Source organism: Eucyclogobius newberryi, unplaced genomic scaffold, assembly GCF_026437365.1.
Source record: "Eucyclogobius newberryi isolate DKJ021-1_F unplaced genomic scaffold, fEucNew1.0.hap1 SCAF_16, whole genome shotgun sequence".
Lineage (NCBI taxonomy): Eukaryota > Metazoa > Chordata > Actinopteri > Gobiiformes > Gobiidae > Eucyclogobius > Eucyclogobius newberryi.
The window spans coordinates 5799386-5941543 of record NW_027315790.1 but is presented as its reverse complement, the minus strand read 5'-3'; the positions used below and the strand labels follow the sequence as shown (position 1 = coordinate 5941543).

Genomic DNA, 142158 nt, shown 5'->3' with positions numbered 1-142158 from the left:
TCATTTGCACATGGTTTTCCTGTTATATTTCTTGCCATGCCCAACATGCAGCCGCGACGTGTGATTTATATAATGTCTTTGAGCTGTGCGGCTGCTCTGCGTAGGATGCTTCACGCCCGACATTCTCTTTGATACTTATTCCCCCCGATAAAACACTCAGACCTCAGCAGCACGTTCCTTTAATGTCACGTGTCTTTTTCATCGGACATGTTAAGAAATCCAGTGCGAGAAGTCTTGACTGTTCAATGGGAATGCACAGTCTTCATCTGAATGTTTCCACTAATTGACAGTTGTGAGCTTCTGAGCCTGTGAGTGTTGCAACAAATACACAACATAAGGATTGTAGTTGTGTGTGGTGATGGTCATGGGCTTCAGCTTCCTGTGATATGCAACATTGTGACCAGTTCAAAAGATATCATATTTAGCTTATTTCTAATCGCTATGGCAGTGGTCCAAATTTGTCTTCAATCTGAAACCCATTGATATTAGGCTATTGCTGGGTTTCAGATGACATCACAACACTCTGTAGGTCAATTAAATGTAATGCAGATGGTGGTATGCTAAAGTAAAAGTTCTAGAGGTTTACTTTTTGAATATTACATGACAAAATACCTTGTAATCAGTAGAAACATCCTTAGTTTTACAATCCCTTTAGTTTCAGATTGAATTACTGGGCCTATTCAAATGAAACAAAAACTGGCACAAAGTTCAAGACAAAAAAATGTTTGTGGAGCCAATCTCAAAAAACTAATGAGAAGAAGAAATATTTGTTTGATTTTGGATATTTATTTCAAAAACAGTACATTTTCCATAGAGTTAAATAGGCCCTTAACCTCCATCTGAGATTATGACATTATCAAATTATAGAACGTGACCCCAACCTATTCACACTATAGTGGTTAAAAAAGAAATACTGGACAATAAGCCATTTTTATATTAAATTGCATTTATTATTTGTGGTTTAAATTTTCTTTTTTACATAGTATTTTTTTGTATCTTTCATAATATTACTTAATGCACACTATTAATATATTTTGATGATAATAGAATCTCCCTTTGGGTGGCGCTGTTTACTATCTCAAGAGACTAGTTTGATCTGACAGAGGTGAAACCCTTCAGTTTTCACACTGATACACACAGAACAGCATATTTTTATGTTATTTTATGTCTGCGTGTATATTGATGAATGGACCTTGAATGGATCTTATAATCGTATTATGTCGAGAATGTTGACTATCCCTACTATCTAATTTGTTTTCTTTTCAATGTCTTTAATAAGCTATAGGCTTATAGGATATATTGTGCATTTTACTTACAATCTTTCCCAAATTGCCCATTGCAAATTTACAAATATTTGATTTATTGTTACGAGCAATAGGCCTATACACTGAGGTGTTTTTTTACTCACAAGCTGCCTAAATGTCCCATTAATATATATATATATATATATATATATATATATATATATATATATATATATATATATATAAATATTTATGAGCTATTGATATGGATATATAATATGATGTTATTATACTTCATGGCTACAAATCTACATCCTGTATTTCTTCATTTACAAGCTGTCCAAATTGCCCATTAAAAATTAAAAACTATTATTATTAGTTATAAACCTACTGTAAGTTTTTATTTACATGTGGCAATTATAATCATTTAGCAGCAAGTAGTTTGTTATTTCCATTAAAAAAAAATTGAAAAACACTAAATCATATACTTTCTCTGGTCTCGCGAGAAGTTGTAATCCACAAACGAGACTTTACACAGACCACTCAGAATTAATTAATCTTTAATTTTTGCATTTAAACCTACAAACTTATTTCACTTCTTCACGAACACACGTATACAATAACCACGTACTAAAAATAATTCCACATTTATTTCTTCTTCTTGATGACGCCACTCTTCCTCTCCCTCGCGCCCGTCGCACGCGCCTGTTCCTCCCCGTCATTTGCGTGTTTCCCGGTCACCGCGCGCCACCTCCAGCTCCAGTCCACAGCCCTGAACGACCCGCACAGGAATGTCAAGCGAACCGGACCGCAACGGCCTCATGGGTACGTGTATTCGCCGCCCTTTCGCCGCGTTTACCGCCGACTTTAAAGCTTTTCGACGCTATGTTTTGCGAACGTTTTGTGGAGCTCGTGCGTTAACGTGAGAGCGAGCGCGCCCTGTTGACAAAAAGCGTTCAAACTTCTCCGTGATTGTGAGTTGGGATTGATTTGTTCGCTGAGCCCGCGGAGCTGTCCCGTAACTTCACCCGAAAGACGCGAACTACTTTTGCCGTTTACGTTTATTTTGTGAAAAGTGTGAAAAAGGCGAGTTCTTCCGGTAAAATGTGGTGTTTTTGCGGTGTTCGCACGCGCTGCTGCTGCCGCCCACACGCTGTCTCTGGTTTAGTTACAGTTTTGGTTAAAGCTGCTGCTATTTCTGTGCAAAAAGTAATGCTAAATGTGCATGCATGACAACAAAGCTTTTTTTTTTTAATTGAGTCATAGTTTTGTGCATGTCTTTATTCTTGTGCATCACAGTTTGGAATAAAGAGCTTGACGTTCCAAATTAAAGCACATTTTTGGAAGGAAATCTCCAAATTGAACATAAAACTCACTACAAGTTGTTAATGTTAAAATAACTCGTTTTATTTAGGACAGCAACTAACGATATATCTGCTAATTGATTAATCTAGTCAGTGATTATCTGTTTGTTTGATTAATCAATACAGTGTTAATATTTGTATTTAATCTCTTTGATAAAGATTAGTCGACTCTACTTGAGGACATCTAGATGGAGTTTATTTACTGTCAAAAAGATATGAAGTAATTGTTTCTTCAGAATACCGATTTTTAATATTTACTATTATTTACTATATATTATTACTATTATGTACACACCATACAACTCATGACAAGAAGTTTTATTACAAAGACGGAGACATGTACATTCTTTGTGCATTTATACATATATATTCATACAGCAAAATGTAAAAACAAAAAACATCATTAATACACTTTAATTAATAATTAATTAATTATTACGATAATTTTCTATCTTTTAGTCTTCAGGTGCCATATCTCTACCTTTTTTTTAAGTTAAAATATATTTAACATCGTCTTATTTTTTAAGTTTTAAATGTAATTATGTAAATGCAGTAATCATATCAACGTATTATATGAAATACCATTCCTAATGTCATCTTATTGGGTCGCTGAGGAGATGTAGAGCTGGGGGGGTCTCTTCTGTTGGAGATGTAGAGCTGGGGGGGTCTCTTCTGTTGGAGATGTAGAGCTGGGGGGTCTCTTCTGCTGAGGAGATGTAGCGCTGGGGGGTCTCTTCTGCTGAGGAGATGTAGAGCTGGGGGGGTCTCTTCTGCTGAGGAGATGTAGAGCTGGGGGGGTCTCTGTTGTTCTGTGTTGTTTAGACAGTGGCAGTGACGGGGCACAGATGGGTAGTAGAACAGGCACATGGGACAAGAGCACAAGAAGTCAAGTGTACAGGTTTGACATGTTTACTGCGGTGAGGGGAGCTCTGTGTAAAACACCTTTTTGTTCACATATCTACTTGGTGTATTGATCGTTGTCCGATTCTACAATGTGGGCTCCATTAGATATTCCAGGATCTATTATTTTTCATAATCGGTATTAAGAAAAAGCGGTCCGTCCTTTGTTGTATTAAATGACACGTATTCTGCGAAATATTATGAGCATTTAAACATGTTCTAATATTGTTTCCTCATCATAAACATACCCTGAGTTGTATTTAGCCTCATTCACAAGTCCTCTTCCTCTGAGCCTCAGAAAACACTCTGTTTTCCAGGGTGTTTTATGGCATCATATTGAGCTCCGAGATCTGTGCTGTTTTTAAGTCCACCAATCATCACCCGGCTCGTTTTAAGCATTTTTGCGGTCAAGGAGCAAGCCAGCTTTGTTTGTATCTCCTGTGTAATTCCCTCTGCTGCCAGTAGATGGAATTCTAGCAAATATAGCTTTTTGCTGATAACAGATTTTTAATGCTGATTTATTGTTAAAGCATTGGTTCTCGAGACAATTCGCCAATCAGAAAGCCTCTCGTTTGGGTTGCCAATCAAGTTGTTTTAAATCTCCCTCAGCCCAGCACCTTCAGCCAATCATGAGTCGGCGCTAGTGCATTCTGTGAAACGCTCTTATTTGTCTCTGTCTGCAGGTTAAGCTCTGGCAACACCGCTTCAGTTGTGATTGTAGTTCCTTTTTTAAACCAATAAAGGCGCCGGCTACACACAGAGACAAATAATAAGCCGCAATATAAAGGGTGCATAATATGTGTCCTTTTAAAATGTTATGAAATACGGCGCTAATGACGACGCTAAAAGCTCATCCGGGCATTTTTAGAGACAAAGTAGAGAAAAAAACCTAGATATCTCATCACCACAGATCATATTCAAAAGGGAATGTCCTGCAAATAGGAAATCCATTGGAATCTGGAATACCACGCAGGAGCAGGGGCAGTGGCAGAGGCAGGAGCAGGAGAGGGGGCAGGAGCAGGAGCAGTGGCAGGAGCTGGAGCTGGAGCAGTGGCAGGAGCTGGAGCAGGAGCAGTGGCAGGAGCTGGAGCAGTGGCAGGAGCTGGAGCAGTGGCAGGAGCTGGAGCAGTGGCAGGAGCAGGAGCAGTGGCAGGAGCAGGGGCAGGGGCTGGAGCAGGGGCAGGGGCAGGAGCAGGGGCAGGAGCAGGGGCAGGAGCAGGAGCAGGGGCTGGAGCTGGGGCAGGAGCAGGAGCAGGGGCAGGAGCTGGAGCAGTGGCAGGAGCTGGAGCAGGAGCAGTGGCAGGGGCAGGATCAGGAGAGGGGGCAGTGGCAGGAGCAGGAGCTGGAGCAGTGGCAGGAGCAGGGGCAGGGGCTGGAGCAGGAGCAGGAGCAGGGGCAGGGGCAGGAGCAGGGGCAGGAGCAGGAGCAGGGGCTGGAGCTGGGGCAGGAGCAGGAGCAGGGGCAGGAGCAGGAGCAGGGGCAGGAGCAGGGGCAGGAGCTGGGGCAGGAGCAGGGGCAGGAGCAGGGGCAGGGGCAGGGGCAGGAGCAGGGGCAGGAGCAGGGGCAGGGGCAGGGGCAGGAGCAGGGGCAGGAGCTGGAGCAGGGGCAGGAGCAGGAGCAGGGGCAGGGGCAGGGGCAGGAAAAGGCCCGGGTGGTCAGTATTGAATTTGCTCAACAGCCAGAATCGTAGCATTTCCATAATTTCCTGGCTTCAGAGGTGATCGGTTTTCAACATGGCGCTTTAAGTAACAAATCTTACATCCCAGAGCGTGTAATGAGCCACAGTGACATCAGACTGAAGACGCATGTCTCAAGTGTTTGACATATTTACATCGGTCTCCTGCTTCACTTGAGCTGCCTATTATTACCACGCCATTGTTTGCAGGAATGTTTATAGTTTAGGAAAGTCAAATATGTTGCTCTTCTTGTTCTCTGCATATAGAGCTCTGGAATGCCATAAGGGTGTAACCGGATAGGCAAAATTGTGATATAGAATCATAGGTCTTTATAGTGGACTTTAGCTGTATAATAGTGTTGTCAAAAGTATTGATACAAAACCATGATATTAACAAGAAAAATGTGTAGTTTCCTAAACAGTTTTAGGACGATATTGAGCTTTGTCAGTACTATTTAAGACCACATGGTGACATAAAGAAGTGACTAGAGCTTTAGCATTGTGACAACATATGTAATGAGTTCCTGTTATTGAAATGTACTGCATATTATGCAGAGAGAACTACATTGACCATAGTCTGTACTGTTCAGGAAATTACATTAGTTCTGTTTTTAAAGAAGACATATTGGATGATTTGTGTATTGATCTAAAAGGAAAAACCTTTCTACCTCCGTGATCTACTTTCACCAGAACTAACTGAACTGCTCATGCTCCAAACATTTTATAGCTTGATTTTGGCTTCCACTTCCATTGATTCACTCTTATGCATCTTTCCCCATGAATGAAGCCGATTAACATAAATTATTTTGTCGCTTGACACCAGCAGAACAAGGCTATGTGGCTGTTACGTTTTTGTCTTCTTTGCTGCATATGGCTGTAGGTCACGGTGCCCTAACAGCAGCGCAATCATTTGATTGACACCTAATTGACAAATAATATGTTCTGTACTGGAAGAACATATTAAATCCAACAATGGATTTGACAGGGCAAATCTTTGTACGTTTTTCAAAGTAGACTGTTAAATGTAGGTATGTTTTAGAAAGCCATGGGCGAATTATGATAAAAATGACCATACATAATATATAAATGACATATGTCTTGGCCATACTACATTAACGAAATATGATCCAGTTGAAAGAAGACGGGCTCCATTTTGTTTGGGCAATATAGTCATTTTTAGGATTGGAAACTTACACAGTCATCCCCTTATATAGTCTCCCTGCTGCAGTCACTCCTTTTACACGCTCGCCAGGACAATTGGATAACTGACCTAGTCCAATTTAAACAGATTTTTCCAAATGTAACCCCGGGAACTACGATTGAGGTACCTCGATTTGAATCTCCAAAATCCCCATAACACATGATCTGAGTAATGCAGTTCCTCATCTCTGAAAATCAAATGTAAGTGAGTTGTAACTTTTGACAAAGAAAACGGCTAATGCTAAGGCTAGTCCAAATAAATTGTCTGTTTGCTGTAACCCGAGTCAACATTTTTCAAGTGGGTCGGACCGTAGGCAAATTCTTATTTTTTTTCTTCAACAGTCCAGGGGTCGGGCTTCAACAGTCCAGGGGTCGGGCTTCAACAGTCCAGGGGTCGGGCTTCAACAGTCCAGGGGTCGGGCTTCAACAGTCCAGGGGTCGGGCTTCAACAGTCCAGGGGTCGGGCTTCAACAGTCCAGGGGTCGGGCTTCAACAGTCCAGGGGTCGGGCTTCAACAGTCCAGGGGTCGGGCTTCAACAGTCCAGGGGTCGGGCTTCAACAGTCCAGGGATCGGGCTTCAACAGTCCAGGGATCAGGCTTCAACAGTCAATGACGGAAAACGTCTCGATCACTATATCACGATTTTAAGATATTTTAATCGACCTTTTGTTCGCCTTTATCCTTTATTTTGGTAGCGAAGGCGAGCGGGGGGAACATGCGGGAGACACGCCATGTTTGTTGTGATGACGCTGCTGTGCGTGTTTCAATCCCAGAATGCATTGCGTAAGTCAAATTTCACACCCTGATAGAGCGGGACATGTTCTACGGACACTTCGGTGGCGCCGACAGAGTCAAACCAACTTGTAAAAGGCAATATAACCACACTCAAGACCGCTCAGTTTTGTTACAGACGTAATGTGGAGGACCGAATATGAGGTCGCACATGCGTTGCGCAGTGAGTTATCAGTCCTTTGGGATGCAAGATAGATTTACCAACGTGATAAAAATATTCGACATGGCAGTTTTGGAAAGACCGGTCGTTGAGTCGGCGAAATAATTGGAAAAATTAAATATTTTGACATTTTTTCAACAAAATGCTGATTTTAAATTTTTTTTCAGATTGCTAGTTTCTAACCGGGTCAGTCGGGTTACGGCAAACAGACATATTATTTTACGCAGCCTAACGCTAAAATACGCTCGCATCCGATGGATTCTTTGACCTGCTGCAGTCTGGGAGTCCTCTGGATGTAAAGGTAGTGAGTGAGCGCAGCAGCTCAGCACACGTCTGTAGTGACCTAAAGGAGCCTCAGTGTAGTAAGCCACTGAGCTAATCCCATTCCATCCACATGGCTCAGGTCTGCTGTCTGGCAGTGACGAGGCACAATCCCCCACACACACACACCTCAAAGTGCACTGCGTTCTGTTCCTCTGTCGTTTTGGCCAATGAAGAGACTGTAGAGAAAATCGTCCTGAATTAAAAAAAATACTCTAAAGGTTAAATGTTGTTTTGAACTGTGTATTCTATTTGTGTTGGTCGGGTGCACTCACATCAAACCTAAACCCTGAACTAAACCAAGACTAGACTAAGTTTGCATTGCAGTTGAAATGATTTGCATTGCAGTACGTCTCATGTTCACTCTTGGATATTGCCCAATATGTCAGCAGACCAATATATCTTTTTAAATGTATCTTGGAGCCACGGGAATATTATGTTAAAAGTACCATAGATAATGTATAAATGACATGCGTTGACCTACATTAACTAAATATGATCCAGTTGAAAGAAGCCAGGCTCCATTTTTTTGAGCACTATAGTTGTATTTCAGCAGACCAATCGCTCTCTTAAACGTGTCTTCACAAAATGGACTGTTATTTTTCCAAGTCAGTAAAGTGAAGTTTGAATTGGAGCTTCAGTATAGATCGAAATCAAATCAAAAGACTGCAATTACTTAACACCATTTCCTGTAGAAAACCTGCTAACCTTGTGGTTTAGAAGTTTAGATGTGCTAGAAATGCGTGTGATTCTTGTATTAGTTATAGTATTAGGCTCCTGGGCATGTACAAAATATGAAAATTGAACAGAATTGTCCAATCATAAATCACAACGCTTGTCAGATATGTTGTCAAAGTAGTTTGAATCTATTGTCCCTGATTGGAAATGTGTTCTCTGCATTTGACTCACTCCAGACCATTCTACGCAGCCTTCCCCTGGTCTATCTGGGGCCTTTTCTCAGGTTGATGTAGGTCCCACGTTGCCTACAGGTTTCAAAACTCTTAACGAGGTACAAATGAAGCAGATTGTTCCCAGAGTGTAGAGTGTAGAGTGCAGTGAGGCCTCAGTCTGGAGCAGCAGAGCCCTGCGGACGATGGTGCGTGACATTATGTGGTGCTTGGAGGTCGTGGGAAGGGCTCAGAGCGTTCATGTTTTCCTCCGCTGCTGTTCCGGGCCGGGCCTCTGGGCGGGTCGGACCTCCTCATAACCCTGGGCTTCCTGTAGCTTCACCACATGTTTCCACTACTGCAGTACAGCCAGTGAGCGCAGAGCATGTGTCGAGACCTGATTTGCGTTCGCCCTTGAGCGTAGGGTATTCCATGGCATGGCGTACTGTATGTTTGGTTAGTTCCTTCTGTTGGGTGCTTTTTATTTTTTCAGTCAGAAAGTCTTGAAATTATAATTATCTCTGGTAGGACCGCAATTATTAAGATAAGATATTCCTTTATAGTCCACACATGGGGAAAGTTCATTGTTGCAACGCAGGTAGATGCAGAGGAAAAGGACAGATAACTTATAGTAAGTTTATAAAAACACTCTTAATAGAAGAACACTTATAAACAAAACTCTTATAAACAAAAACTCCTATAGACAAAACCTCTAATTTTCTAATAAGGGGGAAAATAAAGATAAAATAAAATCATCTAGCGTAACAAGATAATACTAATAATAATGGTAAATTTAAATAAAAATATTAAATAACTAGTTTTCGAAAGCTTTGTGATATCGAAGGACACGTGTTCACATATTCCGCATGTATTATCCCGGGCATCATGGGACCTGTCTGTGTGGAGTTTGCGTGTTCTCCCCATGTCTGCGTGCCACTAAAAACAACCATTCCTGCTTGTCAATATGTACAAATGACCTGAAAATGAAATTCCAAAAATGTAGGGCTCTAGGGTATTCATGCATTGAATGTTGGAATATACTGTAATATAGGCCTTGCTGCCACAAACTTTGTATGACTCCATTCTGGAAGGTGCACTTTGTTGGTACAGTGTTGCCATGATACCAAAATTACAATCTTGATTTTGATACGAAGGAATAGGCTCAACCACAATGACTGTAAAGAGTCTGATAAACCTCCAAATCTCTCTAAATCTTTTCAGGAAAGGTACATTTTTGTGTGATTTTGTTTATTTTTCAATCCAAATGAGGATCTAGTTTTGATTCTTTTAGTTTAGATTAATACCATGTTTTTTCCTACTTTTGACCACCCCATACGTAACTTCTCTCGTGGGAGTTCCGCTAAACAAATACCATGTTTCTCGATGTTATTTTTGCTCACCTCTCCACAGATCTTAACCGCCAAACTGTTGATCATTCAAGGCAAAGTATCTCCACATCTAAGTTTAAAAGGTTGTATGATTCAATGATTTTCAAACTAAGTCCATTTATGGGTTTATTCGACTGTGAACTTGACCGCAGTATTTCAGTGTTTTTCATGTCTGGTTTGAGGTGTCGTTTTCACTGCGGGCCAAAGGTGTCTGCGCTGAGGGCCCCTCCGCCTCTCGCACTGTGTCGCACTCTGCAAATGTGCTTATGTTTGCACACAACTGAGACCTTCTGCACCTCATCAAGTGTCCATCTGCTGCTCGGGAAGGTCTGGGAGGAAACTGTTTTCTGTAACGAGAGGGGGGGATGCACAGTGACAGAGTGGGATTAAGATGATGACGGCTTCCATAAACACGCTGCAAATAACAGTGATAATACTGCTGCGGTCCTCCCCTGGTTCTACTGATGAGCTTAGCAGATGCAGGAGGAGTGAGACCCTTTTTTTTTGTGGATAATATATCATTCGGAGCCAAGGTTGATCCAAAAACAAGGTCAGGATACGCCAAGAATCGAACCCAAGTCTGTGGATGAAAAAAAACCAAACCATTTTGACCATGTTCTAATGGCATTCCCTCATCAGAAACATACCTGGAGTCGTATTGGCTTCATTCACACTCCCTCTGAGCCTCACATAAACACACAATTGTCCAGTTTTGTGGCATCATGGGTAGCGATCTGAGATTTATGTCCAGTTTTTAAGTCCATAACTCATAGCTGTCAAATCCCATTGATTACTAAATTAAATTATTGTGTTCCTGCATTAGGGTTAGTCAATGTCAGGGGCAAGCCAAGTTTGACTCCCCTCTGCAGCCTGTAGATGTGGGACGTGGGAAACGCCTGACTTGTATGATTTATTGTATATTGTATGCTTTTTGTAGACATGTGTTAATATTATAGAGTATATTATGTGCAATATGGAACTTCTTCTTAACTAAAGCTATACAATACAGAGCTGGATGCTTTTCAGTATTTTTTTTACCACCCGTGTAACTCAAACAGACTATTAAGAACCACAACAAATTGGCCCTCAACTCGACTATGACAAGTATTTATTGTAGAGTCATTAGAAGATGTTTGTAATACCATTGTATTTGTTCTCAGCGCTGTCACCTGTCACGTTTTACTCTGAAAGGATTTCTCATAAAACTAAACACAGAATGGTTCAGATTATCTACAAACAGGCCATGAAGTTGGAAAGTTCTGCAAAGATTAATTTGTATGGTACTCTTTAGGTAATTTTGACTAAACAACGTGCTGTAGTAATGGTTTTGATGGAGGATGTGCATTACTTGTAACAGAAAAAATGAATGCCATGTTTTAACCATATTCTGCAAAGTATTGTACTGATAATGTAACTAGAGATGCACCGATTCCAAAATTCTTGGCCGATACGATTTCCGGTTTTTAAGGAAGTCTGACCTGCCAAAACCGATTTTTCCGATACCAATTTTCTATCTAGCCACTGATTTTCCCACAAACTCCCCAGTATTTTATGAAAAAGTTGCATGTAAACAGGACACACGTTTTATAATATAAAATGTAATTTATTTTGTGGAAAAATAGAAAAATAAATAACTATATATAAAAATAATATATAAATACAGAACGATATATTAGCTAATATGGCCTGGAGAAGAGTGGGGGACACAGAGGAAAAAGGAGTCCATTTCTCCTGCAGAAGATGCAGCTCCAATGGTTCCAGATTGAAATCAAATGAACTATTTTCATATAGTAATTTATACATTTGTAATTTTACACATTCTTTTGAATGAGCTGGAACCCTCTGCAGGAGACGAAGCAGATGGAACATGAGGAGGGTCAGTCCTAGAGTGCTGCCAGCACCTCCCTCTCAAAGCTGGAGGACTCTGGCTCCAGGTCCTCTTCCTCGTGGTTCTACATTGCAATTTAGATGACACAGGCTAAAAAACAAATTGTAATCCAACCAAATGCTTTTACACACCTGTGGGTGCAGCAGAAGGGCCAGCATCCCCTGAAGGAGCAGGAGCAGCAGGAGCAGGAGCAACAGGGGCAGGGGCAGCAGGAGCAGCAGCAGGAGCAGGAACAACAACAGGGATGGCTGAAGGCAAATCCAGATCTTAAAGAACATTATACAGCAGTTATATTTGAGCCCAGTACATTTACTGCAATATTATTCAAACTTTTACTATTATAATACAGCATATTTAATGAGGCACATCATATCATTTTCCAGTTTCATCAGCTCTTTGGTAACTTCACACACTCACTAGAAGCACAATGAGCTGAGCACTATAGATTCTAGAGCACTATAGATTCTAGAGAACAGCTGATATGTGTAAACATTTCTTTGAGGCTGTGGGACAATTAAATAGTCCTGACATTAGATTGTAGTCACTTATTTCGCTGTTCGAGACAGTAATTTAAGTTTTGTATCTACTTAATGTATGTCTCAAATGCATCAAAGTGTTTTTAAAGTCATTTCAGGTGGATGAGATCTCTTAGCATTAGCTCGTAGATTAGCTCTCTGCTAGTTGAGCAGAACAACAACTAACTCTTCTGACAGCCCTGCTGCTGCTTCTTCTGGCCCCTTCATATAATGGTCCTTACTCTTCTGCAGATAACTCTGAATAAACACATTAACTCGTCAAACACAAACCAGCGCAAATTATTTTGACCTCATCAACTATCAACACGTAGATTTTAATTGTCTCAAAGTTATAATAACTTACCCCACAGTCCAGTCTCCTCTGATCCTCCTCCAGGCTCGCTCCTTCTGGTGTTCCACCAAAGTTGAACAAATCTGAACTTTTCTGCGACGAACAATTTTAACGCTTTGAAGCTTCTGCTTGTCAAAGCGTCTAGAGCGGAAAACGGCAAAACGCACCCTCCGCGCCGCGGCGAAAAAGCAGGAATCGCGCCGCAGGAAACGCAGGAGGTGTTCAACGCGTGTTTACATAGACTTGAATATAAACTGGACACTTTGGCCGCCGCGCTCTGAAAGAGTCTTGTAGTTTTTAGCTGTTTTGCTCTGGGCGCGTTGAGCTGCTACGCGCCGCGCATGCGCGCATGTGGGTCAGTTTGAATCGGCCGAAAACCGGCAATTACGAAATGGACCGGCCGGTCACCGATTCTGGCCGATTCAGCATAAAACCGGCTTTTTAAATCGGCGGCCGATTGATCAGTGCATCTCTAAATGTAACCTCTGTTTAATTTCATATAAGATAGCAGTGAGCAGCCAAATTAATTTTAAAACTCCGGTTTTGTATATTGCTGGGAGTTTGTTTGTCAATCTGTATGAGATGATGGAATAAGATGGAGGACCTTAAACATTGTACCACAGTTCACCAATACTACAGTACAGTACAAACCTGTGAGAGGAAAGTCAATAGAAGTGACATGAAAGGACTTGCATGAACAGGTTGTGACCAGTGTAATAAGTGGACTACTAGAAACTTCATTGAAAGGCGGTGGACCACGGACTGTGCCAGACATTGACCACAGTTTTTATCTATCATACTTCCAATCTTGATAACGTAAGCTTATTTCACTCATCAGTGACCGTTTTAATGCGTGGTACTGAATAGAGCTGGGTTGAAAAAAATCGATTTTCCGATTTTTAATCGATTCGCATATTAATAACCGATTATCGATTCGTACGTCCAAAGATCGAATTATTATTTTTTTTTTTTAATTAAAATAAGTTCTACATTTCCCTCAGTGAACTTCAATCTACCTTCAAGAAAGATAATTCAGGACTCCTGGATTATCTTTCTTGGAGGTAGATTGACCCTTAACCTTTTCATCAGTCTTCCATCAGTAACTACCAATACTTGTAAGATTTACTGTTTAATATTGATATAATACTAGTTTTAATATGTCGCTTCTCTACACAGTCATGAAGTGAAGGAAACAGTTCAAATACATTTTTCATTTTTAATAACCCCCGGATCGAATCGAAATCGGATGGAATCTGACAAAATCGGAAAAAATCGATTTTGAAACGTAAAAATCGGAATCGAATCGATTCTTGAAATTTGAATCGAAACCCAGCTCTAGTACTGAAGAGGAGTTATTGCTAATTTATTTCGGGAAAAGCGCTGAGTCAGAGAGTCAGACAATGCCCTCTGGCAGTCAGGGATTCATAGAACCACAGTTACACTCAGTACCTTCATTTTAAAGTTCTTCTGAGATTGCCATAGTTTATTTATTCACTTGTCATTTTTTGCCAAACGCCACATCAACAAAATGCTACTTCACACTTGATAATTATTACAAAGTGAGTTGAGAACCATTGAAAACACCATTGGGAAAACTCAACTCACCTTTCAGGGTGTTAATTTTTTTTATGCATCACCTTTGTGCATAGAAGGGTTTATTCTCTGAAAACCAGGAAGTGCACTGTTAGCATGTTTGTTATTGTTAGCTTTACTGTGATAGCTCAAGCCTCTTAAAGTTGTGAAAAGTGATCATAACTCTGAAATAAGCGCTGAATAATCAAAGAAAGTGAGGAATACTTCTGGACTGCTTCTTATGTTTTGTTTGACCGTTAAAAAACGGTCAAGGCATTTTAATCTTGATATTTGTGCGAGACACTTTTCCTCTGTTTGATGATGGTGTTTGTGGATCGCTCTGTCCAAATACAGCTATTCCTCTTGACTCTTTAAAATGTCATGTCACTAATTCTTGTGCTCTTTTCTCTTTTTGTCCTGTTGCCGGCCCCGTCTGCCCCGCCCGGCGCCTCGGCATGTTTTCACCCTCTCCATGACTGCTCCATTCTCCGGCCCAGCTGTGAGTATTGCACTAAATCACTTTTTCTTTATGAGTCCTCCAGGTCCTCACAACACACTGAAAAGCATTCACTGAGTCATTTCCGCCGCTCGGCAAAGCTCCAAAAATCATTTCATCTTTTTGTCAAAGCACTCATAGAAAATACTTTAGAGCAGAGATGGTTTTCAACTCCGTGATTGACACTTGTCTTCATGGTTTTTCCTTTTCATGTAGAATATATCCCACAGTTTGGTGCGTGCAGGTGCTTCCATTCCATCAAAAGGGCACTCATGGATCTAATTGAATACTTTGTTGAGTGCCCTGCGCACTTCTGTACAACAAAGACAGTAAAACAGTCGCCTTTGTGAAATTTAAAGAACCTGATGGTGACAGACATTGTACACCACATTTCGTTTACATTTTAAACTGATTTGGTAATGGCCTCTACAATGAAGAAAATGTTTGTGTATATATAATTCTAGACAAATCCTTACCTGTAGTTTAGACCTCTCCAAATATACTCTTTGTTCTGGCATGAATAAATCTTGTGTTGGTTCATCTGTATCATGATAACTTTCATAAATGTATGAATTATGCATTCATGATCTAGTTTCATTAGGCCCGAGCGCCACAAGCTGGCGAGAGGCCTATTAATCTCATAAGGCCGTGCGAAGCACGGCTGCGAAAGTGCGCACGTAGTGCGCACGAAATCGAAATATAAAGCACTCATTTGCGCTAAGTAGCTCACGAATACGTTCCCCATATCTTGCATGTTCCGTGCATATAAGTATGTAATGCAAAAATTGAACATTATTACTGTATAGAGGGCCAAAAACACAAAGTGGGCGGAGCCCACTCAAAATTAACGAAAGTACCCGTCAGTGACCAGGGACCCACACCATGAGGTAGGAAAGCGCGAGTGCTTTCCGAAAATGTATAGTTCATGATATTTGAAAAATGGGAAACATGGTTTTCGCATCGGAATATTATTCTTTCTTTCTTTCTTTCTTTCTTTCTTTCCTTCTTCTTCCTTCTTCCTTCTTTCTTCTTTCTTCTTTCTTCTTTCTTCTTTCTTCTTCCTTCTTTCTTCTTTCTTCTTCCTTCTTCCTTTTTTCTTGGGACCAACCCCCCTATTTTTCACCCAGTGAACATTGACAAAAAGTCACAAAAATTAGCACACCTCTAAAAATCGTGCCTCTCTACATTCTGGCTATTTCCTTTTTCTAAAATTAAAAAAATTGGCGCGTCAGCGCCCCCAAATGTACCAAAAATGCATTGAGAGATGGGAAATGACCCAAAAAAAATTTGGCGCAGAGGTAGATGGTGACAAGAGAAGTAAAAAATATTATTACGGCAACGCCGTCCACCCAACCAAATGTCGGCCATATTGCTTCAAACATGGCTTAACATGACTTCGGAGTTTTTCCAAACGTACTTTTACAAACTCCTCCCAGGGCGGTGGCCCTAAAAAGCTGAAATTTGGTGAAAATGCTACTGAGGAGTGGGACATCAAAAGTTATCCAAATTACATTGATACCTCTCACGGTCTCGGTGCGGCGAAGCCGCAAACTGTAGCAAGAATTTCAGAAATCTCCCAAATTTAACATTTCTGCCGTTTGCGCAGATTAAGTCCGAATTGCGTCAAATTAGAATCAGTTGTTAAACTCTTTGCCCTAAACCTACTTGAAGTGAAATTAATTAATTTGGAGCCACAGCGCCCCCTACAGATTTTATATGGAGGTTAAATATTTAGTTTTGCGAAATTATATGAAATTTGACACACAACTCAATTTTGGCATCCCCATCAAAAAAGTCAATGAGACCCATGTCATAATTGTTATGGCGTTGCCGTAGCGATGACCAAAACCTCCCATGTTATTCCAATGGGGAAATCGCCAGAACATGTTTACACTTTAGACTTTCACGAACTCCTCTTAGGGCGTTAGACATATTAACCTGAAATTTGGTGACTCATCTTCAGGGGTGGACCATCAAAAGTTATCCACATTTTTATTCAAAGAGTCACGGTGTCTGTGCGGTAAAGCCGCACATTTTGCCAAGAATTCAAAATAAAATAGCTTTTTGATGGTAAAACAAAGGGGAGAAGATGTGACAGCGTCACAGATTCAGCAGTAGATGTAATAAAAGGACAATTGGGGGGCGTTAGCACCCCCTCCTCTTGCGGCGTGGGGGCGGCGTGGCGAGGGCCGATCATTGCCGCTTGCGGCTATATTTCTAATTTGTTCTTGTATGAATTTAACACTGCCACATATTTGGGTCTTTATGTTAAATTAGAATATGTAAAACCCCCCATCGAACTTTCAATTGTGTATCTCAGATGTAAGACTCCAACAATGGAAACGATCAGTGGATACAGAGGAATGTACTTATATCTACGTCAAAAAGAACTGGACTGAAATAATACTGGATATTTTTAAATGGAAAAATAGACTATTACAATAAATTTGAAATGGTCGTATTTACTGGACATTAGGGGACACAAGCCAGACCTTCCTCATTTGTTACTGAATAAAAATAAAATACAATGGAAAAGGAAATAAATGTAAGAATCCCTCCAGGAGACACTGTGCTGCTTCTAAATGAATGTCTGTGTCTGGGAAATACCTGCTGATTGTTCCAGACAGAGCTGTTGAATTTCCGCCGAAGGATTCTTAACCCAGTTTATTTTTGGTTCGCAGCTACAGAAGAACCTGGAGGGCTACGTGGGCTTCGCAAACCTCCCCAACCAAGTGTACAGGAAATCAGTGAAGAGGGGCTTCGAGTTCACGCTCATGGTTGTGGGTAAGTGTTTTGTCTTGTCCAGCACGGAGAAGAGTGCCTGAGTTTAGAGTTTAGCACTAAAACCATGGCAGGTGGAGGTGTGGCCATGCAGTGATGGAAGAGGACGCTCTGGTGGCGAGGAGGAGATGTCTGCCCTGTCTGAGGAAACCACTGTTGTGATTTCACGCGTTACAAAAATGAATTGAATTGATATTAAGATAGGTGGTTCTGTTGCTCTGGTCGAGGAAGGTTTTGATGTGTGGCTGGAACTTTTCATTAGGGCCCCACCGATATATCGTTGGGCAGATATTATCGGACAATATTCCACCTGAGACTCTCTAGAATACAACCTTTTCATCCAATTTACTGACAGATTAATGCCACACTACATACTGCAGCTCCATGTTGGTGTGCAGTAGTTTGGGTGTGTGTCTGAGATGCCGTAGTGCAGCTGACTGTAAGCTCCAGAGTGATGCTCCTGTTTGTCAGCGCTCGGAGCATTCATGGCGCTGGATTGAAATAGTCTCCTAACTCAAGAATACAAGTGAACCTCAGCCCAGATCACACCAGTGACAACATGGGACTTATTTCTTTTATCAAAGAGTGAGTGTAGAGAAGGCAAGGCAAGTTTATTTGTAGAGCACATTTCATACACAAGGCAATTCAAAGTGCTTCACACAGCAGGAAAAATGCATTAAAATCACAAAGAAATTACAAATACAATAAAATTAACTAATTAAAAACAATTTAAGTCATAAAAGAGAAGAGTGCAAAGAAAATCCTTTCAGTCATATGCACAGCTAAACAAAACTGTTTTTAGCTTAGATTTGAACATTGTCAGAGTAGAAGCCTGTCTCACATCTTCAGGAAGACTGTTCCAGATTTTAGCTGCATAAAACAAACGCAGATTCCCCATGTTTAGTCCTGACTCTGGCACCAGCAGGAGGCCGGTCCCTGAGGTCCTCAGAGTCCGAGATGGTTCATATGGCACTAACATGTCCGAGATGTACTTTGGTGCTAGGCCATGGAGAGACTTGTACACAAGCAGAGCTGCTTTAAAGTCTCTTCTCTGAGCCACAGGAGCCAGTGCAGAGATCTGAGAACAGGACTAATGTAATGGTACTTCCTGGTTCTAGTCAGGACCCGAGCAGCAGCGTTCTGGATGAACTGCAGCTGTTTTACAGCTCGAGAAGAGAAGATTCTCCTCAGATGGCATACATGCTGCTGCTGCTGCTGCTGCTGCTGTTGTTGCCGTTAACAACATCATGCTGATTCTATTCACTACGGACAATCGTTTGGAGTCCGGATTAAAAGACTACTTTTCATATTGATTGTGTCTTTCATCTGACAACAGTCGCACCTTTTGGAGTTCAGTAATTGCACCACTTTCTGAGCCTAATGTGAAAAAAATGATTTCACTTTTGTTTGCTGACAAAGACGTTGAACTTTCTACTAGTTTTTGGTTTCTTGTGGATGGGTCCAGTTTTACCGAGATATGAACCATAAACCAGGTCAACAGATCTATAATCCGACAAGTCATAAATCTAAGGTAGAATTTACCGTTTTGGCTCCAGCTCAATTTAAAAAACTAAGATTGTAAAGTGACGACAAAAGGCGTTCTGTGAGACCGCTGGGTGCTGTCTGCGTCTGATTAAAGAGGGTTTAATTCACCCAAAAGCGCTCATAAACTCATCGCTGTGAATAATTTGGATTGTCATAGTGCAGTAGGTAGGTGAGCAATAACTTTGGACTACTGCAAACTGATTTTATAGAACTAGCTCTGGTTTTCATGTGTTTAAGACTAACTAAACAATATCTTAAGACTAAACTAAACAATATCTACACATCGTAAAGCACCTTTAAGGACGGGTCATCTGCCTAATTCTTTCTTTTGCATAGCAGCGCTCATATCTACAACACTTTTCTATCCAGGCCTTAACTTTAACTCTACCAAAGACAAAACAGCTGTTAACATAACTCCATCCATCCATTTTCGCCCGCTTTATCCGGGGTCGTGTCACAGAGCATCAGTCTGAGCAGGGTGGTCCTGACTTCCCTCTCAACGCACACTTCCTCCAGCTCTTCCGGGACGATTCCGAGGCGTTCCCAGGCCAGCCAAGAGACATTGTCCCTTCAGCGTACAGCGCTGTAGCGTAGTGTCCAAAACAAAACCATATCAGCTGTTTAGCGCAGCTGCTACGACCCAGAGGTCACACTTAATAATCCCATAGGTTTCAAACAGAATGTTACGATGTCATGTGAATGCAACCTATAGACAAATTGTCTGGATTGTGTAACCAATGAATCGGTTTGACAAGTAGTTGAGTGTGCTTAAATGGATCCATCCTACACAAATACAGTTCCATCAAGCCCCTATATAACAGGTGTGAACAAAACAATACAGACTTTTTAACCTTTTTCATTCAACACACAAAGTATTTCTCAAGACTAAACTCTGGTCCACATGATTTTACTATAGGATTGGTTGTAGACCTCTTGATAAGAAAAGCTCAGTCATCAAAACTTGGCCACTCTTTTGTTCATTTTCACAGTGTTTCTCACTTTCGTGGCCGCTCAAATGCACCAGTGATGGTTGCATTTGAATGTGTGAAACAAGACTCCAGGAAACCACATTTAAAACAAATGCTGGTGTGCGAGTGTAGTAGGCTGTGAGCCCTGGGAGGACGCTTCCTGTCATTCCATTCATAGAGCCAAGTGTGAGGCAAGCTGGTGGAGCCAGGCCAGGAGCAGCCACAGGAGCCCCACAGCCTGTACCTGCAGAAAGGCCCTCTCAATGCTGGGGTTATGTCACGTCCTGTCCTGGAGGGTCATGTGGTTCATCAGCTGTGCAAGTGCTGCATGTTTGAACCTACATTTCGTCTTTTTGTTGCTTTGAAGCTTCAATACATCGTTGTGGCAGTAATTGTTTTGAAATGCTAAAAAACTATCAGCAACGAGCATTAGGCCAACATTAGGCGGCGAGTGCGTGCGCGGAAGGAAGAAAGAAGGAAGAGTGCGTGCGCGGAGCACGGGGAGCGCTCACGGCGACCGTGCTCATGGCGAGTACTGCGGCACGCCGTGGCCAGCGCGGGGGGCGGGCGCGCAGCGGGCGTCGCTGTCGCCAACGCGGCTGGTGCAGAAAAATTGGAAAAGATTTTTTGCTGCAAGACGCAGCGCAGCAAATGATCAAGAGATTATGCTCTAGTAACGTGCTACGCACTGACCGGAAGAAGGAAACAAAATAAACCGCATGAGGTTTTGGCCAATCACAGAAGACGTGAGATTCTCACTGTGACGAAAGAGCTTGTCCTGCTTCTGTCATTCTGACATGTCTAAGGGCTAAACACAGGCAATTGACAATTACAGGTTTTGACAAGAAACATTTGAGAGTTTCTCACTCTCTCATCCTCTTGAGACTCAATGTGGTCATCTCACAGTTTGGGTTGAATGGGATGTGTCGTAGGGCCCCTAGGGCCCCTGGACCATATGGATTGAGTAAACAAACATGCGCGACAGGTGACATTATTTGGAGAGTTCATAACTTCTAAATATAAACTTACCAAAGGATGTTGAGGGATGTTCACTAGAGGTGAGCAGGGTCCATAAAGCTACTATCGTTTTATCAACGTATAAAATTTTATGTGAAGCCAGTCTTAAGTCTTTTGGGGGGGGAGGGGGTCCAGAGAGAGACGAAAAAAATTAAGTCTTTTCAGCTTCAACCCATTTTGAGATGATCCCTAACAGCTTCAACCCATTTTGAGATGATCCCTAACGGCGCACTTCCTGCTTCTTGGAGAATAAAACACTCCATAAATCGATACAGAGAAGGCGCTGTGGTCTCATTTTCACCCAAATAGATGCTTTTACTATATGTACTGGGGCAAAACGGATTTGATTTATAAATAACAGGTACAGCCCTTTTTAACAGTCCAAAATGACGACTTCTCCCTGCTCGGAGTCGACAGGGCACAGCCAGCCCCTTCCCCCTCGCCTCCCTCAGCCCTCTGGTCTGGGGCGGGTCCTCCAGCAGCTGATGTCACATTGCTCCTACCGTCTCCTTAGCAACAAGTGCAGCCCGCTCCCCTCCGGCTGCGTCGGTGCCCGCCCTGGAGTTTCCCCCCGCTGCGAGCGCTCACAGGAAAGGCGCCCTTACGTGGCCGTTTCATGTGCAGGGTGTAATTAGAGGAGCGGCTAATTGGACGAGCTGCTGCTGTCACGGCCGACTCGATGAAGCGCTTGATAATGTTGTGCCGCTCCACGCCTTCATTTGGAGACGGGACGGGAGGGGTCAGAGCTCCGGCCCGCTGGGAACCCACTGGCGCAGGAATTTATGAGTTGTAATGGAATTTGGAGACGTGTATTAGACTCGCAGACGGTGGCGAGTGAGCGCTAGGGTTGGATGATTTGGGCAAAATATCTAATTGTCATTTTTCTGACGAGCATTTGTGATTTAGATTGAATAGAAAAGATAAATTGCCAAAGTTTACATATTCAACCTCAAACTGCAAACTAATCCTGTGTCTAAACTACAGCGTTTTGTACATTAGCAAGACATGATATAATATTGTTTGAGCAGAAAACCTTTTGTTTCCAGGAAGGGAATCGAGTGAAGAAAGTGAAGAAAGTCATGCATTCTCATCATTCTTCCTGTTTAAAGTTTATGGGTAGAAGCGACACTATATTCAAACTCTTCAAATGGTCTTTTGAATTATAATTTAGGGACAAACAAACAAAGCCACGCACTAAAACCAAATATTGAATCTTCAACAACAATAATCATTCACATTTTGTTTTGTGTAACTGTAATAATGCCATTGCATGATCTGTTTTCTGTGGAACGACTGTAGCAGAAATGGTAGAAGTATCTTGATGTACTGTGTGCCACCACAGCACTTTTAAAGCAGCTTTCTCTGTCTTGTAAAGTGTTTCCAACAGATTATAAATATAACTCACAATTTGTGCCAGACTCTGTGACTAATGCTGTGTTTTTAATGTAACTGTCACACTATAAACGTCAAGTGTTGTATAACATGGAAATTGTCCGGGATTATTTTGAGCAAGAACGAATGAAGAGCAAGTTGTGCAGACATAATATTGTTATTGATGATTTGTACTCTGCTGGAAAAGGGCTTTGTATTTTTGAAACGAGGAAATGCTACACCACTTTTTTTTGTGGGCAGAACAATATATATTTTATTGTATTGGAATGAAAAATAAAATTTCCATTCCGATATCTATTTTACATGCTTCTGAACATTTTGGAGAATTTTAGATATCAATATAATTGTAAATCAAGACGATGCTCCGCACATCAGGTTCGGTGCCAGGTGCGTAGGATAAGGGCGTACTGACGCTGCACACTGTCAAACTTGCAAAATAAAAGTTTAATAGTAAAGAGGCCTTGACGCCGAAACGTTGCCTCTTCACTGTTAAACTTTTATTTTGCAAGTTTGACAATGTGCAGGATTTCTTTCCCTTTACAGTTCAGCGTCAGTACGCCCTTATTATTTGTATTTTGTAACACAGTTGAGCCATTTTCCTTATTTAAGAGCAGATCGAATTGAATCGAATCGTGATGAATCTATTCAGGACGTTATGAATCGAAATCGAATCGATTTAGGGAATTGGCCATGATACCCAGCCCTAGCCAAAAGCTTATCAAAATAGTTGGAAATATGAAAATTAGCAGAAATCATGTGTGAAGAGCCTTGTTTCAAGCGTCTATTTGTATTTGTTATTATTTAATTATAAGGGATGTTCTTCCGGCTTAACGGTGACTGGCCCACAGGAAGTGCATGAGCGCCTGGTCCTTTCCTTGTGTGCACTAACATTAGCGTTGGTGTGGCGCGCTCCTCTCGGCACGCTGGTGAAACTGGGTTGGTAAAGTCAATATTTGGGAATGATTTGCACATTGGCTGCAGCAGTGACCTTGACGTTTGCCACTGCAGCCGGAGCCCACAGTTGAATGTGTGCGGCCCGGTGCGTTTCACAAAGAATGTCCCATATAAATGCACAGGGCTTTTAGACGGGACTATCTGACAGCAGCAGGCTCAGGGTAATGGATGGTTGTGCCAGCAGATGTATGTCACATCATTGTTACGCTCAGGCCTGTGGGACTTTTACTGGGCACTTTGCTTTGGGGAAAGTCCCTTTTTAAGACCGCTTTCTTCTAGTGAATTTAAGACTTGCACTTTAATGAACAAACTTTAATTTTATTGATACGATCGACTTACCCACTATCCCATGTTTTGATTCAATTTAGATTCAGAGGCTGAAGATTCAGTTAAACAATGCATCAATCAATCTAATGGTTTAAAGGCGATCATTCCCACCATCCCAATTATTCACCACAATGAGTTTATAAGTGCTTTTCACGACTTTCGGAGGGAGCGAGTAAGTTTTGCCATCACAGCAAAGCTAACAAACACTAGCATGCTAACAGCATACTTCCTGCAGAGAATAGAACGCTCCATAATGATGTCATATTTGGACCTTAAGAGCTGCTTTTACATATATCTTTACTGGGGCAAAATCGATTTTACTTTATTACATGAAAAAAAGTCTGATTAGGTACTTTTAATGCTGGAAATGAACAATGATTCATGAATATGACTGAGAACCTATCGATAACCAAGTAACAAGTTATTGCTGTCCCTCAATATAAATCGATACCATCTTCATATTTTGATTTGAAAGGGGCTCCACTCAATGTACTAAAGTTAAATCTGCACACTGGGGTGTACCGTCTGAATCTCATTATAGAGCCCTTTATTCTCCATGAAGCAGGAAGTGTGCTGTTAGCATGCTAGCTGTTATTATTAGAATGTTGTAATTGGAATGCTAGGAATGCTTTGGGTAATTGACCAATACACATTTTTAAAAAAGAGCTAGTTCTGTTTTTCCACATTGTTCAGCTAGTAAAATCAAGGCGGCTTAAGTTTTATCATCTTCACTATTGTGGATACATTACATAGCTGTTGGATTCCATGTGGTTTTGTCTAAAACGTCCTAGAAAGTCCACTAAGAGTTTGTGGATTGCTGCTTGGACAGATTAAGAATTGTTTACCATGTTGTCCTGGTAAAGAATGTTTGTAGTTTTGTCAATAGTTTAATTCAAGTATTGACTGAAGAAGTAAATGTTGTGAATGAGTACAAACTCTTTTTGCATTGTTTTATAGTTTCAGAAGAACCTTTCCATCTTTCATAATGACTTTGTGAAATGAATGACCCATTATAGTGCAGCCTTTTCAAACCAAACTTTCCTTGCCTCTCTCCAGCCTCTCCCCACTGCGATGGTAAGCACCGTCGGAATAAAGCCCCATGGTTTACACAGCTGCTGGAAATTTCCTTTAAAGAAAGTGTGCTGGCTGCTAAGCGATCCGAGCCACGAGCGAACAGCCTGGTCGCGCTGGGCCCTCCTCCACATCGGCGAGAGATGCTCAGCTCAATGGGCTTTTATACGGTTGGCTGGTCCAGGGGCTGTAAAAAACGTTCACCGGTCTGAAGTGACCTAACCACGCCTCCACAACATTACCCAAAGTATGAGAGCGCTGTGGAAAACGACACGCCACCACACCCCAGCCCAGAGTCTGCTCCAGGGCCGGCCGCCAGCGCAAAGGCATGCTAGCCCCTCCTGAACACTGCTGCGGAGGGAAAGCGGTTTACTTTCAAACTTGTCAACTTAATCAAATGGAAGGCTCCTCGTGGGGAGACGATGCTTTACATGAGGAAGGATCAAATATTGGAGTATGTGCCAATATTTAGAATGAAGTTTTCAGTGAATATATGTTGGATTGTAATAAAACACACAGCATTTTGAAGCTTAACAAACACATCTGAACTGTCCCCTCTGTCCTTGATAACTCTGTGTGAGCTGATTGACCTGTGATCATCTGCTCCTGATCTCGTGCTTATCGAGTCAGTGTCATGTTGTCTTTTGACTTGTGAGTCAGGTCTGGCCAAGAAAGTTTCATTTCAATGCGGCAGGTTCTAAACTGCAGACCGCCGTTTATCACGTGTCTGCGCTCCACATGTGTCTTCTCAGCGTAAAGATTCACTTCCTCATTAGACTGATAATAAAACACAGTGTTTTGAAGCTTAAAATATAGAAAACACAATGCGTCTTCTTCTACAGTGTGTCAAATGCTTGCACTTCCTGCTAGATTGCCCCCTGGTGACCAGTAAAAATCTATAAAATACACACACAGTTATAATGACCGCAGGGTTCAAAGCGTGAGGTAAAAAGTTAGCAGCTTAATATCCAAAAAGGACAGTAATTTTATTTGAAATGTTTAGGCTTCATACTCTTCTATTTCCATTTTTACTCATTAATTTTTTCATCAATATCAATATTGAATTGGAATTGTCACTAGTGACTCTGGAGCTTCTCTCTCGGGATAGACTTGGAGCTCCTTCTCAATGTTTTCTTGATTCTTGCTGTTTTCATGATTTTTCCAAATGTAAGCAGACGTCTTTATCGCTGGCGTTTGAGCCACAGTTTGCTCAGACCACAGCCTCTTATGGTAGTTATCCATTTGAGTGAATAAGTGATCTCCACTGCCATCAACCCTGAGTAATGTTGCTGCGTTCTGGCATGTTTCATCAGAGAGCAGCTATAATCACTGTGGCATTCTCACAAGATAAATGCATCCCTTTCCTCTTGGAAAACATTGAGGCTGTAAACAGAAAAGCCTTTGTGCTGCTGCTTCTTCATGTGGCTTCACAGGCGATGAGTGTCTGTCTTTGCCCTGCTCGGACACAGCGCTCAGCCTCTTGGAAAGGTCAGGAACAGCTTTTTGGCAGCGATGCCAGGCCGTCCTAAACGCCTCTGCTCCCTGACACTGAGGCTTTTGTCAAGCAGCTGCCTCTCACCTCCTTTCACGTCCGGAGTACAGACACACGAGGCTCTGCCATCTCCAACTGCTCTCCCCGAAACCACCTGATGATCCATTTGCTTCTGACAGACATAAGCTCTAAAACGTTGTAGTTATAACTGCTAATAAAACTTCTTCTATCATGGATCTATAACCACATTTCATGCAGCCATAGCCTGGTGTCGTGTCTGACCTTGAGCCTTTTGATCTCAGGACAGCAGTGGTCATGGCACTCTACTTGCCTGACCAGCCAAGACCACATGCTTTGAAAATACTTCACAAAGAGGTTTTTGGTGTGGAATCACATCCAGCTGCTCTGACTTCCAAAGGGTGTGATTGACAGACTCATTAACCAATCAGAGAAACGCACGGTCCAGTCGTGTCCAAACAAACATGGCAGCTTACGAGGAAAAAAGAAATGAAAATAAGACAGAGGACTTAGAAATGTCAGTCAACAAGCAACGCTCTGGAATCTGTAAATCTGTGTTAAATGAAGTTCTGAATGTAACAACATTTGAGAGGATGTGTCTTCTGCAGAGTGTAGAAGCGACTGGCTGCTCAGACAAGCACTCTACACTATATAGAAGACCTTTATTATACTCATTATAACGCTGTGCAGAGCTGCTTTTGTGAGTGTCGTTTAAAGGTTGATTGCATCTTGTGCTTTTGATACCGTAACTCGGTGAGCGTAATCTAATCTTTTGGATTTTAATTTCCTTGTTCAAGAGAAATGTGTGCTGATTGTAACAGTCCTGGACTCTTTTTTTCCTCCCCCTCCTATTCCCTCGTTCTCTGATTAGATTCCTGAAATGCAGACAGGAAAAGAATTTAGGACGACTGAACTTCCCTCTGTCTGCCTTTTCCTTTGCCTCGTGGTCAGTGACATTTAACAGCTTCAAATCAAAAAGAAAAATGTAGCGAGATTTTATATTTTCTATTTTTATTAAACTATATTCTTGCACATGATAAACCCTCAAATTAGATTGTATTGGAACAACTAAAGTGACAAAACAATGAAATGAAAAAGACTGTCAATGGCTCGTCACTGACTCGTTAAAGCTCGTCTTGCTTTCTTTAACACCGACTTTTAGGACAACCATTTCCTGTCCTGAGAAGCTCTGAATGCCTGTGAAGAATGTGTGTGGTAAAAGCTTTGGCAGTGAAGCTTGGACACATCTGGAGATTGTGTCAGGTGTACACAGTTGACCCGAGCCATGTCCGAGTCCAAACCCGCTCGCTTAAATGCCTCGTGTCTGTGTGTTCCAGGAGAGTCCGGTTTGGGGAAGTCCACGCTCATCAACTCGCTGTTCCTCACAGACTTGTACTCGCCGGAATACCCCGGGCCATCGCACCGGATCAAGAAGACCGTACAGGTAACACGAGTGCATCCAACACCGCATCACCGTCATAAACCTGTGATGACGATTGCTGTATCTAGAATAGTATTTCTTTTGTTGAGTTTTCTTTGCATTCTATGACATGTTTTGGTGCTGTAGACTGTGAAATATGGAACTTCTATGACTTATTATTGACTCTAACTTCTGCTTTTTTGATTGTGCCATTTGTTTACTGCAGCTTACATTTTTAACATTACTTTTAGGGCTGTAGTCAACCAAAGTCATGCCCTTCACATCAATTAGTCAACTACATTTGCCTCAAAATGCACGCAAAAGATCATACGATTTCACTACAAAACATATTGAGTACTTAACGTATCAACAAACAGCACATTTATACGTAAAAAACACAGAATAAATGTATCTGCCACTCCAAAACTCCTGCTAACTCACACTTTTCTTTCTCCTTCTGTTGTTGCCCATATTAATAGTTATAATCCCAATAAAACTATAAGTAAACTAATAAAAACTTTTGGTGGACTAAGATGCGATTGATCGACTTGCACCTAAATACAATACATTAACACAAGGTTATTTGGGATTTTTCTGCTTTAGAGTTTGTGTGTGAAGTAGTTTCAATATTCAGATTAATTGTGATGTTTTCTGTACAATATATGGCCCGTCAAAGTGTGTTATTGTGACGGACCTGTGCATGCTGTAAAGTTGTTTTTGTGGTGCCATTGCCACCCAAGTGTCGGCGTTAGTCAGTGAAACCGGTTCTTCCGCTGTAACAAAGGTGTGTGTACCAACAGCAAACACAGGTTATAAATTTAAATTGGCCTGCGTAATCACAGCGTTGTTTTTGGGAAGCTGCTTGTTAACATCTCAGTTTGACGTAAATCTCGAGCTGCAACTTGAGCCACATGTGCCGTCCATAGCAACGCCGCCATAGAAAGTGAAATAGTTGGTACAAATCTTTAGTTTCTGATCAAACGATGGCTGTCGGTGATCCTTCTACAGGGAACATAATGTGATGTCCTTTTTCGCATTAAACAGCTTTTTAAATGTTTGTTTTCTCCTAAGTTAAAGTCAACTGTGTACCGTGATATATATATACTATAAAGTACACAGTTTTAAGATGAATTTCATTGGTTTAAAAGAGAAAACATACGGTATACGGTCTAAAACGGCACCTTTATCTCTACTTTAAATATGAAAAATATAAGAACTAGCACTATAGACATATTAGGTCATTGTATTTATTTTATTAACACATATTTAGTGCATATTTACTCTGCAGCTCATGTGCAAAACTGTTTTAATGCTTGTGTCTTCTTGCTCTTGTACTCATTTGTTTTTTTTTAATGATTTTAGTTTGCGTTGCCGGTGGTGCAGTGGTTTGGGGCGTTTCACATGTGTGGTTTCTGCCCTAGAGGTGTTGTGGGTTTAGTTCCTCCTTCGACCAGTGTCTGTACCGTCTCTCGCTCCTCATTTCACGCTGCAGCGGTCCTATCGAATGGAGCCTTCGGGCCCAAAAGACCCGTTTAAAATGAGATGAAATAATGATAGTATTTTGGTACAAAGGTGCTTCCCACCACAGGACAGAAAATATGGAGTTACACTTTGAATGTCAAGTGCCCTCTTCAAAATAAAAGATGCTCCAATTACGGTGGCCCTTTTTGTCCATTTTCATACCAAGGGATATTTCTGAATCATCCGGAACAAATGAGTCTGAAGTAGTCGGCCTACACAAACACAAGGGCCCACTGTGCCCACTTTAATCTGGTCCGCTGGCCCAGGCCCAGGACCAGGCTGAGGACCGGCTGTGTGTGGAGGTGTTTGGATCATGGGAGCTCCGGGTCATAGAGTGCTGAGGTATAAATCTAACACAGGGGCTTTTGTAACACTGGGCAGCATTTGATTGTGGACAGTAAATATAAACTGACCACCAACGCGAGGAATGTGCATATTAGACCGAGAATGGACTCTGGAGGTCCTTTCTGCTCGACACGATGTGCTTAACTCGATCACAACTGTGTGAAATGAACAAGTGAATGTGTTTTTGAGCTAGTGGCAGTTAAATCATGTAAAGTCAAACTGGAGTTACAGCCCATTCTGCCCGTCCGGAGTCATGTGTATAATGTGATGCTCTGATGCTCAAACACAGGAACTGTTCTTTTGCCCGCCCACTGCTCTTATTGGTTAGTGTCTGTCGTGCTTTGAGTGAGTGATTGGTGGAAATAAACACAATTACACACTCATTTGGCCAAACCAATGTGGGTTTTTTGGAGCCAGTACTAATGCTGATGTTGAGAGGCTGCGGAAATGTAGATTATGATTAATCAGCTGATGTTTATTCAGTATGAACCACTTTTATATGGTTAATACGCACATCATATGGCTATTATATTTTATCGGTTAATTAATATGCATGTTACGGCTGTTGATTCGCACCTTTATTGCCCAGATTTTTTTTTTTGGACACGCTTTTATATATGAATAACTTGTACCTTATCTCTGTTAATTAGATAATACAGTAAGTCTGCTACAGCAAATCATGTGACAATCAAAATAAGTACAATTAATAATACCTGCCCCAAACATAAATGATATCAGAGTGATTCTTTTAACTTTGACCCAGGATGGCTTTTGCTCATTCACTTATACTAACACGTGTAACGTACAGTAGAGCAACAATCATCTGGAGGTTCTGCGCTTTACAGTGAGATATGGCACGTTCATATTGACAGAGCTCCATTTGACTGGATAATAAGTATAGTAATGTGTTTAATGGCTGCTTTGAGTGATAGATTGTCAAACAAACTCTTCTGAGCTTTAAAATGAGTTTGCTTGGTTCGGTGGCTTAGTCTTGGTCTATATTTAAGTCATCCATTTATCACAACCTGGAATCAGCTGTTTGACAATAGGTTGAGAGGAAGCGCATTCTTCTGACATGACAGAGTATTAGTCAGTGTGAATGAGCGTCATGTCGTGCTGATAGTGAAAGTATGCAGCAGGCCCACATACGTGTTATTGTTACGAGCGCCAGGGTCACGGAGGATAACGGCGTTTCCACCAGCAGACGTGACCCTTTCAACATACCGGACATTCTTTTGTTTAGAAAGCCATGTTACAGACTCTTGAATCAAGTCATTAGTGATTTATATGCTCTTAAAAAGGAACTGAAATACTAGACTAGAAAACCAAAAGATTTAAAATGAACTGAGCAGAACATAACTGTATATCTTGTGAAAACGATATACTATTATATACTGTTACAGAAAATATTGAAACGACTTTAGGCAACTGAAAAAACTGAAAAAACAACTGAAAAAACATGTATTTAAATGTATAATACTATTAAAAGTAAAGGTTAGTAGCTATAATTAGTCGTATATACTGTATATTACTCATTCAAACATTTACAGCTTGATTATTATCATATTGCAAAAGAGAATGTACACAATTGATACTTATACTTATGCAGTCTAATTATTTGGTTTGACTAAAATGTTAAGCTTTTTCTTTTTTTCTTACAAACCTGATATTTGTTGATGTCATTCATGCCGAAAGTAGTACTGCTATATCACCTAACATGTCTGGCACTTCAAAAAAGGAAATGTCACTTCACCCTAACCACATTTGATCTTGACTTGAAATGCAAGTGATGAATAATCTTTAATGTTATATGAGACCTACTACCTTTTTTAATACACGGACCAATTCTCTAACAGTCGGCCACATTTGTGCTTTATTTACTCCAGCGTAAATGACCTGTATTTCCTGTGAGCAGATCGAATACAGTTGACGGTGCAGACAGGAAAGAGCTGACTTCCTGTGACGCCTTCTGTGAAAAATACTCTACAGAGCCAAACTAGAACTCATTCTGTCCGGACCTGCCCGATTGTGCTGATGTAACGCCTTGTTTTCTTGGGGAGAGACGTCCTGCCATGCCAAAAACCACACTCTGCGATCAAATGTTACTCCTCCAACCACACCTGCTAAAGAGTGTCCTAGCGTCGAGTCGCCCAGCCCGTTTATCCAGGCCTGGTGCCGGTATTCAGGCCCAGTGCCGGTATTCGGGCCCGGTGCCGGTATTCGGGCCCGGTGCCGGTATTCGGGCCCGGTGCCGGTATTCGGGCCCGGTGCCGGTATTCGGGCCTGGTGCCGGTATTCGGGCCCGGTGCCGGTATTCAGGGGTATTCAGGCCCGGTGCCGGTATTCAGGCCTGGACGTAAGAGCAGACTGTAACGACACGCTCTTTCACTACGAAAATAACTTTGGCTTTATTTTTTAGTTTTTTATCGAGACGTCTGTGTCAAAAGACGTGTCAAATACGAGGCTAACTTTTTACAATATTTGTGAGATGGGTTAATTGTTGATTAACAATCGGTCGGCCAAATATCAGACCGATCTTTTGCCATTTTTAGCGAATCTACGTTCAAGGGAATGAACCAGATTTTTTTAAAAGTAAAGTAAAATAATGTTTTGCCCCAGTAGTGATATATTGTAAAAGCAGCTTCAAGGGTGAAAATGACAAAGCTGTGTGCTGTCCGCATCTAATTGTAGAGCGTTTTATTCTGAGCGAAAACAGGAAGTGAACTGTTAGCATGCTAGTTGGTGTTCGCTTTACCGTGACTCTGGGTCTAAAAGTTGGGGAACGCGGTTATAAACTCATTACAGTGAATAATTAAGATTCTCAAGAGGCTGTAGGTATGTGAGAAATGCACAGACTGCTACAAACTGTTTTTTTAATGTTTTCAAGAAAGTAAAAATCGGGTACAGTACGGCATAAATATTTAGTTTGGGCTGACCATCTGCTTAAAAGGACGGATGTCGAGCTTTATTTTAAGGCATTGGTTCAAAGACAATACTGCACAATACTTCAACTTCCAACAAGCACATTTGATCAGATTGCCTTAATATCGTCTTTATTTACCCACATCTGAGTGAATTTAAGTCACAAGCCAAATTAATTTCAGAATTGCAAACACGTTTTTGAATACTACTATACATTAGTTTTATGCCAGAGCTTGGCATTGTTGTTTTGTCTTGTCATATTAGCTCATATTACTGTGAGCAGCACCATTCTGCAAAACGGAAGTCCGAAACGCTCAATGACCAAATATACCACTTTCAGATCCTTCCTATGCCTTTGTTCTGGTTTCGCTTCTAGTTTCGTTTACTTCTGCCGCTCCTTTGTCAGTTAGTCGACATATTCAACATCCAAACCTCATTTAATTCCTTTACATTATTTAAATCTAATCTCCTCCTTCCTCCGCTAATTCCGGACACCTCCCTGTCTTCATACCACTGCCCGTTTGTCCACAATGGCACATTCACAGTCATCTCCAAAGCTGATCCCTGCTCCAATCATCGCCATGTAAAATGAAGCTGACTTCAAAGCCACAGGTTTTGGGACCATAGTAATGCGTGCTGCAGAAGTCCTGTCTTCTGCAGAGGACAGGGGCACGACAGGGGCAGGGCTGCAGCTGCATAGTTTGACCCAGGCTGGCATTCGAAGCCTGTAAGCGGATACTGTTACTGCAGCCTGGACACTAGCACAGATGGGCCTGAGCGGATGGAGTAAGGCTGCTTGAAAAAGAATACATATTTAGATTGTAAGTTAAATCATGTCATTTTTTTGTAATTGAGCTCAGCAAGAAAATTAGGACTGAACGATATTGGAAAATATTGCAATATTTGAAAATTCTTACCGTATCGCACCGGAGTATAAGTCGCACCGGAGTATAAGTCGCACCGGAGTATAAGTCGCACCGGAGTATAAGTCGCACCGGAGTATAAGTCGCACCGGAGTATAAGTCGCACCGGAGTATAAGTCGCACCGGAGTATAAGTCGCACCGGAGTATAAGTCGCACCAAGTCGCACTAGCTAAAAAATGCATAATGGAGAAGGAAAAAACCTATATAAGTTACACTGGAGTATGAAATGCGGTTGCAAGTGTGAAAATAACAAATGTCACATATAAGTCGCTCCAGAGTAATTATAAGTCGCACCCCGGCCAAAACTATGAAAAAAGGTGCCACTTTATAGTCCGGAAAATACGGTATATACTTTTTGACACGATACTTTAAGTTATATGGAAACTTCAACAAAAGAAAATGTTTCAAGAGCGGATATGTTTCGTCGCTCATCCAAGTAGCTTCTTCAGTTCTGACAGTGCTCCGGTCCTTTTATATATCTGTCTGAAGGGATGAGCTAACTACTCTGAAACTAACACTCCCCTATAGTTAACTCTAAGAAGTGTCTTGGATTCAGTAAGGAATATATTTAGTGCAGCGACTTAACTTTAGGGACCTTGAATTGGCATCGCTCGTCCTGTATTTGAGTGGGTGTCCTCTGGGTGCACAGTAGTTGGCTAATCCTCCAGCTAACACTTCTGACTCAAGATTCTGGCTCAAGATCTGGAGAAGGATTCACACTGCGGTTGGTCCACTGCCCTGAACATATCGCCCCAAAGCACGGATCACAGTCTGAGGATACACGACGAGCACAACGTCGTCTTTAGCCCAACTACAATAGCAATATTTGAGCGTAATTTGATTTGAACGATATTTCCCTTTTCTGTTGCTCTTCCGCTGCAGGCCTGTTGGGGGTACATTGGCTGAGCAGTGTGTGGAGGATTGGCTCTTCACCTGTTCTCTGTGATCTGCTGCTTTGCTCCAAATCTCCTCTAATCCTTACAAGTGCTCCGACAGGCTCCGTCTGCTCACACACGGCCGCTCGGCTGTGCTCGCTCCGTGCACTACCTGCGCATTCCATTCATACACTTCACTTCCTTTTTCATGTACAGTGGGATCAAAAGTTAGTACAGTGGAATACCCGTTGTTTTAAGATATGCAATAGCTACACATTTGTATGGATTGGCTTTAGGTTTGGACTTGTCAATCACAACTTAAAGGCATTTTGTAGAAAAGAGGCAACGCAGTGGTATCAGGGCTGCACTTAATCGGAGTAATCTAGTCGGCTATTAAAATTTCACATTTTTTTTCAGAATTTTTACCTCGACTATTCAGAACACATGCAAAAAGATGTTTTATAAGACACACTAAAATAAGAAAAGAATAAACAATTACTACTACTACTGCTATTGCAACTACTAAATACTCGTTAGTTGCAGCCGTAAACAAGGCATCACTATTAAAGGCTGTAATCGACCAGAGAAATACTTGGGTGACTAAACTTTAGTCTTGATTAGTTGAGTAAATGGGGCATTGGATTAGAAAACGTTTCCAAAATTATCTATTTGATCTAACTATTTATTGGCCCAACGTGCCCTGACCAGACGAGATGTAAAAAGTCTAAATTCATTCAGAATTCATTCCCACGTCTCTTAGTTACTCGCTCCATGCCTTCTACTTTCGGCCGTGGTCCATGTAAATATCTTTAATTCCATTCAAATTATTTTGATGACTAAAAAAAATGTGGTCGCCATCACACCATTGACCGACTAATGTTCCATGTTTTTGTATTTTACTGGGAAAAACGGTGTTAATAATTGGTTCTGGCTGTTATATTAACAAAACATTATTTAAGACATTCACACAAAAAATAGCACAGCCATAACTTTATATTTATTTCAGCTACTTAAGCGAACACTATTTTCATTCCAGTATTTGATGGTAATCCTTTGCTGTAATTTTCTTTTTACATTAAATGGTAATCTTGTGAAACCAAAAGAACCTGGTACAAGGAATAAACCTATTTTAGCTCGTTCATTAGCTTGCTGGAATAGCTTGGTAAATATTAGTATGATGGTGTATAGTATTGGTCATATTTTGATGCCATAATATATTTTGTAAACCCATTTTGATTTCCATACATTACAATGAGCACTTTTCCCCAACCATACTTAGAAAGTGATATAAAGATCTGCTCCTGTTTGTTACTACAGATGCTAATCCATGCTAGCTGTGTTTACTCCATGAGCATTGCTTCCCCAGTAGTGTTTATGGCATTATTCACTTGAGACACTGAAATATGCTTCAATTGTCCTCCAGACTAAACGTACAAGTCTGTTGTTTACACGGAGCGTTAGCTGAAATGTAGAAGCCTGAAACCCGCTGCGTACAATTTAGCTAGCAAAGTTGTTTATCCCCTGTCATGACCACGATGATGAATATGAGATCCTTCTTTTTCTCTGACGCACCAAGCCCCGCACCATAATTACATTACAAATAATTGCGGCAAACATTTTCCCATCCCCTGCCAAAAGAATGCCTTGGAAACCCAAACGGAACGCCGCTATAATCGAATCCATTCAGTTTATTAAGGCCTAGAAAGCAATAGAAATGAAAATTGGGGACACATGGGGCCGATGAAGACGAAAGCCAGGACCGGATTGAGTTCTTTGGGAGCACACCAGGACAGCGCTGTTAGCCCGTCCGTACAGTCTATTTCTTGTAAAGGCACGTCTCGCTTTTATATCTGGAGACTTGCACCCGCTTCACAGGAATTTTCAAAGATTAGACGACAAGATAACGTGGAGATTGATGGCGCTTATGAAGTCCACAGCCAGGCTCATTTAGATGTTTTGAAGCTGAACAGACGAGTCCTCATTCAATCTATCTTCCACTTTAAATCTGTCTTAGCTCAAGGGCGGCTGTATTTTTAGCATTCTGGCACATGTAGCTATGGATACAAGAAAACATTGCAAAGTGACAGTATTTTGGGGCGTTAAATCACAACGTGCAAGTGGAAAAGCAAAAAAAGTGTCATGCTAATCTAGCTTTACCCGACGCGGCCCATTTCTGCCACACAACTGCCAGTTTGTATTGGAGGCTATGCTAGCAAATGTTTAATTGTTTCACTATATTTTTTCCACAATCAGATAAAGGTTAGGATTAGAAACGGGTTATTTGGTTAAGATTGGGCCTAAGGCTGCAAGTGCAAAGTGTTTTCGATTGACAGAATAAACACATCGTTTAGCAAAATGATCATTAGCGGCAGCCTTAATTAGGGCTTTGGGATAGGTTTGCTAACCGTGTCTTGGCAGAATAAATTTTTATTACAATTACCGTATTTTCCGGACTATAAGGCTCACCTTTTTTCATAGTTTTAGCCCAGGTTCGACTTATACTTTTATATATATATATATATATATATATATATATATATATATATATATATATATATATATATATATATATATATATATATATATATATATATATATATATATATATATATATATATATATATATATATATATATATATATATATATATATATATATATATATATATATATATATATATATACTTGTACTCCGGACCAACTTGTATATGTTTTTTTCTTCTCTATTATGCATTTTTGGCTGGTACGACTTATAGCCCGGAAAATACGGTATAATGTTTCATAAGAACTTGGGATAAAACACGCTTATAATTTGAAGTTTAAAAAAATATATCATCGCTTTTTACCACCTGCTCCTATATTGGCTCTAGCTGCTAATGTGAACAATTAAACTTCAAAAGAAACGAGCATTAGCTGCCCAAATGGTCCGTTTTAAATCAGTTTTTGAACTTTCCGTCTCTATCCTTTACAGTCTGCTAAAGACTCCTGCTGCATGGTGTTAATTAGCACAAAAAGATGCATAGTAAGTGTTCATATTGTTTTTATATAGCTAGCTTATTGCTAATGCCTTCTACACCCTCAGTATTTTGTGTTTTTGAAAAGTACTCTGCACATGCATACTTGGCTCCATTTCCTCTGCTCGAGGAGCCTCAAAAGTGAAAGCAGTTGTGAGGTGAAATTTGATCATGGTTTGCTCCGACATTGCAGCAGGAAAAGAATTTCACACCTGCCAGAAATCCACCCTGCACTTCCACATCGATATGTAGACGGACTGTAGCTGGGCCAGTGTTCATTTCAACTCATTACATTTGTGTTTTACTGTTATACATACTCAACAACACGATCTGGTAACAAATTAAAAGAAGGTACAGTGCAAACGTCCAAGTGGCGCGTCTGCATGTTTGTACTTCATTTTACATTCCATTCACTTTATGCAATACCTAGAAAGTGTCAATCACACTACAAGCACATTTCAGTTTGTTGGATAAATCTGTTCCATCTTGATTTTTATGTATATTCCATGGACTATATTCATTTTTGGCAAGATCGCTCACCCTGGATAGAATGGTACCTTCTAATAACTGAACTAAATAGTTTTATAAATCTTGTTGAGATGTAATGTCATTTTAAATGAATAAAATAAATACATTTTCACTTTTAAGTAGGCCACTACAGAAGCACACATTGATCAACAATATTGCTGCACAATAAGCTTTCTGTTATAATTGATGCTAGCTGGCCTCATTTGACCATCGAAGTGCTCTACCTGAACATTTAACCTGTATTTAAAGCCAAAACACTGATTATAATTTGCTAAATTTGAATATTGAAGTGGGTCATTTACATCTGTATTGTAACATCGTACTGCTAATAAATCAGTTTGATAAGGAAATGGGGTTGTCAAATTACATTAACTCTTACAATTTCTTATTTCCTTTTGTAAAACATTACAGAGCTAACGAATCTTGATTTCATGTGCAAATGTTTTCGTAGAATGAAGTTACCCGATTATAATATATATAGTATCATATGCAAATGACGCTCATTTCTATCTAATGTTATTGGCTAGTAATAATTTTGTAATACGAACTTAAACCTCCTATATTTTAAAGCGTAACAATGTTTAATAACGTGCTAACATTGATCAAATTCAGGTGAAAACAGGTATCGTATTTTCCGGAGTATAAGTCGCACCAGCCAAAAAATGCATAATAGAGAAGGAAAAAACATGTGTAAGTCGCACTGGGGAAAAAACTATGAAAAAAGGTGCGGAAAATACGGTATGTTTTTGACCACTAGTGTATGAAGCAGCACCGTGTTGTTTCTGCCCCTTTTCCAATGAGCTCACGTCTGTGGGCAGCACGTCTGTGGGCAGCACGTCTGTGGGCAGCACGTCTGTGGGCAGCACGTCTGTGGGCAGCACGTCTGTGGGCAGCACGTCTGTGGGCAGCAGCACGTCTGTGGGCAGCAGCACGTCTGGGGGCAGCAGCACGTCTGGGGGCAGCAGCACGTCTGTGGGCAGCAGCACGTCTGTGGGCAGCAGCACGTCTGGGGGCAGCAGCACGTCTGGGGGCAGCAGCACGTCTGGGGGCAGCACGTCTGTGGGCAGCACGTCTGTGGGCAGCACGTCTGTGGGCAGCACGTCTGTGGGCAGCACGTCTGGGGGCAGCACGTCTGTGGGCAGCACGTCTGGGGGCAGCACGTCTGTGGGCAGCACGTCTGTGGGCAGCACGTCTGTGGGCAGCACGTCTGTGGGCAGCACGTCTGTGGGCAGCAGCACGTCTGGGGGCAGCAGCACGTCTGGGGGCAGCAGCACGTCTGGGGGCAGCACGTCTGTGGGCAGCACGTCTGGGGGCAGCACGTCTGGGGGCAGCACGTCTGTGGGCAGCACGTCTGTGGGCAGCACGTCTGTGGGCAGCACGTCAGTGGGCAGCACGTCAGTGGGCAGCACGTCTGTGGGCAGCACGTCTGGGGGCAGCAGCACGTCTGGGGGCAGCAGCACGTCTGTGGGCAGCAGCACGTCTGTGGGCAGCAGCACGTCTGGGGGCAGCACGTCTGTGGGCAGCAGCACGTCTGGGGGCAGCAGCACGTCTGTGGGCAGCAGCACGTCTGTGGGCAGCAGCACGTCTGTGGGCAGCAGCACGTCTGTGGGCAGCAGCACGTCTGTGGGCAGCAGCACGTCTGGGGGCAGCAGCACGTCTGTGGGCAGCAGCACGTCTGTGGGCAGCAGCACGTCTGTGGGCAGCAGCACGTCTGTGGGCAGCAGCACGTCTGTGGGCAGCAGCACGTCTGTGGGCAGCACGTCTGTGGGCAGCACGTCTGTGGGCAGCACGTCTGTGGGCAGCACGTCTGTGGGCAGCACGTCTGTGGGCAGCAGCACGTCTGTGGGCAGCAGCACGTCTGTGGGCAGCAGCACGTCTGTGGGCAGCAGCACGTCTGTGGGCAGCAGCACGTCTGTGGGCAGCAGCACGTCTGTGGGCAGCAGCACGTCTGTGGGCAGCAGCACGTCTGTGGGCAGCACGTCTGGGGGCAGCACGTCTGCTCCAGGGCCAGGGAACAGAGAGTGGGATTCTGCACCAGAAAACTGTTGGTTGTTCAGGGTTCAGATTAAGAATTTTCACTTGTATAGCGGTGCTGCTAAACAATGCGTTCATTTTTTCAAATTTGCATAGCAAAACGTGAAAGTGACTAACAATCAATATTTTCCATTGATATAACACGATTATTTATTTAAAATGTATTTGTAAACATTCTATTAAAAAAAAAAACTCTTAACAAATTAAAGGTGGTATGGACAATTTTTCGGCGATTTGAGAACGCAGGTGGAAGTGCACATGCGCACTCCCCCGTGCGGACTGATACAACACACGTTTGTTTATTAGCGCAACGGAGCGCATCGCATCGCTCGTCTACCGTAGATTTCTGTCCACTTCTGCGTCAGCTCGAACTGTCTTTCTCCGTCTTCATTTTGCCCCGTACACTGAGGGAACTATATTATGATAGATCCATGCGCTTAGGCGCGTGGAAACGTGAGCACGAACCGCACGCGGCTGCAGGTGAGCGGTAAAGCGCATAGGTGCGTTTTATGATTGATACGTGGCAGGACAAATGATTTATCCACGCCACGAGGAAATATGATAAAAAATTTGCTGAAAAAAATCGTCCATACCACCTTTAAATTTTAAACATTTATTTTTTAGAATAAAACAGAAAACTTGCAAATAAAATCAGTTTTTGAACAAATTAATCAACACAAAGTCAGATGGCCTTTAACAACTTTCTTCCATATCATCATCAATCAGATGACTATTTGCTAGAGTCTCATTTACATATTAATTGTCATTACACTCACAAAACATATGTATTAAGCTTCTGATGGAAAAATAAAGGTTGCTGTGGCGTCCATCATGGTGTATTTTATGTGTTATTCAAATTGTACCGCTCTATTTGACGTTCCATTCCATTTTTCGTTTTGCTATTTGATGACGGTCCCTAAGTACCCTCATCTCGGCTCCGGCTGCACATTTGATGACGGTCCCTAAGCACTCGTCTCGGCTCCGACTGCACATTTGATGACGGTCCCTAAGCACTCGTCTCAGCTGCACATTTGATGACGGTCCCTAAGCACTCGTCTCGGCGCCGTCTGCACATTCGGATCAGTGTAATTCGCTGCACCCAAAATACGCATCTGATTGTTAAAAACGAGGTAGTCACTTGGCAGTGTAGATATGAGTATTTTGGCAAGTGAATGATCTGCAAAGACTTTTGCGTTTAGGAGCTATTGCCCTCGGAAGTCCGAATCTGTGACGCTAACTTTACTGCACGTGGCTCCTCCCACTTTCAGACTCACGATCTGATTCAGCCACGGGACTCGTCATGTCAACACAGCGTCCTACATGTGTCATGTCCACACAGCGTCCTACATGTGTCGTGCCGTTATTGACGATCAATTGACGAGTGATCAGCACTTTTAGGCGCTTTGGTTTTACAATTGAACACACATTTTTGTATCGCAAAAGCTGTGATACAAAAACACTTTTTTTCTAACAAATGCATCGCATTTGAGAGAAATTGCGTTGCATTTTGCGATGCGATAGCGCTTATTCTGAACCCTGTTGTTATTGAAAGAAGTCGGTTTGCAAGTAGACCGTCCTCAGTTTAATTCATTGTTTTTATTGCACGGGCTTTAGCTAATTTGAGCCAGAGAAGGACATGTCCCGGAGCAGCCAGGGTTCAAAGGTCATCTGAAACGGTTCAGTTTCCCTTTTGTCCTGCTTCAAAAGGGAAACTGAACAGAGAAGGAAGGGTGTTTCTATCCCTTATGTGTCTGGCCTGTCGGAAAAACTGCAGAGAATTTTTAGACAACACGAAGTCCCTGTTTATTTTAAACCAGGAAACACTTTAAGACAAAAACTGGTTCACCCTAAGGACAAGTTGCCGACTCAAAAACAGAGCAATGTAGTTTATTCGATCCAATGCAGTGAAGAAAGCTGTAAAGAACGGTACATAGGTGAGACGAAACAGCCTCTACACAAGAGGCTTTATCAGCACAGAAGAAATACAAGTTCAGGACCACAGAGTGCCGTGCATCTCCATCTTGAAGCCTCTAATCACTCGTTTGAAGACGGTGAGGTGAAGGTTTTAAGCAGGGAGAAAAGATGGTTTGAAAGAGGAGTCAAGGAAGCTATTTTTGTTAAAAAAGAAAGACCTTCTTTAAACAGAAATGGAGGGCTAAGGTTTAATCTTCCTGTTATTTATAATGGGTTACTGAACCTCTGGAAAGGTAAAGGACCAGTACCAGGACATTCAGATGCTAATCAGGTCCTCAGGGTGGTTGAGCCAGGGTCTCACTAAGACAAAGAGGTTTCTAATAGCCCATTAAGATCCTGAATAGGCTAGCTCGGTAGATACAAGGGGGGAGTTTCTGTTGAAACAAACAACTCTTTCTACTTCAGGAAGGCTCCTCCCAATGGGCGGGTCTTACCACAGAACAGTATTAATATCGGAGTTCTCGACCTAAATTCTGTTATTGACAATGACTCTTGGATGAGAGTCGAAACGTCTATTTTTTCAAACGGAGTCCAGATGACTACAACTGAAGCTTTTTCTACTATGGAACACGCCTGGACGAATGAGGGATTACACCGACATTTATGTCAACATTTAGCTGGATAACTATCTTGTTGGATATCAGGTTAAAGATAAATTCACTTGTTTAAGGCCCTTTTAATTGGATTTAACAGTACCAAATGTGTCACTGATTTGAGCAGTGCAATAATTCTAAACTTTTAATGAAGTATTTGTACATTTTAATTTTGAGTGGATTTTGTACTCTACAATTACTGGTATTTTCATTCACTCCTTGAAAACAAAATAGCTTGAGGTAAACTACTTGCATTTTATATTTTGTTACGTTAGGTTTTCCTTTAGAAACCTTAAAATATCTATTTTGCATTTGTTCAATTCCTCACATTTTTAGAGCTCAACAATGGCTTGAAAACCATCCAGATATATATGGCTTATTTCCACTGGTCCAAAAGTGTCTCTACAGTCTAAGGTGAACCGTACCTGCCCGTTCAAGGGGTCCGAGGCAGATCCTGGGGGGAGTAGCCTCCAAATCTCATGCGCTCGCTTTCGGCTCCTGGACCCTTTTTGAGTGATACCATTGATTAAAGAGAGCACAGAAAATAATCATTTCTCACAAAACGCTGACTCGATCGTGTGATAAACTGCTGTATTTCCAGCGATGCTAACAAAGCTAGCGTACGTTAGCGACAGCTGTTTCCTGTTTAACGACGCACAGCACTTGCACCAAGATCAAACATATTATTTCTCCAGTTTGTACAATGCATCGAACACCAGCCAAACCAGTGCATTACATAAAGAGACATTGCAACGCAAGCGTGGAGGCTCAGAAAGTTATTACATGTCTTTTTGATTAGCTTTAAAAATAATAATATAGATTAAATGCCAGACTGGAACATTTTTTGAGAAAAGCAGGTGAGTTACATAGTGCCGCTTTAAAATGTATCCATAAAACTACTTTAAACAAATTAGGGCTGCAACAAGTTAATGGATTAGCGTAAGAGTGGCTCCAGCTCCAGTCTCCCTCGTGTCCGTCTGTGAGAGTCGGATCTCTCCGTCACTGGAACTCCTCCAGGTTTCTACGCTTTTTTCCCAAAGAGGTTTTTTTGTAGTTTTTCCTGGCCGAGAAGGAGAGTCTAAGGACAGAGGACCCTGGGACATCGTCCCTCGCCACCACAGACATTGTCTGACTTCATCGCCACCACAGACATTGTCTGACTCCATCGCCACCACAGACATTGTCTGACTCCATCGCCACCACAGACATTGTTGATTCATTTCTCCCTGTGGCCCTCAGAGGCAACTGTTGTTGTGATTTTCGGCCTTACAAAAATAAATTGATTTGATTAATCGCAAATAATGTATTATTATTATTATAAAGAAATTCTAATTGAATATTGTTTATATGGACAATATACAGACTCCAAAACACGCCATGTGTGAGGGAAGATGTTTTATGACTCTGAATTTTAGTGTTTTTGATATTAAAAAAAAAACAATTATCTGTAATATACTCTCACGACCTCAAGCAGTGTCATCTTAACTTTATCGTGATCAAATTTAGTAATAATCTGATATTTGCAGGTATTTCGTGTTATAAATGGCTCATCCATTAATCAAAAGAAATAATCTGTTTAATTAGTTTTGTTTTTAAAAGGATAATTCCACTATATGGAAAAGATGATATTGCCCCTCCCTAATTTCCAAATGACTTTAATTCTAACGCACTGTACAACCTGCTATGTTCCATCTCCAGTTTATTTTTAGCCGCGTCGCCCTCGCTCACATGTAATGGCACGCACATGAGAGAAGACACTCCTTCTCAGCTCGCACACTTTGTTGTTCAGGTGTGCGCTTTTTTCCCCAACCGACCCGTCAGCCTTGGCCTTCCCGGCGCAGTAATAAGCAGTTACCATCTCCGCACGGCTTTTTCTTAGCGGTCAGGGAGGTGTGCCGCGGTCAGAAAACCTGCTTATGTCGTGGAACTAAATGCAACAGTTAGTGCGAGAGAGAGACCGCGGGCATTTGGCGGCGGCCCCTAAGTGCATCCTATGTGGCCGACTTTAGCTGAGGTTAGGACTTCCTCTTTCCCAAGCTTTCCCCAAATCATGTCCGCGTATAAAGTTTCCACGCACATTCCATCACAACTTTAGCATTTCAGCGCAAGATTTATGCCCCAGTTTGGACTCCAGACGGTACAAGTGTTTTATTTTAAAGTGATGGCTTAATGGCCTCCGAGTGCTGTAGATAAAGAGTCGAAATGCAGCGTTTGTAAAGTTCCACGGAGCGTTTGATACGGCGTGATCGGAGACGGAGCCGGGATCACGAGGACGGTCGTGTTGATCAAAGGCTCTGGACCCTGGTGGTTTTGGCACTCTGGACAGATCGCATAGTTTATCTTCTCTGCAAAAATCGATCTGACCTTGTTTAGATTGGCTGTCGTTTGCATTTAGAGAATATGAATCAAGTTCATCGTCTGTAGTTACATCTCTTAAGTATAAAGTGATGTTTCTGCTCTTTTTTTGGTTTCATTGTATGGTCCACTCCATGTTTTTAGATACTTGAACCTCAGTCAAAATAATAACTTTGAGATGATAATTCTGCATTCACCCACTGACCAATGAGTAGCTGGTTCCAATCTTTGCGGAAGAGTATTTTGATGTTAAGGAAAAGGCTACTCGATACTTGACACCGGTTTTGAAACCACAACGATAATAAAGATGATATAATGTACAACATAATGTCATTTTAAACACATATTAGCTTCATTAATAGTAGTTTATTTACATGTGGTCTTGTTTTGGCATAGATCTATTCTAAAACAATTCATCTAGTTGTGCTATTAGTTTTAGTACCAATTGGTGTTTATTTTTTTGACAACTCTTGTCATAAAAATGCCCGATGGAGGACTGGTTTGTGAAGAAGACAGAATGTCTGTCCCTGACCTTTTTCTAACCATGTTTCACTTTTCACATCTTAATAGACGAGTATGTTTAGAAATTCTCCCGTTCTTTCTTTGTACCTGTCCTTGGTAGGAATAAAAGGAGACATACTGGTGACGCATCAGGTTTATATATTCGTGTCTTGTCCTCTTGCAGGTGGAACAGTCTAAAGTTCTGGTAAAGGAAGGAGGAGTCCAGTTGTTGCTCACCATCGTTGACACTCCAGGCTTTGGTGACGCAGTCGACAACAGTAACTGGTGAGCTCACACAAATTTCAATATATTTCTTCAAAAAAAAAAACTACTACCACTGTCCTCTCTCTCCTCAGCTGGCAGCCGGTCATCGACTATATTGACAATAAATTTGAGGACTACCTGAACGCAGAGTCCCGGGTCAACAGGCGACAGATGCCGGACAACAGGGTCCAGTGCTGCCTGTACTTCATCGCCCCGTCAGGACACGGGTACGTTCTCCTGACACAAAATCACACATCAGGAACTTACTTTGGCTTTACTCTCAAGATATTGTCTCTTAAACTATAACTGGTTTGGTTTCATATCTAACACAGATGGGGGGAAGCTAAATTGAAGGCATTCGAAGTTTCAAACGCCGTCAGTGGCTAAAACGAATGCTGAGGGCAGCTGTGGGTTAAAACGACTGTCCATGTTGCATATTCTAAGGTGTCCACACTCTTGGCCCACATTATCCTGAGAAGTACTTTTTACTTCAACTTTTAAAGTCCTCTATCATTTTTAACCCCAATAACCAACATATTGGTATAAAACAGATCTTAAATTAAGATTCTGAGATGAAATGAAGGTGTTGTGGAGCTTCAGAATCTCCAATAAATCTACTTTTTTGAGTGGTTCACAGTTGACAACCTGTCTGTGGCCCTTCGCTTGGTTTATGTTTCAATATGTGGCCCTCAACAAAAGCTATGGGCCCCCCTCTTCTAGGCTCAGGTTCATCAGTATATTTAACCTTTTAGCTGTTTCTTATGAAAGTACCATGTGAACAATTGATTAAACTGTTGATGCCCAACTTCATCATATTTGTTTTTTATACCTGAAGACCACCAATAGCATGATGGCGTCACTGTGAATTTAATTATAAGATAAGATTGTCCACACATAGGGAAATTTCATTGTTGCAACGCAGGTAGATACATAGGAAAAGGACAGATAACTTATAGGAAGTTTAAAAAACACTCTTAATAGAAGAACTCTTATGAACAAAAACTCCTATAGACAAAACCTCTCATTTCCTAATAAGGAATGGAGGGGAAAAATAAAGCTAAAAATAAAATTAAAACAGCTAGCGTAAGACAAGATAATACTAATAATGGTAAAATAAACACTCTATTTTCCTCAGTTATATAATTATAAATGACACACTATGTATTCATACACATTGGATCATTTAACATTTTTATAGATACAAACAAATCTTTTTTTTTTTGAACAATTGTAGCACTCAAATTGTCATAAACCAATAAAAATCCAGTGCTCCTTGTGCCCGACCTGAACAAAAGTGCAGATCTCATGTGTTTTTGGACATTTGAGGCTCAGAGTCACTGTGTGGTCTGAAGCCTCCAGATGTGTGCACTCTGAGGTCAGCCAAACCACGGACTATCCCAGCACCCATCCGTCTCCTCCGTGCGTCCGCAGGCTCAAACCGCTCGATATCGAGTTCATGAAGCGGCTCCACGAAAAGGTCAACATCATCCCCCTGATCGCCAAAGCGGACACCATGACGCCCGAGGAGTGCCAGCAGTTCAAGAAACAGGTGAGGTTCTGCCGGTCCTGCCGTAAAAGCCTCGGCGTATGTGTTTTTTAGTTGTCCAAATGTGTTTATTTGAACACGCGTTTTAACATCTGTTTGCTACGAACTGTGACCTGTGCAGCAGCTCTCACTACGACCTGTGACCTCTGCAGCAGCTCTCACTACGACCTGTGACCTCTGCAGCAGCTCTCACTACGACCTGTGACCTCTGCAGTAGCTCTCACTACGACCTGTGACCTCTGCAGCAGCTCTGACTACGACCTGTGACCTGTGCAGCAGCTCTCACTACGACCTGTGACCTCTGCAGCAGCTCCCACTACAACCTGTGAACTCTGCAGCAGCTCTCACTACGACCTGTGACCTCTGCAGCAGCTCTCACTACGACCTGTGACCTCTGCTGCAGCTCTCACTACGACCTGTGACCTCTGCTGCAGCTCTCACTACGACCTGTGACCTCTGCAAGCAGCTCTCACTACGACCTGTGACCTCTGCTGCAGCTCTCACTACGACCTGTGACCTCTGCTGCAGCTCTCACTACGACCTGTGACCTCTGCTGCAGCTCTCACTACGACCTGTGACCTCTGCTGCAGCTCTCACTACGACCTGTGACCTCTGCAGCAGCTCTCACTACGACCTGTGACCTGTGCAGCAGCTCTCACTACGACCTGTGACCTCTGCAGCAGCTCTCACTACGACCTGTGACCTCTGCAGCAGCTCTCACTACGACCTGTGACCTCTGCAGCAGCTCTCACTACGACCTGTGACCTCTGCAGTAGCTCTCACTACGACCTGTGACCTCTGCAGCAGCTCTGACTACGACCTGTGACCTGTGCAGCAGCTCTCACTACGACCTGTGACCTCTGCAGCAGCTCTCACTACGACCTGTGACCTCTGCAGCAGCTCTCACTACGACCTGTGACCTCTGCAGCAGCTCCCACTACAACCTGTGAACTCTGCAGCAGCTCTCACTACGACCTGTGACCTCTGCAGCAGCTCTCACTACGACCTGTGACCTCTGCAGCAGCTCTCACTACGACCTGTGACCTCTGCAGCAGCTCTCACTACGACCTGTGACCTCTGCAGCAGCTCTCACTACGACCTGTGACCTCTGCAGCAGCTCTCACTACGACCTGTGACCTCTGCAGCAGCTCTGACTACGACATGTGACCGACCTGTGACCTCTGCAGCAGCTCTCACTACGACCTGTGACCTCTGCAGCACCTCTCACTACGACCTGTGACCTCTGCAGCAGCTCTGACTACGACATGTAACCGACCTGTGACCTCTGCAGCAGCTCTCACTACGACCTGTGACCTCTGCAGCACCTCTGACTACGACCTGTGACCTCTGCTGCAGCTCTCACTACGACCTGTGACCTCTGCAGCAGTTCTTACTACGACCTGTGACCTCTGCAGCAGCTCTGACTACGACCTGTGACCGACCTGTGACCTCTGCAGCAGCTCTGACTACGACCTGTGACCGACCTGTGACCTCTGCAGCAGCTCTCACTACGACCTGTGACCTCTGCAGCAGCTCTGACTACGACCTGTGACCTCTGCTGCAGCTCTCACTACGACCTGTGACCTCTGCAGCAGTTCTTACTACGACCTGTGACCTCTGCAGCAGCTCTCACCACGACCTGTGACCTCTGCAGCAGCTCTCACCACGACCTGTGACCTCTGCAGCAGCTCTCACTATGACCTGTGACCTCTGCTGCAGCTCTCAAGCTCTCACTACGTCCTGTGACCTCTGCTGCAGCTCTCACTACGACCTGTGACTTCTGCAGCAGTTCTCACTACGACCTGTGACCTCTGCAGCAGCTCTCACTACGACCTGTGACCTCTGCAGCAGCTCTCACTACGACCTGTGACCTCTGCAGCAGCTCTCACTACGACCTGTGACCTCTGCAGCAGCTCTCACTACGACCTTTGACCTCTGCTGCAGCTCTCACTACGACCTGTGACCTCTGCAGCAGCTCTCACTACGACCTGTGACCTCTGCAGCAGCTCACTACGACCTGTGACCTCTGCAGCAGTTCTCACTAAGACCTCTGACCTCTGCAGCAGCTCTGACTACGACCTGTGACCGACCTGTGACCTCTGCAGCAGCTCTGACTATGACCTGTGACCGACCTGTGACCTCTGCAGCAGCTCTCACCACGAACTGTGACCTCTGCATCAGCTCTCACTATGACCTCTGACCTCTGCAGCAGCTCTCACTATGACCTGTGACCTCTGCTGCAGCTCTCACTACGTCCTGTGACCTCTGCAGCAGCTCTCACTACGACCTGTGACCTCTGCAGCAGCTCTGACTACGACCTGTGACCTCTGCTGCAGCTCTCACTACGTCCTGTGACCTCTGCTGCAGCTCTCACTACGACCTTTGACCTCTGCTGCAGCTCTCACTACGACCTGTGACCTCTGCAAGCAGCTCTCACTACGACCTTTGACCTCTGCAGCAGCTCTCACTACGACCTGTGACCTCTGCTGCAGCTCTCAAGCTCTCACTACGTCCTGTGACCTCTGCTGCAGCTCTCACTACGACCTGTGACCTCTGCAGCAGCTCTCACTATGACCTCTGACCTCTGCAGCAGCTCTCACTACGACCTTTGACCTCTGCAGCAGCTCTCACTACGACCTGTGACCTCTGCTGCAGCTCTCACTACGACCTGTGACCTCTGCTGCAGCTCTCACTACGACCTGTGACCTCTGCAAGCAGCTCTCACTACGACCTGTGACCTCTGCTGCAGCTCTCACTACGACCTGTGACCTCTGCTGCAGCTCTCACTACGACCTGTGACCTCTGCTGCAGCTCTCACTACGACCTGTGACCTCTGCTGCAGCTCTCACTACGACCTGTGACCTCTGCTGCAGCTCTCACTACGACCTGTGACCTCTGCTGCAGCTCTCACTACGACCTGTGACCTCTGCTGCAGCTCTCACTACGACCTGTGACCTCTGCAGCAGCTCTCACTACGACCTGTGACCTCTGCAGCAGCTCTCACTTTGTACCACCTGCTCCATCTGCACAGTGTTCAGAACAAGAGAACACTTTGCTGCAGCGGATTGATCTGAAGACTTGAACCTTCACCACGTTTTCAGAGTCTCGTCATCAGTGTTTATTATTTTTTCACAAACAATAACTGGTACTTGACGTTTGGGGGTGGAATGCCTTCTCCTGTCCTGCAGTGTGATGCGCCTGTGTAGCAAAATACACAAATCATTTAAAAATGTAAAATAAATCAGTTCTACAAGTGTCAGGAAGGCTCTTCACAAGCATTACATTGTTTTAAGTGTAACTCTTTTAATGTTAAGTAGATATTTTCAACATGGCAAATGTGTCTTAATAGGTTTATAGTTTTAGTTAAATCGTTATGTAACAATTCCATCCTAAAGGGTATTTTTTTACCGATTAGTATTTTCATCAAATTGGAGCATGTTCAGTTTTTCCGAAATGGAAATTTGGATTTGGCACAAATAAGAATATAATACTTTTATCTTTTGCCCTGTGTCTTAAAGCTGAACCCCAGCGTTTGTCTTGGAGCGTAAATGAGCTCCTTTTTGGTCTTTTTAAATGTCATTTTTCAATTAAACTTAACTTAAACTTAATATTTAAAGCAAAGATAAAGGTATATGTGTAAATCATGCACTTATCTTTAACACCTTTATTAACTGTTTTGATGAAAAGTGTGACAATCAAACATTAAAACTTTATTCTAAAACTCTGGATCATTTCTATATTTCTACATTTGTGTACTGTTGAGTTGAATTTTGGAGGGAAAAAACAATTGGAAAGTAATTTGAAGCGATGATGCATCCCCACTTTGATTTGAACCTCTTTAGCAGCTAAATATTCCTCAGTGACATATTTTTGTCACACGGCCTGCAAAAACACAGACAGGAAATGAGTGTCATATTTCACACGCCTCGCTTCACTGCACGTTGTAGAATTGTATTGATGCTCTGTTTGCACGTGAATAACTCAAAGTTTATTGAGCAATCTCTTCTGTGAATATTGGCATTTCAGTCCTACATTCATTTGCTATATTGATTGCTTTGTCTCACTTTTATTTTTTTCCATTTCAACCGGTTTCTTTTAGATCATGAGAGAAATTCAAGAGCACAAAATCAAAATCTACGAGTTCCCAGAGACGGATGACGAGGAGGAAATGAAATTTATCCGAAAAATCAAGGTGTGTGAAGTTTTATAAAAGTTATGTAAAAAGCTTCAGGTAAATCCCAATAATCTTTCTTTTTTTTTGCTTTTAAATGACATCACACTATTACATTTACAGTTTTATTGCTAGTAATAGTCAGAAAACCACACTACATATACATACTACACAGACATTACAGTGTACTTCAGACGTGTGTACTGGCCCGCTCACATACTGTAGTACTACACAGACATTACAGTGTACTTCAGACGTGTGTACTGGCCCGCTCACATACTGTAGTACTACACAGACATTACAGTGTACTTCAGACGTGTGTACTGGCCCGCTCACATACTGTAGTACTACACAGACATTACAGTGTACTTCAGACGTGTGTACTGGCCTGCTCACATACAGTAGTACTACACAGACATTACAGTGTACTTCAGACGTGTGTACTGGCCTGCTCACATACAGTAGTACTACACAGACATTACAGTGTACTTCAGATGTGTGTACTGGCCTGCTCACATACTGTAGTACTACACAGACATTACAGTGTACTTACTGGCCCGCTCACATACTGTAGTACTACAGACATTACAGTGTACTTCAGACGTGTGTACTGGCCTGCTCACATACTGTAGTACTACACAGACATTACAGTGTACTTCATACATGTGTACTGGCCTGCTCACATACTGTAGTACTACAGACATTACAGTGTACTTCATACATGTGTACTGGCCCGCTCACATACTGTAGTACTACACAGACATTACAATGTACTTTAGACGTGTGTACTGGCCCGCTCACATACTGTAGTACTACACAGACATTACAGTGTAGTATTTTTAGTGCTTGTCCCGAGCTATGCAACAGTTGTCCCGCTCCTCTCCCCCCACAGGATCGCTTACCTCTGGCCGTAGTGGGCAGCAACACCATCATCGAGGTCAACGGAAAGAGAGTACGCGGGAGGCAGTACCCCTGGGGCGTGGCTGAAGGTGAGGGGTCAAAGGTCAACCGCTCGTCCACTCTCTCCACACGGATCAATGCAGCGGGACCTCTCGTGGAGTCACAACTGCACAATATCTGCTCTTATTGAGTTATGGAGTGGATTATATACAAAGCAGTACATGGGTTTATCCGTGTGAACTGCAGCGCTCTCACTCATGTCGCATGATCCGTGGTTTTGATGGATATTTCACCATAAAAACTTAACAGAAAGGGTACATTTGACGTTTTGGTTTTTGAGTGTGTAGAAGTAGTTGGTAGTTTCAGAAGTATGGCCGTTGCAGTAATAGTTGCACTAGTTGCTGTAACTTGAAGTAGTTGCAGTTGTAGTTACTAGAAGCAAGGCGAGTTTATTTGTAGAGCAGTTTGTACTCGAGGTAATTCATAGTACTTCACACAACAGGAAAAAATGCATTAAAATCACAAAGACGTGACCGAAATAACAAAACACTTTAAGACATAAAAGAGAAGAGTGCAAAGAAAACTATTTCAGTCGTAGTAGATGATGTAGTCAGGGATTTAAAGTAAGCACCGTAATTACAAATACACATTACTGTAGTCGTTTTTTGGGATGGTGCTGTAGGTTGAACCTTCTCATTATTAGTTTGTGGGATTAATCTTATGTCATACTATGTCTCAAATTTAGAGTTGAATAATGTTTCTCCTTCATGAAGCTGTTGTGAAAGATGTATTTTACATTTGTTGACAGAAAAGATGTTGGACTTTCTACCAGTTTTTCTTTCATGTGAATTGGCCCAGTAATTACATAGATATGAGCCATAAAGGTCATCACATCTACAGTCCGACCTGTCCGCTGTGCCAGAGAGATCCAAGCTAGAGGTTACTTTTCCCTTTGGTCGTTTTAACTATATTCACATTATTCCAGAAGCCCGTCTGAGCGCCGCCGTATGTAATCCTTCTTCTGGTTGTATTTGTGAACACAGAGCTGCCGACCTCCAGAGAAAATAAGTTCTACACAGACTAAAAAGCTGTTTTCAGGCCCAGGGCATCAGTGCCGTGTTGACTTGTTGGTCATGTGAACGAATGATATTTTACACAAATCAATCACTTTAGAGCATGTTTTAGCTGTGAGACTTTTCCCTCGTTCTTCATTTAAACCAACAGAGTTCCCACTCCACCAGAAGTGTGATTACAACAGAAATTGCAATCCTGTGGGAAAAGAGGGAAAAGTGGGCGGGGCAGAATAAGGTCATGAAGGTAAAATAAGGTGAACCCATGAAGGCAGGACAAAGTAAGGTTCATTACACTCACTTCACTGTTCCAAATGTGTCAGTCAATACATAATACAAAATACTAAATGTAACTATGAAAATCCAGTTAAGACAACTAAAACATTATTACTATTGCAAAAGTACTAAATATAACATACATAACATTACCTTTGACTTAATCCTTGTTGTTCATTGATTGTTAAGTCTGTTTTGACAGTAGACAAACTACTAGTAGTACACGTTAGCAGCCACTTGAGGGCGCCTGCTGTGTGTATTTAATATGGTGAAACTTGTTGTTACACAACTATTGTTTAAAAGATAAACATAGTGTTTGTTTATTAAAAGAAAATCCAAAATATGTGGAAAAGTTAAAACTGGAGCTAAAACTATATTCGCTCTATGGAAAAACGCTGAATATTAGTACTTTGAGTTGTCATTTTATGCATACTTTGTTAAATAATCATGTTCACTATGTTTTCTTAGTGTAATCTAACCTGTCCTGTGGTCAAATTACAAATTTGACAGTACATTTTAACTAAGTCTTTGAGTACTTTCCTCATTAGCAGTAGTCAAAGGTATTCAGGTCAGTATTCATTTCACGTTTGACTACTTTAAGTTCCAATCGCTTGTTTTGGTCGATGGTATTGTTGGCTCAAACTGTACCTGGGTTAAATACACACAGTAGTGGTATTGTTGTATTTGAACAAGTATCACTTAGTCATTTTTAGTACTAATAGTAGTAGCACCAGCGTTATTAGAGTCAAAGTTGTCCTGGATGAAGACTATTACTTTCAACATTTACGTCACATGATAGGATTACTATTATTTCCACTACTACTACTCCTACCACTACTACTCCTACTACTACATGTGTTTATTTTATTAAATGAGCCGGTTAGAAATACTTTTAACGCTCTATCATTTGTCACGGATGTGAATCCCATCGATGTCTCTGGTGTCAGTGTGACTCTCGAGAGGGCGGGAGGCGGGTCAGAACACAGCTATGCAAGTGGCTCCACCGCAGGGACAAACCTCAAGGGCCCGGCCCCAGGCAGCTTTACTGTAGGAGACACCTGCTGGATGGGCTTGGACCTGCAGTCTTGTACACTGATAAGGATGAGCAGAACGGGGCGCGGCTTCAGAAAAGGTTGTTAAAGGGGGCGTATGCAAAGTCAACTTTAATGAGTGTTTCCTCGTCATTAGTGTACTCAAAGTTGTATTTGGATTGACTCATGCATGTTTGAGTTAATCCTGTTTTGTCCTGTAACTGAGGCTCAAGTGCTCAGAAAAGTCCTGTTTTCACCTACCCCCTATCCCCGCCCACATCCCTGTACTTAGTTGTGATTATTAGAAAAATGAATACTCCGAGTGACACGTGTAAAGTTCTAAAATATCACGTAAACACTTTTAAAATTAAAAACTCATAAATGACTGCTGCTTGTTATGGTGAAACGTCATTATGAAGAGGCGGGGCTTATCAGTTCTGCAGTTTTGAACAGGAAGTCAATGGACCGGTTTCGATTACCAAGCTGTTTTAGATCAATATAGAGGTTTACAATGAACGCAATGTAAAATGATGTTCTACTTATGTGATTTTAATGATGGTTGTTCCAGTAATACATAATAATCAATATAAATGTGACTGAAATCATATAAGTTTTTATTTTCTTCTGACAGTGGAGAACAGTGAACATTGTGACTTTACAATCCTCCGGAACATGCTCATAAGGTAAGGACAACATGTGCTCGCACCATTTACACAAACCCAGATATATGACAATCTTATGTTGTTAATGGACAAAAAGACCAAATGAACGTATAAATACAATTGTACTGAATCTTCCTGTTTTGGTGATGCTGGTCAGGCTGTGTCGTCTCATGTCTGAATCGTGTGCTTTCAGAACACACATGCAGGACCTGAAAGACGTCACCAACAATGTTCACTATGAAAATTACCGTAGCAGAAAACTGGCAGCCGTCACCTACAACGGCGTCGACAACAACAAGAACAAGGGCCAGTTGACCAAGTAAGTATTTGTGTTTTCTATAACCTCCTGCTACTGTTAAAGCAGTTTGTACATGTTCCTCTGGGGCAAATGCTATGGGTTTAAGTAGAGCTGTGTCCAACACAACTTTGAGTCAGAAACTCTTCTCCTCACCTGGTGAGAGAGCAGAGCACGGAGCGAAAAGCAGCGACTGACACACACACACACACACACTGACACACACACACACACACGGACCCATGCTCTCACACACACTCACTCACTCACTCACACACACACACACACACACATGCACACATGCACACACTGACACATGCACACACGGACACAGGCTCTGACACATGCACGCACACACATACATGCGCACACACACTGACACATGCGCACACACACACACATGCACACACACACTGACACAAACACACACACACACTGACACATGCACACACACACACACACACACTGACACAAACACACACACACGGACCCATGCTCTCACACACACTCACTCACTCACACACACACACACACACATGCACACACTGACACAAACACACATGCACACGGACACATGCTCTGACACACACACACGGACCCATGCTCTCACACACACTCACTCACTCACACACACACACACACACACTCACACACACACACACATGCACACACTGACACAAACACACATGCACACGGACACATGCTCTGACACACACACACACACGGACCCATGCTCTCACACACACTCACTCACTCACACACACACACACACACACATGCACACACGCACACGGACACAGGCTCTGACACATGCGCACGCACGCGCACACACACACACACACACTGACACATGCACACACGCACACATGCACACACACACTGACACAAACACACACACACACTGACACATGCACACACACACACACTGACACAAACACACATGCACACGGACACATGCTCTGACACACACACACACACACACGCACACACACTGACACACATCAACAGCCTGTAAGTAAATCTGGCAGAAGCTCACGTCGAATAAATGCAGTTCACCTCTTTGCGTTCTCCTCGGGATTTGGTGTTAGCGCTTCATCTACTGGCAGCAGAGGGAAGTACCACTAAACTAACAAAAGCTAGCTTGCCCCCACATGATAATGTATGTATCGGTTGTAATGAACGCAGAGCTCTACTTACGACGTCACTAAAGTGGGACATTTGGAACCAAGTGTTTTGTGTGGCCCGGAGGAGAAGGACTCTGAATGAGGCAAAAAACACCACTAATGACGAGGGAACTGTGTTAAAACATGGTTAAAAGTAGAGCTGGGTTGAAATAATCGATTTTCCAATTTTTAATCGATTCGCATATTAATGACGATTATCAATTCGTACGTCCAAAGATCGATTTTTTTTCTTTTTTTTAAATTAAAATTATTTTCTACATTTCCCTCAGTGAACTTCAATCTACCTTCAAGAAAGATAATTCAGGACTCCTGGATGATCTTTCTTGAAGGTAGATTGACCCTTAACCTTTTCATCAGTCTTCCATCAGTAACTACCAATACTTGTTTTGCTGTTTAATATTGATATAATACTAGTTTTAACCTGTTACCACCCACCTGTCCGCCGGCGAGCATTTTCTATATCTCAAATATTCTCTTACATCATCACTTTTATTTCTGTGGTCAATACCAGCAAGCCATACATCATTTTAAAGCTTATTTTCTCAACAAAACGAATATGTCATTGATTTACATTGAATAATATGCCCCAAGAAGCAATTGCCAATAGTTTGTGAGAAAGTCTCAACTTTTACAAACGCATGTCCTACCTGTTTGCTCTTTATGACGGACGAAACGGCTTTAATTCTGTACATCCTTGTACTCAGTCTGTCCGTAAGGAACCATTGAAAAACAATATCCACTTGTATTTTTCCTGAAGTTATCCGATTTCGAGATATTGTCAAGTAAACAAACTTTTCTTCGTTTCTCGCCGGACGAGAATGCGCTTGTCCGGCCATTTCTCCGTCCATAACAAATTACCTGTTTGACCTATAAAATAATGTTGGATATCCTTCTTTTCCTCAGACTGTTACCTACAGAATGAGACCATCCACGATTTTTTCTGTCCACGGGTTTGTTTGCTACAGCCTCCGCAAAAAAAAAATGCGCCGCTTGCGACGCACATGGATTAGTCTGTTTACATCTAAATAGCGCCGCATGTGAATGATGTAGCAGACTTTGATTGACATATTATTCTAGCCAATGAGAATAGCTTTAGAAAGAGGGGCGGGACAAATCAAATAAAATCAATTTATTTTTGTAAGGCCCAAAATCACAACAACAGTTGCCTCTGAGGGCCACAGGGAGAAATGAATGAACAATGTCTGTGGTGGCGATGGAGTCAGACAATGTCTGTGGTGGCGAGGGACGATGTCCCAGGGTCCTCTGTCCTTAGACTCTCCTTCTCGGCCAGGAAAAACTACAAAAAAAACCTCTTTGGGAAAAAAGCGTAGAAACCTGGAGGAGTTCCAGTGAAGGAGAGATCCGACTCTCACAGACGGACAGACGGACACAAGGAGACTGGAGCTGGACCCACTCTTCAGGCAGAAGAGGGACCGTCTGAGTCGAGCTGGACCCACTCTTCAGGCAGAAGAGGGACCGTCGGAGGCGAGCTGGACCCACTCTTCAGGCAGACGAGGGACCGTCGGAGGCGAGCTGGACCCACTCTTCAGGCAGATGAGGGACCGACTGAGGCGAACTGGAGCCACTCTTCAGGCAGATGAGGGACCGTCCACACAGGGCAGGGACCACTTCACCAGGGGAGGGGCATCTGGGTCCACAGGTCCTCAGGAGTGAGAGAAAGAAAAGAAGGCGGTGAACAGTTTGCAAGTGGAATCAAAAAATAAATATTGTTTGATAGCATAAGTAGTCAGAAGAAGAAGAGGATAGTGCTCAAGCTGTCATACTTCCCCCAGCATAGTTACTCCTAGGGCAGCGTAGCTGAAGCTGTGGGTTTATCCATAACACAGGAGCTTGGTAGCTAAACGCTCTACCTCCTACAGTACTTTTAGAGACTCTTGGCACCACCAGAAGGCCAGCATTCTGAGAGCGAAGAGCTCTGTTTGGATGATATGGTTCTATAGCATCTTTGAGGTAGGATGGGGCCATGTCATTTATGGCTTTGTAGGTCAAGAGTAGGCCTTATTGACACAGAATCTTCTGTATTATCGTGCGTAAGGCTCCGGGAAGGCTGTAAAGAGCCAGATTTCTCGGCAGGATTTTGCGCATAACGTTTTCTGATTTTATTAGCCTTTTGGACGTGCATTTTGTTAGATATATGTATTATTATACCAATACAAAAATAAAATAAAAATATTATAATTTTTTTTTTTTTTTTTTTTAACCTCTATATGGGAAATTCATGGGTAAACTCATTTACACATTTTCACATATATTGTTTTTAGCAGTTATAATTGCTATTAGTGGCCTACAAAACATCAAAATGTATGTTTTATGATCATAGAGGTGCTAAAATTGTAATAAAACAGCACATATTTGGATCACTTGTTCCGGATATACTTTTTGATACAAAAAGGTCAACAGCACCAAAATGCCTGTTCCTAGAGATCTGAAACTTTTACACAGTAGTTGTCAACAAGATAAACATCATGTACAGTGAACAGCATATGCACACAATGAAGTATGTCATGCTTAGGACCATTACAAATTGACAATATTCAGGCGAGACTAAAAAAGGATGTTTTGTTTATGTTTGGGCCTCTGTAGTGTAAGTTCTGAAGCCCTGACAGTGTTGTCTGCAGAAACTAGAAGGCCTAAGCTTTCTAATGATGCATCACACTACATGTGGAACATAAGATCCTCTTTTAATAAGCAATGCCATTTGGGTATGTCCAACCATTGTGCACAGGGCGAAAATAGGTGGATGGTAACAGGTATGTTGCTTCTCTACACAGTCATGAAGTGAAGGAAACGGTTCAAATACATTTTTAATAACATTAACCCCCCGGATCGAATCGAAATCGGATCGAAATTGGAGCGAATCGGATGGAATCTGAGAAAATCGGAAAAAATCTATTTTGAAACTTAAAAATCGGAATCGAATCGATTCTTGAAATTTGAATCGAAACCCAGCTCTAGTTAAAAGCATACTATTTAATGTAGTATACACGGGCTTTATTATTTTAGAGGTAAATTGAACTAAGGGCACTTACACCAGACAGTCTGCAGTAGAGGTCAGAGGTCAGCGTCTGTGGATTAGAGTAAGCACTTGAAACCCAAACACCAGCCGACACTAACCCTTCTGATCCCAGGACACTTCCCCGCAGCGCCACCATCTGGCCGGCTGATGCATGGATTAACTGCATGCTAAGTGTCTGTGTTTGTTTCTTTGTTTGTTTCTAGACTTGAGACAGATGATGGCATGTAAGTCTCCTTCACGATCCCTTCTACACGATCCCTTCTACACGATCACTTCTACACGATCACTTCTACACGATCACTTCTACACGATCACTTCTGCACGATCATTTCTACACGATCACTTCTACACGATCACGTCTTCACGATCACGTCTTCACGATCACTTCTACACGATCACTTCTACACGATCACTTCTACACGATCACGTCTTCACGATCACTTCTACACGATCACTTCTACACGATCACGTCTTCACGATCACTTCTACACGATCACTTCTACACGATCACTTCTACACGATCACGTCTTCACGATCACTTCTACACGATCACTTCTACACGATCACTTCTACACGATCACGTCGACACGATCACGTCTTCACGATCACTTCTACACGATCACTTCTACACGATCACGTCTTCACGATCACTTCTACACGATCACGTCTTCACGATCACTTCTACACGATCACGTCTTCACGATCACTTCTTCACAATCACTTCTACACGATCACTTCTACACGATCACGTCTTCACGATCACTTCTACACGATCACGTCTTCACGATCACTTCTACACGATCACGTCTTCACGATCACTTCTTCACAATCACTTCTACACGATCACTTCTACACGATCACGTCTTCACGATCACTTCTACACGATCACTTCTACACGATCACGTCTTCACGATCACTTCTACACGATCACTTCTACACGATCACGTCTTCACGATCACGTCTTCACGATCACTTCTACACGATCACGTCTTCACGATCACTTCTACACGATCACGTCTTCACGATCACTTCTACACGATCACTTCTACACGATCACGTCTTCACGATCACTTCTACACGATCACGTCTTCACGATCACTTCTACACGATCACTTCTACACGATCACTTCTACACGATCACTTCTACACGATCACGTCTTCACGATCACTTCTACACGATCACTTCTACACGATCACTTCTACACGATCACGTCTTCACGATCACTTCTACACGATCACTTCTACATGATCACGTCTTCACGATCACTTCTACACGATCACTTCTACACGATCACGTCTTCACGATCACTTCTACACGATCACTTCTACACGATCACGTCTTCACGATCACTTCTACACGATCACTTCTACACGATCACGTCTTCAAGATCACTTCTACACGATCACGTCTTCACGATCACTTCTATACGATCACTTCTTCACGATCACGTCTTCACGATCACTTCTATACGATCACTTCTTCACGATCACGTCTTCACGATCACGTCTTCACGATCACTTCTACACGATCACGTCTTCACGATCACTTCTATACGATCACTTCTTCACGATCACGTCTTCACGATCACTTCTACACAATCACTTCTACACGCGCTTGTTCTACTCTTTCTCTCAGACTTTGAGCTTTGCCTCGCCTCACGCGCCTCACACGCTCCGTCTGGATGTTTGTGACTTCCTTTGCTCGCTTCCTTTTGTAAGAAACAGACGTAATCATTATTTAGGTCACAATGTAATCAGTAATTGTGACAGTAACTAAATGTAAATGAGTTTTATCTGGCTTTTTTGTCACGTTTTACTCATTTGGTAAAGCTGGTCACAAACTGGAGCGATAGTGATGTGGTGTTTGATCTCTGTAATCATGAAAACAAATGATGAAACCTAAAGTATAACCCAATGTGTTACTTGGAGATGTTAAAATGCAGCGTAGAGGCTTCGCTCCTGAACGCTCTGTATGTCATAAGCTGCTCTAAAAAGGCTTTTCACTGCTGCAGAGGAATCCGGGGACTTTGTGGTGGATATTTCTCCTCCTTTTGAGCCGCTCCGTTTCTTTTCCGTGCGTTTTGGCCCGTCTGCAGTTTGTCCAGAGCGCTGTGTTGTATCCGCAGGAGTCCTCTGGCCCAGATGGAGGAGGAGCGGCGGGACCACGTGGCCAAGATGAAGAAGATGGAGCAGGAGATGGAGCAAGTGTTCGAGATGAAGGTCAAGGAGAAGCTGCAGAAGCTCAGGGACTCCGAGGCCGAGGTTAGTCTGGCCTCCTGCCTTCTCCACCTTTACAGACAGCGCCGCACCGTAGCTTCACGCCAGTTTGTGGATTTCTCACTGTGAAATGGGTTTGTTGTATGTTATGGATGGGACAGTAGTGATTTCCAATATGTAGTTTGCTGCCACAGGCCAAACAAATCTATTTTAAGTGAAGGAAAGTTAATTAATCACTTGCATAATAACAAAAATAGAATGCGTTTACTGCGACGAGCTGGTCCAGGGTGTGGTCCAGGGTGTGGTCCAGGGTGTGGTCCAGGGTGTGGTCCAGGGTGTGGTCCAGGGTGTGGTCCAGGGTGTGGTCCAGGGTGTGGTCCAGGGTGTGGTCCAGAGAGTACCTGTAGCACATCTTTGCATTTTCCCGTATGGTGTGCCATGATAGATGTGTTATTTCCTGGTAAATGTCATATACACATGTAACTGAAGCTGAACACGTGTAACTGAAGCTGAACACGTGTAACTGAAGCTGAACACGTGTAACTGAAGCTGAGCACGTTTAACTGAAGCTGAACACGTGTAACTGAAGCTGAACACGTGTAACTGAAGCTGAACACGTGTAACTGAAGCTGAACACGTGTAACTGAAGCTGAACACGTGTAACTGAAGCTGAACACGTGTAACTGAAGCTGAACACGTTTAACTGAAGCTGAACACGTGTAGCTGAAGCTGAACTCGTGTAACTGAAGCTGAACACGTGTAACTGAAGCTGAACACGTGTAACTGAAGCTGAACACGTGTAACTGAAGCTGAACACACGTGTAACTGAAGCTGAACTCGTGTAGCTGAAGCTGAACACGTGTAACTGAAGCTGAACACGTGTAACTGAAGCTGAACACGTGTAACTGAAGCTGAACACGTGTAACTGAAGCTGAGCACGTGTAACTGAAGCTGAGCACGTTTAACTGAAGCTGAACACGTGTAGCTGAAGCTGAACTCGTGTAACTGAAGCTGAACACGTGTAACTGAAGCTGAACACGTGTAACTGAAGCTGAACTCGTGTAGCTGAAGCTGAACACGTGTAACTGAAGCTGAACACGTGTAACTGAAGCTGAACACGTGTAACTGAAGCTGAACACACGTGTAACTGAAGCTGAACACGTGTAACTGAAGCTGAACACACGTGTAACTGAAGCTGAACTCATGTAGCTGAAGCTGAACACGTGTAACTGAAGCTGAACACGTGTAGCTGAAGCTGAACACGTGTAACTGAAGCTGAACACGTGTAGCTGAAGCTGAACACGTGTAGCTGAAGCTGAACTCGTGTAGCTGAAGCTGAACACGTGTAACTGAAGCTGAACACGTGTAACTGAAGCTGAACACGTGTAACTGAAGCTGAACACGTGTAGCTGAAGCTGAACACGTGTAGCTGAAGCTGAACACGTGTAGCTGAAGCTGAACTCGTGTAGCTGAAGCTGAACTTGTGTAACTGAAGCTGAACACGTGTAACTGAAGCTGAACACGTGTAACTGAAGCTGAACTCGTGTAGCTGAAGCTGAACTTGTGTAACTGAAGCTGAACACGTGTAACTGAAGCTGAACTCGTGTAGCTGAAGCTGAACTTGTGTAACTGAAGCTGAACTTGTGTAACTGAAGCTGAACACGTGTTTACAGCTGCAGCGGCGCCACGAGCAGATGAAGAAGAACCTGGAGGCGCAGCACAGAGAGCTGGAGGAAAAGCGGCGCCAACACGAGGACGAGAAGGCCAACTGGGAGGCACAGCAGCGCATCGTGGAGCAGCAGAAACTAGACCTCTCCAGGTGCGTGGCACATATGCACCTGGTGCTTTACACACGGGCGTGGCACATATGAACCTGGTGCTTTACACACGGGCGTGGCACATATGAACCTGGTGCTTTACACACGGGCGTGGCACATATGAACCTGGTGCTTTACACACGGGCGTGGCACATATGAACCTGGTGCTTTACACACGGGCGTGGCACATATGAACCTGGTGCTTTACACACGGGCGTGGCACATATGAACCTGGTGCTTTACACACGGGCGTGGCACATATGAACCTGGTGCTTTACACACGGGCGTGGCACATATGAACCTGGTGCTTTACACACGGGCGTGGCACATATGAACCTGGTGCTTTACACACGGGCGTGGCACATATGAACCTGGTGCTTTACACACGGGCGTGGCACATATGAACCTGGTGCTTTACACACGGGCGTGGCACATATGAACCTGGTGCTTTACACACGGGCGTGGCACATATGAACCTGGTGCTTTACACACGGGCGTGGCAGGGTGTGAGATCTTTAGTTAATGCCTCCAGCAGAAATAATTGTGGAGACATTTGAGGTTCAGTTCTCAGAAAAGTACTAGTTTTTTATATTACAGCACTCACTTTGTGCCTCCTCCACAAAACAGTCAGAAATTGTACTTTTAGTCATTATTAGAGAATTGTCTTGGTCAAAAGTCAGAGGTTTTCTCTTAAAACCGAGCAAAGCAGAGAAAGCAAAAAGGAGACGCAGATGAGCTGTGTAAGCCCCGCCCACTGCGCTGAGCACTGGAAAATGATACACGATATATATAAATATATATAAATATATGAGAGACAGAATGAGTCAGATTAAGACCAGAAGAGCACATCTTATACACACAGTAAATGTGTAATGATGAAACGTAGTAAAAACTTAATGGTCTTAGACATGAGATAATATTACAGTGAAGGAAGAATGTTTGTGAAAAAAATTATGTTAAATTGGTGCAGTATCACGTTTTTGTCTTTGTATTGAAATGGAGTTGTGGAGGTGAAATGTTATGACAAATTGTGGCATTATTCAATCATAATGTCACAAGCAATTTCTTATTTCTATTGAAAAAGCCTCAACGTACAATTGAAATCATTTGCCTTGTCGACTAATCAGAGAGAAAAACCGAAATGACTGAACAGTTGCAGCTCTAGTTAGACGGTCGAAGAAACTAGTCTTTGCAGAGATGATTAGATTGATCCAATGAGGCGGACGTTGAGCACACATCCTCAGGAGTCGACATCTCTCTTGTGTAACAGTTTGTTCTCTCCTTTGCAGGACCTTGGAAAAGAACAAAAAGAAGAAGATATTTTAAAAACTTTTCCCGGACTCTCTCCCAAAGGTGCAGGATATTATTGGCCTCCCTGCTCCGCCTCCACCCAGATGATGCACCCTTTCACTGTCCACCACCAGGGGTCAGTGTTGTCTGGACTCTGAACCGCTGTCTTCTTTACCATTCCCATTAGAAAACATGCAAGAATCTAGTTATGTCATTATTTAGTCTTTTTACAGTATCATTTTAAAGGTGCACTATGTAACTGAGCGGCTTGTTTTACTGTAAATGTTCCACAGTGCACCTTTAAAGGACACACATGCTGGGTTTACTTTGAGCTTTTAATCGTGTTCTAACATAGTTCCCTCGTTGAATACACACCTGGAGTTGTATTTCGCTTCATTCACGTTTATTTGATGAATCCCGGTAGTTTCAAAATGCCCAGTTTTGTCACATAACAACTTAATGCCTGTATTAGCATGACACGGTAAAGCTAGGTTTCTCCCCCCTTTGGAATTCCTTCTGCAGCCAGTAGATGGAGCTCTGACTCAATCCCTGACGTGGGAAAGCTCTAAAACATGAGCAGCATGCTTAAAGGCTCATAACAATACAAATAATGCGTAATATTTGTTCTGATTTATGTCTGATCAGATTCATTATTCTTAGCTTTATTTCCTACGCTAAATGTAGTTTAATATCGGTACCATTGTCTGCATCGATGAAGTCACGGCTGCTCTCGGCTTTGCTCTTGTTCGAACAGTCGATTGGTCAGTTCAGAGTCCAGATCGGTGCATTTCGGGAACGTCAGATGCCACGACGACATCCTTTTAATGCCAAAAACATAAAGCGAGATCAGCTGACACGGCTGACGCTTTCCTCAGGCACTGTTTTTATAATATATATTAATATTTCTTTCTGACATTTACTTTGCTTCCTCGTGTTACTCTCACCTCTCATTCTCCTGTAATATAAATTAACTTCAATGTGTCTTTATTTTCATTTGGTATCGGCCCATTGCTATAGTTTTAGTTCATATTTTAAGTATTACTCATTACATTGTGTTGTGTCTTGACTTCACTCACGCCGGGTGTAAAAATGTAAAGAATTGGGCAGATTTTGTATAAATTGGCATCGAACATATATTTTTCAGCTTTTGAAATTTTGCATTTTGAAAAACAACTCTTGACAAAAATCAAGCAATCATCGCTTCACATTTAGCACAGTTTGTACCGTATCTGTATTTTATAATGTTTTTACTGTATAAAGTCACATAATAAAGTTGTGATGGGCAAATGTGTTCAATTGAATGATGTTACATTTGATCAAAAAGTATGTAGAAGTTGGTATTTGTGTATTTGTACGCAGCTGATGCAAGAGTTAAAATGTCTTCCTGTTTCTAGGGGTCGTTGCCTTTCAAAAGATGAGATTTTGGAGCACTAACTACATCTTACTTATCCTTAATAAAGCATGAACAAAGATCTGAAGTGTTTATGACAGAAACAGACACTAAAACGTTTATTACATTTGAGATGTGACTAAACATTTTGCCCATTTGTCCCCAGTTTGACCATTTTTGTAAAATGTATGTTACTTCCTGTTTGGGCATGAGTAGAGGTAATTCCACAACTGTTACCTAGCAACCATACTGTAAACAAAAGCCATATAAATGACGATTGTTCTGATTTGACAAACAATAACAGCATATAACTTTATTTATTTTGTTGAATGATGGTTTAAACTGTCTCAATGTGTTTCCAATGACGTGTCGCACATTGATGACATCACAGAGGGATTCTGGTTTAGAACTTGGCTCTACTTTCTGTCATTTCAAACTCTTGTTTTTAAAATTTTCTTCACAAAATGCAACTTAACGGAAGTAAAACTATGACAAGTATTTACCACAGGTTCTATTTTACTAAACTAAGTCATAATTAGAAAAACAGGAGATATGGACTTAAATTCATTATGAACAAACAGTTTATTAAGGATGTTTCAGGCTAAGTCACTACTTAATTAAGGGGTTATAAATCACTTAGACATTTAAACACACAAGCAGTAATGAACAGTCCACTATAGAAATGGATAATATAAATAACACCAGCTCAATGACATAATCTTCAAATATCTAAAGAAATGATCCAGCCCCTGGTGTTGAAACCAAGCGTGTTCTGCAGATCTGACACAAAGAGTCAAGGACGACACTGGTGGAAATGTGCTGGGAGTTGATCATTACCACGGCCAACCTCATCCTGGATGCTTTCCTGCGCAAGAGAGCCCTCTACTGGTGTCAGAGGAGACTGCCAGAAGAGCCATGAGGAGGCTGCCGGAAGAGCCATGAGGAGGCTGCCGGAAGAGCCGCGAGGAGGCTGTCGGAAGAGCCATGAGGAGGCTGCCGGAAGAGCAGCGAGGAGGCTGTCGGAAGAGCCATGAGGAGGCTGCCGGAAGAGCCGCGAGGAGGCTGTCGGAAGAGCCATGAGGAGGCTGCCGGAAGAGCCGCGAGGAGGCTGTCGGAAGAGCCATGAGGAGGCTGCCGGAAGAGCCGCGAGGAGGCTGTCGGAAGAGCCATGAGGAGGCTGCCGGAAGAGCCGCGAGGAGGCTGTCGGAAGAGCCGCGAGGAGGCTGTCGGAAGAGCCATGAGGAGCCGCGAGGAGGCTGTCGGAAGAGCCGCGAGGAGGCTGTCGGAAGAGCCATGAGGAGCCGCGAGGAGGCTGTCGGAAGAGCCATGAGGAGGCTGCCGGAAGAGCCGCGAGGAGGCTGTCGGAAGAGCCATGAGGAGGCTGTCGGAAGAGCCGCGAGGAGGCTGTCGGAAGAGCCATGAGGAGCCGCGAGGAGGCTGCCGGAAGAGCCGCGAGGAGGCTGTCGGAAGAGCCATGAGGAGGCTGTCGGAAGAGCCATGAGGAGGCTGCCGGAAGAGCCGCGAGGAGGCTGTCGGAAGAGCCATGAGGAGGCTGCCGGAAGAGCCGCGAGGAGGCTGTCGGAAGAGCCATGAGGAGGCTGTCGGAAGAGCCATGAACCGGAGCCTCTGACAGTTTCAAGGCTGCGGCTTTACTCAAGGCCCTTGAGCACCTTTTCAAAGTGCTGAGCGAGGAGAAGTCTGTCCTTTGCTGCAGCCGAGTGAAGGACAAGCGCCTTGTGGTCCCCAAAGAGATTAAATACAGAGCTCCAAAAGACAGTGTGAAAAGCAGAAATCCTCTGACAAAGCAGCGAGTGACGAGCAGCAGCCCAGAGTCAGTCCGAGCTTTTTCTGGCCCGACAGAACCACCAGCGCGAGAATCAAAGCTGCCACATGCTGAGGTCATGGAGCTGAGCAGAGAAGAGTATGAAAGCTTAAGTCACGACAGCCAACAAACGGCCTCTGCCATTATAAAGTCCATCTCAGAGCAGGACGGTGTCCATGTCACCCACAACTTCTGTTGGACAGGTGTGTCCCAACATAACCTGCTCTTTCCTCACGATGTGCTTCACCAAAGCCGTTTACTCAGCTGTTTGTGCTGCTCTCCAAATGCTGAAGTGTCTTTGGAGGAGGTGATGGAGGAGGTGATGGAGGAGGTCTCTCCTCTTCTGCAGGAGCTGATTGATGAGTGGGATGAGACTGGTCATGGACATTCCTCTGACGGACTCTAAAAACCCTGAAGAGGATCCTCACAGTGGCCTGCAGACTGTCTGCTCCTCACAAGGTCCCACCAAGAAACCCGCTCACATCCATCAAGGACCCATTCCCGCTCCCCAATCAGCCCATTTACCTGGAAAGTTTGGGGCCTTTAGAAATCCCAGGTTCTCTGGCCCCTCGAGAGTATGTGGTTCCTTCAAAGATCCTGGCTGAAGCTGCAGTGACCTCTGCAGTTCTTCCAGGTTCTCAGGCCCCTGAGGAGCATGTGGTTACCCTAGAGATCCTGGCTGAAGCTGCAGTGACCCCTGCAGAGCAGCCAGGTTCTTGGGCCCCTCAGGAGCACATGGTTCCCTCAGAGATCCTGGCTGAAGCTGTAGTTCCCTCTGCAGATGTGAGATACTCTGGACTCCTGGCTCGTGCTGTGGAGCAGGGACGACTGCTCTGGTGTATGAGGTGGTGTCCAGGATCTGCTCAATGGAATGGCTCCTGATGCATCGCTCCAGGAGCCGCTGGCACAGCTCGGGGACATGTCGGATTAGAACATTATGATAAAGCGCAGCAAACGCATCAGCGGTGAACAAAGACCTGTGCCACGGCAAAAAGAAGTGATACAAGCGGCTTTCTTCAGCTCTAATGTCCTGAACAACCTCCACTGGCTCCTGCTGGCCCCCAGAAAAAGAGCCACACTCTGGGCTCCTAGCGTTTAAAATAAATAAATAACTAAGTTTCACAGGTTGCATACATTTAGTGCACATAAAATCAATATACACATCTGTATACACGACATACAAGTATAGATTCCATATATCACAGGGAAATGAAGTGTTGAGTCTTTTGAATTCACTTTCTTGAATAAAGTTGAGCTGAAGTTTGTGAAATTGTCATTTTTGTCTTCCATATTTTAATTTTGAGCTAAAAGTGATGAGTTCTGTTCGTTTTGGAGTGAAGCAGTCCTTAAAATTGAGTCCTATTGTTTGACGTTCCCATCATGCTTTGCTTCTAAAACCGTTTATGAGACGGTCCTGAGTCTCGTCTTTACAGTTCAGCATTGGACTGCATCAGCCTCTTGTCCCTCTTGTCCCTCATGTCCCTCATGTCCCTCTTGTCCCTCATGTCCCTCTTGTCCCTCATGTCCCTCTTGTCCTTCATGTCCCTCATGTCCCTCATGTCCCTCTTGTCCCTCATGTCCCTCATGTCCCTCATGTCCCTCTTGTCCTTCATGTCCCTCATGTCCCTCATGTCCCTCTTGTCCCTCTTGTCCCTCATGTCCCTCATGTCCCTCATGTCCCTCATGTCCCTCTTGTCCCTCATGTCCCTCTTGTCCCTCTTGTCCCTCATGTCCCTCATGTCCCTCTTGTCCCTCTTGTCCCTCATGTCCCTCTTGTCCCTCATGTCCCTCATGTCCCTCTTGTCCCTCATGTCCCTCATGTCCTTCATGTCCCTCATGTCCCTCATGTCCCTCATGTCCCTCTTGTCCCTCTTGTCCCTCTTGTCCCTCATGTTCTGGTCAGAGCATTTATTTAAACGCTCGATTACATTTATAGATTGATTTTCATTTCATTTAGTTCAAACCAGCTCATAAAGTGTTTATTATTAGTTTGTATAATATTTTAGAAGTTGAGCCATTGTAATGCAGTTTGTTTATGAATAAAATCAGCAAAGTCCTTAATAGATTTTTATGGTATATTTTTAATCAAATATTTTTTTCAATAGCTCCAAGTCAGGTGACCTAGATAGTAAACGCTAAGTGATTGTAGTAGTTTTAGTCTCCAGGTATAAAGCACAGCTTTTATTTTTTTAATTTGAGGAATATTTTTTGTTTAGAAAAAATCAAGGATTTTATTTTATATTATAATATATATATATATGTATATATATATATATATATATATATATATATATATATATATATGTATATTTATGAAAATTGCAGTTATTACAACATCTGGCAAACTAAGTTACGTTATGGACAAGTATATTGTAAGTATATTGCTCATTGTACATTCACAAATTAAAATCTGTTTATGTGACGATATCAATACTTTATCATTCAATTATATATATATATATATATATATATATATATATAATTATAAAATAAAATCCTTGATTTTTTTTTTTAAACAAAAAATATTCCTTAAAAATCTATAGAAAAAATAAAAGCTGTGCTTTATACCTGGAGACTAAAACTGCTACAATCACTTCATGTTTACTATCTAGGTCACCTGACTTGGGAGCTATTAAAAAAATATGTGATTAAAAATATACCATAGAAATCTATTAAGGGTTAAATAGAAAAAGTAAAAGGTGATACAAGGAGACTCAAACTCCTATAATAACTTAGCGTTGACTTTCTAGGCTTCCTGACTTAGGAGCTGTTGAGAAGAAATATCTTGGATTTTTTAGATATTCATAAATATATATTTATTATTATAAACCATATATATATTTATATATGGTGTAAAATCTTAACTTATGTCTCCAGCAGGTGGCAGTATAAGACCATTTCCTGTTGCTGTGGTGGAAGAATTATTCATTTTGTCTGAAAAACCTGCTTAATTCGAAGTATTAAAGTCCTTCCTTAAAAAAGTACTTTAATAGTAAAAAGTAAATTCATTCAATTTTTTTTTTTTTATAGAATTGTTAAACTTTTGGTCAGAAGCATTTTTCTCTTTATTCTAGACTATTTTAGTTTGCTCCAAGACAATGCAAAACATGTAGTCATGACGTCTTCATAAATGTGCTAAAATAATAATAAAAATAGCCGCAAGTGTCGATGATCGGCCCTCGCCACGCCGCCGCCACAAGAGGGGGCACAACGCGCCCCAATTCACCTTTATTACACCTTTATTACACCTACTGCTGTCACGTCTTCTTCCTTTTGCTTTACACGCGAAGGGAAAGTTTGCGGCTCTAATAATATTTGTTACGACATGACGTGGGTCTCAGATTTTGTAAAACTTTGAAATTTGATGTCACTCTGTAGGGGGCGCTGTCGCGCCAAATTAATTTATTTCACTTAAGGTAAGTTTAGGGCAAAGTATTTAACAACTGATTCAAATTTGAAGCAATTCGGACTACGTTTCATCATCACACACTCGGAAGAAGAAGAAGAAGAAGAAGAAGAAGAAGAAGAAGAAGAAGAAGAAGAAGAAGAAGAAGAAGAAGAAGAAGAAGAAGAAGAAGAAGAAGAAGAAGAAGAAGAAGAAGAAGAAGAAGAAGAAGAAGAAGAAGAAGAAGAAGAAGAAGAAGAAGAAGAAGAAGAAGAAGAAGACTAATCGTGAGCTACTTAGCTCAGGTTGTTTACCAACAGCTCACAGAATTCCTCTTAATAAACAACTCATTTGATGTTTTTCAGTCAGGTTTTAGACCTCATCACAGCACTGAGACTGCTCTTGTCAAGGTGACAAATGACATCCGCCTGAACACTGACACGGGCAAAGCCTCAGTCTTAATTCTGTTAGATCTGAGTGCTGCTTTTGACACTGTCGATCATGGGATCCTCTTACAGAGACTAGAGGACTGGGTGGGCATCACTGGCACTGCCCTAAACTGGTTAAGGTCCTATCTGGAAGACAGGAAGTACTTTGTTGAAATTGGTAGCTGTGTCTCAGACCACATGACCCTGACCTGTGGAGTGCCCCAAGGGTCAGTCCTGGGTCCCCTTCTGTTCAACCTCTACATGCTGCCGTTAGGTCAGTTGATACGCAGTGAAAATGTGTCCTATCACAATTATGCAGACGACACTCAGATCTATGTTTCACTATCGGCAGGTGACTATGGACCAGTGGATTCACTCTGTCACTGCATCCAACAGATCAGTTTGTGGATGCAAAACAACTTTCTCCAGCTGAACTCAGACAAGACTGAAATAATCGTTTTTGGCCCACAGAAACAAAGAGAAAGTGTTAGCGGTCACCTCCAGAGTCTCGCTCTAAAACCTACAAACCAAATTAGAAATCTGGGGGTAATAATGGACTCAGACTTGAACTTTAATAGCCACGTCAAATCAATAACATCAGCAGCTTTTTACCATCTAAAAAACATTGCCAAAATCAAAAATATAGTGTCAAAACCAGATTTAGAGAGACTTATCCACGCGTTTGTCTCCAGTAGATTAGACTACTGTAACGGCCTGCTCACTGGTCTCTCCAAACGAGTTGTAAAACAGCTGCAGTACATCCAGAACGCTGCTGCTCGGGTCCTGACCAGAACCAGGAAGTATGATCACATTAGTCCTGACTAGAACCAGGAAGTATGATCACATTAGTCCTGTTCTCAGGTCTCTGCACTGGCTCCTGTGGCTCAGAGAAGAGACTTTAAAGCAGCTCTGCTTGTGTACAAGTCTCTCCATGGCCTAGCACCAAAGTACATCTCAGACATGTTAGTGCCATATGAACCATCTCGGACTCTGAGGACCTCAGGGACCGGCCTCCTGCTGGTGCCAGAGTCAGGACTAAACATGGACCGGCCTCCTGCTGGTGCCAGAGTCAGGACTAAACATGGACCGGCCTCCTGCTGGTGCCAGAGTCAGGACAAAACATGGGGAATCTGCGTTTCAGTTTTATGCAGCTAAAATCTGGAACAGTCTTCCTGAAGGTGTGAGACAGGCTTCTACTCTGACAATGTTCAAATCTAAGCTAAAAACAGTTTTGTTTAGCTGTGCATATGACTGAAAGGATTTTTTCTTTGCACTCTTCTCTTTTGTTTGTGATTTTATTAGTTTAGAAAATCAGTTGGATTGATAATTTTTAATTTAGTTAATTTTATTGTAGTTAATTTTTATCTTTGCACTCTTCTCTTTTGTTTGTGATTTTATTAGTTTAGACAATCAGTTGGATTGATAATTTTTTATTCAGTTAATTTTATTGTATTTCTGTTTCTGTAATTTCTTTGTGATTTGAATGCATTTTTCCTGCTGTGTGAAGCACTTTGAATTGCCTTGTGTATGAAATGTGCTCTACAAATAAACTTGTCTTGCCTTGCCTTAGCGCAAATGAGTGCTTTATATGGGGATGACATGTAAAGTGCGCACTTTCGCACGGCCTTACAGAACTTATTGGCCTCTCACCAGCTTGTGGCGCTCGGGCCTAATAATAATTGTTGTCCAGGAGCGTTCAAAGACTTACTGTGGTTTCCATGGACTTCAAACTGCTTTTTGCTCATGCAAAACATAAACGTGTCCAGATGTTTTACCTTTTACCCATTTCCCTATTTAACCTGGTCATGACTGCACGTCACTCTGATAAGATTAGATACTCGTCCAGACCTGGGAGAAAGGTGCACACGTCTGAGAGGTGCACACGTCTGAAAGGTGCACACGTCTGAGAGGTGCACACGTCTGAGAGGTGCACACGTCTGAAAGGTGCACACGTCTGAGAGGTGCACACGTCTGAAAGGTGCACACGTCTGAGAGGTGCACACGTCTGAAAGGTGCACACGTCTGAGAGGTGCACACGTCTGAAAGGTGCACACGTCTGAGAGGTGCACACGTCTGAAAGGTGCACACGTCTGAGAGGTGCACACGTCTGAAAGGTGCACACGTCTGAAAGGTGCACACGTCTGAGAGGTGCACACGTCTGAAAGGTGCACACGTCTGAAAGGTGCACACGTCTGAAAGGTGCACACGTCTGAGAGATGCACACGTCTGAGAGGTGCACACGTCTGCTTTGGTTGAAAATATCATGAGTTTAACACATAAAAAGCTGAGCCACATCTATTTGACCCTTTAACACATTATTATCTGCACAAACTTGTCTATTTAACAGGTGTCAACATTTTCTGACCTAAAGGTTGGTCTTTCTCTTGTTAAACAGTCCCACTCCTTTTTATTAAATAGGTCACAGCAAAAACACACAGCAGAGGGACCCCAGCGGCCCCAGGGGCCGGGGAGCTCTTTTCGCCCACAGACCAGTGGAAGCCAGAACACTCAAATCTTGACTTTCTCTGACTCAATTATCTTGAGCTCACCTTCTGTAGGTGAAAGTTCATCCATGTGTTTCTGGAGATCTCTCTTGTCAGTCCGAGCGTCGGGGGCCCCGCCCGACCCTAGATGTGGTGAAAACCAAAGAGATGATCTTTGACCCCAAAAAAAACCCATGACCCAGTAATCATTGGAGTCAGGGAGATTGAACAGGTCATTCAAATATCTTGGTGTCCACAGACAATCCTCTGAAGTGGAATGAGACGTCTTGTGTAAAGACGGTCAGAGACTTCCTCAGAGGACAGAGACTTCCTCAGAGGACAGAGACTTCCTCAGAGGACAGAGACAGAGACTTCCTCAGAGGACAGAGACTTCCAGAGGTGATCAGATATAGAGTCTCTCTCTGGAGCAGGCGAAGAGCGAACATGGAGACGACACATTTAAGGCAAGGCAAGGCAAGTTTATTTGTAGAGCACATTTCATACACAAGGCAATTCAAAGTGCTTCACACAGCAGGATAGTGCCGATAGTGAAACATAGATCTGAGTGTCGTCTGCATAATTGTGATAGGACACATTTTCACTGCGTATCAACTGACCTAACGGCAGCATGTAGAGGTTGAACAGAAGGGGACCCAGGACTGACCCTTGGGGCACTCCACAGGTCAGGGTCATGTGGTCTGAGACACAGCTACCAATTTCAACAAAGTACTTCCTGTCTTCCAGATAGGACCTTAACCAGTTTAGGGCAGTGCCAGTGATGCCCACCCAGTCCTCTAGTCTCTGTAAGAGGATCCCATGATCGACAGTGTCAAAAGCAGCACTCAGATCTAACAGAATTAAGACTGAGGCTTTGCCCGTGTCAGTGTTCAGGCGGATGTCATTTGTCACCTTGACAAGAGCAGTCTCAGTGCTGTGATGAGGTCTAAAACCTGACTGAAAAACATCAAATGAGTTGTTTATTAAGAGGAAATCTGTGAGCTGTTGGTAAACAACCTTTTCAAGGACTTAGCCCCAAAATGGCAGATTAGAGATGGGCCGGTAATGACTCAGTACTGTGGCATCAAGACTGCTCTTCTTTAGGAGAGGCTTTATGACCGCAGTTTTCAAAGACATTGGGAATGTTCCAGATTGAAGCGACATGTTAACTATGTGAGTGAATGGTGCTAACAAACTGTTCAGCACAGACTTTAGAAATTTGGTGGGTAACACATCTAGGCAGCATGTAGATGAACTCAACTGGTGATGATCTCATGGACAGTTTTGTCAGTTACTGGTGCAAAGTGAGTTAGCTCTAAGTGTCTTGGTGGTTTTAGGGTAATTTTTTGCATTGTGGGATTTATAGCATTTTTAATGCCCTGAACTTTGTCATTAAAGAATAATGCAAACTCATTACACTTGGATGTGGAAATGAGTTCTAACGGCAGCTGAGCTGGAGGGTTTGTTAATCTGTTACTGTGGCAACAGGACATGTGAGTTGTTACTGCAGCTTCCAATTACTTCAGAAAAATACCTTTCCCTTGTTCTACATAAGATTAGGTTGTACATGTTCAGCTTTTCTTTGTAAATCTCTTTTTGAACCTGGAGCTTTGACTTGCGCCATTTCCGTTCGGCCCTGCGGCACTCCCTTTTCTGTGCCCTGACCAAATCATCATTTCTCCACGGCGCCTTCTGCTTATTTTTAACCATTTTAGCCTTTATAGGGGCGATGGTGTCCAAAACATTCAAAACACTAGATGTAACAGAGTTCAACAAATCATTTACATTAGAACATGAGACATTTTCAAAGTTTATCATTTCCATAAACAGTGCACCTGTGCCATCACTTATGTGTCTCCTCTGAACAACTGCAGGACCAACCCGAGGTTTGGGAGAAACAGACATGTCAGAGAAGACACAGAAATGATCAGACAGAGCAACATCGACCACATTAACATTTGAAATATTTACCCCCTTTGTAATTATGAGATCTAGAGTGTGTCCTTTGCTGTGGGTGGGGCCTCTCACATGCTGAGTAAGACTGAAGGTTTCAAGGGCAGCATCAAGCTCTTTAGCGTTTCTGTCACAAATATTATCAACATGCACATTGAAATCACCTGTAATGACCAAACCATCAAAGTCTGTGCATATGACTGAAAGCATCTCAGTAAAATCATCACTAAAACTTTGGCAGTGCTGGGGAGGCTTGTATAAAACAATGAAGAGAATGGATGGAGACCGTTTTAGCTCCATTTTAAAGGATACATACTCAAATGATGAAAACACCCCAAAAGACCTGCGGGTAATTATTTCATCTCTAAAGACAGCACAGACTCCACCCCCTTTTTTGTTTTCTCGTGTTTCAGATTCAAACTTAAAGTTGGGTGGAGCAGATTCTATCAGAACTACATTTCCTGTGTTTTTGTCAAGCCATGTTTCAGTTAAAAACATAAAATCAAGATTATAAGAAGAAATAAAATTATTAATTAAGAGAGATTTGTTACATAAGGATCTGACATTTAGCACAGCAAGTTTCAGACTAATTTCAGTGGGACTGGGCTTTATCTTTTCACAGGGAATATGAATCACATTTCTCAGATTGGGCCTGGCTCGCATTTTGTTTTTCCATCTGTGTGATGATGTGACTACAGAAATAGCACTAGGGGGGGCTCTTTTTACATAGGGCCCCGGGTTGGTTTGATTTTTAATGTGACAATAAGTCCCGGCAACGCTGAGACCCAGTGCATCCTAGCTATGGGAGATACCAGGTGAAAGGCGAGGTTGGATGGGTGGTGGGGCTTTTGTAGCCAAGGAGAGTTTGGGACCAGGTGAGAGGCGAGGGGGGATGGGTGGTGGGGCTTTTGTTGGTGTAGTCGGCTTGTGCAGGGAAGAGTTGATACGTATTGACATAGCCCTTGCTATATTGGGCGTGAGTGGAGCCATCTTAATGCCTGATTTGATCAGACTTTCAAAATGGCTGGGAAGGCCCATGGGTGAGAGTGGAGATGAGAAGGAGAATGATGAATCTTTAGTGGGAGTAGATGTTGCAGGGGGAACCCAGGGCTGGTGTGAAGGCAGGGGCGATGACAGGGATGTTGTTGGGCTTGTCACAGATGGGTCCAAGGCCTTTGAAGATTGTTCCTTTGCTGGAGGCGGTGGAGGTGAATGCGGAGCAGCTGGAGCTGAATCCTTTGCTGGTGGTGGTGGAGCAGCAGCTGATGAATCCTTTGGTGGAGGCTGAGGTTGTGGTGCTTTTGATGTTGAAACATTGGCTCGGTCTCTGGCTGATGGAGCAGGAATTCTTCTCTCATTCCTCTCTTCTCTAACTATCTGCTCAGGACCCTGTCCAGGCCCAGTCCAATGCCTCAGAGCCTGGAGCAGGTTCTCTGTCAGCACCCTCACTCCACCTCTGCATAGGTGGGGGCCATTTCTCTTAAACAGGTCCTCTCGTTTCCAGAATAGATAGAAGTTCTCAATGTAGTGTAGTCCTCTAGGGGAACACTCTTTGGACAGCCATGTGTTCAGCTGAAGAAGCCGGCTAAACTTGTTTATCCTCCTGTCGATGTTTGGAAGAGGTCCACTTATGAATGTTTTGATTTCCATTTTATCAAGCACGTGGAATAACTTCAAGAAGTCTTTTTTCAAAACTTCAGTCTGTTCCCGCCGCATGTCCACTGCACCCACGTGCACAATCAGCTGTTTAGCTCCTCCATGCTTAGCCATAATATTTGGAAGGAGTGACGTTATCTCAGAAACAGTGGCGCTTGGAAAAGAATGTGTGTTTATCTTTTCATGCGTCACGTGACTTATCGCGCCGTCCCCAACTAAAACAATATGCGTGACCTTGGCTCCTGGTACAGATCCTCCTCGCTGTATTTTGGCCACGTCATCTTTCCTTTTTTCATTTAATTCCATCTCTGAAAGTGGTAAAAATCTGTTGGTGAGCTGTATTTTAGGTGACTTCACGTTATCTTTGTATTGTTTAGGCTTTGCTCCAAGTTTGTTCCAAGAAACAGCCTGGTCTTTCTGGTTTTTAGACAGTTTTGGAAACGACACAGAGTCACTGCGGTTTAGGTTGAAAGTAGCAGTTTTTCTTGTAAAAAGTATGCTCTTCTTACCATCGGTTGACACAGGAATGGTATCGTGAAGAACTTTTTCAGATTCCAAAACAAATATCCGTGTTTTCAGCTCATTAATTTCTTATTGATATTTCCGACAGTGTTCACAGTCTTTCTCCCTTCTTCTCCCGGACATGTCGCTGGCGTCAGATATGTCGTTAAAACTGGAAAAATGTTCTTAAAATCCTTGGTTTACTTGAAAAAGTCTAAAGCAAAAATGTTTGGAAGACAAAAACTGATTAAAAAGCAAAATAAATAAGGAAAGCAGCGATAGCAAGCGGAGCGAGCAAATAAGCGTGTGCACTCTTCGGAAGCAGAAAAATAATTTACATTCTCTTTGTGTTGCTTTGCTGAACAAATCCAGAAAGTCTGAACCTTTTGAATGAATCACTTTAGATTGTATTTTATTATGTCATATTTGTTGGTATTGAGCAGGTGCAATGTATTCTAGTCACTTTACCCACATCGCACAATGTTGTGACTCGACCATAAGTGTAAATATTACTCCAGCACAAGTCAAAGTATCTCAGTCAATGAAGTGAAAGTACTGAAGTCGTTTTAGAAATTGAGTCTGTAAATTATTTCAGAAAACAATGATTTAGTCATCATCCAGTCTAACTTTACAAACTTAGACTTTCTGAATGATAAAGTATTGATATTGTCACATAAACATAGATTTGAATTTGTGAATGTACTCGATGAGCAATATACTTACAATATTCTTACAAATACTTACAAATACTTGTCCATAACGTAACTTAGTTTGCCAGATGTTGTAATAACTGTGATTTTCATAAAGAGTCATTTCCCTGAAGCACAGACATGAACTGTATAACTGTGGTAGAAGTGACTGAAGGATCAGTCTGCGTTTTCTCAAAATAAAAATCTCTAATATTGTCCTGGTTCATACCTGATTTAGACCTGATTTAGACCTGATTTAGACCTGATTTAGACCTGATTTAGACTTTTTCCTTATCTTATGTCTTTCTCGGGCAAACTGAACTTTGCAGGATGATCTTTTCTGCTCATTCCTCGTTCATCACGTCTATCTAACATTCTTATCTTCCACATGTTTAAACAGAGCACACAGCACAGCAGCCTTTGGACTGAGCGAGGGGAGCAAACATCACCCCTCCACCCCCTCCACCCCCTCCACCCCATCACCCCATCACCCCTCCACCCCACCACCCCTCCACCCCCTCCACCCCCTCCACCCCATCACCCCTCCACCCCATCACCCCATCACCCCTCCACCCCACCACCCCTCCACCCCCTCCACCCCCTCCACCCCCTCCACCCCATCACCCCTCCACCCCATCACCCCATCACCCCTCCACCCCACCACCCCTCCACCCCCTCCACCCCCTCCACCCCATCACCCCTCCACCCCATCACCCCATCACCCCTCCACCCCACCACCCCTCCACCCCCTCCACCCCTCCACCCCATCACCCCTCCACCCCCTCCACCCCTCCACCCCATCACCCCTCCACCCTCTCCACCCCTCCACCCCATCACCCCTCCACCCCATCACCCCTCCACCCCCTCCACCCCATCACCCCTCCACCCCCTCCACCCCATCACCCCTCCACCCCATCACCCCTCCGCCCCCTCCACCCCCTCCACCCCTCCGCCCCCCGCCCCCTCCACCCCTCCACCCCATCACCCCTCCACCCCCTCCACCCCATCACCCCTCCGCCCCCTCCACCCCCTCCACCCCTCCGCCCCCCGCCCCCTCCACCCCTCCACCCCATCACCCCTCCACCCCCTCCACCCCATCACCCCTCCACCCCAGTCACATGAAACAAGAACTAGCATTAAACTCAATGTCTGCTATTAAAAAGTGAACTTTTGAAGAAGAAGTCAATGAACCTGTTTCTATTCTTAAACTGTTTTAGTTTAATCAATATTTAGATCAATATTTTGCTTTCAATCAACAACATTTTAAATTAACTTCTGTCATAATTCAGTACTAAGAACCTGAAAAAAGCACAATATGTCTCCTTGTAATCAATGTTTATTACTTCACTACATTTAAGAGCAGGCCTTTGCCCTCTGCTTGACTCGATGCCATCAATGCTTTTCATTTGCTTTTCATTTGCTTTTCACATAGATTTGGCCTTGTTGCAAAAACAAACTGTGAGTGAAATGTCAGCAGTTTCACGAGGCTGTTCCAGGAGACGAGCTCGCTCTTCCAGAAAACACCTTACCACTCAGATTGGGTTGGACAAATTCCAGTTTTTCAATTTAAGAATGTAGCTGCCCGGACTCATTGTATTAACATTTGCTCACTCTGCACAGTTAACAGTCATTTAAATCTGCTCTAAACACGGCATCTTTCAACCACTTGAGCCTGTGATAGAAGCATGACATGTGAGCGGAGGGGAAATGTGAGGATGTGCAGCATTATTAAGTAATAAGAGCGAGGGCCCCTGTGCATAATACTCATCTTAAACAGAGCTACTCATATCCCTGTCCACATGAGGAATATTCTGGGTATTGAGAATTGTAGAAAAAGGTTCAGTTGTATCATCTGGACTCAGTTTTAGAAAAGACAAGATTGAGTCATTAAGACTGGGAACTCAGATATTTATTCTATTCCGTGGTAAGCCCCGCCCACCGGGCGGGCCCTCCTGAAGTAGAAGAAAAAGTTGTTTGTTTCAACAGGAACTTTTACCCCCCTTTGTTTTCTATCGAGCCTCTTGTTTACTATCAGCCCTTTAATGGAATATTAGTCTCCCCTTTGTTTGTGTCCCTGTCTCGCTCTCTTCCTCTTCCCTGAGGACCTGATTAGGATCTGAATGCCCTGGACCTCTACCTCTCCAGGGTGTCAACATTCCATCATAAACCACAGGGAGATTGAACCTTAACCCTCCATTTCTGTTTAAAGAAGGTCTTTCTTTTTTTTTTAACAAAAATAGCCTCTTTAACTCCTCTTTCAAACCATCTTTTCTCCTGCTTAGAATCTTCACCTCACCGTTTTCAAACAAGTGATTAGTGACTTTAAGATGCAGATGCACGGCGCTCTGTGGTCCTGAACTCCAGTGTCTTCTGTGCTGATAAAGCCTCTTGTGTAGAGGCTGTTTAGTCTCACTATGTACCGCTCTTCACACTTTTCTTCACTGCATTGGAAGAAACAGAATAAACTACATTGCTCTGTTTTTGAGTCGGCAACTTGTCCTTTGGGTGAACCAGTTTTTGTCTCAAAGTGTTTCCTGGTTTAAAATAAACAGGGACTTCATGTTGTCTAAAGATTCTCTGCAGTTTTTCCGACCGTCCCGAGACATAAGGGACAGAAACACCTTGTCTCTTCTGTTTCCCTTTTGTCCCTTTTATCCTGATTTTTGGTTCTCTTCACTCTGTTGATTTGGTATTTAAAATTGTGACTATGGTAACTACAGCACAGACAAGGCAAGGAGCTGAACATTTCACCAACTTTGCTAACTTACCGTATTATCCGCACTATAAGCCGCACCTAAAAGCCTTTCATTTCCTAAAAAAACAACAGTGCGTCTTATAATCCAGAGCCTTAATATGGATTTATTCTGGTTGTGTTTACTGACCTCGAAGCTTTTTTGTGTGGCACACGTTTTGTTTCGCTTGATGCTCCTTATAGTGTGGAACATACGGTACGAGCACGCATAGTACATTCAAATAAGAAGATGAAACACAGAGCGGTGCAGTAAAGGATGTTTTTGAGAGTAGAAAACTATGTCCGAGTCCCACCACGTCAGTTCAGTCCCAGAACATCACGACAGCCACAAAAAGGAGTTTGCTGTATTAGAAAACTGTTGTACGATGATAAAATGATACGAATTGAAACACATTACGGTAGAAGTTTGAGTCATTTTTTGATATTTGCTGCTCCCGCCAAATTTGTCCCAATTCTACAAACTCTTCCCCACAATAACGTCATTTAAATTCTAATCCGCTTATTTTGGATCAGTTACAGCACCACAGCTCTAGCTCCTGTATCATTTAAAAATAGGTCCTAATCCTGCTTTATACACATTGCATAAGATCTAGGGTCAGAAAGAGGTGGTAATGTCCAGTAACTTTGCCGTGGGGTTACTATGGCTGTGAATAGACCCCTGAAATAGTCCTTACGCAAGTGTTCAGCTGTCGGCTTCACATGGACTCAAAAACCCTGTCGGTCACCAATATGTGCATCACAGGTTTACGTTTGACTGCTGTGGACTGAAAACGGTGGGAATTCATTGCATAACAGCGTGAAGGAGCGAAGTGTGAAATAACAAGGAGAAAATAAAGATAACACATTATGGGACATTTCGAATCTCTCTGGGACGTCAAATCAAACCATTAAAACATTTGAAAACAACTTTTTTCCACCTTTGGTTGTATACAGTATTGGAAAGTATTGAAGTACAAAGTAAAAGTACTGTTTTTAAGTAAGTTTAACAGTGGATGTCTTTTACTTTACCACCCGAGAGCATGTATCTGTACTTTCTACTACGTGTTTTAAGTGTAAGTGTGTATTTATTTTGTTAATCGATAGGATGAGCTCTATTGCATTGACTCAGGGGTTATTGGCATGTTCAAATATAACACAAATATATACAAACACAAATATATACAAACACAAATATATACATAAAGATAAGAAATCAATCATCAGAAGTCAGTGAATTAAGACTCAATGCAATTCTTCATCGTGTTCACATGTTCACGAACCCTTTGACTAGTTGTCTCAAATCAAATCTATTTTGTGTTATTACTTTACATAAATGTGTATATTTTATTCCTTTTATTCATTTGGCTCATCTTATTACATAACAATCAAATGAAGAACTTCTCCCACCTCTGCTTCTGTACAGTTACAGGCTCAGACCATGTGACAACTGCACACGCCCCCTTTGGTCTCACCGGAAGTGTCAAGTCACCCGTTGTGAAGGTGGTGTAGCCTTTAGTTTAAAGTCGCGTGGTCGAGGGGCCATAATGTATCATACTTTAGTATTACTCTACTACTAATAACACATAACACTTGTAAACATGATCATAGGGTACATACATACCACATTTTCAAGATACCAAGACACTTTAAAGGAGACAAACAGACTTTTTATTTAAATATTTTATATATATATTTCTGGCCCAGAGACAGGACAGCTCTAGTGTAAACGGCTCTAAAGACTTCTACACCGCCAACGAGCACCACATTTATGTCATTACGATAGTTTAATAGTTACACGGTCATCGCCAACAAACATTTTATCTTTATATTGTTATTTTATTTTATTTATTTACTTTTTCCTCCATTCCCTATTAAGCTCTGAGAGGAGTTTTGTTAATAAGATTTTTTTGTTTTGTTTATAAGAGTTCATCTATTAAAACTTCCTATATAAGTTATCTGTCCTTTCCCTCTGTATCTACTGCGTTGTAACACAGACATTTCCCCATGTGTGGACAATAAAGGAATATCTTATCTTTAAATCGCAGACGCTTTTATTTTGTAGTCACCTCGTCGCCGCCCGCCTGTACTTCCTGTGCACGTGCAGCGGCTTGACGCAGTGCGGTCTGGACGTGCGCGGCGGCGGCGTGCGGCTGTCAGATCAGATGAACCTGTGCCCGGCGACAAGACACTCTGACCCGGGCCGAAGTCTGACACGCCCGCGGCTCTACAGCGGCTCTACAGCGGCTCTGTCCCCGGGAGGCGGCGGCGGTCAGCGGCGGTCAGCGGCACGTCCCAAGCGGCATGTGCAGCGAGCGTGAGCGCGGTGCGTATGTTCAGATCCTGCTGCAAAACACTGTCCCAAGTTGATTTGTTTGTGCTTTTTAAGATGACTTTTGATGAAGACTATGCCGTAGTTTGTGACGTTCTTCAGCTTAAGCGCGCAACCGTTTAATTATATAATCTGGGAAACTAAATCGATTCTTATAAAGTCGTGTAATAGAGCTTTATTGTAACTTTATTGCCTTCAAGTTTGTGTTTTATGTCCTGGTCTTTGTGCTGACAGTTTCCTGCAGAAGCATAACATGGTTGTTGAAAGGTTTGACCTTCTTTTAAAGCTGCACCAAGTCACTTTTCTGATGGAGAGTCCGCCACCTGTCTCCATGGAGATGCCATTGCTTTGGCGTTAAACTTATCTATATATTTATTTCACACTTGTAACTGACTAAATGCAGGATGGATAAGTTTAATGCCAATAACAGCCCTGCACCCGAAAAGTGACATAATGCACCTTTAACATGATATTATTTCCTTTCTCCGTGTTACTTTGAGCACGTGTTAAGTTACAGATGACTGAATACGTTCAAATATATTTAGTAAATGTAACATATTCCAGTTCTCTCTGATTGGAGAAGGAGAAACTGACCACACTCTGACCACAAGAGCTGAGTTTTCAGTTTTTCTCACGAACAGTAGTTGAAGTGCAGCAGTTTGAAGCTTAAATTGCACGATTAAGCACCACATATTTATTTAATTACAGGAAAATAACTACTCTGAGCACCACCAAATTAAAGTAACAGTAGTGGAATACAGGTATTAGTACTCGGAATAAGTATTAAAGTTGCTCTGACAGGTTGGACGACTCATTGAACTGAAATTCAGTTAAGATAAATATATTTTGGATTTTGCTAAAAATGTTCTCACAGAAAAGCAAAATTGTTTAGGTTTCTTATTTATGACATCACACAAGAAGAACTCATCTAATGTCACAATGTTTTTATATGACAAAGACAAATAAATGAGAGCACTTTAATTCTGTTTTAAAATATTGTTTCTTTGTGTAAATTCTGCATAAACTTTAACTGTAATGAGTGTCCCTGGTGTCATGTCATTTTGTTGTTTTCTCCTCAAATTCCTGCTCGATTGGTGCAAAACTATCATTTATATTTACAACATGAATAAATACACAAAATAAAGTCAATATTAGAAAAGCTTCTTCCTATTTCAGAAGATTACGCAAGATGTGAAGTTCCCGTTTTGTGGAATTATAATCACTATCAATTCAAAATATGAACATTTGCTTCGCTTCTTTATGAACAGACGTCTCTTCTCTGTCCACCTAATGTCTCATCCCTCTCGCAGGCCCATAACCACTTCCTCCTCCTGCACTGAACCCCCCCGTCACTGAAGCCATGGGTGGGAGTCTGGGCTGCCACCGCTCCATCCCCCGGGACCCCACCGACTTCAGCTCCAGCAAACGCAAATACAGCGCCGCCTGCAACTTCAGCCACGTCATGGTGAACCAAGAGCGCCTGAACATCAACACGGCCACGGAGGAAGAGCTCATGACGTTGCCCGGGGTCAACCGCCTGGTGGCTCAGAACATCGTGGAGTACCGGGACTGTATCAGCGGCTTCAAGAAGGTGGAAGACTTGGCGTTGGTCAGCGGCGTCGGCGCCACCAAACTGGAAGCGATCAAACTCGAAATCTGCGTCTCGAGTCGGACAAGTTCCTCGCAGCACTCGCCGTCTTCCATTCGAAAGGACTTGGACTATCAATCGTGCAACGGGATTAACATCAACACAGCGACGCCGGCGCAGCTCATGAGCATCAAAGGCGTCACGGAAAAGTTGTCGAAGAACATTGTGGCTTTTCGGACGGAGAACGGACCTTTCAAAACCATCGAAGACCTCGTCAGAGTCAACAACATCAACAGCTCGCTGCTGGATAAAATCCGCTTCCAGGTTTACGTGCAGCGCTCGCGGGCGGCCTCGATGAACACCAACGGCGGGCTGACGTTCACCACCAAGTCGCACCCCAGCCCGACCTCGTTCAGCCTGAAGAGCGACGACCTGGACCTGCCGCTCGGGGGACCCACCGCGATCCCGTCGTCCAGGCCCAAAGTGGAGCCGCCTCCGCCCGGGACGAGGGAGGGGAAGCCCGTGGTGCGGCTGGCCACGTGGAGTCTGCAGGCCTGCTCCACCGACAAGGCCAACAACCCCGGGGTCAGGGAGGTGGTGTGCATGACCCTGCTGGAGAACGGGTGAGTGCTGTGGGTCAAAGGGAACGCCGGGCGGGGGAACGTCAGAGGTGGAGCTGAGCCATGTGGGAAACGTGTCTAATGGCAGCTTTATAGTAATAGTGTTCTGTTCACAAGACCCAAGGAGAATGGACAAAAAAGCAGATCTAAAGTTGAGATGTTGTGTCCCATGGGCTTTATTGACAGGAAAGTACAGTGTGAAACGGGGGATGAGAGAAGGGAGGACATGCTGTAAATAGTCGGGGATTGAGCGGCGGCCGGCTGCACCTGGCGTACGTGTGCTGTGCCTTAACCACTCCACCACTGGGCTTAATATGTTTGAGTTTTTATGCAGAATAAAGGATATTTTGTTATTTGTGGAGGAAATTACAGTAAGAAAAAAAATAATTAGTGTATCAAATTGTAGTGTTGTTATGAGAAAAAACATCCTGATTTAATAATGTGACGGTGACAGTGACATTTTCTTTCATTCCAATTGTCAACGTGTTACTTTTTATAAGTTTGTGACCGGTTTTACCAAATTGAACTTTCTGAAAAACAAAATAATGTATTTAAATTTACAAAAAAGAGCCAGATTTAAAAAAAAAAAGAAAACTATTTACATTTATGTTTTTAGAATACTTTTATTAGGCCAAAATGAATACATATTAGCATTCTGAGGGCCGTTCCTAATTTTGTTTTGCATTTAAAAAGTTTATTTGCAAAGAGATGATTATATTGTCTTTTATTAGACTTTTTCAGAACAAAATGTTATTAATCAGATTCTCCTGATAAACCTCAGAACCTCTTCATGGGCCAATTTAAACCCCCTGGAGGGCCAGATTCTGCCCACGGGCCCCACTTTGAGCACTCCTTGTATAGATTCATCTAAAAAGACTTGTGACCTGAATAATTACGACTATTAATAAACTGAATAATCCTCAAATCCCTTTTTAAAACATTCACTCTTAATTGCGTTTGTGATTTAGATTAGATTGTGATTCATCTTCCAGTCGAGGGATTCTTCACGATAATGTTTCTAAGTCTAAATCAGTCTAAATTAGCTTCATTTTGACTTGGTTTTGTTTTTCTTAAGTTTTATTTTGACATAAGATTGGGTCAAAAAGCTTCTTCAAACATTCAAACATTGCAATAATATCAATATCACATCATCATTAGCAGCCGTATTGAAACAGGGAATTGTTTTATTTTACCAAGTAGTTGCACTCATCTTTAAGAAAAAGTCCATATACTTTTATGTAGATATAATAAAAGTACTGTCAAAATGTCTGTAAAATGTACTTAAAATACAGATACCAGTACAGTACTTTGATACTTACTCATTTTCAAGGTATATTTGATTGATTAAGTTCATACTGTACCTTTTAATAATCCAGTTTAGACAATAATACAATGTTATAGTCTGAATACACTTTTTAGTCCTTGTTGAATTGAGTTTTACTTCTTAATTGGTGTTTTTCACTTTGCCCTCTTTAAGTGAATCAAACGTTAGAAAGCATGAACACAAATACAGTCTTTGTTTTGTCACATTCAGTGTAAAACCTGCTTCAGACTGTCGTAGATCACAGGAGGATTCTGGGACAATCCTTTTTTTTGTAACCAGGACAAACTCTGTGTTTCGCCTTTGCACAATGTGAACGCGTCTGACGGGAAAACAAACGGGCAGCACAGTCTTCTGTCCCGAGACACCAAACAACACAGATAACGTTCAAATACTTTATCTGTGTTAATGTCTCCACCACACACACCTCCATCTGTGAATGAATCATGAACAATTCCATCGTTTTATTTGAATTGAAATCACATTTTAAGATAAGATAAGATAATCCTTTAATATCCACACAAGGGGAAATTCCATTGTTGCACTGCAGTAGAAAGAGGAGGAAAGGACAGATTCTAGGAAGTTTCAAAACACACTCTTAATAGAAGAACTCTTATGAACAAAACAAAAAACTCTTATGAACAAAACTCCTCTCCTATCATAATAGGGAATGGAGGGGGGGAAATAAAATAAAATAGATAATAAAAATACAGAATAAAGATAAAAATCAGATGATGATAATAATAATAAAATAATGATAATAGAATAAAATAAAATAAAATGAAGTAAAAATAACTAGCACAAGACTAGGTAATACTATTAGCAGTAAGTAAACTGTATAAAAAACAAAATAGAACACTCTTATTTACAGGTATTGCACATGGTTACATCAGTATTGCACATGTTCAGGACTAACAGTGTTTGTTATAAAGTCTGACAGCAGCAGAAGGAAAGACCTGTGAAACCTTTCCTTCACACATCGAGGGTGGATCAGTCACTGAAGCTGCTCTCCAGAGCGGACAGAGTGTCTTGCAGGGGACATAGTGTCCTGCAGGGGGCGACACTCATGGTCCAGCATAGATGTGAATCTAGCCAGGACCCTTCTGTCCCCCACCTCCTGCACCGAGTCCAGAGCACAGCCCAGGCCCAGGACGGAGCTGGACTTCTTGATGACTCTGTCCATTTTGGCTCCTCACGCGCTCGGGACGACTCGATCAGCTGAAGAGCAAAGACGTTGTTGCTTTGAAGACAATAGACTACTATTTCAGGCACAATATTGACTCAGATCATATGACTTCCTGCTCGGCTGTCCCGGCCCGATGCAGCTCAGGGCCAGCCGCTCCCAGCTGGGTGTGTCGTCCTTGGCACAGGAGAATGTTGGTGAAGGTTGTGCCAGTTCTGGGTTTTGGTTGTCGATTGTTGGGCTCGTGTTGCACCAGGTCGTGTGAAAAGGGCCACGATACTGTGTCTGAAAGTACAGGAGATTAGCACGTAGCTGCTGGGGATATTGATGCCTTTCTTGTCCTGGTTTAAGATGAGATAATCCTTTATTGTCCACACATGGGGACATTTTGGTGTAGATACAGGGAAAGGACAGATCACTTTTAATAATAACGTTTAATAGAAGAACTCTTATGAACAAAAACAAAAACTCTTATTAACAAAACTCCTATAAAAATAAAGATAAAATAGCTGGCATAAGACAAATAATACTAAAAATAATGGTAATGTGCACGGTGGCAAAGGCGGTTAGCGCTCTTGCCTCCCAAGAAGGAGATCATGGGTTCGATTCCCGGACCAACATCACATGACCTCTCTGGGTGGAGTCTGCATGTTCTCCCTGTGTTACCGTGGGTTCTCTCCGGGTTCTCCGGCTCCTCCCACCGTCTAAAGACATGCATGTGTGAGGCAAAAATTGGCAACTCTAAATTGGATCATGGACAGGTGTTGAAAATTAGCATATTCTGCAACATACTCTTAAAACATTGCATCTGGTTCGTCCATGCTATGTCCTTAAATAAATAAAAATAATGTAAACACTCTTATTTATATCAGTTATATATATCAGCACATGAATACGACATTAATTGCGTGTGAGTACGACAGTAATTGCACATGAATATGACGGTATTGCACATGGTTAAGTCAGTATTGCACATGAATATGACGGTATTGCACATGGTTAAGTCAGTATTGCACATGAATATGACGGTATTGCACATGGTTAAGTCAGTATTGCACATGAATATGACGGTATTGCACATGGTTAAGTCAGTATTGCACATGAATATGACGGTATTGCACATGGTTAAGTCAGTATTGCACATGTTCAGGGCTGACAGTGTTTGTTATAAAGTCAAGTTTAGTCCTGCAGCCTGAAGCCACTTTCCCACTTTGGAATGGATTGGAACAGTTTGAAATGCCGCGCTCGTCTTAAGTGAACCGTCCTGGTCTATTTAAGTCTAGATTCCAAAGAGGTCTGTGTCGCTTTGGCTCCTGGAAACACTTTAGCGCGACACGATTGGCTAAGAGAGAACACAGACTGGTAAAAAACAAACAGCAATAAGCAAGATATTAACAGAAAATGATAATTCCTCACCAAACCGCTGTATTTCTAGTGATGTCATTGGTAACTTTGAACCGACAGACAAAGCTAGCGCACGTTAGCATCAGCGGCTTCCTGTTTATCGACGCACTGCACTGGCTTCAAGACCCAATATGTTTTATTTCCAGTGCTTAATGCATCTATCATTATCCAAACCCAATGCATTACATATTTATCTGTTGAAATGAGGTGACTTGGCACAGAAAAGTGAAATAAATGTTTAAATTTTTTTTAGAAAAATTAGAAAAAAAGCTAAAAATGATTTAGCCACGTCTCACAGTAGCACACACACACTTGGAATTACGAAAGGTCTTTTTGTGAATTTCTCTTGCTTAAGTATAATTATAAAGTATAATTCAGAACCATTTCAAAGCACTCTAAAGCGAAACAGTCGAAACGTAGCTTTTTTAGGTCTTAACACAAACTTTATCGACTCATTTTAGGTTTTTCATCACTTTTGAATTGGAAGTAAAATGTTGTATTGATAACACAAATATTCCTTTTTGACATTCATTCACTGCATTCTCTTAATCAGAAGAATAAATAAACTCGGACGCTGTGAACCGCGTGACTTAAGTAAAGTTGACCCTCCTAAAACCTGCTTTTACTGTTTGTACTCCTCTTAAAGCGGCGTCTACATATTATATACACATGTTCAGTGTCATTACTCTTCCCAAATAGAGTTAGTTTTTTATTGTCAGAAATGTAAAGTTTGACTTTGTGCCAGGTATTTCTGCCTATGTTTGATCTCATTTGGTACTTGGTTTATCTAATTGTTAAACCATCTTATAATTAAGCATGTCACAAAGTATAATTTTAATCTTACAATTAATATGCAAAGAAATATTGAGAAATTGACAGCTTGACAACAGTGAAATCCTTCATTTTCTTTCATTCATATTGTCTTATATGATTGCACCTGTATTTATGAAATCAAACTTTCAAATGATATCCTTAATTTTATATAATCAACCAGGTAAAACAGAATATGACTAATATTAATAAACTGCATATTCTTGACAAGGGCTGCATCAATTAAAGGCGCAATGGACGATTTTTCGGCAATTTGAGAACGCAGGCGGAAGTGCACATGCCACTCCCCCGTGCACATGCCACTCCCCCGTGCACATGCCACTCCCCCGTGCTCATGCCACTCCCCCGTGCACATGCCACTCCCCCGTGCTCATGCCACTCCCCCGTGCTCCTGTCACTCCCCCGTGCACATACCACTCCCCCGTACACATGCCACTCCCCCGTGCTCCTGTCACTCCCCCGTGCACATGCCACTCCCCCGTGCTCATGCCACTCCCCCGTGTGGACCGATACAACACACACGTGCGTTTGTTTATTAGCGCGACGGATCGCATCGCATCTCGTCTCCTGTAGATTTCTGTCCACTTCTGCGTCAGCTCGAACAGTCTTTCTCCGTCTTCATTTTGCCCCGTACACTGAGGGAACTATATTATGATAGATCCATGCGCTTAGGCACGCGGAAACGTGGGGACGAGCCTGACGCGGCTGCAGGTGAGCGATAGGTGCGTTTTATGATTGATACGTGGCAGGACAAATGATTTATCCACGCCACGAGGAAATATGATAAAAAATTTGCTGAAAAAAATCGTCCATACCACCTTTTAAATTCATAATTTTGACGAGTCGCCGATTAAACAAATTGTATAATATTTTTTGATCATTGTAATAGTTAGGTGGACTATCCAGATGCCAAAAGACCCCAAAAGACCTCAGCATTTCGACATCTAAATGTGAGAAAAAGCAGGGCCGTCACTAACAATTATTTTAATAGTCGACTTGTCCGCAATTATTAAGACTTTTCAAATCCATTACCAACTAAATAAAGGTTTAAATGTGGTAACTGAAGCCGTTTAGACTTATGAATGAAGTGCATCATTGATAAAAATCTGACTTTATATTCTTTTAGACGTCATGATTTAATAATGCTATTGTCTTTGTTATAAACTGGTCTTTTCCCATGTGTTTTAGAGTCCGCACATGAGACAGTTTGAAGTCTCAGGCTGTTAAACTCTAGTCTCTGGTCTTAGTCACGGAGGGTCATCTGTTGTGTGATTACCTCGGCGCCGTAACCACATGTTCTTCACCTCCACAAAGCACCAGTGCACTTCCTGTGTTCCCAGGCCTAATGGACACATCATGGTCTGATTGTTTTGAGGAAACCAGAGCCACAGGAGGAATATCACAGGCTGCACATGTGACCTGTAAAGAAAGAACATGTTAACGGACACATATTATGCATTTTCTGTAGTAAAAGTGTTTCCCACGTCAAGAATTGAACCATCTTATGACTTATGAACTTAAAAACAGCTCAAAATGTCTCAGAGCTCTACATTTAGTATCACAAATCTGGGAAATTTGAGTGTTTTCTGAGGCTCAGCGGGATCAAACCAGCGTGAATGAAGCTAAATACACCTCCAGGTATGTTTATGATGTTAGAACAATAGTTAAACACACAACATTTAATTTTGCATCATTTGTGTCCTTAAATAGATATTTGTTTTATGGACAATTAGTGTAAGCACTTTTTTTAACTTATGGCAAATCTGTCCGTAGTGCAGTTAGCGTGCCAGTTGTTAGCATTGTCCGTGACGCTGAAATGGACACAGTCGGCAATCCGTCATATTAGGGGGCGTGGTCTGGCGTTGGTGTGGGAAACACAACTCTTTAAATTTTTTAAAGACATTATGTGTGTTTTAAACGTATCTAATTCAAGTCGAGTCACATCTGCGTTTTAATGGCGGCTGATGAAGTATTACCCCAGAAAAGTAAACGGATTGATATGTAGATTTTGCCTTCACTTTATTCTTCTGTCTTCATGTCTATATTTGGTACAATATAACTCCTGAACGTTGTGGACTGTGGGTGACAGAGCAGCTCTTCCACGTTAAAACAAATGTCTGTCACGTGTTCGTTAATGGGCATTTCTCCGCGTCCCGACGACATTTATGTGGTTCTAAAGTCATTTAGTTGAAGTATCAGGATGTTCAGAACGCGTTGGGAAAGATAAATATTAGTTAAAAGTACCACAGCTTACGTTTTAGAGCTAGAACTCTGCGCAGGGCCTTTTTACAGGGGCCAGAAAAAGGAAAAGGGGCTTTAAAAAATCCTTGGAAGTCGATGAATATCCTTGGAATTGGCCTCCTGAACCGGGTGGGAAGCCAGTATGGAGTGTTTCCTTATTCCCAGGGCTGCGTTGTTTGAACCATAATAATACAGAGGGAGAGTTGACACGCTCGCTGGCGGCGCTCCAGGCTCTCACAAGGAGCTACTAGAGTTCAATGACCTCATGAGCGCAGGTTACTGCAGCGCTCCCACAGACCAGCGGCGAGAGAGAGCGGAACGTCAGCTGAGACGGGGGTTACTGCTGGTCACTCTGCTGAAGCACGTCACACTTTATATACTTTATGTGTTCGTGCGGCTGAAGACTTTAGAATGACAAATGTCTGATTGTGATTGGCTGTAGATGTAGTCATTTGGTTTAGATTTCAATGATATTTTTTGAAGATATGTCAAATTTCAGGTATATCTCAAAATGCTGCAAAAAGAGCTGATTGAAAATAAAAATGGATGTATATTTGAACATTTGAGACCTATTTATTATTTGCTAAATTATTACCAGTGACTCTCATTCAGAGGATCGGTTATTGCCCATTTTGATCCTGTTCATTTCTTATAATCTTGCGATCCTAATACTGTATGTTGTGTATTTTCTGCTTAAATCCCACATGTACACGAGCGATAGCCGCTATTGACTCTCTGCACAGCCCCTGCACAGTACGCAGACAGTGAGTGCAGCGGGCAAAAGCAAGGTCTGTTTTGGATATTATTTGCCGTTTATGGCCGACATTTCTGTTGATTAAGCTTTATATAATGGAGCATGTTATCTCTGGAACTGTGCCCAAACAGATAGGAGGAAAAAGGGGCGTCGACTGTAAAGTCAGATAGAGAGAGGCTAATGTGAGGCTAACGTGAGGCTGTGGCTTCTCTTATCCGACTGACACTAACGGGAATTTAAGTGTCAAAACTTCCTGAAATGTTGTAAAACTTTTAACCAAGTCCCCGATGTCTTGGTCAAATAACCAGATCTGAGGTAACTAACTACCACTTTCTCAGTTGCGGTTGTGGGCAGTTTATTAGCTCCACTGTAGCGTTGCTCTGTTAGCGGTGTTGTGTTTTCTGCTTCCTGCGGGGCTCTCAGACGTCACACAGCGCCCTCATTTTGACCCCTTTACAATATATGTGTGCTGGGGCTAAATAGATTTTCTTACATCTCAGACATCACACAGCGGTCTCATTTTGACCCCTTTACAATATATGTGTGCTGGGGCTAAATAGATGTTATTTTCTTACATCTCAGACATCACACAGCGGTCACATTTTGACCCTTTTACAATATATGTGTACTGGGGCTAAATAGATTTTATTTTCTTACATCTAAAAAAAAATAAAATCCTGTACCTACTTATAAAATATGAAGTGATGACAGCAAACACTAAAAGTTGCATTTATTTCAATATTGTTGGTATTTTTATGATTTCTATAGATGAAATAACTCTACTGGTGGCTCAGCCTGACTCAGCAGTGACGTTCCATGCTACGCTGAAGTTTGCTTTTGTTGTGGCTTTACAATTGAAACTATTGCCAAACCGTCCCGGGCTCCGTGATCCCTCCAAAAAAACACTGGGTCCTATTTCGGTTCTCATGACGGAAGATCTATGCAACAAGATGCAACACGTTAAAGCTGCAAAACGGAACCACACAGGCCAAGCACTCACCCAACCACCTAAAAAAGACATAATGCATCATACACTTCTGCAACTGCTCTGTAATTGTTCTCCCTTTATCACAGACATCACACTCGTACACATTTGCTGAATCAACCGCTCACGGACAGAACTGCACTGTTGGCGGTTGTTCTGCGGTTTGTCGGGGGAATCGACTCCAAGCACCGCAGTTTCAGTGCGAGCGAGGCATAAGGAAGTCCAAGATGATGATGTCATGAAAGTGTTTTGAAAGTCACTGCAGATTTGAAACTGCTAAAAAGGGGAAGCCCTCACTAGACGGCACATCCTCTTTGAAAGGCTTATGGTTCGTTTGCCGTGGATTCCATGTTGTGTTGTCATAATATATCGGCGAACCACATTTGTGTTGGTGTGTTGCCCCCATCGTACCTTAAACAAGCAGAAAGCTGGCGTGGCAACACGGTGTCAACACCAATCGCATTATCAAGTCGTCCAAAACTTGTTTTCCTCAAGCTTTGTTTTGTAAGATATCATTTTTCATTTGACATTTTACCCTCTTTGCAAAACTAACTAAGCTGTCAATCGAGAACATTGTTGTTAATAGTTATGTTTAATAGGCTAAGTATTGTTTTGTAGATTTGTTTTTATCCGACTTGAAGCTCCAGTTATAAAAGTCTGTTTGCTTTTCATGACATATTAACAAAACAATGGCCTGTGCAAGCCTCATAAAAGCATAAACCACGGTGGGTGCCACGGCAAAAGAAAACATAACAGCTGATAGCAAGTGGCAAGTTCAACCATGTTTAATAAACCAAACCATATTCGAAAAACAGCTGTAAAAAAAGCGTGTGTCCCAGGAGCCTATTCGGGAAACAGGCAGTTTTTTAAAAGATTGTATTTTGTTTTAATTTTTGCATTATTAAGTCATTTATTATATATTTCTTTACATTGCACATTTGTAGTGAATGTTAATACATCTAAAATTACACCACAGGACAGAAAAACGGGATTACACCCTCGAACATATATACAAGTACATATTTATTAATTTGTAGTTTGATTCTTGGGCTAAGATTTACATCAGAAATTCAACCAAATCACGTTTTGAACAATCGTCATAAGTAAATTGCAACGGCTGCGATTGAGACGAGCAGGTGACGCCCCCAGGCCAAGTTACAAAAACACCTGTATCGAGACGTTTAGTGCCGTACTGTAGAACATTCCAGAGAATCTTCACGGAGACGAGCAGGTAGTGGACCTCTCACCAGAAAAGTTACACAGCGCTTCTTTTACTAATCCTTAAAGAAAACTAAACAAGCCTCAGACATCAAAGGTCGAGCTCCAAGATCTTTTGTGCTGTTTTTGTAAGTTTATAAATCGTCACCAGACTCGTTCTGAGCATTTCTGATGCTGAATCTCAAATGACATTCATTACAACTGCAGCGCTGCATTCACATGTCAGGGGCTAGCTTTGTTTTATCTCCCCTTTGTAATTCCCTCTGCAAGCCAGTAGATGGAGCTCTGACTCAATTCCTGACATGGGAAACGCATGACGCTTTGTAGACTAATATTTCTCTATTTTTCAGAGTTTCTAAAGATGATGATTTATTATTTGTCTTTTTAAATTGAAAAAAAAATGATAATTTCTTATCTTTGTTCGCTACATATTATGGCCTTGGTGTATTGCTAAACTGTGCACTAGCTCCCCCTAGTGGCCACAGAACGCCTGCGTGAGATGTTTGTCATGAGCGTCGTTCTTTACTGTAATCCTAAAAATGTGTGTATTGTGATATATTATTGTGATGTAGTGTTGTAGTGTTGTGATGTAGTATTGTGACATAGTGTTGTGATGTAGTGTTCTAGTGTTGTGATGTAGTGTTGTAGTATTGTGACATAGTGTTGTGATGTAGTGTTCTAGTGTTGTGATGTAGTATTGTGATGTAGTGTTGTAGTATTGTGACATAGTGTTGTGATGTAGTGTTGTGATGTAGTATTGTGATGTAGTGTTGTAGTATTGTGACATAGTGTTGTGATGTAGTGTTGTAGTGTTGTGATGTAGTATTGTGATGTAGTAGTGTAGTATTGTGACATAGTGTTGTGATGTAGTGTTGTGATGTAGTATTGTGATGTAGTGTTGTAGTATTGTGACATAGTGTTGTGATGTAGTGTTGTAGTGTTGTGATGTAGTATTGTGATGTAGTAGTGTAGTATTGTGACATAGTGTTGCGATGTAGTGTTGTGTTGTAGTGTTGCGATGTAGTGTTGTGATGTAGTGTTGTAGTGTTGTGATGTAGTGTTGTAGTGTTGTGATGTAGTGTTGTAGTGTTGTGATGTAGTGTTGTGATGTAGTATTGTGATGTAGTGTTGTAGTATTGTGACATAGTGTTGTAATGTAGTGTTCTAGTGTTGTGATGTAGTATTGTGATGTAGTGTTGTAGTATTGTGACATAGTGTTGTAATGTAGTGTTCTAGTGTTGTGATGTAGTATTGTGATGTAGTGTTGTAGTATTGTGACATAGTGTTGTGATGTAGTGTTGTAGTGTTGTGATGTAGTATTGTGATGTAGTAGTGTAGTATTGTGACATAGTGTTGCGATGTAGTGTTGTGTTGTAGTGTTGCGATGTAGTGTTGTGATGTAGTGTTGTAGTGTTGTGATGTAGTGTTGTAGTGTTGTGATGTAGTGTTGTAGTGTTGTGATGTAGTGTTGTGATGTAGTATTGTGATGTAGTGTTGTAGTATTGTGACATAGTGTTGTAATGTAGTGTTCTAGTGTTGTGATGTAGTATTGTGATGTAGTGTTGTAGTATTGTGACATAGTGTGTTGTAGTGTTGTGATGTAGTATTCTGATGTAGTGTTGTAGTGTTGCGATGTAGTGTTGTGTTGTAGTGTTGCGATGTAGTGTTGTGATGTAGTGTTGTGATGTAGTATTGTGATGTAGTGTTGTAGTGTTGTGATGTAGTGTTGTGATGTAGTGTTGTAGTGTTGTGATGTAGTGTTGTAGTGTTGCAATGTAGTGTTGTGATGTAGTGTTGTGATGTAGTGTTGTGATGTAGTGTTGCGATGTAGTGTTGTGTTGTAGTGTTGTGATGTAGTGTTGTGATGTAGTGTTGTAGTGTTGTGATGTAGTGTTGTGATGTAGTGTTGTAGTGTTGTGATGTAGTGTTGTAGTGTTGTGATGTAGTGTTGTAGTGTTGTAGTGTTGTGATGAAGTGTCGTAGTGTTGTAGTGTTGTGTTGTAGTGTTGTGATGTAGTGTTGTGATGTAGTGTTGAGATGTAGTGTTGAGATGTAGTGTTGTAGTGTTGTGATGTAGTGTTGTAGTGTTGTAGTGTTGTGATGTAGTGTTGGGATGTAGTGTTGTAGTGTTGTGATGTAGTGTTGTAGTGTTGGGATGTAGTGTTGTAGTGTTGGGATGTAGTGTTGTAGTGTTGGGATGTAGTGTTGTAGTGTTGTGATGTAGTGTCGTAGTGTTGCGATGTAGTGTTGTGATGTAGTGTTGTAGTGTTGGGATGTAGTGTTGTAGTGTTGTGATGTAGTGTTGTGATGTAGTATTGTGATGTAGTGTTGTAGTGTTGTGATGTAGTGTTGTAGTGTTGTGATGTAGTGTTGTAGTGTTGTGATGTAGTATTGTGATGTAGTGTTGTAGTGTTGTAGTGTTGGGATGTAGTGTTGTAGTGTTGTGATGTAGTGTTGTGATGTAGTGTTGTGATGTAGTGTTGTAGTGTTGTAGTGTTGTGATGTAGTGTTGTAGTGTTGTAGTGTTGTGATGTAGTGATGTAGTGTTGTAGTGTTGTGATGTAGTGTTGTGATGTAGTGTTGTAGTGTTGTGATGTAGTGTCCTAGTGTTGCGATGTAGTGTTGCGATGTAGTGTTGTGATGTAGTGTTGTGATGTAGTGTTGTAGTGTTGTGATGTAGTGTTGTAGTATTGTGACATAGTGTTGTGATGTAGTGTTGTAGTGTTGTGATGTAGTATTGTGATGTAGTAGTGTAGTATTGTGACATAGTGTTGCGATGTAGTGTTGTGTTGTAGTGTTGCGATGTAGTGTTGTGATGTAGTGTTGTAGTGTTGTGATGTAGTGTTGTAGTGTTGTGATGTAGTGTTGTAGTGTTGTGATGTAGTGTTGTGATGTAGTATTGTGATGTAGTGTTGTAGTATTGTGACATAGTGTTGTAATGTAGTGTTCTAGTGTTGTGATGTAGTATTGTGATGTAGTGTTGTAGTATTGTGACATAGTGTGTTGTAGTGTTGTGATGTAGTATTCTGATGTAGTGTTGTAGTGTTGCGATGTAGTGTTGTGTTGTAGTGTTGCGATGTAGTGTTGTGATGTAGTGTTGTGATGTAGTATTGTGATGTAGTGTTGTAGTGTTGTGATGTAGTGTTGTAGTGTTGTGATGTAGTGTTGTAGTGTTGTGATGTAGTGTTGTAGTGTTGCAATGTAGTGTTGTGATGTAGTGTTGTGATGTAGTGTTGTGATGTAGTGTTGCGATGTAGTGTTGTGTTGTAGTGTTGTGATGTAGTGTTGTGATGTAGTGTTGTAGTGTTGTGATGTAGTGTTGTGATGTAGTGTTGTAGTGTTGTGATGTAGTGTTGTAGTGTTGTGATGTAGTGTTGTAGTGTTGTAGTGTTGTGATGAAGTGTCGTAGTGTTGTAGTGTTGTGATGTAGTGTTGTAGTGTTGTGATGTAGTGTTGTAGTGTTGTGATGTAGTGTTGTAGTGTTGCAATGTAGTGTTGTGATGTAGTGTTGTGATGTAGTGTTGTGATGTAGTGTTGCGATGTAGTGTTGTGTTGTAGTGTTGTGATGTAGTGTTGTGATGTAGTGTTGTAGTGTTGTGATGTAGTGTTGTGATGTAGTGTTGTAGTGTTGTGATGTAGTGTTGTAGTGTTGTGATGTAGTGTTGTAGTGTTGTAGTGTTGTGATGAAGTGTCGTAGTGTTGTAGTGTTGTGTTGTAGTGTTGTGATGTAGTGTTGTGATGTAGTGTTGAGATGTAGTGTTGAGATGTAGTGTTGAGATGTAGTGTTGTAGTGTTGTGATGTAGTGTTGTAGTGTTGTAGTGTTGTGATGTAGTGTTGGGATGTAGTGTTGTAGTGTTGTGATGTAGTGTTGTAGTGTTGGGATGTAGTGTTGTAGTGTTGGGATGTAGTGTTGTAGTGTTGTGATGTAGTGTCGTAGTGTTGCGATGTAGTGTTGTGATGTAGTGTTGTAGTGTTGGGATGTAGTGTTGTAGTGTTGTGATGTAGTGTTGTGATGTAGTATTGTGATGTAGTGTTGTAGTGTTGTGATGTAGTGTTGTAGTGTTGTGATGTAGTGTTGTAGTGTTGTGATGTAGTATTGTGATGTAGTGTTGTAGTGTTGTAGTGTTGGGATGTAGTGTTGTAGTGTTGTGATGTAGTGTTGTAGTGTTGTGATGTTGTGATGTAGTGTTGTGATGTAGTGTTGTGATGTAGTGTTGTGATGTAGTGTTGTAGTGTTGTAGTGTTGGGATGTAGTGTTGTAGTGTTGTGATGTAGTGTTGTAGTGTTGTGATGTTGTGATGTAGTGTTGTGATGTAGTGTTGTGATGTAGTGTTGTAGTGTTGTGATGTAGTGTTGTAGTGTTGTAGTGTTGTGATGTAGTGATGTAGTGTTGTAGTGTTGTGATGTAGTGTTGTGATGTAGTGTTGTAGTGTTGTGATGTAGTGTTCTAGTGTTGCGATGTAGTGTTGCGATGTAGTGTTGTGATGTAGTGTTGTAGTGTTGTGATGTAGTGTTGTAGTGTTGTGATGTAGTGTTGTAGTGTTGTAGTGTTGTGATGTAGTGTTGTAGTGTTGTAGTGTTATAGTGTTGTAGTGTTGCGATGTAGTGTTGCGATGTAGTGTTGCGATGTAGTGTTGTAGTGTTGTAGTGTTGTAGTATTATAGTGTTGTAGTGTTGTAGTGTTGTGATGTAGTGTTGTAGTGTTGTAGTGTTGTAGTGTTGTGATGTAGTGTTGTAGTGTTGTGATGTAGTGTTGTGATGTAGTGTTGTAGTGTTGTGATGTAGTGTTGTAGTGTTGTGATGTAGTGTTGTAGTGTTGTGATGTCATGTTGTAGTGTTGTGATGTAGTGTGGTAGTGTTGTGATGTAGTGTTGTAGTGTTGTGATGTAGTGTCGTAGTGTTGTGATGTAGTGTTGTGATGTAGTGTCGTAGTGTTGTAGTGTTGTGATGTAGTGTTGTAGTGTTGTGTTGTAGTGTTGTGATGTAGTGTTGTAGTGTTGTGATGTAGTTTTGTGATGTAGTGTTGTAGTGTTGTGATGTAGTGTCGTAGTGTTGTGATGTAGTGTTGTGATGTAGTGTTGTAGTGTTGTGATGTAGTGTCGTAGTGTTGTGATGTAGTGTTGTGATGTAGTGTCGTAGTGTTGTAGTGTTGTGATGTAGTGTTGTAGTGTTGTGATGTAGTGATGTAGTGTTGTAGTGTTGTGATGTAGTGTTGTAGTGTTGTGATGTAGTGTTGTAGTGTTGTGATGTAGTGTTGTGATGTAGTGTTGTGATGTAGTGTTGTGATGTAGTGTTGTAGTGTTGTGATGTAGTTTTGTGATGTAGCTAGCATCGCGGTCAGGGCCGGCCCAGCCTATAAGCGAACTAAGCAGCCACGTAGGGCCCCGAGGCGTTAAGAGGGCCCCCAATCTGGCAACCCGTCTTATGCGAAGTGCAAGCGCAGCGTGCGCCACTAGTGTAGTAGCGCTGCTGGCGCGGCAGCGCACACAGCGGTAACATAAAACGCACAAACCGCATTTATTTTTAATGACAATCTGGCAACCAAGGCACCAAACCTGAGCTGATTGGTCAACTTCATTGTGCGCGAGGAGATCGAGAGCAAAACATAAACACAACAGAACGTGGTCCTCATGTCCAGAAGAATATATCCCCCCGATGCCGAAAAACGAAAGAAGAAACTTCTTGACGATGTAAAGAAACTGCAAACTCAACAACACTCTCCAGGTATTGAACTTCTCTTACAAAGAGACGGTTAATGCTGCTGTTTGAAGCAACACGATTCTGTCACGTTAGTTCGCTCAGGCTGGAGGCGACGAGAGCTCTGCCCCGCGCACAGTAATATGTCTGAATGAAAGATAATGAGCTTAACATTTACACCAGCCCCGTAGTGTTAGCTGCAGGTGAGGCCGGTGAGAGGCGTCTATGCCCCGGTCACTAAGAGGCGGAGATCTGGTCCGGACGAGCGCCGTCTCGTCCAGAACCTCTGACGTGAGACTTTAGAGCGAACAGTGTGCGCCCCTGTCCCGGGCCCCTGTCCCGGGCCCCTGTCCCGGGCCCCTGTCCCGGGCCCCTGTGCAGCCTCAGTTAGAGATGAGCGGTTTTAGTTTGCGTCTCTCTCTCTCACATCACCATGTGTGAGATCAATCGTGACTCGTGATGTCTGTTTTACTTTGACTTCTTAACGTGCAGTAAGAGGAACGTAAAGGTTTATGCACGTAAGGTCCATCAGCCAATCACATCGCAGCATTATTTCACACAGAGGAGTCCAGTGTGTGATGTTCTGATCAGAACATTTATATTGTAATTAACTTTTAATAGAGCAATAAAACATTTCAATTTATTTAAAAAGCATCATTAGACTATTTGTTATAAATTATAATAAATTGATAGTGAAAAATAACCAGACATATTATGATTACATCTGTTATAGAATAATACTATATATTTTTATATAAAAGTGGCAAAGTTGCAGAAACGCAGTCTCTTCACTATAGCTAGGTTTGGACCTTCACTTCTCGTTCTGTTCATTCTCTGGGAATAACATGTTTGCACTGTGTAGCTTTATGAGTGTTATCAAGCAATGCTTATGCCATTTGTTTAATTTAATATAACTTGTTTTTTCACTTTGGCAAGAAGGAACAGTTGGGAGCTGTAAAAGATAAATTTGTAAGGATAACATTTACTTTTACATTTTCAGTTAAAATGAATCAATTTGACCATAATTATTTTTCATAGCCAATATTGTATTGAGTAATTAAGTACACTAATGTATTAATAACTGGCTTTAGTCATTTTCACCTGGCACAGTTTCATCACATCATCATTTTATAGCATTACAACCTCAACATTTTACTCTTAGTTTAGCCGGCTGGACCACATTAAAATGCACCAGAAGACCCAAAAAAGGTCTGAAAATTTCTGGGGGAGACCCCCCAGACCCCCCTGTTCATTAATTTAAACTAATGTGCTAATGTGGCTGTCGACCCTTAACGCCCACAAATACACCCAAAAACGTATCTGGGACATATACAGGGAGTAGAGGTGATGTCAGCGGAATACCAAGTTGCATTGTGGGATTTAAGTTATCAATATTTGAGCTTGTGAGGTGTTGAGAATAAACTAACTGGCAAACGGACGCCCTGGCGTTTTGGTGCACTTTGTTTGCGTTGAAGAAAGTTCCCATATGTTAATTGTTCACTGACAATGGCAATAAAACTGATTCTGATGAGTGGTGAGGGGCCCCCAAAAATGTTTTCGCTTAGGGCCCCCTGAAGGCTTGGGCCGGCCCTGATCGCGGTGTAGTATTGTACACAGGTTTTGTGTGAGCAGAAGCTGGACAGCTCCGTAACCGCTCGTGTGGAAATTTCCATTACGGGTGCGATTCACGGCTCATGAAATGGACATTGGGCTCCAGAGTTCAGCCTCATCGTCTCAAACGTCCTTTGAATCTGCAGCGCTGGAGAGAAAAGACCTGAGCGACTCAAACTGGGCGACATCAGAGGGCGATGCATCTGTGCAGTGGTGCTGAACACAGAGTCATGTCTCTGCAGAGTCAGGAAGATTTTATCATACAATTCTGAGACTGTAATGTTCTGTGATGATGCAATCATCCCAAGTAGTCTTGTTATTATGGTTTGCAGTCAACAGTCGATGTAGTTGTTGAATGTCGGCTGCTCTGCCTCCTCTCTGCCTCCTCTCTGCCTCCTCTCTGTCTCCTCTCTGCCTCCTCTCTGCCTCCTCTCTGTCTCCTCTCTGCCTCCTCTCTGCCTCCTCTCTGCCTCCTCTCTGCCTTCTCTCTGTCTCCTCTCTGCTTTCTCTCTGCCTTCTCTCTGCCTCCTCTCTGCCTTCTCTCTGTCTCCTCTCTGCTTTCTCTCTGCCTTCTCTCTGTCTCCTCTCTGCTTTCTCTCTGCCTCCTCTCTGCCTCCTCTCTGCCTCCTCTCTGTCTCCTCTCTGTCTCCTCTCTGTCTCCTCTCTGCCTCCTCTCTGCCCCCTCTCTGCCTCCTCCCTGCCTCCTCCCTCTTTCCCTCCTCTCTGCCTTCTCTCTGTCTCCTCTCTGCCTCCTCCCTCTTTGCCTCCTCTTTGCCTTCTCTCTGTCTCCTCTCTGCCTCCTCCCTCTTTGCCTCCTCTTTGCCCTCTCTCTGTCTCCTCTCTGCCTCCTCTCTGCCTCCTCTCTGCCCCCTCTCTGCCTCCTCCCTCTTTGCCTCCTCTCTGCCTCCTCTCTGTTTCCAGAGGCTTCACGTTTATCCAGGCCTGACGCTGCATTATCCCGCTGACGGCTCGGCCAAAGCTGGGGTCACACTGGGGTCACACCGGGGTCACACTGGGGTCACACCGGGGTCACACTGGGGTCAGAGAGGCAAAATAGATTCCAAAAGTTCCAATTGAGAGTCCCCACAGCCCAGTAGCTGTAGTGAGAGTGTAATAACGGAGGAAAAGGCGTATTGTGTGTGGCTGTTTGAACCGGGCGGGGCAGTGGAGCCGGGCGGGGCAGGATGGACTCGGCATGGGATTGTCACAACTTCAAGTGTGTAAGAAGATGAGGTCCTTCATCAGTGTTTTTAGTAGTTGTGGAATTATTTAAAAAAAAGAAAATCTAATGCTTCAAAGATTAGAAAAAGTTGATGTGACATTTAAAGAAGACTTATTAAGCTTTTTTCAGGTATGAAATAAGTAGATCATATTTGTACTTTGTATGTCCATCATAAACCATAATATTGATCTTAAACACATTAATTATAGAAACGGGTAACAAATAAGCCCCGCCCCTTCATAATAACGAGCAGCAGATTGTCCATGTGTTTTTTATTTTTGAAAAGTGGCAACATGACATTTTACACGTGTCACTCGGTGCCTTCATTTTTTAATAATCATAACTGAGTGCAAGGATGCAGGTGGGGATAGGGGGTAGGTGAAAACAGGACTTTTTCTGAGCACTGGAGCCTCAGTTGAAGGACAGAACAGGATTAATCAAACATGAGTCAATCCAAATACAACATGAGTGAACGAAGGACGAGAAACACTGTGTAACAAGGTTAAAAACACATACGTTGATTTAGCAATATGTGCACAAGGCCTTCTTCACATTTAGCACACATTAAGATAAGATATTCCTTTATTGTCCACACATGGGGAAAGTTCATTGTTGCAACGCAGGTAGATACAGAGGAAAAGAACAGATAACTCTTAATAGAAGAACTCTTATAAACAAAACTCTTATAGACAAAACCTCTCATTTCTTAATAAGGAATGGAGGTGGAAAATAAAATAAGATAAAAACAGCTAGCGTAAGACAAGATAATACTAATAATAATGGTAAAATAAACACTCTCTCAGTTATATACACGTGAATGTGACATTATTGCATGTGAGTACGACATTAAACACAATCATCTTGCATGCATTCATTTACAATTGTTTTTAACTTTTTATTTTGAAACAAACGTCATGGCTTGCCTCTCTCCAGATCTGACTTGTAACTTGGTGACATCAGCGACTTGTCTGAAGGGAGATAGGTGTGTTTAATGTCAGCTACTGTGCAATATTCCAGGCTCTAACTATCCTGTTCAGAGAGTGAACCCTCACAGTTCACTCTCTGAACATATTTCTATCGTTTCAGGAAACAAACATTTAACCCTCAGTGTGTTTAAGCTCTTAATGTACATCCTCCCTCACCCTCATCGATACTCACACAAACACAAATAGATGTTGTGTTGCATAAAGCCGTGCTGTACATTTCATGTGGATTAGAGCTGCATTAGAGCTTGTGCGCTGTAATCACCTGCGCCAACACTTCTTACATGGCACCATCTGTAATCACTGGCTTTAGCTATACTATAACTATACTATATAATAACAATATACTAACTATACTATATACTAACTATACTATAACTATACTATATACTAACTATACTATAACTATACTATATACTAACTATATACTAACTATACTATATACTAACTATACTATAACTATACTATATACTAACTATACTATAACTATACTATATACTAACTATATACTAACTATACTATATACTAACTATACTATAACTATACTATATACTAACTATACTATAACTATACTATATATTAACTATATACCAACTATACTATACTATATACTAACTCTATACTAACTATACTATATACTAACTATACTATAACTATACTATAACTATACTATATACTAACTATACTATAACTATACTATATACTAACTATATACCAACTATACTATAAGTATACTATATACTATATACTAACTATACTATGTACTAACTATATACTAACTATACTATAACTATACTATATACTAACTATTTACTAACTACTATAACTATACTATATACTAACTATATACTAACTATACTATAACTATACCATATACTAACCATACACTAACTATACTATATACTAACTATACTATATACTAACTATTTACTAACTACTATAACTATACTATATACTAACTATATACTAACTATACTATAACTATACTATAACTATACTATATACTAACTATATACTAACTATATACTAACTATACTATAACTATACTATATACTAACTATTTACTAACTACTATAACTATACTATATACTAACTATATACTATAACTATACTATATACTAACTATATACTAACTATACTATAACTATACTATATACTAACTATACTAACTATACTATAACTATACTATATACTAACTATATACTAACTATATACTAACTATACTATAACTATACTATATACTAACTATATACTAACTATACTATAACTATGCTATATACTAACTATATACTAACTATACTATAACTATACTATATACTAACTATATAAGATAAGATAAGATATTCCTTTATTGTCCCACATGGGGAAATTTCATTGGTGCAACGCAGGTAGATACAGAGGTAGATACAGAAGAACAGATCACTTATAGGAAGTCTGAAAAACACTTTCAGTAGAAGATCTCCTATAAATAAATAAAAACTCCCATAGACAAATAAATAAATACATAAATACCATTGCATGTGATCACGACAGTAATTGCACATGAATATGTGTCACGACAGCACATAGATTGCACATGAATTTCACAGTAATTGCACATGAATTGCACATGAATTCCAACAGCAATTGCACATATGACAGAATTGCACATGGTTAGGTCAGTATTGCGAGTGTTCAGGACTAACAGTGTTTGTTATAAAGTCTGACAGCAGCAGGAAGGAAAGACCTACGGAACTTTTCCTTCACACATCGAGGGTGGATCAGTCTCTCACTGAAGCTGCTCTCCAGAGCGGACAGAGTGTCCTGCAGGGGACATAGTGTCCTGCAGGGGACATAGTGTCCTACAGGGGGTGACACTCATGGTCCAGCATAGATGTGAATCTAGCCAGGACTCTTCTGTCCCCCACCTCCTGCACCGAGTCCAGAGCACAGCCCAGGACGGAGCTGGACTTCTTGATGACTCTGTCCAGCCTCTTCCTCTCCCTCTCTGTGATGCTGCTGCTCCAGCAGGTCACACCGTACAGGAGGGCCGATGCCACCACAGAGTCAGAGAAGGTCTTCAGGAGTGGCCCTGTCACTCCAAAAGACCTGAGTCTCCTCAGGAGGTAGAGCCGACTCTGGCTCTTCCTGTACAGTGCGTCTGTGTTATGAGTCCAGTCCAGTTTGTGGTTCAGATGAACACCCAGGTACTTGTATGAGTCCACTCTCTCAATGTCCCGTCCCTGGATGTTCACTGGTGAGGGGGCAGTGGGGTGGCGTCTGCGGAAATCCACCACCATCTCCTTGGTCTTCCCCGCGTTGATGAGGAGGTGGTTCCGCTGACACCAGTCCACAAAGTCCTGCGCCAGTCCTCTGTACTCCGCGTCATCGTCGTCCGTGATGAGTCCGATGATGGCAGAGTCGTCAGAGAACTTCTGCAGGACACAGCTGTCTGTGTCATGTCTGAAGTCTGCAGTGTAAAGGGTGAAGAGAAAGGGCGCGAGGACAGTGCCCTGGGGCGCCCCCACACTGCAGGTCCCCCACACTGCAGGTCCGAGTGTCAGACACACAGTCCCGTGCTCTCACAAACTGGGGTCGGTCTGTGAGGTGCTCCAGGATCCACTCTGCCAGGTCATACTCCACACCAGCCGTCTCCAGCTTGTCCCTCAGGAGCAGCGGCTGGATGGTGTTGAAGGCGCTGGAAAGATCGAAGAACAGAATCCTCACAGAGCTGCCAGGCTTTTCCAGGTGAGAGAGAGAGAGCGGTGCAGCAGGGAGATGACGGCGTCCTCCACTCCGATGCCAGACCGATATGCAAACTGCAGCGGGTCCATGGCTGAGCTCACGGTGGAGCGGAGGTGGTCCAGGACCAGCCGCTCCAGTGTCTTCATCAGGTGGGACGTGAGAGCCACTGGCCTGAAGCTGTTGAGGTCTTTGGGGCGCGGTGTCTTAGGCACAGATACCAGACAGGAGGTCTTCCAGACCTGTGGTACCACCCTCAGCTTCAGGCTCATGTTGAAGACATGCTCCATAACTCCACACAGTTCATCTACGCAGGACTTAAGGAGCCTGGGGCTGATGCCATCAGGTCCTGCTGCCTTCCTCACTTTAATCCTCTTCAGCTCACTCCTCACCTGTGCTGCTATATATACTAACTATACTATAACAATACTATATACTAACTATATACTAACTATACTATATACTAACTATATACTAACTATACTATAACTATACTATAACTATACTATATACTAACTATATACTAACTATACTATATACTAACTATATACTAACTATACTATAACTATACTATATACTAACTATATACTAACTATACTACATACTAACTATATACTAACTATATACTAACTATACTATAACTATACTATAACTATACTATAACTATACTATAACTATACTATAACTATACTATAACTATACTATAACTATACTATATACTATGTACTAACTATACTATAACTATACTATATACTAACTATATACTAACTATATACTAACTATACTATAACAATACTCTATACTAACTATATACTAACTATACTATATACTAACTATATACTAACTATACTATATACTAACTATATACTAACTATACTATAACTATACTATATACTAACTATACTATATACTAACTATACTATATACTAACTATATACTAACTATATACTAACTATACTATAACTATACTATAACTATACTATAACTATACTATAACTATACTATAACTATACTATAACTATACTATATACTAACTATATACTAACTATACTATAACAATACTCTATACTAACTATATATTAACTATACTATAACAATACTCTATACTAACTATATACTAACTATACTATATACTAACTATATACTAACTATACTATAACTATACTATATACTAACTATACTATATACTAACTATACTATATACTAACTATATACTAACTATACTACATACTAACTATATACTAACTATACTATATACTAACTATACTATATACTAACTATACTATAACTATACTATAACTATACTATAACTATACTATGTACTAACTATGTACTAACTATACTATAACTATACTATAACTATACTATAACTATACTATATACTAACTATACTATATACTAACTATACTATATACTAACTATATACTAACTATACTATATACTAACTATATACTAACTATACTATATACTAACTATACTATATACTAACTATACTATAACTATACTATATACTAACTATACTATAACTATACTATAACTATACTATAACTATACTATAACTATACTATATACTAACTATACTATATACTAACTATACTATAACTATACTATATACTAACTATACTATAACTATACTATAACTATACTATAACTATACTATAACTATACTATAACTATACTATAACTATACTATATACTAACTATACTATATACTAACTATACTATAACTATACTATAACTATACTATAACTATACTATAACTATACTATATACTAACTATACTATAACTATACTATAACTATATTATATACTAACTATACTGCCCACACAGTATTTTAACTGGATTTATAGCATGAAAAATGGAAAGTGTCAGTGAAGAACAGCTGTACAATGGATTTCTAAAACGCGGCATGAAAACATGTCTTAGGCGTATGAAGATGAAGTGAATAGATTGCTCTGTTCTTATAGTTCTACAGAAAATAGACCCGTCTTTATGACCCTGTTTATGCTAATGCTTATGCTAATGCGTTCTGCTCATTCTCACTTCACATGATCGCACCACAATCCAGAAGCATTCATGCCCTAAAAGTGTATTTTACTGTTTTTCTAGGAATTTGTCATAATATTTTACAACAAAACAATCAAAATAAAAGGCTAAAGGACACGTAACAGATTAAAGTGACTCTTGATCTTTTAAACATGGTTTAATATTGTTCCTTGGAATGGAGTTCTAACTCAGTGGCTGAAGTGGGACACGTCAGACTGATGTGAAGTGCTTTTTGTACATTTTTTTAACATTCGCTGCCAAAGTAGTTACATGACCCGCCCACATTCTGTTCAAATGCGTAAGGGTCTGGAATCGGAGTCAGAGCCAATGAAATCGTCGATAATCCATTTACCGACCAATCCCAGTCGGAGGTTTTAACGCGTCACACTGAGATACGGAAGTACCTCTTCACCCCCGTTCCAAAACATTCAAGACCGGACCCGGCTCGTGACCCGGCTCGTGACCCGGCTCGTGACCCGGCTCGTGACCCGGCCCGTGACCCGGCTCGTGACCCGGCTCGTGACCCGGCCCGTGACCCGGCTCGTGACCCGGCCCGTGACCCGGCTCGTGACCCGGCTCGTGACCCGGCCCGTGACCCGGCTCGTGACCCGGCTCGTGACCGAGTGTTTACTTCTGCTCTCTCTTCGGTTTGAACAATCAGGAAAGTCTGCTCTACTCGCCGCGATGAACGTGCGTTAGATGCAGTTATACGAAGGGCGTCATCGCAATTCAGGAGACATTTTCTGCGTTCAGGACGGATAACGCAGAACACGCTTTGTTGACATGGGCTACTTAATATCCGGTTAAGCGTGTCGTGTTTTTTGCGTCACTTCTGGGTTTATGTGATTGGTTCTGTCTCTGCTCTAAACTCCGCCCTAGAAATTGAAACACAGCGGTCGAGCCCCAGACCCACACACAGGTTTGATAAAACGTGTTGGGAACGGCTGGTCAGGCACAAAGTAGAGTACTCAAGAGCATCTTCCATGGCAAAAAAACCTATCCTGTCAACTGGTACGAAAGTTCACAAAAGCCGCTTCGCCTCTTCAGTTCATCAGACGTGGAGCTAACCACACTGAAGCCAACACGCCCTAGCTCTTCACAGTAAAGAGTATATACTGTTAATTAAGTCTGTTGAACTACTCTACATCTAACTCCTGCTCGCGTCCTCTGATTGTTTTCCTTGTTTTGGTTTAGGGCCTGAGAATGGAGTTGTAAATGGTCGGCTGATTGTACCACTCCCATTTCAACCTGTCTCCCGTTCTTTCTTTTGGATATTGAACTCTTTAAAATGTTCCTTTTTCGCTTTACTGGGGATCGTCTGCTATTTTATTTAGTTCTTATTTCTGCACTTGGATAAAAAAAACCTTATGAATAAATAAAACTAACTTATAAGTGTAGTGCAAACATTATTATTGTCTTTTACCGTAAGCTTTTTGGCATTTATTTATTTTAGGCCTTGGTTATTCTTAAACTGAGGGGAAATGATCCAATAGTATAATGGCTTTGTAAGGTTCTGGGCTTTGTTGCAGATTAGTTTTGTAACTGAGTCATTATAACTGATTACATTAGTTTACCCCTGCTCTCTGATAAGCTCCCATGATGCACTGCAGTGAGATTTTCTCCCTGGCAGCTCGGGGATTAGTAGTTTAAAGGTAACATTGGGCAAAGGAGGTCAAACCTTTCATTTCATCACAAAATCTGCTTATTGCCAACATTTAAGTACATTTAAGTACAGTGTATTTAACATAATGGCAAAAATAGCTTTCGAAATTGCATAAATTAAAATGAAAATAAGAAATCCTATTGATTAAAAATAAAATAAAAAATAAAAAGTTCAATATGTAGTATTTGATTGAGCTTTATAGTCAAATTAAGTTAATTAGAAAAGTCATTGATAACAATATGCTTGTAATTTGTGTTGCACATATTTTTGTCGGCTAATTATTTTACAAGGATTAAGGAGTAGATTGTGTTTTTTTTAAGTTTAAACTTACAAATAGCATAATCCTGTGAGTGCTATATATATCCTGTAGGTCACAGCAGCTGGGATCAAACCACTGACCATCGGTTTGAAAGGTAACTTTTTTTACATGGAGGCTTTTTTTGGACTGGAAAGCGTGAAATGAGGATGAAATATACAATACACTGGGGCAAAACACATTTTCCTTTTGGGCACAGCTCCTTTTAAGGACAAAGATCAAGTTTTATTTACAGCAAGTCTTTGAATCTGGTCGTTTCTCATGGTAAATAGCTTTTTTCACAGATATGCAGCAGCAGTGAATTGAAAGTGGCACTAACCTGAGCACGTCAAGACCCATTCCCACATTTACTTCCAAAAATACTGGAATCACATGTATCAGAAGAGATTACCACCTCGGTTTGTACATTTTGGCAGCCGGCATGACTCAGTGGCCCTGTCGTCTGCACAAATGCACCAGATTGATAACGGTGGGTGCCGGTCACGTTCACCCTCTCCTCTCCCTGAACTTAATGTAATTGTGTTTCTAAATCTGTCTCCGAGCTGAAGATTGACTGTTGACACTGACCTATCCACAGTCCAAGTGGCCCCGCGTGCTGACATAATCCACGCCACATTTCCACTGCTGCCAACCGCATTACAAACGCACCTCCTGGACCTGTGTTGAAGATAAGGGCAGAGGGATATAATTGGTTGAACCGTTGGCCCGGAAAAGCATTTATAAGGTGAATAGATGGAGGTTTATTGGGCGGTAAAGCACAGGGACGTTGCTTTGCGGTAGCTGTAATTTCTCACGTACAGAAGAATCAGGGTTCAGTGTCAAGAAATCCGCTCTTGTGTGAAATGGACGCCCTCTTTCTCCCCTCCGTGATCAAACCACTGGCCATCGGTCTTCTCCACCGCAGCAGCAGATCTGTCAGCCTCTTCCGTCTCTCCATCGGATCATCTTCGCCGTAGTCTCATAACTCTGGAGAAAGTGTTTTGTCATCTCTGGCATCTGCACACAGTCTAAAGCCACGTTTCCACTGGTTCACTTTGGAACGGATCGGTTCAAACCAAAAGAGTTTGCACTCTCTAAAGTGAACCTGCCCGTTCAAACGATCCAAGTGAGGAGTACCATCTTCCAAAGCAGTCAGACTCATTTTTAGGTCTCGTATTACTTAAAGGCGGTATGGACGATTTTTCGGCGATTTGAGAACGCAGGTGGAAGTGCACATGCCACTCCCCCGTGCACATGCCACTCCCCCGTGCACATGCCACTCCCCCGTGCACATGCCACTCCCCCGTGCACATGCCACTCCCCCGTGCGGACCGATACAACACACACGTGCGTTTGTTTATTAGCGCGACGGATCACATCACATCTCGTCTCCTGTAGATTTCTGTCCACTTCTAAGTCAGCTCGAACGGTCTTTCGCCGTCTTCATTTTGTCCCGTACACTGAGGGAACTATATTATGATAGATCAATGGGCTTAGACACGCGGCAATATGGGACGGGCCGCACGCGGCTGCAGGTGAGCGGTAGGTGTGTTTTATGACTTATACGTGGCAGGACTAATCGGCCGTCCACGCCACGAGGAAACAAGACTTAGATTTCTGCCAAAAAAATCGTCCATTCAACCTTTAAGCACGAAGGTGATTGGACAAGAAAGAACACAGACTCTGGCGAAGACACAACGGCATAAACCAGAAAATAATAATTTCTCGCCAAACCTTGACATGATCTTGTGATAAACCACCATATTTCCACTGTTTTATGTTGAGCCGGTGCTTAGCTCGTGCTTTGCTAGTTTTGTTTTGCTCTTTCCTGTTTGTGGACGTTTATAAGATAAGATAAGATATTCCTTTATTGTCCCACATGGGGAAATTTCATTGGTGCAACGCAGGTAGATACAGAGGTAGATCCAGAAGAACAGATCACTTATAGGAAGTCTGAAAAACACTTTCAGTAGAAGATCTCCTATAAATAAATAAAAACTCCCATAGACAAATAAATAAATAAATACCATTGCATGTGATCACGACAGTAATTGCACATGAATATGTGTCACGACAGCACATAGATTGCACATGAATTTCACAGTAATTGCACATGAATTGCACATGAATTTCACAGTAATTGCACATACGACAGAATTGCACATCAGTATTAGGTTAGGTCAGTATTGCGACGGGATAACGTGACGATCTCCGGGTAAGACGACTGTTCTCCGCAGTTTCATGAGTTCCTCCTTTGTGTAAACGCGGTACGGCGCCGGCCGGGGGGCGGGGCCGGAGCCGGGGGGCGGGGCCGGAGCCGGGGGACTCAGAGCCAAGACACATCGCAACGACACGACGAAAACACTCAATCCAGCCGAATAAAGTCAAAACAAGTTAATTTAAAGTGATTCCAGTGCGTGTCCCGATCGTTCGTGAAGTTCCTCTTTCATATAAACGTGTACATAAACGTGTACCGACGACACGCCGTACTTTAGCGCGGCCGGAGGGCGCGGGGGGGGGGCTGGTGGGCTCGCTCGGAGCTAGCTCACGTCACAACAACACAACGAACGCAACGAAAAACGCTCAAATCCAGCCGAAAAAAGTCAAAAACAGTTGAATTAAAAAACTATTCCAGCGCGTGTCCCTATTGTACAGTAAAATAGAAAAAATATACTAACTATATTTACAAAATATAGGAGATAAAGCACAATAAGTGTGAGAAAGAAGAGAGAGCGTTTACACCGGGCTGCCAGCTGTACCAGCGCCTTATGACGTGCAATATATTCCCTGTGCATAATGCATCTACCATTATCTAAACCCACTACATCACAAGAAGTGTTCAAATGTGATGTGGAGGCGCAGACGTGTGAAATAAATGTAGAGGATTAATCAGAAGTAGTTTTGTGTGACCCCTCAGCATGAACCCATTCCGAAGTCTGGGTGATCAGAGTCGCAAAGTGGCTTAAGGTTCAAAATGTATCTGTTCAAAGCACTGTTTTCATGGGACATACGCCAGCTATAGTGGTCCTGACCAAGCCCAGTGGTGTTGGAGGCTGGGTCAAATGCAGAGGACACATTTTGTCCCTTACCCCGTCTGATGAATCCGCTGGGTCAAATGCAGAGGACACATTTTGTCCCTTACCCCGTCTGATGAATCCGCTGGGTCAAATGCAGAGGACACATTTTGTCCCTTACCCCGTCTGATGAAGCCGCTGGGTCAAATGCAGAGGACACATTTTGTCCCTTACCCCGTCTGATGAAGCCGCTGGGTCAAATGCAGAGGACACATTTTGTCCCTTACCCCGTCTGATGAAGCCGCTGGGTCAAATGCAGAGGAAACATTTTGTCCCTCACCCCGTCAGATGAAGCCGCTGGGTCAAATGCAGAGGACACATTTTGTCCCTTACCCCGTCCGATGAAGCCGCTGGGTCAAATGCAGAGGACACATTTTGTCCCTCACCTTGTCTGATGAAGCCGCTGGGTCAAATGCAGAGGACACATTTTGTCCCTTACCCCGTCCGATGAAGCCGCTGGGTCAAATGCAGAGGACAGATTTTGTCCCTCACCCCGTCCGATGAAGCCGCTGGGTCAAATGCAGAGGACACATTTTGTCCCTCACCCCGTCTGAAGCTGCTCGTGGTGCTCAGGTTCAGGTGGAGGATCAGGTTTGGGCGGTGCCACAGTCTGGGTGTAAACAGTGAGAGCTTCTTGTCGTCACGGTGATGGAATGTTTGAAGAGCTGTTGTTTTTTCGCTCGCATTAGAAGAACAACAGACTTGCGCTTGTGGTCGAGTTTGTCTTTTCCATTTGACCCACTTGTTGGTGCAGGACGCTACTGCAAAATAAGATTATATGTTTGTTTGTCTTGTATCATTTCCAGGTGGATGTGCCCCTTTGTGCATAGGATTTGTCTTTTAAACAGACTAATGTAATTAAAAGAGCTATTCATTAAAAAACAACAACATATAGGCCTTTGCTATGGATTTTAAAACCAAAATATCGTATCAGAAAACATTGATTATTGGCCACAGCAGCAGGCCAGATATCGGTATCGTTATCGGCTTCAAATTTAAATAAATAAATCCAGATGGAACCATGATGTAAAGTAATATAAGAAAGATGCTAATGCTTTGTTTTTTGTCTGTTTATAGCATCAAGTTACTGGCAGTTCAGGACCTTTTGGACCGAGAGGCACTGGATAAGGTAAATGTAATTCATATTCATTTAATCAGTTTTTTTTATTTACGGTACTTTTTCTTTTTTTTTCTCACTTTAAACCATTAATTCATCCTAATTCCCCACATTCTCTTGGCTTTACCCTCCCTATCCCTGCACCCAGCTCTGTGTGGCGTTTCAGCATCGGGGCTAATGCTAGTGCTCTGCTGTACTTCCAGCACTATAAATACTGCTGCGGTTGCTATGGGCCAGTGGCTGTTTTTCCAGTATTAAAACCAGATACAAGCTCATGTCCCACAATAGTCTGGAGGCTCTTTCCAGAACGCGAAAGCTGCCGAGGATCACGGATTCTTTTTGTTTTCCCACAACAGAAACATGCAGCAGCTGAGCCAGAATGATGCAGCTTTCTTTATATTTAAATATTAACACACATTTGAATGCTCTTTTTTCATTCATGGTGAACCTGACACATTACAGTAGATAATTCACTGAAGTACTTTGGACTTGATTTTCTCTTTCTATTTCTTCATTATTTGCTGGATGTCGACTGTGTTTGTTTTATGTCTGTTCTCTCTCTGCTCTTTTTCTTTTGTGCTGTTAAAAAATGTTTTAAATGCAGTGAAGTATCAGTAAATAAAGTTGATAAAAGGACAGATATTATGCAAAATTTCCTTTTTTGAATTTTTGTTTTAACCTTTTTAAAAACATTGCTGACTTGTATTGTTTAAGTCCTCCCAGAATATCCCCAGTTTTTCCAATTTTTGCCTATAAAAATTCTATTAACACGTCGAAGCAAACAAAATAGAAAAATAAAAACTCTTAAGACAAGAACAGACAGACATGTTTTCTAACGATGGACACTTCACACTCATTAACAGCAGATTTAACACATGGTTCTGACACTTTGAGTCTGTGGAGATGATCATTCTGCCAACGTTTTATCATTTCACTCTGAACTCTCACTTTTACCGCAGCAGCACCGACTTGGCTCGCAGTATTTTTCCTTTTATTTGGAACACAAACCGGCTACACTCAGTACTTGTTTGAGCCGTTAAACAATGATTCTTTATTTACACGTTGCTGCCCGCCGCGCTGCCCACTCCTGAGCTCTAGGTCACCCACATTAGCGCCGCACAAAGCGTTTTCTTTTAAACAGCCGAGTTGAACCGGTTGCCCTCAGTAGAAGTCGTGCTCACGGTGAATGTCTTCAGCAGCAGACGGACGCTTGGCACGAGGTCAGGGCTGGACACAGAAGTGGGTCAGGGCTGGACACAGAAGTGGGTCAGGGCTGGACACAGAAGTGGGTCAGGGCTGGACACAGAAGTGGGTCAGGGCGGGCTCAAGTATGAGGACTGTTTACATTACATAATAGTTCTGTACTTCATTTTTTGTAGTTTTTTTGACTAGTTAAGTTGTATTTACTGAAGAACGAGCATCAGAATTACTTTTTTAACTCATCCTCTCGGGGACATTCTTGGTTCCAGACATTTAACTGACCAGCAAAATGAAATATCTCTATCACAGTAAGAATAAAACACTATAAATATGGTGCAAACAGAATAAATTCACTCAATTATAAACTATAGCTATACAAATATAGTGCAACATGATTTCATTGTTGCCTGACCAGCCAGTCCCTCCTACATTCTGTTCAAATGCAAAAGGGTCTGGAATCCAACCCAGTCGCTCCAATTTCCAAAGGTGTGATTGACAGGCGGATTAACCAATCAGACAAACGCATCGTCCGTTCGTGTCTAAACAAACATGGCGGATTACGAGGAAAAACTAAAAATAACACCGACTTCTGTCGAGTCAACAAGCAACGCACTAAACTCTGTAAATCTGAGCTAAATGAAGTTTATATATTTGAGCCATGTCTTCCACATTTGAGGGACACGTGACACAAATTAGCGGCGGTGGTTGGACCGGTTCGTGCTTGGAGAGTTTTTTTGACGCCCCCTAATGGTCTGAACAGAATGTAGGAGGGACTGGCTGGACAGGCAAATTGAATTGTACATCACAACATATTTTCATGTTTAATAATTCAAGTGAGCTAAATATTGCACAATGACTTAGCGACTTAGCATAGCACAGAGTCACAGTTTGATGGCGACAGCAGCAAGATTCCCGTGTCTCTGAGTGGAGCAGCGCGGCAGTGACAGTCTACGAACCAACTGTACGACCAGCGGCCAGAGGGAGTGGCCAGAGGGAGCGGCCAGGGGGAGCGGCCAGGGGGAGCGGCCAGAGGGAGCGGCCAGAGGGAGCGGCCAGAGGGAGTGGCCAGAGGGAGCGGCCAGGGGGAGCGGCCAGAGGGAGCGGCCAGAGGGAGCGGCCAGAGGGAGCGGCCAGAGGGAGTGGCCAGAGGGAGTGGCCAGAGGGAGTGGCCAGAGGGAGTGGCCAGAGCGAACGGCCAGAGCGAGCGGCCAGAATACTGCTGCTCTTGGACACCAGCGTAAAGGGGGATGAGTTACCTCCGGATAGGTGATAGGCCACATTCCTCCTAAACCCTCCGACGTGCTCTGAGTTTCACGTGCTATTTCTGGACTCGGTCATTTTCCCTGGAGCTGCTGCTGCTCGTTTGGAGTCGACACTGAAATGAACTGTTTTGGGTTTTAAATGTCCCGATTCAGTGTTTTTGGAAGTAAAACCCCTTGCGTAAGGAAATGAGGCATGAGTAATTCCTCCCTGAGCGAACTGAGAAAAGATGCAGTTTAGTTTATAACGGGCTGAAGACGATAACGACAAGCAGAGATGTACGGTATCTGAGTGATGGATCCTGAACGACTTGTGTTGTCTTTGTAGCTGTTGTGCTCCTCATCAATGCAATGGAGAGTCCAGAGAACGGCAGTATGTTTTTAAACCTCTAACTATCGTCCAAAAAGCAGTGCAACATCCACGCTGCAAGACAAAAACACTTGTTCTGACATTTACTGTAATATCAACTCTCCGCCCACCTCCATCTGTCCATCACCGAACCAGATCCAATCATCCAAACGAGTGTCAGACATCGAGACCCAACACGACCAGCAAGTTATTACAGAGCACATTTCATACACAAGGCAAAGTGCTTCACACGACAGGAAACATGCTTTGAAATCACAAAGAAATGACAGAAATCACAAAACAGATTAAGACCTAAAAGAGAAAAGTGCAAAGAAAAATCAAACACAGCTAAAGAAAACTGTTTTTATCTTAGATTTGAACATTGTCAGAGTAGAACCTGTCTCACATCTGACTCTGGCACCAGCAGGAGGCCGGTCCATGTTTAGTCCTGACTCTGGCACCAGCAGGAGGCCGGTCCATGTTTAGTCCTGACTCTGGCACCAGCAGGAGGCCGGTCCATGTTTAGTCCTGACTCTGGCACCAGCAGGAGGCCGGTCCATGTTTAGTCCTGACTCTGGCACCAGCAGGAGGCCGGTCCATGTTTAGTCCTGACTCTGGCACCAGCAGGAGGCCGGTCCATGTTTAGTCCTGACTCTGGCACCAGCAGGAGGCCGGTCCATGTTTAGTCCTGACTCTGGCACCAGCAGGAGGCCGGTCCATGTTTAGTCCTGACTCTGGCACCAGCAGGAGGCCGGTCCATGTTTAGTCCTGACTCTGGCACCAGCAGGAGGCCGGTCCATGTTTAGTCCTGACTCTGGCACCAGCAGGAGGCCGGTCCATGTTTAGTCCTGACTCTGGCACCAGCAGGAGGCCGGTCCATGTTTAGTCCTGACTCTGGCACCAGCAGGAGGCCGGTCCATGTTTAGTTCAGACTCTGGCACCAGCAGGAGGCCGGCCCATGTTTAGTCCTGACTCTGGCACCAGCAGGAGGCCGGTCCATGTTTAGTCCTGACTCTGGCACCAGCAGGAGGCCGGTCCATGTTTAGTCCTGACTCTGGCACCAGCAGGAGGCCGGTCCATGTTTAGTCCTGACTCTGGCACCAGCAGGAGGCCGGTCCATGTTTAGTCCTGACTCTGGCACCAGCAGGAGGCCGGTCCATGTTTAGTCCTGACTCTGGCACCAGCAGGAGGCCGGTCCATGTTTAGTCCTGACTCTGGCACCAGCAGGAGGCCGGTCCATGTTTAGTCCTGACTCTGGCACCAGCAGGAGGCCGGTCCATGTTTAGTCCTGACTCTGGCACCAGCAGGAGGCCGGTCCATGTTTAGTCCTGACTCTGGCACCAGCAGGAGGCCGGTCCATGTTTAGTCCTGACTGGCACCAGCAGGAGGCCGGTCCATGTTTAGTTCAGACTCTGGCACCAGCAGGAGGCCGGCCCATGTTTAGTCCTGACTCTGGCACCAGCAGGAGGCCGGTCCATGTTTAGTCCTGACTCTGGCACCAGCAGGAGGCCGGTCCATGTTTAGTCCTGACTCTGGCACCAGCAGGAGGCCGGTCCATGTTTAGTCCTGACTCTGGCACCAGCAGGAGGCCGGTCCATGTTTAGTCCTGACTCTGGCACCAGCAGGAGGCCGGTCCATGTTTAGTCCTGACTCTGGCACCAGCAGGAGGCCGGTCCATGTTTAGTCCTGACTCTGGCACCAGCAGGAGGCCGGTCCATGTTTAGTTCAGACTCTGGCACCAGCAGGAGGCCGGCCCATGTTTAGTTCAGACTCTGGCACCAGCAGGAGGCCGGTCCATGTTTAGTTCTGACTCTGGCACCAGCAGGAGGCCGGTCCGTGTTTAGTCCTGACTCTGGCACCAGCAGGAGGCCGGTCCGTGTTTAGTCCTGACTCTGGCACCAGCAGGAGGCCGGTCCGTGTTTAGTCCTGACTCTGGCACCAGCAGGAGGCCGGTCCGTGTTTAGTCCTGACTCTGGCACCAGCAGGAGGCCGGTCCGTGTTTAGTCCTGACTCTGGCACCAGCAGGAGGCCGGTCCGTGTTTAGTCCTGACTCTGGCACCAGCAGGAGGCCGGTCCGTGTTTAGTCCTTACTCTGGCACCAGCAGGAGGCCGGTCCGTGTTTAGTCCTGACTCTGGCACCAGTAGGAGGCCGGTCCATGTTTAGTCCTGACTCTGGCACCAGCAGGAGGCCGGTCCATGTTTAGTTCAGACTCTGGCACCAGCAGGAGGCCGGTCCATGTTTAGTCCTGACTCTGGCACCAGCAGGAGGCCGGTCCATGTTTAGTCCTGACTCTGGCACCAGCAGGAGGCCGGTCCATGTTTAGTCCTGACTCTGGCACCAGCAGGAGGCCGGTCCATGTTTAGTCCTGACTCTGGCACCAGCAGGAGGCCGGTCCATGTTTAGTCCTGACTCTGGCACCAGCAGGAGGCCGGTCCATGTTTAGTCCTGACTCTGGCACCAGCAGGAGGCCGGTCCATGTTTAGTCCCGACTCTGGCACCAGCAGGAGGCCGGTCCATGTTTAGTCCCGACTCTGGCACCAGCAGGAGGCCGGTCCATGTTTAGTCCTGACTCTGGCACCAGCAGGAGGCCGGTCCATGTTTAGTCCTGACTCTGGCACCAGCAGGAGGCCGGTCCATGTTTAGTCCTGACTCTGGCACCAGCAGGAGGCCGGTCCATGTTTAGTCCTGACTCTGGCACCAGCAGGAGGCCGGTCCATGTTTAGTCCTGACTCTGGCACCAGCAGGAGGCCGGTCCGTGTTTAGTCCTGACTCTGGCACCAGCAGGAGGCCGGTCCGTGTTTAGTCCTGACTCTGGCACCAGCAGGAGGCCGGTCCGTGTTTAGTCCTGACTCTGGCACCAGCAGGAGGCCGGTCCGTGTTTAGTCCTGACTCTGGCACCAGCAGGAGGCCGGTCCGTGTTTAGTCCTGACTCTGGCACCAGCAGGAGGCCGGTCCGTGTTTAGTCCTGACTCTGGCACCAGCAGGAGGCCGGTCCGTGTTTAGTCCTGACTCTGGCACCAGCAGGAGGCCGGTCCGTGTTTAGTCCTTACTCTGGCACCAGCAGGAGGCCGGTCCGTGTTTAGTCCTGACTCTGGCACCAGTAGGAGGCCGGTCCATGTTTAGTCCTGACTCTGGCACCAGCAGGAGGCCGGTCCATGTTTAGTTCAGACTCTGGCACCAGCAGGAGGCCGGTCCATGTTTAGTCCTGACTCTGGCACCAGCAGGAGGCCGGTCCATGTTTAGTCCTGACTCTGGCACCAGCAGGAGGCCGGTCCATGTTTAGTCCTGACTCTGGCACCAGCAGGAGGCCGGTCCATGTTTAGTCCTGACTCTGGCACCAGCAGGAGGCCGGTCCATGTTTAGTCCTGACTCTGGCACCAGCAGGAGGCCGGTCCATGTTTAGTCCTGACTCTGGCACCAGCAGGAGGCCGGTCCATGTTTAGTCCTGACTCTGGCACCAGCAGGAGGCCGGTCCATGTTTAGTCCTGACTCTGGCACCAGCAGGAGGCCGGTCCATGTTTAGTCCTGACTCTGGCACCAGCAGGAGGCCGGTCCATGTTTAGTCCTGACTCTGGCACCAGCAGGAGGCCGGTCCATGTTTAGTCCTGACTCTGGCACCAGCAGGAGGCCGGTCCATGTTTAGTCCTGACTCTGGCACCAGCAGGAGGCCGGTCCATGTTTAGTCCTTACTCTGGCACCAGCAGGAGGCCGGTCCATGTTTAGTCCTGACTCTGGCACCAGCAGGAGGCCGGTCCATGTTTAGTCCTGACTCTGGCACCAGCAGGAGGCCGGTCCATGTTTAGTCCTGACTCTGGCACCAGCAGGAGGCCGGTCCATGTTTAGTCCTGACTCTGGCACCAGCAGGAGGCCGGTCCATGTTTAGTCCTGACTCTGGCACCAGCAGGAGGCCGGTCCATGTTTAGTCCTGACTCTGGCACCAGCAGGAGGCCGGTCCATGTTTAGTCCTGACTCTGGCACCAGCAGGAGGCCGGTCCATGTTTAGTCCTGACTCTGGCACCAGCAGGAGGCCGGTCCATGTTTAGTCCTGACTCTGGCACCAGCAGGAGGCCGGTCCATGTTTAGTCCTGACTCTGGCACCAGCAGGAGGCCGGTCCATGTTTAGTCCTGACTCTGGCACCAGCAGGAGGCCGGTCCATGTTTAGTCCTGACTCTGGCACCAGCAGGAGGCCAGTCCATGTTTAGTCCTGACTCTGGCACCAGCAGGAGGCCGGTCCATGTTTAGTTCAGACTCTGGCACCAGCAGGAGGCCGGTCCATGTTTAGTCCTGACTCTGGCACCAGCAGGAGGCCGGTCCATGTTTAGTCCTGACTCTGGCACCAGCAGGAGGCCGGTCCATGTTTAGTCCTGACTCTGGCACCAGCAGGAGGCCGGTCCATGTTTAGTCCTGACTCTGGCACCAGCAGGAGGCCGGTCCATGTTTAGTCCTGACTCTGGCACCAGCAGGAGGCCGGTCCATGTTTAGTCCTGACTCTGGCACCAGCAGGAGGCCGGTCCATGTTTAGTCCTGACTCTGGCACCAGCAGGAGGCCGGTCCATGTTTAGTCCTGACTCTGGCACCAGCAGGAGGCCGGTCCATGTTTAGTCCTGACTCTGGCACCAGCAGGAGGCCGGTCCATGTTTAGTCCTGACTCTGGCACCAGCAGGAGGCCGGTCCATGTTTAGTCCTGACTCTGGCACCAGCAGGAGGCCGGTCCATGTTTAGTCCTGACTCTGGCACCAGCAGGAGGCCGGTCCATGTTTAGTCCTGACTCTGGCACCAGCAGGAGGCCGGTCCATGTTTAGTCCTGACTCTGGCACCAGCAGGAGGCCGGTCCATGTTTAGTCCTGACTCTGGCACCAGCAGGAGGCCGGTCCATGTTTAGTCCTGACTCTGGCACCAGCAGGAGGCCGGTCCATGTTTAGTCCTGACTCTGGCACCAGCAGGAGGCCGGTCCATGTTTAGTTCAGACTCTGGCACCAGCAGGAGGCCGGCCCATGTTTAGTCCTGACTCTGGCACCAGCAGGAGGCCGGTCCATGTTTAGTCCTGACTCTGGCACCAGCAGGAGGCCGGTCCATGTTTAGTCCTGACTCTGGCACCAGCAGGAGGCCGGTCCATGTTTAGTCCTGACTCTGGCACCAGCAGGAGGCCGGTCCATGTTTAGTCCTGACTCTGGCACCAGCAGGAGGCCGGTCCATGTTTAGTCCTGACTCTGGCACCAGCAGGAGGCCGGTCCATGTTTAGTCCTGACTCTGGCACCAGCAGGAGGCCGGTCCATGTTTAGTCCTGACTCTGGCACCAGCAGGAGGCCGGTCCATGTTTAGTCCTGACTCTGGCACCAGCAGGAGGCCGGTCCATGTTTAGTCCTGACTCTGGCACCAGCAGGAGGCCGGTCCATGTTTAGTCCTGACTCTGGCACCAGCAGGAGGCCGGTCCATGTTTAGTCCTGACTCTGGCACCAGCAGGAGGCCGGTCCATGTTTAGTCCTGACTCTGGCACCAGCAGGAGGCCGGTCCATGTTTAGTCCTGACTCTGGCACCAGCAGGAGGCCGGTCCATGTTTAGTTCAGACTCTGGCACCAGCAGGAGGCCGGCCCATGTTTAGTCCTGACTCTGGCACCAGCAGGAGGCCGGTCCATGTTTAGTCCTGACTCTGGCACCAGCAGGAGGCCGGTCCATGTTTAGTCCTGACTCTGGCACCAGCAGGAGGCCGGTCCATGTTTAGTCCTGACTCTGGCACCAGCAGGAGGCCGGTCCATGTTTAGTCCTGACTCTGGCACCAGCAGGAGGCCGGTCCATGTTTAGTCCTGACTCTGGCACCAGCAGGAGGCCGGTCCATGTTTAGTCCTGACTCTGGCACCAGCAGGAGGCCGGTCCATGTTTAGTCCTGACTCTGGCACCAGCAGGAGGCCGGTCCATGTTTAGTCCTGACTCTGGGCACCAGCAGGAGGCCGGTCCCTGAGGTCCTCAGAGTCCGAGATGGTTCATGTGGCACAAACATGTCTGAGATGTACTTTGGTGCTAGGCCATGGAGAGACTTGTACACAAGCAGAGCTGCTTTAAAGTCTCTTCTCTGAGCCACAGGGGGCAGTGCAGAGACCTGAGAACAGGACTAATGTGATGGTACTTCCTGGTTCTAATCAGGACTAATGTGATGGTACTTCCTGGTTCTAGTCAGGACCCGAGCAGCAGCGTTCTGGATGAACTGCAGCTGTTTTAAGTCCCAGAATGGAACTAAAGTAGTTCAAAGCCCGACTTTGGACACTTTTTAAGAGTCGTCTGGCAAAACCATAACATCTCTCATCGACGTGACAGACATTCTGAGCGTGACAATTGTCCAACCAGAACCAGAACATCTTTGATAGTGAAACCATCAAACCTCAAGAGCTCCTGCTACAGCCAATTAAAGAAAGGAGCAGATAGAATGACACAGACGCACGAGGCGCAGGATAAACACGGACACTCGCCTCTCGTAGAAACAAACACGGACACTCGCCTCTCGTAGAAACAAACACGGACACTCGCCTCTCGTAGAAACAAACACGGACACTCGCCTCTCGTAGAAACGGACACTCGCCTCTCGTAGAAGCAAACACGGACACTCGCCTCTCGTAGAAACAAACACGGACACTCGCCTCTCCTAGAAACGGACACTTGCCTCTCGTAGAAGCAAACACGGACATTGCCTCTCGTAGAAGCAAACACGGACACTCGCCTCTCGTTGAAACAAACACGGACACTCGCCTCTCGTAGAAACAAACACGGACACTCGCCTCTCGTAGAAACAAACACGGACACTCGCCTCTCGTAGAAACGGACACTCGCCTCTCGTAGAAGCAAACACGGACACTCGCCTCTCGTAGAAACAAACACGGACACTCGCCTCTCGTAGAAACGGACACTCGCCTCTCGTAGAAGCAAACACGGACACTCGCCTCTCGTAGAAACAAACACGGACACTCGCCTCTCGTTGAAACAAACACGGACACTCGCCTCTCGTAGAAACAAACACGGACACTCTCCTCTCGTAGAAACAAACACGGACACTCGCCTCTCGTAGAAACGGACACTCGCCTCTCGTAGAAGCAAACACGGACACTCTCCTCTCGTAGAAACAAACACGGACACTCGCCTCTCGTAGAAACGGACACTCGCCTCTCGTAGAAACAAACACGGACACTCGCCTCTCGTAGAAACAAACACGGACACTCGCCTCTCGTAGAACTTTAAAGTGAAACTGCAACTGTGTGTTAGCTTTGTTAGCCCAGCTCTTTTTCCCATATGGCTTTTGTAGGTTTTAGAATAGTGAGACCAGACGTCCCTATTGACCTGGGACAGTCCCCGTTCTGAGCCCTGTGCCCCATGTCCCAGCAGATGTGTCCAAACCATTGATTTGTCCCAGTTTTACACAAGACATGTCCCAGTTGTCCCAATTTTGACCACTTTGAGCCCCACCAACAGTGAAGAAGAGAATATATTGTTTCTTTTGCCAAACTAGAGAAAATCTGCCTTTAGAATGATCAAAACCCAAAATATGCTCATTTCCACAGATAAAGGATAAAGATGATACTGAAGTGTGAATGATCCGAGTGCATCAAAATGTACTTATTTACCTGTTGTTCTCTTTGATAATTACTTCCCATTCCAACCCGGCTATGTCCCAGTTTTTAAATTTGAGGGGATTCTGGGACATTATCCAGTTATGAAATTCCCGTGTTTAATCTGAGGCGGTCGTGAGTTTGGCGTCACCAAAATGAATTGAATTGAACTTTTAGCTTGTAGTTTAATCTCTTTTCTCTGAGAATCATAAGATCACATGATTCTCCTGATGTCTGTGGCTTTTGTTCTACCTTAATCCAAAGTGTAAGACTCTCAAACACTGTCGTGTGTTTTAGGCTTTTTAAACATCTTATTTTCTGGAAATTTTATGTTTTTTTAACTTATTACAAATGGCTCTCAAAGGTTCAGGGTGAAAGGCTTGTAAACTGTACAATAACAAGCACAAATGAAACAAAGAATTGACTGTTGTGATTCTCGAAAGTCCATTCATTTCCAAATATTTGTTCATATTTGTTCATATTTGTCTGTTTTGTCTGTTTGTTTTTCGTTGCTAAGGAAGTAGGTCGAGCTCTGTGGGTTTGAACGCTCTCTGCACAAGACAAAGTGCATTTACATGAATTGGATTATTTTAGAGCGATGGAAAAGGTGGACAGAGTTCACTTGAATCAAATGTGTGGTTTAGCTGTTGTTCCTTGTCCGCTTTAGAACAAATGGTTGAACTTTTAGACTTTTAATCTCATGTTAAACAGTATTAGGAGTATATTACGTCTAACTCATTAAGATAACGCGTTATCTTAATTAAAGTCCTGCTTCTGTCTTCAAATCTCCAGTGGTTTGAGCCTTTGCCCCAACGACTGATGGTTTCGCTTTCCTTTTTTTATTCAAGAAAAACACAATTCAAATGTATTGACAAAGACATACAATAAATTAAATACATTCAATACATTCAAATAAATTCAATAAATTCAAATACATTAAATACATAAAAAAATACATACATTTTTTTAAATACATTTAAAAAATGAATGAATGAAATAAATAAAATAAATGAAATGAATTATTGTACTCGTGTAAGAGTTACTTCAAATAATATAACTCAAGTTAAGTACAAATTAGTGCTCAAAGAAATTACTCGAGTAAGAGTACTTTTAAGAGTAACTGCCTTTATAATTACACATTTATGTACAAGGACAAAACATTAAATAAAACATTGTCAACATAAAGCTTTTGTGCCTTGTAAATGTACTCACAGTGGGAAGAGGAACCAAAACATTTACTGAAGTACTTAAGTAGGAGAAAAAGTATAGTGTCAAAAAGTTACTCCAAGAAGTACAAATCAGGAACGAAATGTCCCCACTTGTGGACAATAAAGGATTATCTTATCTTATCTTAAATCAGGAACTCCTAAGAAGTAATGGTAAAAGTACATAATATCAGGTTATATTTTCACACTAGAGGCAGCAGGGGGCGCCATGTGTAACGTTGCCTAGAGCGCCAAAGATCTTTTGGCGCTCTAGGCAACGTTACACATGCTGCTGCTGCTGCTGCAGCTGCTGCTGCTGCTGCTGCTGCTGCTGCTGCTGCTGCTGCTGCTGCTGCTGCTGCTGCTGCTGCAGCTGCTGCTGCTGCTGCTGCTGCAGCTGCTGCTGCTGCTGCTGCTGCTGCTGCTGCTGCTGCAGCTGCTGCTGCTGCTGCTGCTGCTGCTGCTGCTGCTGCTGCTGCTGCTGCTGCTGCTGCAGCTGCTGCTGCTGCTGCTGCTGCAGCTCCTTTGGGTGCTGCCCGGGTGCTGCCTCTGCACTCACACTGAGTTACGAGGCCGTTTGTGCTGAAGCTAAAAGTGCTTTCAGGCCTCACTGCGCTGGGATCACACACACATCATTTCTGACCCTGGAACAGTCCTTTTAGTGCTTTGTCAAAGACCGACCAGAACAATCCCAGCGTCATCGTGCTGCACGTGATGAAGGGCAAAGACTGAAGGGCACAATCTCCAATAGTGCTCATTCAGGACATTCAGATCACATTTTCAGGTGGCGTCTCATATAGGCCTTTTATGAGTCCTTTTTTTATATGTTTTATTTTATTATAGAAATGCATATGACAGCCAGGTTTTCCGTTTTTTATTTTATTTGCACTGTTGGGTTCTAAACAGGAATCATTCTGTCACAAAATGACATCCAAAATCTAGGGACCATTTACACGCAAGGAACTATTAAGCAAAATAAGGGTGACGTCATTTATATTTAGTAAAATTATACCTACTGCCCTGGGCCTTGTTGTCAAACCTGGGGAAAAAGCTGAGATTTCTAGCAAATTCTTCAATGTGTTTTAGTGAAATTAGTCATTTTATAGGAGGAGGATTGTTTTACAGTTTTTACAGACTTTTTATTCATTCATTCATTTTCTCCCGCTTGTTCCCTTTAGAGGGGTCGCAGGGGACTGGAGCCTATCCCGGTGACTTTGGGCCTTAGGCGGCTTGTCACAGGGTGAAAACAAAGACATAGACGAACATTCATTCTCATTCATTCGGGCCAATTTACAGTTGCCAATTGACCAAACACATGCATGTCTTTGGACTGTGGAGGACGCAGCAGAACCCGGAGAGAACCCACGGTAACACGGAGAGGACCACGGGGGAGGACCACGGGGGAGGACCACGGGGGAGGACCACGGGGGAGGACCACGGGGGAGGACCACGGGGGAGGACCACGGGGGAGGACGTGCAGACTCCACCCAGAGAGATTAAGTGATGTTGGTCTGGCCTGGGAATTGAACCCATGATCTCCTAATTGGGAGGCTCTAATACAGGGGTGGGCAAACTACGGCCCGCGGGCCACATGTGGCCCATTTGTCTTTATAATCCGGCCTGCCAAACATGCCAAGTAATATTAAAAAAATAAATTTAAAAAATGTCCCCCCTTTTTTGCCCTCAGGCATCTGTCTGCACTTGTATCCTTAATGAATATGACGTGTAATGATTTAAATAATATATTTAATAGCCTATATTTGACAGAAAAATTATATTTGATTTGATATTTAATTTTTTTGATTTTCTTTTTTCACACCAATGATCGCGGGCCGGCCTCCGCTACTTGCCTGGATTCGAATATGGCCCTCGGAGGAAAATAATTGCCCACCCCTGATCTAATGGCTCTGCCACAGTGCAATTTAATTCCTACATCCTACATTCTGTTCAAACGCAAAAGGGTCTGGAATCCAACTCAGTCGCTCCAATTTCCAAAGGGAGTGATTGACAGGCGGATTAACCAATCAGACAAACGCATCGTCCGTTTGTGTCTCAACAAACATGGTGGATTGACAAGCGACGCACTAAACTCGTGAATAACGTGAATAAAGTTATATATTTTGTTCTGAATGTTCTTCCACATTTTGAGGGACACGTGACACACGTTAGCCGCCGCGGTTGGACCGGTTCGTGCTTGGAGAGTTTTTTTGACGCCCCTGAATGGTCCGATTCCAGACCCTTCTGCATTTGAACAGAATGTAGGAGGGACTGGCTGGTCAGGCATCTTGTAGGATGGGGCCATTTCATTTATGGGTTTGTAAGTCAGGAGTAGGATTTTAAATGTGATTCTAAACTCAACATGGAGCGGTCAGCAGCTAATAACAAATCATTTGTGACTTTAACTAGTGCAGTTTCAGTGCTGTGGTGAGCTCTGACCCTGACTGGAATACTTCAAATAAATGATTGTCCTGTAAGTTGTCTGAATGCTTGACTCACAGTCACTGGCTGAAGAGGACAGTGTGTGCCATTGTTCTTGATGAGAAGGTTGTTGTTTCTCTGTCTTTGCTGCAGAGCAGGATCTGCTGCCAAACTGTTCCAGCCTGATTGTTGTATATTCATAGTTTCCACTTTAAAAAATGAAGCTGATTACTAAGTTATTTAAGCATGTCATGTTCATAAGACACTTGCCTAGTATGAATGTGGTGGTCAGACTGTGCTCAGAGTGTAGAGTGAGTGCAGAATGACCACAGTGCGGTGCTGTGAGAGGCTTTGTCGACTGGAGTCTGTAAAATGTGGCCTTATTGTTATTTAATCATCATTTTGATGGGCTGAAATATGATCTGCTAAACTAATACAAGAATCACATGCATTACATAACTGTCTTACACGTCTAAACCACTAAGACACTGGGACTGTCTCTGCAGAGGACTTATAGTCCCATATGTTCTGCCTTTGGTTGCAATTAGCACAACACATTCAGGTTCATATTCAGGCATGATGGTGTCAGCAGGCCTACAGTATGTTGTACTGCATATGTACTGCATATGTACTGTGCAGTATGTTGTACTGCATATGTACTGTACAGTATGTTGTACTGCATATGTACTGTACAGTATGTTGTACTGCATATGTACTGTGCAGTATGTTGTGCTGCATATGTACTGTGCAGTATGTTGTACTGCATATGTACTGCATATGTACTGTGCAGTATGTTGTACTGCATATGTACTGTACAGTATGTTGTACTGCATATGTACTGTACAGTATGTTGTACTGCATATGTACTGTACAGTATGTTGTACTGCATATGTACTGTACAGTATGTTGTACTGCATATGTACTGTACAGTATGTTGTACTGCATATGTACTGTACAGTATGTTGTACTGCATATGTACTGTACAGTATGTTGTGCTGCATATGTACTGTACAGTATGTTGTACTGCATATGTACTGTACAGTATGTTGTACTGCATATGTACTGTACAGTATGTTGTACTGCATATGTACTGTGCAGTATGTTGTGCTGCATATGTACTGTACAGTATGTTGTACTGCATATGTACTGTACAGTATGTTGTACTGCATATGTACTGTACAGTATGTTGTGCTGCATATGTACTGTACAGTATGTTGTACTGCATATGTACTGTACAGTATGTTGTACTGCATATGTACTGTACAGTATGTTGTACTGCATATGTACTGTGCAGTATGTTGTGCTGCATATGTACTGTACAGTATGTTATGCTGCATATGTACTGCACTCTCTCGTCACAGTTCACACTCAGAATGATGTGTGCGTAATAGGAATCGATTAAGGCTCTGAATAATAAATGTACTATGTTTACGACCATGAAAAACATTATAACTGTTGTATATTCAAGAGGTGAAGATTCAAAAGTGTAAACCATGTTCTCCATGTTGGCCTTTGTTTTTCCTGTACTTTTTATTACTTTGCTGTTTTGTTCCTTCTTTTAAACCTCACTTTTCATTTATTGACCCGTTTGTAATAAACAACTGTCCATTATCAGACCATCGCTCATATTTGTCCTGCTCGTCTCTTGCAGTTCTGTGCAGAGCTGAACCAGGCCAGTCTGTCCAGCGTGCGCAGATGGACGAGTCCTCGTGGGCTGTGGAGGAGTGCGGTGTCGGACACGCCCACAGGACACTCCGCTCAGGTACTACAGTACGACATCATCAATGCTTTCTGTAGTACAGGCAGTACTACAGGCTGTGTATCACTTCTGCTTTTTCTGTTTTCACATTTAAAACCAGTAAATATACAGATATAAACCAAAATTAGCACCTTGTTTTGTCCATAGTCAAATTTGTCTTTTTTCAAATTAAGTCTGAATGTAAATTTTTCCATTTTGCAAATGTCCAGTATAATGACGGTCCAGTCCTTTATTATCATTGTGCCATACATTTTGTTTGCGAGGACCTTTTACCTGCTGCCAGGAGGATGCTCCAGATGTAACTGTGTATTGTGTCCATGGCAGGAGCCTTAAGTACAAGTACACAGTTCTAAAGTTCTGAAAGTGAGAGGTGCCAACCACAGAGCAGACCTGTGCTTCTGGACCCAGAGCAGTGGAAATGTATTCTACCATTAAAAGAACTGTTCCTGTTATGCAAACAAGTCTGTGAGATGAGAGCACAGGTCAAGGGCGTGGCTATAGAACTATAATATGTACTATTCAAACTATACAGGTTTAAACGCCAATAACAATGCACATAATGATGAATATTTGTCTTTTAAAATGTATTGGCAATGTCATTCCGTCCACCTTTGAACCCCTTTACAATAAAGTGTGGAGTAAAGGGCCTTTTCCTGAACTAAGAGACATAACAGTCAGGTACAGGCCTCATTGAGTCTGGATCAGACTGAGCTTCATCTGGATCAAGTACGTTCCCCGTCCTGTCTCACACTCGTCTATGTGTTGTCTTCAGGGGAAGAGTTTCTGTGGCTTCATGTGGGACAGCTCCTCTGGCATCGACCTGAATGAAGCCACCGTCCTGGAGTCTGCGGTCACCAACGGCAACACGAGCCACGCCCAGCCAGGACTCTACAAGGCTCTGTTCACGGTGAGTGGAGCTGTTATTCACCCACAATGTCTTTTTGAGCCTTTCAGGGAATTCTTTCATATTCCATGCTTTGATATTAAATCCAGGCCTGGGTCAGATTGACAAAAAAAAATAAAAATAATGATCGTTAACAACTATTCAATATTTTATCTTGGAAATATAGCTCTAGCACAAACGTACACAAATAGACACACACAATTCACACACCGCAGTGAAATTCAGTCTAAACTTGACTAAACAGTATCATTTTCATCAGGAATGTGCTCAAATGTCTCCTGAAATGTCTTTGTTACAAAAAACATGAACGGACCATAACATTTACTGAAAAGGTGCAGAAATATCAGTTTATACTTAATACTTAATTGCACTGGATGTTTCTGTGTCTTTATGAGGTCATTTTTAACAGTTTTATTATACTCCGTGTTCTAGTTAAAGGCGCAATGGAAGATTTTTCGGCGATTTGAGAACTCAGGTGGAAGTGCACATGCCACTCCCCCCTGCACATGCTACTCCCCCGTGCACATGCCACTCCCCCCTGCACATGCTACTCCCCCGTGCACATGCCACTCCCCCGTGCACATGCCACTCCCCCGTGCACATGCCACTCCCCCCTGCACATGCCACTCCCCCGTGCACATGCCACTCCCCCGTGCACATGCCACTCCCCCCTGCACATGCTACTCCCCCCTGCACATGCCACTCCCCCGTGCACATGCCACTCCCCCGTGCACATGCCACTCCCCCCTGCACATGCCACTCCCCCGTGCACATGCCACTCCCCCGTGCACATGCCACTCCCCCGTGCACATGCCACTCCCCCGTGCACATGCCACTCCCCCGTGCACATGCCACTCCCCCCTGCACATGCCACTCCCCCGTGCACATGCCACTCCCCCGTGCACATGCCACTCCCCCGTGCACATGCCACTCCCCCGTGCACATGCCACTCCCCCGTGCACATGCCACTCCCCCGTGTGGACTGATACAACACACACGTGCGTTTGTTTATTAGCGCGATGGATCACATCGCATCTCTCGTCTCCCGTAGATTTCAGTCTCTTCTGAGTCAGCTCGAACTGTCTTTCTCCGTCTTCATTTTGTCCCGTACACTGAGGGAACTATATTATGATAGATCAATGCGCTTAGACACGCGGAACCGTGCTGCTCTCGGGGGACGAGCCTGACGCGGCTGCAGGTGAGCGGTAGGTGAGTTTTATGATTGATACGTGGCAGGACTAATGGGCAGTCCACGCCACGAGGAAATAAGACTCAGATTTGGGCCAAAAAAATCGTCCATTCAACCTTTAAATTGTATTATTTCCAAAGTTGGTGTAATACCTAATTTGTCCACTAGTGATCCGTGGTGTTTCAAAGTTGATCATTTCCTGGCAGTGTTCTCAAGATCTGTGGAAACTTTTTCTATGATTTCTCCAAAACAGCAAATATATATCTCACCTGGAAAACCACGTCTACGTCTGAAATAAATTGGGATTAAATGAAGTCCAAACCGGGATAAGTGTGAAAACCGTGTGGATAAACTGCACCATGCACAGCTTATGAAAGGTTAGTTATAGTTCCACAATAAATAATGTCTGCTTCTGGGTTTAGGTCGGGTCCTGTGAGCTCAGGCTGGTGAACGTGCACATGCCGCACGCTAAAGGAGAGAACGGCACCAACGGGAAGAACGGATACTGTGATGAAAACAAGCACCACCGGCTGTCCCCGGGCATCCTGGACACTCTCAAAGGTCAGCGCTCGTCCCAATCACCAGGCTGTTCAAAAACGGTCAATTGTCTGATCAAAATGGTCCTATTATTGTAAATAAATACAAGTTTCTCCTGAACAAAATGAAATAATGCACCAAAAGGTAATTAAAGGTGCCCATACACTAGCTAGCCAACTTCACCCAGTAAATATTGTTTATCCTCACCATATAAAAAGCATAATACTCTTAATATTTCTGTGTGTTTTGATAAGATTTTTGAGGATTTCTAAGGAATAGCAGAAGAAAATGAAATCCAAGTCGCTTCTTCATCTCTGAGCAGGTTCTGGAGAGTCACTGCCTTATATCCGTCTGAGGGGAGGAGCTAACTGCACTCAAACTAACACTAGTTTATAGTCACGCCTCTGTGTTAGTTAAGTCTGTTGAACGACTCTTAAGGTGTGAAATGTGACCCGAGTCATATCGTTCGGGCCCTAATGACTCGTCTAACATGCTCTGATTAGCCCAACGGTTTTCTTTGGTTTAGGCCTGAGGATGGACTTATAAATGGGTGACAGATTGGGCCCAAAACGTCCAGAGTCATTCCTTGCATTCATAGAACCACAGTTACCACAGTTACGTTAAAGCTGAGTTTATAAGTGGCAGAATAAACACATTCTGGCTTCATGTGTTCTACCTGTGCATCTCCTCCTCGTCCCACATGATCTGGCTCCCTGGCTCCTCCCTTCAGAGGAGGAACGAGGAGGAGGAGAGGAGGGCACACACTCCTGTCCTCCACTGCTCGCCTCGCTCCGGGTATCCGCCCCACACCAGTCCCATATTTAGCCACTTCATTGACTTTGGACTGAGCACCACTGGGGCAGGCGTCCTCTGCATCGAGCGTGTGCGACTCGCTCGATGCAGCGCTGCAGGGAAATGTGGGCCAATGATCTCCAGTTCTGTCCAGTCTTGTCTTTCCTGACAAATATCACCTCTTTTCTCCTCAGACGGACATGAGGCAGTAAAAAGAACCTGGTATTACACAATGTGGTATCGGTTAATATCAGATAATGGGTTGTAGTAGGTTTTGTTACCATTGGATGCTGAGGAAAATACTAACAATATTTAGACACAAAAACGACAGACTTTTTGTGTGGCTAATGTCTTTGTAATCTTATTTGTTTGGAGTAGAAAATACACGCAGTAGATCGAGTAGTATTGCAATTTTTATACTGCTCTTCTCTGTTCTCTCTGGCACAGCTGACAAGGCGCTGGTGGTGCTGGGGGACTTTGGGGGCCCCCCTCAGGCCTCGGAGCAGGACGTCCTGAGGAAGGAGAAGTTCAGTGCCCTGGTGCCCTCGTCCCAGTGCACCAACATCAGCACACGCTGTCCACAGGGGACACGCTGCCTGGACAACATCTGGCTCAGCAGGAGCCTCAAGAAGATCTACACGGGTCAGTGATCGGCTCCTAAAATGGATCAATATCGGCTGTTAAGATGGGTCAATATCGGCTGTTAAGATGGGTCGATGTCGGGTGTGAAGATGGGTCGATGTCGGGTGTGAAGATGGGTTGATATCGGCTCCTAAGATGGGTCGATATCGGCTTCTAAGATGGGTCGATATCGGCTCCTAAGATGGGTCGATATCGGCTCTTAAGATGGGTCGATATCGGCTCTTAAGATGGGTCGATATCGGCTGTTAAGATGGGTCGATATCGGCTCCTAAGATGGGTCGATATCGGCTCCTACGATGGGTCGATATCGGCTGTTAAGATGGGTCGATATCGGCTCTTAAGATGGGTCGATATCGGCTGTTAAGATGGGTCGATATCGGCTGTTAAGATGGGTCGATATCGGCTGTTAAGATGGGTCGATATCGGCTCTTAAGATGGGTCGATATCGGCTGTTAAGATGGGTCGATATCGGCTGTTAAGATGGGTCGATATCGGCTGTTAAGATGGGTCGATATCGGCTGTTAAGATGGGTCGATATCGGCTGTTAAGATGGGTCGATATCGGCTGTTAAGATGGGTCGATATCGGCTCTTAAGATGGGTCGATATCGGCTCTTAAGATGGGTCGATATCGGCTCTTAAGATGGGTCGATATCGGCTGTTAAGATGGGTCGATATCGGCTGTTAAGATGGGTCGATATCGGCTCTTAAGATGGGTCGATATCGGCTCTTAAGATGGGTCGATATCGGCTGTTAAGATGGGTCGATATCGGCTGTTAAGATGGGTCGATATCGGCTCTTAAGATGGGTCGATATCGGCTCCTAAGATGTCGATATCGTGGTGTCAGATTAGTGAATATTCATATTTATCAAGAATAAAAATAAGGAACACAGCCACCAGGAAGTCTACTGCCCCCTACAGGTCTCAGGGGTCATTTCATTTCAAATAGTGTTTTCGTCGTTCAGCCTGTTTTAGATCAATATCTTTACATTTACAGAGTGAACATGGCTAAAGTAAAGTAGGACACTCTACGGGGCCTGCGCACGAGCGGCTCTACGGGGCCTGCACACGAGCGGCTCTACGGGGCCTGTGCGCACGAGCGGCTCTACGGGGCCTGCACACGAGCGGCTCTACGGGGCCTGTGCGCACGAGCGGCTCTACGGGGCCTGCACACGAGCGGCTCTACGGGGCCTGCACACGAGCGGCTCTAAGGGGCCTGCACACGAGCGGCTCTACGGGGCCTGCACACGAGCGGCTCTACGGGGCCTGTGCGCACGAGCGGCTCTACGGGGCCTGCACACGAGCGGCTCTACGGGGCCTGTGCGCACGAGCGGCTCTACGGGGCCTGCACACGAGCGGCTCTACGGGGCCTGCACACGAGCGGCTCTAAGGGGCCTGCACACGAGCGGCTCTACGGGGCCTGCACACGAGCGGCTCTACGGGGCCTGTGCGCACGAGCGGCTCTACGGGGCCTGCACACGAGCGGCTCTACGGGGCCTGTGCGCACGAGCGGCTCTACGGGACGCTTGAACCTACCTGAGCTTTTAGCGATGACCTCAGAGGATTCTAAAGGTGTCTCTCTTCTGGCCCCTGCTCAGGTCACTGCGCGGTGGTGCGTGAAGGAATGACCAACCCCTGGATCCCCGACAACTGGTCGTGGGGGGGCGTGGCTTCGGACCACTGCCCCGTCCTCGCCGAGCTCTACCTGGACCTGTGCCCGAAAGAGCCGCCCCGCCCCGGAGTCACCGTGGACCGGGGGGAGGAGCTACCCAAGCACGAGCGATGACATCACCACACCGACCGAGACCGCTGATTGGACGTGACGGCTGCTTGTTTAGTGCGTGCGAATGTTTGACGTTCTAGAGCCATAACGAGAAGACGCTGTAAAATGTAATATAACATGACGGACTATGAAGAGAAATGTGCCAAACATTTTCTAAAGATGTGAATAAATAAATGTGCTTTAATCGTCGTCTCGTTTAATCCCATTCTGAGGAAGGGGAGGAGTTCAAAGCGGCCGCAGTGAACGCACCGGCTTTACGTATCGTTCTATAAAAAAAATAAGTATGATTAAAAACAAAGGGTAATGTCCAACCATTTTGGACCAAATTTACTAAAATATATTGTCACTTCTTCCTCCAATCAGAACACATGTTTATTATACTTCTTTAAAATGTGTTGTTCTTGCTACTGGGCCCCAGAGCTAAAAGTTATATATTAAAATTTGCTTTATTTCTGTTTTCTATGGAGCCAATTTAACATCACGTATCAATAATGAGACTATTACAAATATTTAGAACAAGGGTTTGCACATGTTTTACGCTGTTGTTACTGGCCCCGCCCCTTTTTCCCCCCATCTTCTGATTGTACTGAAAGAAAAGGTCTAAATCACAGTAGTTTTATTATATTTTATTATTTTTCTCGATTTCAACTTGCCCTATTGCACTATGACCTTTATAAACTGACCTGCGTGTCATTCACACAGAGTTTTGTGGTGCAGTGCTGCCCTCTTGTGGCGCTTGGGCTGCACTGACCGTTTAGTGGCACAAATGAGTCTATTTGTTATTATTACATGATGTCGATTCATTTAATATTTCGTTATTTCCACCCAATTGAAAGAAAAACGTATCGACCAAATGAAGGGAAAGAGTCAAATGCGCAGAATACAAAATACAAAACTAGTGGATCTGTCAGTGGAAAAACACCAGTCGCAACAGGAATGGGGTTGTCATGGACACCAGGGCTTGATGTGGGAGGAGTTTGGGGCATAACTGTGTCTCAGATGGTCTGTGTGTAATAACAGACTCATTTACACTGATGACCTGGTCTTTATTGATTATAGAGGATGTGTCACTGACGCTTCATAATAACATCATAATAAACACTCATAACTCTGTGACAAATGTTTTAATAATTTTAGTCATTCATTGAAATAAAATAAAAAATCACCGATATTGTTTAACTGTTTGTTCATTGTGAATTAAGTCTTTCTCTGTGTTTTTTTAATTAAAGCTTTTAAAAGTGTTGTTATTATAAAGTGCTACTTTTTTGTTCTCCATTGATGGAAATGAGTAAAACATCAATTCATTCTGTATTAATTATTTTATTATTTTATTTTAACACATCAAACAAAACACTGACCACAATAAAGGCAACAAAAGACATGAAGATGGGGGTCACGGGGTCATGTGGAGGAGCAGGTGAACAGGTCTTATGGGGTCACGGGGTCATGTGGAGGAGCAGGTGAAGAGGTCATTTGGGGTCACGGGGTCATGTGGAGGAGCAGGTGAACAGGTCTTATGGGGTCACGGGGTCATGTGGAGGAGCAGGTGAAGAGGTCATTTGGGGTCACGGGGTCATGTGGAGGAGCAGGTGAAGAGGTCTTATGGGGTCACGGGGTCATGTGGAGGAGCAGGTGAAGAGGTCATTTGGGGTCACGGGGTCATGTGGAGGAGCAGGTGAACAGGTCTTATGGGGTCACGGGGTCATGTGGAGGAGCAGGTGAAGAGGTCATTTGGGGTCAAGGGGTCATGTGGAGGAGCAGGTGAACAGGTCTTTTGGGGTCACGGGGTCATGTGGAGGAGCAGGTGAAGAGGTCTTTTGGGGTCAAGGGGTCATGTGGAGGAGCAGGTGAACAGGTCTTATGGGGTCACGGGGTCATGTGGAGGAGCAGGTGAACAGGACTTTTGGGGTCACAGGGTCACGTGGAGGAGCAGGTGATGGATCTTATGGGGTCACGGGGTCATGTGGAGGAGCAGGTGAACAGGACTTTTGGGGTCACGGGGTCATGTGGAGGAGCAGGTGAACAGGTCTTTTGGGGTCACGGGGTCATGTGGAGGAGCAGGTGAAGAGGACTTTTGGGGTCACGGGGTCATGTGGAGGAGCAGGTGAACAGGTCTTTTGGGGTCACGGGGTCATGTGGAGGAGCAGGTGAACAGGTCTTTTGGGGTCACGGGGTCATGTGGAGGAGCAGGTGAACAGGTCTTTTGGGGTCACGGGGTCATGTGGAGGAGCAGGTGAACAGGTCTTTTGGGGTCACGGGGTCATGTGGAGGAGCAGGTGAAGAGGTCATTTGGGGTCACGGGGTCATGTGGAGGAGCAGGTGAATGGGTCTTTTGGGGTCACGGGGTCATGTGGAGGAGCAGGTGAACAGGACTTTTGGGGTCACGGGGTCATGTGGAGGAGCAGGTGAACAGGTCTTTTGGGGTCACGGGGTCATGTGGAGGAGCAGGTGAACAGGACTTTTGGGGTCACGGGGTCATGTGGAGGAGCAGGTGAAGAGGTCATTTGGGGTCACGGGGTCATGTGGAGGAGCAGGTGAACAGGTCTTTTGGGTCACGGGGTCATGTGGAGGAGCAGGTGAACAGGTCTTTTGGGGTCACGGGGTCATGTGGAGGAGCAGGTGAAGAGGTCTTTTGGGGTCAAGGGGTCATGTGGAGGAGCAGGTGAACAGGTCTTTTGGGGTCACGGGGTCATGTGGAGGAGCAGGTGAACAGGTCTTTTGGGGTCACGGGGTCATGTGGAGGAGCAGGTGAACAGGTCTTTTGGGGTCACGGGGTCATGTGGAGGAGCAGGTGAACAGGTCTTTTGGGGTCACGGGGTCATGTGGAGGAGCAGGTGAAGAGGTCATTTGGGGTCACGGGGTCATGTGGAGGAGCAGGTGAACAGGTCTTTTGGGGTCACGGGGTCATGTGGAGGAGCAGGTGAACAGGTCTTTTGGGGTCACGGGGTCATGTGGAGGAGCAGGTGAACAGATCTTTTGGGGTCACGGGGTCATGTGGAGGAGCAGGTGAAGAGGTCATTTGGGGTCACGGGGTCATGTGGAGGAGCAGGTGAACAGGTCTTTTGGGGTCACGGGGTCATGTGGAGGAGCAGGTGAACAGGTCTTTTGGGGTCACGGGGTCATGTGGAGGAGCAGGTGAACAGGTCTTTTGGGGTCACGGGGTCATGTGGAGGAGCAGGTGAACAGGTCTTTTGGGGTCACGGGGTCATGTGGAGGAGCAGGTGAACAAGACTTTTGGGGTCACGGGGTCATGTGGAGGAGCAGGTGAACAGGTCTTTTGGGGTCACGGGGTCATGTGGAGGAGCAGGTGAACAGGTCTTTTGGGGTCACGGGGTCATGTGGAGGAGCAGGTGAACAGGTCTTTTGGGGTCACGGGGTCATGTGGAGGAGCAGGTGAATGGGTCTTTTGGGGTCACGGGGTCATGTGGAGGAGCAGGTGAACAGGACTTTTGGGGTCACGGGGTCATGTGGAGGAGCAGGTGAACAGGTCTTTTGGGGTCA

General features: G+C 43.5%; 2 protein-coding genes across 4 annotated transcripts; both read left to right on the top strand.

Moving 5' to 3' along the window:
- The first annotated feature begins 14715 nt into the window (after positions 1–14715).
- LOC140361618 (septin-7) lies at positions 14716–66385 on the top strand. Of its 3 annotated transcripts, XM_072447352.1 has the most exons (14): positions 14716–14757; positions 17436–17538; positions 27657–27763; positions 45509–45609; positions 45681–45815; positions 47020–47137; positions 51234–51326; positions 52198–52294; positions 55214–55265; positions 55438–55563; positions 59964–59984; positions 61887–62022; positions 63651–63796; positions 65084–66385. In XM_072447352.1, exons 1-14 carry the CDS (start codon positions 14731–14733, stop codon positions 65118–65120), a joined length of 1299 nt encoding a protein of 432 aa, XP_072303453.1. In that variant the 5' UTR covers positions 14716–14730; the 3' UTR covers positions 65121–66385. The 3 variants fall into 3 exon arrangements, with proteins under 3 accessions (XP_072303453.1, XP_072303455.1, XP_072303454.1); XM_072447354.1 differs by lacking the exon at positions 59964–59984; XM_072447353.1 differs by lacking the exon at positions 59964–59984 and having other exon boundaries at positions 61866–62022.
- A 17915-nt stretch (positions 66386–84300) lies between these two features.
- On the top strand, positions 84301–138842 carry eepd1 (endonuclease/exonuclease/phosphatase family domain containing 1). Its single transcript, XM_072447343.1, has 8 exons — positions 84301–84442; positions 85759–86659; positions 116985–117036; positions 132704–132814; positions 133584–133718; positions 135327–135465; positions 136681–136875; positions 138473–138842. Exons 2-8 carry the CDS (start codon positions 85809–85811, stop codon positions 138658–138660), a joined length of 1671 nt encoding a protein of 556 aa, XP_072303444.1. The 5' UTR covers positions 84301–84442; positions 85759–85808; the 3' UTR covers positions 138661–138842.
- The last annotated feature ends 3316 nt before the right edge of the window (positions 138843–142158 follow it).

Coding starts and splice junctions, on each gene's coding strand:
- LOC140361618 (XM_072447353.1), top strand. CDS start 14,731: ATGACTGCTCCATTCTCCGGCCCAGCT. Junction 55,266..55,437: donor CTCCGGAACATGCTCATAAG/GTAAGGACAACA, acceptor GTGTGCTTTCAG/AACACACATGCAGGACCTGA. Junction 55,564..61,865: donor AACAAGGGCCAGTTGACCAA/GTAAGTATTTGT, acceptor CAGTTTGTCCAG/AGCGCTGTGTTGTATCCGCA.
- eepd1 (XM_072447343.1), top strand. CDS start 85,809: ATGGGTGGGAGTCTGGGCTGCCACCGCTCCATCCCCCGGGACCCCACC. Junction 86,660..116,984: donor ATGACCCTGCTGGAGAACGG/GTGAGTGCTGTG, acceptor GTCTGTTTATAG/CATCAAGTTACTGGCAGTTC. Junction 136,876..138,472: donor CCTCAAGAAGATCTACACGG/GTCAGTGATCGG, acceptor GCCCCTGCTCAG/GTCACTGCGCGGTGGTGCGT.